This window comes from Girardinichthys multiradiatus, chromosome 10 (genome assembly GCF_021462225.1).
Source record: "Girardinichthys multiradiatus isolate DD_20200921_A chromosome 10, DD_fGirMul_XY1, whole genome shotgun sequence".
Lineage (NCBI taxonomy): Eukaryota > Metazoa > Chordata > Actinopteri > Cyprinodontiformes > Goodeidae > Girardinichthys > Girardinichthys multiradiatus.
In genome coordinates this window covers 5,685,691-5,799,975 of record NC_061803.1, presented here as the reverse complement: position 1 = coordinate 5,799,975, position 114,285 = coordinate 5,685,691, and the positions used below count along the sequence as shown (strand labels likewise).

General features: G+C 39.1%; 5 protein-coding genes and 1 long non-coding RNA gene across 12 annotated transcripts; 3 read left to right on the top strand and 3 right to left on the bottom strand.

Moving 5' to 3' along the window:
- Positions 1-5,418: 5,418 nt before the first annotated feature.
- Positions 5,419-11,829, top strand: muc13b (mucin 13b, cell surface associated). The gene is made up of 13 exons (XM_047376077.1): positions 5,419-5,580; positions 6,331-6,928; positions 6,959-6,981; positions 7,099-7,212; positions 8,506-8,612; positions 8,767-8,825; positions 8,926-9,083; positions 9,705-9,833; positions 9,910-9,958; positions 10,042-10,079; positions 10,345-10,432; positions 10,670-10,934; positions 11,025-11,829. The coding sequence occupies exons 1-13, from the start codon at positions 5,526-5,528 to the stop codon at positions 11,184-11,186; spliced, it is 1,845 nt and encodes a 614-aa protein (XP_047232033.1). The 5' UTR covers positions 5,419-5,525; the 3' UTR covers positions 11,187-11,829.
- A 9,773-nt stretch (positions 11,830-21,602) lies between these two features.
- On the top strand, positions 21,603-67,542 carry lrp2b (low density lipoprotein receptor-related protein 2b). Its single transcript, XM_047376294.1, has 81 exons — positions 21,603-21,723; positions 24,593-24,703; positions 25,020-25,142; positions 25,626-25,742; positions 25,920-26,030; positions 28,750-28,866; positions 28,950-29,066; positions 29,780-29,923; positions 30,493-30,609; positions 30,865-30,993; positions 31,629-31,798; positions 31,917-32,140; positions 32,333-32,539; positions 32,640-32,842; positions 32,980-33,120; positions 33,305-33,514; positions 33,631-33,823; positions 35,523-35,648; positions 35,791-35,921; positions 36,253-36,390; positions 36,489-36,764; positions 36,850-37,089; positions 37,199-37,321; positions 37,411-37,527; positions 38,648-39,025; positions 39,158-39,406; positions 41,046-41,254; positions 41,335-41,519; positions 41,641-41,869; positions 41,954-42,131; positions 42,207-42,335; positions 42,416-42,582; positions 43,536-43,679; positions 43,915-44,024; positions 44,211-44,388; positions 45,025-45,238; positions 46,058-46,294; positions 46,389-46,580; positions 46,702-47,174; positions 48,146-48,593; positions 48,679-48,844; positions 48,950-49,108; positions 49,192-49,481; positions 49,787-49,990; positions 50,095-50,337; positions 50,760-50,885; positions 50,987-51,106; positions 51,252-51,383; positions 52,138-52,339; positions 52,413-52,708; positions 53,440-53,956; positions 54,054-54,209; positions 54,489-54,659; positions 54,829-55,052; positions 55,141-55,318; positions 56,222-56,418; positions 56,609-56,854; positions 56,934-57,062; positions 57,178-57,297; positions 57,599-57,715; positions 58,000-58,116; positions 58,509-58,646; positions 59,599-59,721; positions 60,376-60,504; positions 60,800-60,931; positions 61,028-61,153; positions 61,510-61,653; positions 61,728-61,893; positions 62,037-62,165; positions 62,240-62,460; positions 62,939-63,121; positions 63,398-63,517; positions 63,729-63,816; positions 64,499-64,563; positions 64,685-64,829; positions 65,081-65,144; positions 65,300-65,431; positions 65,711-65,797; positions 65,927-65,989; positions 66,093-66,149; positions 67,207-67,542. Exons 1-81 carry the CDS (start codon positions 21,654-21,656, stop codon positions 67,243-67,245), a joined length of 13,836 nt encoding a protein of 4,611 aa, XP_047232250.1. The 5' UTR covers positions 21,603-21,653; the 3' UTR covers positions 67,246-67,542.
- On the bottom strand, positions 66,948-68,848 carry LOC124874774. Its single transcript, XR_007039885.1, has 2 exons — positions 67,538-68,848; positions 66,948-67,300 (listed from the first exon to the last, which is right to left on the bottom strand). It is a non-coding gene; the product is annotated as an uncharacterized LOC124874774 (long non-coding RNA).
- A 199-nt stretch (positions 68,849-69,047) lies between these two features.
- On the top strand, positions 69,048-91,532 carry LOC124874771 (MAGUK p55 subfamily member 3-like). Of its 7 annotated transcripts, XM_047376286.1 has the most exons (21): positions 69,048-69,237; positions 70,524-70,560; positions 76,332-76,460; positions 76,628-76,746; positions 77,799-77,876; positions 78,002-78,082; positions 78,509-78,646; positions 79,962-80,043; positions 80,435-80,520; positions 80,614-80,688; positions 80,834-81,030; positions 81,139-81,203; positions 82,500-82,517; positions 83,024-83,065; positions 85,679-85,744; positions 87,706-87,864; positions 88,003-88,083; positions 88,248-88,341; positions 88,496-88,604; positions 89,642-89,761; positions 89,903-91,532. In XM_047376286.1, the coding sequence occupies exons 3-21, from the start codon at positions 76,436-76,438 to the stop codon at positions 90,080-90,082; spliced, it is 1,815 nt and encodes a 604-aa protein (XP_047232242.1). In that variant the 5' UTR covers positions 69,048-69,237; positions 70,524-70,560; positions 76,332-76,435; the 3' UTR covers positions 90,083-91,532. The 7 variants fall into 7 exon arrangements, with proteins under 7 accessions (XP_047232242.1, XP_047232241.1, XP_047232245.1 ...); XM_047376285.1 differs by lacking the exon at positions 70,524-70,560; XM_047376287.1 differs by lacking the exons at positions 70,524-70,560; positions 85,679-85,744 and having other exon boundaries at positions 69,051-69,237.
- A 61-nt stretch (positions 91,533-91,593) lies between these two features.
- Positions 91,594-98,726, bottom strand: psmc5 (proteasome 26S subunit, ATPase 5). The gene is made up of 12 exons (XM_047376293.1): positions 98,644-98,726; positions 96,885-96,956; positions 96,705-96,774; positions 96,512-96,609; positions 96,372-96,428; positions 96,069-96,299; positions 93,998-94,124; positions 93,722-93,912; positions 92,198-92,296; positions 92,007-92,117; positions 91,839-91,925; positions 91,594-91,746 (listed from the first exon to the last, which is right to left on the bottom strand). Exons 1-12 carry the CDS (start codon positions 98,665-98,667, stop codon positions 91,693-91,695), a joined length of 1,221 nt encoding a protein of 406 aa, XP_047232249.1. The 5' UTR covers positions 98,668-98,726; the 3' UTR covers positions 91,594-91,692.
- A 1,720-nt stretch (positions 98,727-100,446) lies between these two features.
- On the bottom strand, positions 100,447-113,076 carry smarcd2 (SWI/SNF related, matrix associated, actin dependent regulator of chromatin, subfamily d, member 2). Its single transcript, XM_047377750.1, has 13 exons — positions 112,474-113,076; positions 110,162-110,358; positions 109,037-109,079; positions 108,827-108,949; positions 107,440-107,559; positions 106,671-106,766; positions 104,717-104,818; positions 104,449-104,610; positions 103,365-103,462; positions 103,034-103,169; positions 102,814-102,936; positions 101,844-101,945; positions 100,447-101,517 (listed from the first exon to the last, which is right to left on the bottom strand). Exons 1-13 carry the CDS (start codon positions 112,624-112,626, stop codon positions 101,464-101,466), a joined length of 1,509 nt encoding a protein of 502 aa, XP_047233706.1. The 5' UTR covers positions 112,627-113,076; the 3' UTR covers positions 100,447-101,463.
- Between the last annotated feature and the right edge of the window lie 1,209 nt (positions 113,077-114,285).

Sequence of the window (114,285 nt, the reverse complement as noted above, 5' to 3'; positions counted from 1 at the left end):
CCTCACAACCATCATGTTCTTATTTTAATCGCTGCTGTCGTTATGTAGCTACGTCATTGCCAGGAATAAAGCTGTTGGGTAACATTATAAGTAGAGGGAATAAAAGGATGTGACTTTGGACTTACACTTGTCAGGAGGGGCAGTTATTGCTGTGTGATTGCTCTTTTGTTGACACTTCACCAAACATGTTGATAAAAAAAATGAGTGAAAGATCTTGCTGCTGAAGACTGTAGGTGCAGGATGAGGAAGGTTGTTGCCTCTGATTATTTCCAGTTGTGATTAAAAATTTACACCAGTGCAGATGCTTAAGGCAACATCAACCATGTCCCAAATACCTTTAATAGACTAAGTAATTGGTCCATAGCACATAGGGAGGTATTTACTCCATCTAAGTACCTGCCAATAATTTGAAGGTTTCCATAACAAAACTACATTATAAAAAACTCATATAAGCACGATTCGATGCCTCCAGGGTAACTGATATGCACCACTTTGTTTCAGAACAATACAATTGCAGATTTAATGGTTACTATAGTGTAAAACTGAATTGACCCACAATGACACACCTTGCTCCAGTTGCGTAACAGCAAGGTTGAATGTGTTGTAGCAAGATAACCACAGAGCTGTGAAAAATGATTTGCCCCATACAGGTTTTTTGTCAACACAAAATGTTTCTGATCATCAAACCTATTTTAATATCAAAGACAACCCGCATTAGTACAGCAAGCAGTTTTCAAATGATGAGTTCATTTATTAAGAAAAAAAGGCCAGGGGTCCCCAAAATGGGGGTTGGGACCCCACCTGGGGGGTCACATGTGACCCCTGAGGTGTATGGAGGGCCAAAAGGAAACAAACTAAATAAATAAGTATATCATGAAATAAATAAATGCTACATGAAATAAATAAATTTACAATTAAATGTCATATTCAATTATTTAATTGGACCATTAATTTATTTAATACATTATTCAATTATTAAATATACCATTAAATTATCACATTTTTTCAGGTTACTGAATTAATTATATGCTTTTTAGGGGGACGCGCCGCTCTGGTACTGTTGTTTTGGGGGTGACAGGCTGAAATGTTTGGGAACCTCTGATCTAGACCAACAACGCCCCCCTTTGTTAAATCATGAATAAACTGTGATTAGAAACATTTTTGAAAAAGCTAATATTATTATAACAAGCTCGACTCAAACAAGAATATTGCCAAACTTGTGGAATCAAGAAATGGTAATTTTGGTAGGCCAGCTACTCCTGGGAAGGTTCACCACTGTTCCATGGTTTCTTCATGTGTGGATAATGGTTCTCACTGTGGTTCTCTGGAGTCCCAAAGCCTTAGAATTGATTAGTTAGGTTCTATTTAGGTGGTTTCTTGATTCTGCAGGTCAGGCAGTAATCAGGGTGTGGTTTGTAAAAATGGTTAATCACAGTTAATTCATGATTTAATGAGGGGGGAATTATTTTCACATAGGACTAGGTTAGTGTGGACGGGGCCATTTGCCCTCAGAACATGAAATCATCATTTGTAAACTACTTTTTGTGTTTACTAGGGTTATCTTTGTCTAATATTAATGTTTGCTAGATGTTCTGAAACTTTTAGGTCAGCCACAAAAAATTTAAAAAAGAAAATTTGTGAGGGTTAAAATGCATTTCACAACTCTGTTACAGAGTCTCTTTAGTAGACTGACAGAGAAATAGTGAAATTCTGCCCATATCCTTCAAATAATAAAATGCTTTTAATATTTTTAAAATGATGAAATGAAAAGCTTAGATATGGATCAAACACCTAAAGTTGGAGTTTATTCATTGCCAATGTCCATGCTGTTTTGTCCAGATTGAGCTAACAAAGATACTCTGCCATCCATGACTTTAAATTTCAAAAATAGTTAATGGATTAACATTTTAATCAGATGGTCTTGGGTATTAAGGAGACACAGAAAGGCAGAGCTTTCTGTCATCAGCATAGGTATGAAAATGAATACTGTGCATCCCGATGACACCGCCCTATGGTAGCATGAATCGGTGAAAAAGTGTTGGACCTAAATCAGAGCCTTGGAGATCACCGCAGTTTACCAATATTGTTTTTAACATTTGGCAATCATCCTAATGAGATTTATACAAACCTGCATTCCTTTCAACCACTCTTGGTGTTGCCTCTGTTGATTCTGGTAAAAACCCTTAAATTAGCTTTCTATTCTTCTGTTGAACTAAACTAGTTTTGACTTCTATTTTAGTTTGTCATAAATGTTCTCACAGAAGTAGCTCTGATGGAGAACCCAGTTATATAATTTCTCCCAATTTCAACCAAATCTCTCTGTTTCCATCAGATGTCCGTTTGTGATGTTTTTAATTGATCAGCTTTGAAACCTGTTTGTAACGGACATGCAGCCTTGTCCATGGTGTAGACTGACTATGGTCAGCATGACAGGTGGAATGCATTTAAGTAATTTTATGATGATGATAAAAGTGGATGCTTAAGGCTTTTTTTCACCAACGCCCAAGATTACGTTAAAATGGATCAAGAGTTGAGGACAATATCTGTGCAAGGAGGATCAAAGTCAGTGATTTCTGTTAACGAGCAGCAATGTAGTTATAATGCAGGTCCCATTAAACCCATCCTTTCACACTCTATGCATCCATATTCTCGGCTGTCAGTGATGTAGTTGAGTTCATTCCAACTTCATACGTGTTTCATTAAGGTATATTTTTACCTGTTTCTGCAAGTCAGAGCAATTTCACAACATTTGACGTCTTAAAATCAAAGGTCAGAATGTAGAAGGTTCCACTGGTCAGCAAATGTCTGTGATTATACCTGATATAAGTGGGTTAAAATACCCTTCAGAGTCAATGTTTAGAGATTATGGATTAATCATAGTACATTATTTTTTTGTGATGATTTGTGAATGTATTCACATTTAGGTTAGTGGATAAATCAGCTTAAAAACAATCTTCGTGTTCACAGAGGACAGATGGACCTGCAATAAAAGCATAAAACGAGTGACGAGGAATTTAATCTTTGTTCCTCTGGTTTATTATTAACATCTTTCTGTAACCTATAAAGTCAAAGGCAGAGATATGCGTGAGAAAAGGAGTCAAACAGCATGAAAAACAAATCCAGTCCTCAATTAAAGAATGCCTGTTTTTTATAACCAGTGTTATGCTGTCAATTTGGATTTGGTTGAATAACATTCTTCAAACTCTTTGCAACTTCAAGGCTAATCAACGAGGAATAAATATTTACATGCCAACATTTAGTCATTCCATGAAGTTATTTATTATGCACAAGAAAGTTTGACACTTTTCTGCAGAACGTCGTATTTAAAAACTACTTAATTTCAGTTTTATGAAATATTACAGAGCAATTCACCCTGCTGTTCAGTTTTTTATTTATAAAGTACTTTTCATGAGAATTGGGGCAGCAAAAAGTACTTTTAAATCACATAAAACAAAAAAGTAGGTGAAAAAGAAAAACACAATGTAGATGAACAACGACAAAGAACTAATGAGCTAAACAAATAATTGTACAGAAAATGATGAGGGAGAAAACTAAAACCACAAAATATAAAAAGAGTGGATAAGTAAATAAATATGGTAAAAAATACGTACACTTATTGGTAGCTTCAATAGCCTCACATTGCCAGTACTGGATTCAGCTCAGAGCGGCCTTCATTCTCATAGATTCAAGAAGTTGTAAGAAACATTCCTCAGAGATTTTGGTCCATACTGACATAATAGCATCTCACTGTAGCCGCATATTTTTGTTTCCTGCACTTCCATGACGTGATTCTCTTGTTCCACAACATACAAAAGTGCTCTTTAGGGCTGTGATCTGCTGACCGTGGAGGCTATTACTTGACCCTACCATCTGAATGTCATACGGTGAACTCATTGTCCTGTTTGAGAGGATTTGAGGTTTTTTACATGTCACACTATCCTGCTAAAAGTAGTCTACAGAAGATGGGTATACGGGGGGCGTGATTAGCAACACGCTAGCTGGCGTAGTTAGTTAGAACTGTTGCCTTGCAGTAAGAAGGTTCTAAGTTTGAATCTTGGCCTTGGGACTTTCTGCATGGAGTTTGAGTCTTCTCTTCATCCGTGTGTAGGTTTTCTCCAGGTACTCTGGCTTCCTCACACCATTCAATAACACAATGGTTAATTGATATCTAGTATCTAAGATGCCGTTATGTATGTGTGAGTATGTGTATGGTTGTTTGTCTTGTGTCCTTCCTGTGATGGACTGGCAACCTGTCCAGGTTGTACCCTGCCTCTCGCCCAATGACTGCTGGAAATTGGCAAGTATTAGTGTGTATAGATAATGGATGGATTGTCAACAATACTCAGATAGGCTGTGGCACTTAAACACGGCTGAGCTGGTACCTATGTGCCCAAAATGTGTCAAGAAACGTCTTTTCTCATCTTCATCACTCTGTAAATCTGAGTCATGGTTGGGAGTAAAGATCCCAGTAGATGGTTAGTTTCTAAAATACTCAGACCAGCCCATCAGGTCCAATACCACATTAAAAGTCACTTAAATCTCTTTTCTTCCTCCTTCAAATACTTTGAACTTCTGCAAGTCATCCTTAATACGTCCAGACCCCTGAATGCATTGAGTTTCTGCCACATGATTGGCTGATTAGCTATTTGTGTTAACAAGTAACTCAACAGGTGTACCTAATGAGGTGGCCGGAAGTCCAATAAAATTGTATATACAATAAACTAGAGATCATGTTTCATTTTAGGAAAAACTAATTTTAAATGCCAAGATTTTCCTAGAAGCCAGACCAAAAAGATCCAGACTTTTTTTTTACATTTCTTTACAACACAGTGGAATCGAAGTGATCCTTAATACATGTGATTTTGAAAAAGTAAACCCAAGACAACAAGGAAACATTTTTATAGCTAAGAGTCTAGTAATTTTAAATTCTTTCAACGCTGTCTAGGTGTGAAAAAATAGCCTAGCTTCCTGTTCCTTCACCTTGGTTAGAAGTCTTTATAAAGAGGTCAAAATAATAACTAAAAACAAATTATTCAATGTTCAATAGGAAATGTACCAATAAAGTGATATTTTTATTTCCATGCACATTAATAAGAATATAATGCACATAGTGTGCTGTTTGATCCAACTGGAAAACTCTGGAAGGATTTAAGATTTGATTTATCACAACAGCTATGAAGTGTGACGGACTTCTCCTTTGTTACAGAGGGTGTTTTAGCCCATGTCATTGAATGAAGACACATTTTCAGTCGTTACTAGCATATGGGGCAGAGACAGTTATGATGTTGGATACCTATAAGGAAATAAATAAGGAAAAAACATGGTCTCCAGGTTTTTTTTTTTTTTTTTTTGGAAAAAAAAACAACGCCCTGGAAGGAGTGGCTACTGATTAAAACTTCCTCGTCAGGAATGATTTCACATTCTTCCTACACGCTCTCAGGCGTCGTCCACACATAGTTCATAGCACTGCTTCTGTCTTTTGTTCGATTTTGTCTTCCAGGTTTATCTTTTTTTTTTTTTTTACAATGGCTAAAATATTGATATTTACATTTATTCTCTGGGCTGCTGTTGCAACTATTGGTAAGTGGTTATGCTTTTTTCAATTATCATTTTCGGTTTTCATGAGTTTAAAATAAGGTTTGCTCTTCCATTGAAGCAGAAACAGATTATCTCTTACAAAACATTTATTTTCTTTTTTAGATCTAGTAACTGTTATTAGCCTTGGTAAAATAATGGAGACAACAATGATTTTTTGAAACAAATGCCTCAAACTGCAAGAAATTCAAAATCTAGACATCTATTTATTTGGGATCAAAAATTAAAAATAAATTGAGTTTGGATAATTGCTTTAAGCCTGGCGTTTATCGGTTCAATGGACAAGCAAGTACATTTATATTCAAAAATAGCTAATGTCAACAGGCTGAAAACAGCAACCCAAAGAAAAAGAAATATATCCTTTATACTTGCTCAATACTTTACATGTTTAAAATCTAAAAAGGTTTACTTCTTGAAGATGATTGTTGATGGTTATTTTAGGAACCATCATGATCTTTTTTGGATTTTAACTAATTTCAAGAATAAAATTTCAAGAAACTAACAAAACATCATTGAGCTGTAAATGTTATTGTTCTGCAAGACATGATTACAAAACCAAAATACTATCAAACTCAATTATGCTGTTACAGTTGTTAGTATTGATTGGTGTTAAGAATAAAGAGTCATGACTTTTAAATTAGACTGAAACAATTCTTAAGCTTTATTACTGATTGGTTGCGTTTTTCTCCTGTGTTTTATATCCATCTGCAACATCAACTATTCCGACCCAAAAAGCAACTACATCAGATGCAACAGCATCAACTACTCCGACCCCAGAACCGACACCAGCTGCAACAGTATTAACTACTCTGAACCCAGAACCGACAACACCAGCTGCAACAGCATTAACTACTCCGACCCCAGAACCGACACCAGCTGCAACAGCATCAACTACTCCGACCCCAGAACCGACACCAGCTGCAACAGTATTAACTACTCTGAACCCAGAACCGACAACACCAGCTGCAACAGCATTAACTACTCCGACCCCAGAACCGACACCAGCTGCAACAGTATTAACTACTCTGAACCCAGAACCGACAACACCAGCTGCAACAGCATTAACTACTCCGACCCCAGAACCGACACCAGCTGCAACAGTATTAACTACTCTGAACCCAGAACCGACAACACCAGCTGCAACAGCATTAACTACTCCGACCCCAGAACCGACAACACCAGCTGCAACAGCATCAACTACTCCAAACACAGGAACCACTTCACTAGCCCCAGCAACAACACCAGTTTTAACAACAAACGTACCACCAACAGGAACCCTACCAACAGAGGGTTCAAGTGTTTCACCAGAGACAGGATCTCCACCAACTAAAGATCCCAATGCTTCCTCCTCTGCATCACAAGCTCCTGCAACTACAGTTCCTCCAAGTAATACAGCTACTTTACTAATAGATACAATAATTAAGGTGTATTTTATGATGCACTGTATGCATAATTATGAACTTCTGACATTGGGTGTTTGCGGTTCTTCTCTTAATCGTTAAGGTGCGTGCGCTTCAAATCCCTGTCAGGGTGGAAGCACTTGTGAAGAACGTGCCAACCAGACCTTTGCGTGCTTGTGTCTGACTGGTGATGTTTTTATTGGCTCTTGTGTAAGGGGTAAGTATCAGAGTGTAAAGCAACACTGAAATCATCTTTCTTCTTGTAACTAGGTGTAGCGACCTGTGCAGTTAGAATATATGGTAGAATGTGTTGCAGTGTCACCTCAGGGATTGTTAGTAGGTGTAATCTGGCTTCAGTAAAGCAGTTGAACTAAAAACAGACTAAACAACCTTGATGTCATTCAGTGGTTTGGGGATTCTTTTATTGAAACAAGTTAAGTTTATTTTTTTTTTGAAAATCTTTTTAATTTGCGTAAAAGAATGAATTAACTTCACTACAGCTACATGTTAAAGAAATAATTAACTAGATTGCCTGTTATAAAAGAAGACATCATTGTGGAACCCAAGTAGCTGCCCCCTGCTGGTCATTCTGAGGATTTTTAAGGCTTTGCAAAGTGGGCTTTATTTCTCCGAGATAAACAAGGTTTGTTAATTGATGAACTAATGATATACAGGCCCCAAATTTTAAATGTTATAGTCATCTTTTCAACTTTAAAGTAAAAAATTTTATTCTAAATTTCAAATCAAATTCATTAATAGTGTGGATCGTATCATTTAAACCAAAATTATAACTTTAAATTTCAGTCATGACTGAAAGTAAAAACACTGAGTTTAAAATTTTGACATTTATATTCATGTTATGGCTATGAACCTCAAAGTTATGACTGTACATTAAATACCAAATTATGACGTTTAAACTCATAATTACTATAAATATAATAATATCTGTTAAACTTTGAAAGTCAAATTCCTAACTATAAATCTCAACAAAAAGACTTTTTAACACAGATGAGTTTAAAAATAAAAAAATTGATATATTGAAATATTGACCCTTTTAATTTTTTATTCTTTGAACTGAACCATTTAGAACCCTAAAGTCTGGTTCTATTTTGGCCACTTTAATGTTAGTCCTTTTAAAAATATAGTTAGAATGATATTTAGTGTCAAGTTATCAAGTCATGATTTCATTTTTAGGCCCTAATGTGATAAATACACAATTTCTTTAGTTGTATTAACACAAACATTTGTCTGGTGTAATTTGTCTTGGACTATAATTAATGAAATAAATAGCTAATACTATAATTATTTCTTAAAGCATTTTTGTTATCATCCACTTGGGCTAAGAGAGGACTTACCTGGTTAATAGTAACTTAAGTGACTTTTGGTTAATATTTAATTTATAATAAAATAGTAGTGAACTGTCTTTTTAAAATATAAATTGTTTGAATATTATGGTTGTGGGATTTTTTGTGGATCTTTCTTACATATTTTTACATATTTCCCTAAATAGCCAAGATTTTCCCTGGAAAGCTATCATTGAAGGAGACATTTAAACCTGAAATGGGCAACAAACAATCACAAGAATTTAAAGATACTTCAGAGAAAATTACTACTGCGGTAAGCAACCATCTTTCTTTCCCCATGTATGTTTATTTTGACCCAAATGCCCAATTTTAAATGGAGTAATACTGTAAAAAGCCACTTTGTTCTACTTGCCCAAATTTTGCCAAAACAGAATGCTATTAACTAAAATGATATTTTCAATACACAGATTGACCAAAAGTTCCAAGAAAATTATTTATACTCTGGTTCTTCGGTGCTGGAGCTCCAGTAAGTTTCAGAGTCAAAACAGTGTTTTTCATCCACTAGTGAATGCATTCAGAGTGAGATACATTAATCCACTGCTTATTTATGTTGTTTTTCTACATAGGGGATCAAAATCAAGCAAAACAAGGGCAGAAGCAGGCAACATTGAAGCATCAATAGAAATCATCTATCAACCAAATGCTAACATCACAGAAGATGATGTCAAAATAACAATGAAAACGATTACCTGCGAAGACTGTTCGCTGCCAGGAACCTTTGCTGGTGAGTTCAATACAAATATTTACTTCTGAGTATTTTAGTATATTTTTTCTTTTCTCTTATTTTACATATAGTACATTCATTAAAATTGCCTCACTATTTTTTTGTGTTGATTGTGTGGCTCAGTCTGAATTATTTATAGAAGATTTTTGTTATGAATCTCCTGCCTGATTTAGCAAATGAACAAAATGTAAATGTCAATCATTTTCTATGTTAATCAGAAACTTGTAGTGGTATGGCTGTTTCATTGGTTGACAGCTTGATTCATTATCCTGCTTATGAGGTGAAGTTTTTGTCGCCGTCTGTCTGTCTGTGTTTAAAATATCTCAAAAAACTATAAACGGATTTGGATGAAATTTTCAGAGATGGTGCATATTAGGAGAAGTAACAGATGATTAGATTTTGGTGGTGATGCGGAGCAACATATAGACCCAGGATTGTTTAGAAGGACTAATCCTTACTAGCCAGCCGCAGTATATGGCATCATTTTCATACAGTCTAATCTCTTTAAATCGAAGGCGGTTGTGGGGGAATTATGTATCAGTGACGATTTTAATTATACATTTATGTTATGTTATAAAGTTTACTGATCCTACTAACCCTTTATTTCTGTTCCATTTAAAGCCCAAAACCTTTGTGATTATGCTCCCTGTGATGACAAAACTACAATGTGCAAGTCAACAGAAGGCACTTTTACATGCTCCTGTAAAGAAGGCTTCCGTGCAACAAATTTTAGTGAAAGAATATGCGTGGGTAAGAAAGTTTAACAAGCAAGAGAGTTTAAACATTTATCTATGTACTTACTATAGTGTTACTTTCTGTATTTTAGAATGTCCCGATGGTCAGAGATATGACAAAAACCAAAACAAATGTGTCTCGTAAGTCTATCAACTTAACTTTCTAGCTGTATGATTGTCTGCAAGTACATCAATTTTAAATTGACCTAATTTGTTTGTTTCAGATGTGGCTTTGGCTATACTGGTTTTAACTGCAAGGACAGTGAGTATACAGCATAAGCATTATCTAAATTCTGAGTTGGATTGTCAGCTTAGTGAATTGTTTGCAAAGCTGCAACAAACTTTAGCTCATCCAGAACACTGAATCAATGCTTCATATAATGCAGTCCAGATTCCTTCAAAAACAATGAAATAGTCCTGTAATTTAGGCTGAATCTGAACCTGTGGTAACATTGTATAACATGTTATATGATCCTGTTGTAGCCAGGTTAGGATTCATTACTGACTGCTTCTTCGTTGTTTGTTAGACAGGGTTTTGATCCTTGTGATCATTGCACCCATCCTCGGAGCCCTGCTGATCATCGCGTTGATCCTTCTGGGAGTATTAACAACCAAGTAAGTTCCAACCCTGTTTATTTATCACTTCAGCAACTACTTTTAATCACCTTTGTCATGATTGTTATTCTCTAAAACTGCATTCTAACCTTTGTATTAGCTTGCAAGGTAAGTGTTATGTGAGTGGTCATTGTAAAGTTGGGTACTTTTACCAAATAATCACAGAATACGAATCTAAATATGAACAGACAACAGTAGGACAGACTCAGTTGCAGCACTCTGTTGTTCTTTGTTCAGATCCAAGAAGAAAAGCTCTAAGATCGAAGATGAAGACATTGGGAAACCTTATCACAGCCATTCTGTTGCAAAGGCACCACTATCCAAGAGCGACAGCAACGGCTATCCCCCCCCAGTCAAAGAGTTAACAAACGGCCTGGCAGTAAGTTCTGGAGCCCCTCGAATCCCACGGGCCACAGCCACCGGCAACTGGGAGAGCAGGACCAACCTGGAGATGACTCCGAACAACAGCCGACAAAACCTGATTTCTTCGGGTCAGAACTCGGTGGGTACACCTCTATTCAACTCGCAGTGAAGACAAACATCTGTGTTTTTTCCAATCGCAAATTTTGATTTCTCTTCTTCTCTGCTGCAGCGGTTCGACGACAACCAAGATGACATGATCTCATTCGCTCACAGTCGACCCAAGAACAACCCCTATGAGCAGATCCGACCCACAAGCAACCCTTATGCCCAGAACCGATCCATGAACCCTTACTCTCAGAGCCGAGGCCAGACCAACCCCTACTACAGTTAAGGACAGGGAAGTTGCATCACTTGAGGGGTTCTACGGTGGTATTCTTCTCAAGATACGGCACTTTATTAGAATCCTTTTAATGTAAAAAATGTAAACAGGAGAATATTCGCTGAGATGTTCCATGAAATGTAATAGCTTCTATAGTGTGACTTCATTTTGGCCTAATTTAAGCTGTCATAAACCAGTCCTGTGTTTCACTGTCAAAATCATAAAGTTTGGTTTATAGTTTCTACTTTCTGAGTCATGCCAGTTACCTCTTAGTTATGCCAGTTAATTGAACATAAATACATAATTTATTATATGTTTAATCTCACTAAGCAAAAACTGCTGCAACAACAACATAAGGAGTTATTTTATTTTGTTCATCTATGAATTTACTAAAGTTATTTTCAGTAAGCATTTTAGATTTGTGATGAGATTTACGTTTAACTAAGTTTTGGTTAAGGAGATGAAAATCTCTCCAAATCAAGAGATTCTGCATTGATGAGTATAAAAATGAGATAATTTATCATATAACTTCAATAATTTGTAATATAGTATTGTTATTCAAAAGCTGTAAATCAGAGATAATCTGTACATCTTTTAGTTGGAATTGACAACAGACTTTTTTTTCATGTAGAAACAATAAAGGTTGGATTGCGGGTTTTTGAGTGATTTCACATTTTTTATAAGGATGATCTTGCTGCGTTGGACTCGTGAAAAACATAATTTCAATGTTTATACTTCTAAATCAGACAGTTTGGGTCAGAAATCTGCAAACTCTTAGGTTGTTTTAAATGTGCGATATAAACAAATTTGAATTCAATTGAATTAAATTACAGCTAATGAAAAGACAACATTTAAGATTAGAATATTGCATCAGACCAATAAAGACAAGGTCTTTATACAGGGATGTGGGCTTAATGAAAAATATGTTTAATACTTAATTTAATATGTTTAATCAGATGAATGATCCTCATCAGAACACACATTCTAATTTATTGAATATGACTGTAAATACCATATTAACTTTGGGCTAATTATGCATGAAGCAATTTAACTTTTCATGTTGCAGGGTGAAATATTTATACAATAAAACAACTTATTTTTATTTGATTTTTTTAAATTTATTTTTAAAAAGAACTTAGTAGTAAGATACGCTACAGTGAATGTTATCCGTTTTTAGCTTTTCTATCATCCACATAGTTGAAAAATTATACATACAGCTTAACTTTACGCATGGATCCCAGATCATATTTGGTTAACAGTTCCTTCATAGGTTATTCCTCCAGTATACACTTTTCCATGAATAATCTGTTAAACATAAAGAATTCAAAGAAAGTCCTCCAATGTTTCATCCACTTGTGCAATATATCAGTATCACAGGCAGTAAAACTGAAGCAGTATAATGGTGCCGCTACCATACTTAACAGCTGGTACAGTGTTTTTATGTTTAACATTCTCCGTGGATAAGTCTCAGACTTTGTCCTGTCTGACCATGAAAAGTTTCTTCAGAAGGCATCCTGGATCTCTCTCTGGGAAGCTTTAAATTTCTGTTCAAGCTTGATTGTCTGAATTTTGGAAACAGGCTTTATGGATCTCACAGTTCATGATGTAATCTTCTCTGACAGCAATGGTGTTCCAGCAGTTTCCAGTTCATAGCAGGCTTGAGCATTGTTGCTTCCTGGACTGTTCTTGAACATCCTGACTAATTTCTTTTTTGTGAGGGTGGGGTTTGGCTCAGACGGTTTGGCTCAAACTTAATCAAAGGTGGGTTTTTGTTTTATATTGCAAAAGACCCCAAAACACAATAAAGTTGTTTTGGAAGCGAAAAATGGTAACATCAAGCATATGAGTTAGTCTTCCGAAAGGCCTGAACTGAACCTATTTGAAAATGTATGACTACAGTGCATCTGGAAGGTTTTACAGTGCTGCACTTTTTCCACATTTAGTCATGTTACAGCCTTATTCCAAATGATTTCAAATTAATCTAACTCCTGAAAATTCTACACACATACCCCCTTATGACAATGTAAAAGTGATTGTTTGAGATGATTATTGCGAATTATTACGAATGGAAAACTAAGAAATCACATTTGCATAAATATTCACAGCCTTTGCCATGAATCTTAACATTGACCTGAAGTGCAATCTGTTTTCACTGATCATCCTTGATGTTTCTACAGCTTAAATGGAGTCCACCTGTGGTAACTTCAGTTGATTGGACATGATTAGGAAATGCACACCTGTCTATATAACGTCCCACAGTTGACAGTGCATGTCGGAGCACAAACACCAAGCATGAAGACAAAGGTATTGTCTGTAGACTTCTGAGACAGGATTGCCTTAAGGCATAAATCTGGGGAAGGATAAAGAAAGATTTCTGCTACTTTGAAGGACCTAATGAGCACAGTAGCCTCAATCAATTGTAAATGGAAGACATTTAAAACCACCAGGACTCTTCCTGCTGACCGGCTGTCTAAACTGAGCCATCGGGGGCAAAAGGGCTTCAGTCAGGGAGGTGACGAAGAACCCTACAGCGTTCCTCTGTGAAGAGAGGAGAACCTTCCAGAAAGACAACCATCTCTGCAGCAATCAACCAACCAGGCCTTATGGTAGAGTGGCCAGATGAAAGCCACTCCCTAATAAAAGGTGCAAAGGCACCTGAAGGACTCTCAGACCATGAGAAACTAAATTATCTTGCCTGATGAGACAATGATTTAACTCTTTGGTGTGAATGCCAGGTGTCATGTTTGGAGGAAACCAGGCACCGCTCATCACCAGGCCAGTCATAATCTGCCTGAGTTTGAGTTCTGTCTGCTTTTTTTGCACTGCCATGTTCTTCATTTGCTGTTATCTTAGTTCATTCATGTTGATTAGATTCATCGTTCATTCTTGTGTTTTGATGGCTTTCTTGCCTTGGATGTTTTCGTTTGTATTTCCTTGTAGATCTGTTTCCTCCCTGTTTATGTTCCTTTGGTAGCTCCATTGTTCACTTATTTCTGTTAACTTAGATGTCTTGTTATTCTCCTGGATTCCTTGCTGATCTGTGTTAATTAGCCACCTTCTGTCAGTTGCCTGCTTTCTCTCTTCCACCAGCTGCTCCTGATTGACCTCTAATTAGCTCCCCTTGTTCATTGGTCCATTCTCCACCCTACCTCAGTATCTGTACTCACTGGTCTTATTATTCTCCACTGTTTCCTCCAGACAACTACCTGCTCCATGTTTCCTGTTTTCTGTGAGTTACCAGTTTTCTTGATGTTATTATTAAAGAGACTGCAACTCACCATGCGGTTTCAGCACTCTGCTCTGCATACTGGCCCAGCACGACCACAGCACATTATGACAATACCATCCCTACAGTGAAGCATGGTGGTGGCAGCATCATGCTTTTGGGATGGTTTTCAGCAGCAATAACTGGCAGACTAGTCAGGATAGAGGGAAAGATGAATGCAGCAATATACAGAGACATCCTGGATGAAAACTTCCTCCAAAGCGATCTTGACCTCAGACTGGGAAGACGGTTAATTTTTCAGCAGGGCAACGACTCAAAGCACACAGCCAAGATCTCAAAGCAGTGGCTTCATAACCACTCTGTGAATGCCCTGAAGTGGCCAAGCCAGAGTCCAGACTTGAATCTCATTGAACATCTCTGGAGAGAAAATGATTTTGCACAGACGTCTCCCATCCAACCTGATGGAGCCTGAGATGAACTGCAAAGAAGAATGGGCTAAAGTGCCTAGAGATAGGTCTGCTAAGCTTGTGGCATCATATTTAGAAAGACTTGAGAGTGTAATTGCTGCCAAAGGTGTATCAACAAAGTATTAATTCTGATGTAAATGCGATTTCTTAGTTTTCTATTTGTAATAAATTTGCAACAATGTCAAACACGCTGTGAATCCTTTACAGATGCACTGTTTGCCTGAAAGCTGCGTGTTTGCATGGAAACACACTAATTTAAATTAACCATATCCATTCAGCCAAGAAGAATTGCCAGAATTACATTGGAAGTTTGTTGATGGTTGTATAAAATATGTGGCTGAGCTGAAATTTGATAAGGCCTGTGTAGCAAATGATTGATTTTTAAGATTAATTTAAGATTAATTTAGGTTTGTTTGGAATATCATTATTCTAACCTGAAGATAGAATTACAGAAGTTTTTCAATGCATTGCCAATATAAACTGATGCATATATTTGAAACTGCCACTGGAGGGCACCAACGTCTCACTTCATTTTTATTCATTCATTTCAAGTAATTACAAGGTGTGAGTGTCAGGGTACACAGCCTTTGGTTAAACGTTGTTTTTTTCCCAGTATATCTTTCAGCACAAAGGGAGAGATTGGTATACCTTGACATTATCGGGGGTGGTGTTCAAACACATAAAAAAAGAAAAGAAGCAACCACGGCATTATGATTACTTACTGACAAAAAACAGATAATTAAAGAACATATACAGATACAACGTGTTTTAGAAGTTAAAGGAGGTCTAAATAGCTCAATGACCTGAGTTTGTAGTTTTTTTCCCTGAGTCATTAGAAAATTTCAGGCTTCTATTTTTTATTTATGCTGCCAAAACACTTTGCTTCTTGTTCCTACTGGGCCTGCTCTGGGACAACCCACCGGCGGCCACCTCTGGCATGTTTTAGGCACAAAGCCAAAAAATCAAGGAGAACGACTCACTGGAAGATCTCAGCAATTAAATAAATCAGAATGGCCAGAATTACAGAGAGATTACCCCGTTTCCTCTGGAAAAAGGAGACTTCGACAGCGAGCTGTTGTCACAACTGATAGAAGTGAGCCAGCTGAAAATAATGGAATTGCTCTCCAAAACAGATTTGCCCCACTACTGAATGAAAACCAGGAAAATGATCCATCTTCTAAGAACAATAAAAGATATGAAAACAACCTTCATTCTAAACAGTCCCACCGGGCCAATGACTCTAATAGTGGGCAACACAGCTGTGAATGTGATTAAAAGCTTCTGCAACAAGAAAAAACACAGAAGTTATGACTGGTACCAGTAACAGAGAATATTCTGGCAATCACAGAAGAGCACCCGACCCTATAACCTTATCATACACTTTGGAGCCTCTTCAAGCAAGATGGTTTCTGTTTGAACAAGCCGGAAGCCAGACGTCTCACATCTAATGTCTTCTACTCAGTAAATAATCTGCCAGCAGCCTTGACCTTCAGCAGAGAACATGGAGAATCAACAGCAATGATAACGCTGCCTCCAACAGCTCCAGCAGAGATAGAGCAGTTGGCTGAGAAAGAGAGTTCATCACAAAGGGTCTCCCTGCCGAGTTCCACAGGAAACCCCCTCACCCCAAACCCCGATCCAGACCGCACAGAACTCTGCCCTCTCTCCACTGAGCCCGGTATTTGGTTTACTGGATTTCACTGACATGAAAGACGTTTTTAAGATTGGAACCCAAATGACTCTGACATCTTCTCCATTCAACACAATTATGGCCCAGGCCCTGCTACTAAATCAAACAAAAGCCACAGAGCCCCACCACTTCTTAATCAATCTCCTTCAAATCAGGACCTTCAAATCACGTCTTTGTGATATAATCTGGGCCCCAGTGGTAGCTCTATCATAAATTATCATTTCCATGAAAAACTTTGGCCCCTGATGGGAGATAGCTGTAAAATTGCTGTGCTTATACGTGACAGAAATAACAAAGCTAAAAGATAAGAGACATTAATAAACAATCCATCTTAAAAGCCATAAACTGTCTGGTATCAGCCACTAAGTCATATAAACTGGCTTTAATATTACATCTCTGTCAGGAAAATCATTTTTAACCAATGACTTCATTACTGACCATTTCTTTGGCATCATCTGCAATGACTCAGTTTGCCAAAGAGACATTATAGGAAAACGCACCATTAAGGATGGTGCTGCTGAAACCTTTAACCAGATTTGCTCTTCTACCTCCACTTTGCCCTGTAACACTGTAGATGAGCTGGTAGATAACTTTCATTCTAAAATCTCGGACATCATTGATTCAATTGCTCCAATTAAAGTGAAAGTTGTTTCTGGGAAGAAAAAGTGCTCCACCAGTCAGGAGGAAAAAAAGGGAGTGGCGAAAAGCTGAACGCAGGTAGCGAAAGACTGAACTCCAGGTTCCCTTTAACATCTATAAAGAGAGACTCCACAGATATAATTTACAACTTAAAAAATGCAAGAGAATCTTTCTTCTCTGAGATCATCAGCATAAACATCAATAAGGCTCATGCCTTATTTAACACGGTCGACAGGCTAACAAACCCTCCTGTAACTGTATCATCTGAACTCCATTCTACCAGGGCCTGCAATAAATTTGCTAACTTCTTCACTGAAAAACCCCAAAAGATCAGAGGGGCAGTCAGCACATCCACATCAACTCCAGTACCAATGTTGTCTCCAACTAGAACTGATTTTGACAAAATTTCCCAATTTCACCAAATAAACTACAAAATCTTAGAAGAAATCGTACAGCAACTAAGCTCTTCTTCCTGCTGTCTCGATCTTTTACCCACAGCTTTCCATAAGAAAGCTTTGCCTGTAATAACATCTGATTTAAAACAAATAATAAACGCGTCCCTTTTGTCAGGTGTTTTCCCCCACGCCCTGAAAACAGCAATTATCAAACCTCTTTTGAAAAAGAGCAACTTGGACAAGCTGCTACTACAGAACTACAGGCCTATATCAAACCTCCCCTTCATCAGTAAGATTATTGAAAAAGCTGTTTCAGCAGTTAAATGACTTCCTAACAATTACCAACGGCTTCGATGTCTTCCAGTCAGGCTTCCTGCTCACCACAGTACAGAGACTGCTCTTGTCAAGGTGTTCAATGACATCCGTATAAATGCAGACTGTGGAAGAACCACAGTGCTGGTATTATTGGACCTTAGTGCAGCATTAGACACTGTTGATCCCTCTATTTTATTAGAGCGCCTGGAAAACTGGGTCGGCCTTTCTGGTACAGCTCTCAACTGGTTTAAATCCTACTTGAAGGACAGGGACTTTTTTGTGTCAGTAGGTAACTTTACATCAGAGAGCAAAAAAATCACATGTGGCGTTCCCCAAGGATCCATCTTTATTCAATATCTACAACAAGTAAGTTATCATAACTATGCAGACGACATACAGCAATACGTTACGATGTCACCAGGTGACTATGAACCCATTCAAGCACTGGGTAAAATGCTTAGAAGATCAATGGATCTAGGTGGGGACATGGATGGGCCAAAACCTTCTTCAGATAAATCAAAACAAATCTGAAGTAATAATCTTTGGACTAAAGGAAGAGCGTTTAAAAGTTAGCACACAGCTTCAATTAATACAGCTAGAAACCACCAATCTGCTCGAAACCTGGGTGTAGTGATGGACTCAGACCTGAACCTTCAGAGGCATAAAGGTAGTAACTAGATCGGCCTTCTATCACCTAAAAAACATCTCCAGGATTAAAGGATTAATATGTTTTTTAAATATTTTTTAGTATCATCTTATGATTTTAATTATACATTTTTATTCTCTTTAATTATTTGTGTTCATTAATTATTTCATTTCCTTTATGCCACGGTTGTGTACTTTTCCTATTATGTTTCTTTTTTCTTTATGTACAGCACTTTGAATTGTCTTGCTACTGAAATGTGCTATATAAATAAACATGCCTTGCCTTACTGCAAAGCCATAAACCAGTTGATAAGAATTTCAGTGACAAGGCCATGCACTATAAAAATCCAATAAAGAAAGTCAGCAAAAGCTGCTTATTTGCAGTTTTTACTGATTGTAAGCATGATCATTTTCCGATAATGTGGCATTAATTTGACATAAAACTGCTGTGCATCACATCTTGGCAAAACTTCTGAGCACTTACCCGGAAAACACTGAAATTTACAGTTACAGCAAGAATCTATCCGCATAAACTTAATGCGGAAATATAATTTTGCATTCACGTGTTGAACATCAGCTGTAGTTTGAGGAAATAGACACTGGGTAAGTTTGAGGTGGTGCACAAGAGACAATTCTGATGATCTCAGAAAATGAATATAGCAGATTCTATTATTAAGGTTGTAAAAAATCACCCCAAGATCAAGCGTCAGATCATAAAGAAACATGAAAAAGCAACCTAAAGGCTCTCATAAGTTGTCAATAACGTATTGAAGATTGAGATTTGCAATGAAAAAGGCAGTTATGTAAATATGACAATATGAAGTTTACTGAACGCTGCCTGGATAAACTAAAGTGTTTACGTTTAAATGTTTTGTGCAAACCTACCATTAGCCATGTAGTAGAAACAGTAAACATGTGACAAAAGGTAACATGTCCAAATAGAAGCAAAACTGAACTTATTTTGCCTAAATATAAATAAATATAACACTAACCTGAGCACACCATCCCCACTGTGAAACATGGTGGTGGCAGCATTTTGCTGTGGGGATCCTTTTCTTTAGCAGGTACAGGAAAGCTGGACAGAGTTGATGTAAAGATGAATAAAGCTAAATGCAGGGCAACGTGTTACCTTTTAGTGGCTGTGAAAGATTTGACACTGGGGTGACTGTTCAGCAGGACAATGACCGTAAACATACAGCCAGAGCTATAATGTAATGCTTTAGATTATAACATGTTCATGTGTTAAAATGACCCAAAGTCTAGATCTAAATTCTATTGAGAATTTGTGGTAAGACCTGAAAATTGTTGTCAGCTCCCTAGTTATTGTTATAGTTTATGATTCAGCAGTTAGAAAGAGACGACTCGTCCATGGGAGAGTTCCAAGCTGAAAACGACCTCTGACCAAAAAAAAAACCCAGAGACCTGCCTCACATTTGCCAAAAAAATCTTGATGACCCCATAACTTTTTTAATTGGGCATAAAAATTTAATTTTAGAACGAGAACAACATGTAACTAATGGAACCATAAAAAAAAAACCTGACTTCAAACTGGAAAACCCTTCATTGTGGTTAAATTAAAACAATTCTGCAAAAAAGAGTTTGCCAAACATCTTCCATAATGATGTAAACGACTCATTGCCAGTTACCACACATACTTCAGGGCAGTTGTTGTTATTGCCATGGGTGGAGCAACCGGTTAATAGATTTAGGGGGCAATCACTTTCCACATACAGCCAGGTTACTTATGGAAATAATCGTTAAAAAACTGCTTTTACTTATTCTGGTTATCTGTCTTTGAGGTTCTTTGTCTGATATAAAAATGTGTTTGACAATCTGCAACATTTCAGTGTGACAAAGAAAAGAAAGAAGTGTGTAATATTTTTTACAGCATTAAATAACCTTTCTTTAAAGCTTTGTTCTTTGCATTGTATGAGGCTTGACTTCATTTCTTCCACAGAACATCCTTGTTCAAAAAACGTTCTAAAGGCAGAAATTATGAGAAAACATATAGCACTAGTCCGATGAAGAGCGAAACGTCTTCAACTATAACTACTGAAGTCCGGTAGTTTTTTGTTTTTTTTTATCATTTTTGGATCTATAGTATCAAATGCTGGAGGTCAAAGTTGCACAAACAAGAAACAGGCTCAGGACAGGCAGTTTGCCTACCAGTCGTTTTTACATTTCTCACTTATGAAGTTTGACCATGTATTGTAGGTAATAATTCACGTTTTAGGAACAATCATATCAAAAGTAATGGGTTGCTTTTAAGTTTATAAAACACTGCCACGAAGCTACAAATGTTATGCAACACAACAGCCAACAGGGTGGGCAATGCTCCATTAGGAAGCTTTTTGTGATTCCTCCATCACACATTGGACTTCATAAATCCCAGCCTTCATTTTCACTCAGTTTAGTGTTTCCTTAAATCTTTCAAGGCAAATAAAAATAGCTCTGCATATTTGAGATCACTTCAGATAATGCTAACTAAATGAGTTCTATATATACTTGTAGGATTTTTTTAGGATTGTGTCAAATAACACTGGTGACAAATTATATAATACTCTTAAGTTTGATGTTGCAAACTTTAAAGCACTTCTGCGCGAAGCACAAATGAACCGCTAAATTCAACATGAAGCTAAACTGATGAGGAAATATCTAATTTGATCAGATATTTAAAAAGATAATCAACTTAATTAACCAGATTGTTCTGAAATATGACTAGCTTGATGGGAAAATGCTTGAAATCTATCTAAAATCTACCCTGGCTTTCATCATTGGCAGTGAACTTCCTGTCACAAAAAAATGAGTAATTACTTTTTTTTTTTTTGCTGGCGTAGACAACATATGGACAGGTAAAAGTTAATCTTAGATGAAGTTTATGAAAAAGTAACAAGCCATAAAAACCTGTTTTACCCCGTGTCACATTACTGAACAGCTGCCTGCTCAGGCTTTTACATCTCAGTCCCAGAGTCATCTCCTCAACCTGGATCATTTGGCTTCAGAGAGTCCTGGTTACAGACTGAGCATGAGTGCAGACACTGGGCCGAACTAACACCCTAACAGCAAAACACAGGAGCCCCGGCGAGGAAAACTGAGCCATTAATGATGGACCTCAAAGGTCTTCATCTTCTGTCTCTTCTTCTGCTGTCCCACGGAATTCATCTTGTTCAAGGTAGGTATATTTTTCACTCACATTTCATTTTATAGTTAAAATCAAATATAGATCAAGTAAAATAATAACTTTAAATTATTTTCAGTAAAAAAATATCTCTTAATACAAATTATTTTTATCACATTATTATATATTTTGGCCTAACAAAACACAGTTAGACTCATAGCATAATTGCCTTAGTCATATTTTGGCCTACTGTTACAAAATATAGTGTGCTTCCTGAAAAATGTGTTTTTTCTTGTTTACTAAAAACGTTCAGATATAACTTAGGCAATTATGCTGTGAGACTAACGAAATGTCTCTTCACGTTGGATGTTTACTATACAAATATGTTTCAAATCATTTTGAACTAGCCTAGTATTTAAACTAAAATCTCAGGAACTAATTTCCCATTTCCTCTGTTAAAACTCAACAGATAATGCATAATATAGTTATTCTTCATTAAATGTTATTTCAAAGCTCTTTTCAAAACAAAGCCATAATGTGTATAAGATCGTTCAACCTTCATCTGCCTCCTTCATTCCAATACAGTCCAGTCCTGTCAAAATCAGATTCATATTCAATCAGTGGAATTTATTTCTAATTATAATACAGTACAATCAGTACAGTTTTAAATAATAATTTATGTCATGTTTCCTTGGAAAATCATTTTTAGCCCTCTTTGATTCAGAGTTATCTACCAAAAGCAATAATTCATCCCTTGCCTGTGCCGAACCTCTCCCTGCGAACATTTTGGGGTTTATGCACAGAATATTCATGTGATCTTGAAGATATCATTAAAAAAGAAAGTCTAATTTCACTGGCATATTTTTTATCAAGGACTGGGTGTAAATCCTGATGTGATACAAAAACCAAGAACACAAGATGAATTGTCATTCAGCAAATTCTCACACTAATAATTGATTTGAAATGACAGCGGAGCATAAAGTAAAGATCACGAGTTGGACTAGTTTTTTGTGGTGAAGAATTAACTTTTCTTTAAAGGCCAGATCACATGCTTTCCGGTTCAGATGCTGCACATGGAGTAAATATAACAGCCATAAACATGGTCATTCATTTGTCAAAGAAACAATAAAATACATTTTTATTCTCACTAAAGTGACACTGACTAAAAGGATTTTAATAAAATGTCATAAAAAATGCTATTAAAACAGGAATTTTGGTTGTATGAGTGTAAAGTCTTTAAACTTGAGCCTTTGGATTGCCATTTACAATAGGCACAGAAATAATATAATAAAACAGAGGTTCAATTAAAGTGATGAGCAAGGGAACTTGTAAGTAATACACTGCTCAAAAAAGTTAAACACTTTAAAAACACATCAGATCTCAATTGAAAAGAAAAACTTCATGCTATATATCCGTACTGATATGGAATGAGTAATGTGTTAAGAACAAAAGGATGCCGCATCATTTGATAAAAATGAAAATGATCAACCCACAGAAGGCTTAAACTGAAATTTAAACAAAAAAACTGATGTGACAGGTTAATCCAATCACTGATAGCCGCAACTTAAAATGGTACTATGTGGCTTCTACAGCCCCCACATGCTTGTATGAATGCCTGACAACATCAGGGCAAGCTCCTTATGAGGTTACAGATGGTGTCCTGGAGGATCTCCTCCCAGATCCTAACCAGGGTATCACTGAGCTTCTGGACAGTCTGAGGTGCAACCTGGTGGCGTTGGATGGACCTAAACATGATGTCCCAGAGATGTTCTTTTGGATTTCATTGCCTGCATATTCTTGCCACATGAGGCGGTGAAAGGTCTAATAATGGGTCTAAGGGTTTCATTCTGATACCTAATGGCAGTCAGAGTGCCATCGTTTATCCTGTACAGGATTGTGTGTCCACCCCAGAACTGGGCACCATTGCCGAGCCTCCCAATTCCAGTGTTCTCTGATAAATGCCAGTCCGGTTGCACGGTGACAGGCAGTGAGCACAGGGCCTACTAGAGGACAGACTGCCCTCGTAAAACCTGTTTCTAATGGTTTTGTCAGAGATTTTCACTCCAGTGTCCCACATGAGGTCACAAGGCTCTGGCAGTACCCGTCTTGGATATCCTCACACAAAGGAGCAGATTCCAGTCCTGCTGATGGGTTAAGGACCTCTGACAGCCCTGTCCAGCTCTCCTAGAGTTACTGCCTTTCTCCTCGAATCTCCACGTATTGATGTGCCATCCTGGTAGAGTTGGACTGCAACCTCTGTAGGGTCGCCTCATGCTACCAGCAGTGACACTGACCCTGGTCAAATGCTGAGCTACTGAAAAGCAGTGAATAAAATGTCTGCGGCCTCCACCAGTAGAACCATTCCTGTTTTTGGGGTCATCTCTATGTTGTCCCTTTAGTGCACCTGTTGTTAATTTCATTAACACCAAAACCGATGATACTGATTAACAACCCCCTCTACTACTGAACTGACCAGATCAATATTCATGAAGTTTAACTGACTTGATATTATTCTCTGATTAAAAAGTGTTCCTTTATTTTTTTAGAGCAATGTATTATTTGATTTTTATTCGAGTGGGATCTTTGAGGGGATTTTCAACAAATTTGAAATTCTTGTAGCCTTGCAAAGTGGCAACTTTCGGATTCATGAAGATCAACACCTGACTGGAAATAACACGTTCTCTTGTCTTTCCCCTTCTGAAGAGAGGCTAAGACAAGTTATTTTTGTTGTCCCTTCCTGTTTAAACTTCAGAGTTTGAGTAGGTCATAATTTGCTAATTAAAGGTTCCAGACATTCAGTTAAACAAGTACGTTTTTGAGAAGTCAGATGGTGCCATGTTATAAGATGTTTAAACACAGAAATATTGTAAATGTATGGTTTACTTCATGCCCACCATAGCTGTACGTTGTGTGTCCTCTGCAGGAAGTTGTGCCAGTAATGAGTTTAAATGCACCAATGGACAATGCATTAACACAGAATGGAGGTGTGATGGAACTAAAGACTGCACAGATGACTCTGATGAGCTGAACTGCCGTAAGTGCAGCTTTTTCATTTCAGCTTTTTCATTCAGGAATTAACCACAAATCACGAATGCATAGTCATGTTTTTTAACAAAACAGAGGAGCGTTCCGAGTGTGTAAATAGAAGGTATGTGGACTTCTTTTCTTGGTCTTAGTTTTTCTATGAAAGAAGTTCAGTTACCTTCCATTTAAGCATTCAGGATTTCCATGACCTGGATGACTGACAAGCTACAAGGACAGAGAAGACATGCACAAAAACAAAAAGGCAACAAAATAAGTCGGCGAGTGAAGTCCAAAAGCAGTTCACCAGTTTTGTTTCCTCACTGCAGCTCCTCCATCATGCAGCTCACAGGAATTCAAGTGTGTGACAAGTGGTGAATGCATCTCACTGGGATTTGTCTGTGATGGGGAGGAAGACTGCATCGACGGATCCGATGAACAAAGAACCTGTGGTACCGAGTACAACTTTAATCTTTATTTTCAGGCAGAAATATTGTGTTCCTGTTTTCAACGTTAAACTGTAGGAACTAAAACTGCTTGTGACATCATGTAAACCTCCGCTAGATTAGTCAAAAGCTTAGAAGACACAATTTGCAGTCGTGCAAACTAAAACCACTAGGTGGCCCCATTATCTCACTGTCCATGTTTCTCCCACAGATTGAAGTTAGAAGTACCCCCTTATAAGAATCATGTCTGCACCCATTAAGACTATAGACTAAAGAAAATATTTATCCCACGTTTTACAAGATAATATTTGTTGGTGTATATTTCTGTATAATATTGAGCTAAATAACACTGGAGGCATTATTATTCATGGGAAATTGAGTTGAGGAGCCTCTAAATCATCCTGTTGTTGGTGAAGACTTAATTCAGAAGGATTTCTCTCTTGTTATAACACAAATGCAAAGAAACCCGCTGACGCAGCACTGTTTCAGGTGGACGCACCTGCAAGCCTGACCAGTTCACCTGCCGGGAGGGCCAGTGCATCCCCAGCAAATACAGATGTGACCGTGTGAAGGACTGCATGGACAACTCTGACGAGAACAATTGCAGTAAGACTTTTTCTATTTAACGGCTCCTGATCCTGATCCTTCAGTACTTGCAGTAGCATCTGAAATGTGTCGTGCTCTTTGCTGTTGGCAGATGGTTTCCAGTAAAGTCTCAAACTGAATTCATTTCTAACGTTTCCACAGGCTTGAGTACTTTTCTCTCTTTTTTTTTTTTTACAGATTATCCCCAGTGCACTCAGAAGACTTGTGCTAACGGAGCCTGTTACAATAACTCTCAGCACTGCAATGGGCTACAAGACTGCAGAGATGGATCTGATGAGTTCAACTGCAGTGAGTAGACAAAATTCTGTTTGATAAAGGTGTATAAAACACATTTTTATGGAATATAAGTTATTACCTCAAGGTTAGACTATAAATTAGACTTGTGATCATTTAAAGCAACTCATTAGTTCAACCACCAAGTCGAAACCTAACATGACAACATTAGCATTGAAGCAGGGCTGGCCCAAGGTTGTACGGGGCCTTGAGAATAATTAGGCCCTCATTCCTGTTGAGACCATCACTACTACTAACAGTGCTTCAATACAGATTTGGTGGATTCTGGGAGAGGGGGGTAAGTTTCTTTGGCTTAAAAACAATCACTGATAATTGGTTATTATTTAATAATGCAGATCTTGCCATTTTCTTTCAATCTTGAATTTTATTTTTTAATATTTTTCCATTGATCTATTCTGAAACCATCAAATCAAATGTAATAGTCTTCTAATTTTCAATAAACAAATCTAAACATTTTAGATCTATGGTCTGTGTTAAAATTACCATTTATGGGAGGCTCCCTGATTGTAGGGTGCCCTAAGCAGCTGCTTAGTTCGCTTTGCCTTGGGCCAGCACTGAGCAGAAATTAAAAACGGATGGGTCAATTTTTTCCACTCTCAAGGGCACCGACAAAAAACATATCATGGGTGCTGTGGAATGTTTGGGGGAATCAAGACAGAACATCAAGAAATGTAACATCTATCTAAAACAATTGTTGAATAAATAGGGATGTTACATGAGTAATTTTGTATTTTAACATAAAAATGTTTAGTAAACTTTATAAACAGATCAGAAAATGAATACATAATCACTAAATATTAAGTATAATTCACATTTTAAATGCATGTCGTTGTCTTAATGAACAAATGATTAACACCATCTTGGTTTAGTTTAACTGGCTTTGATTGATGGCGAGATGGGATGCTGAAATTAGCTTGACAAAATAAGATAAGCAACTCTTTCTTTCTCTTAATTGCTTTGTTGACATGCAATCTAGGACACAGATATACAATAACAAGCTAGAAAACTGACAAACGGTTTTATTATTGTTGGCTTCATTAGTCTTGTGAAAATTGATACTTTATTCTGTCATATATTAAAACAAAAAAATATACACATAAACCATTGCTTTCACTCTGTGGTATCTTTTTTATACCACATCTGTTACTTTTAAACAGCTGGAATGGAACTGGATGGTTACTGAATCAATATAAAACTCAATGTACTGAAAAAAGCCATTACAACTTACCTTTATTTACCAGAAAACACACCAAACCATTACTTTAAAGCCGGTTATAGTTATAGTAGTTATAAAGAATAGCCTGTATTTAGTTCAGCTATTTTGTTTGGTCAAAAAGGATCATTTAAATTCAATTCAATTCAATTCAAAGATACTTTATTGATCCCCGAGGGGAAATTAGAATTCCAGTACAACCCATCCAAACATACATCATGACACAAGACAAGGGGGGACGGGTCACCGAGGCTTTGCTGACCACTCACAGGTGCTGCCCTTGTTAGATGAGAAAAGAGGCCACATTAGGTAAGTAGAGGAAAACAAATCATATTTCAAACTGTATCCTGCTAAGGATACAGTTTAAGATTGTAAAAAACCTCAGCACAAAGAAGCAACAAGTTGACAAAACAACATCATGCCGGGAACGGTGAAGGTGGTGTGAGGGGGTGCATATGTTTATCTTGAGCATGTGTGTGTGTGTAAGTGAGTGTGTGCAAGTAAGTCCATGAAGCTCTGTCACAGAGACCATTGTCCTTGATGGTTCGTTGGAATGTTCATCAACCGGCCACAAAGTTCTGAGCAGGTCCACAGATATCCTCAGGGAAGGGAGGGGGCAGAGGGAGCTGAGCGTCATGTTTACATAACTTCCAGGAGAAGTTGAAGATAGCCAGCCATCAAGGCCGTGCAGGGGAGCCAGATTCAGAAAAACAATAATTATTTGGGTTAGGCTGACTCTTAATTTTCCGTCAGCCTTGAGAGTCTCACTGGTGCTTCTCAAAGGCGAATCCAAACAGCCAAATTCCTGGTCTTTCGCCAGATCCGAGCAAACAACTTTCTCCAAGATTTATACCATTTCACCCCTGAGTCCAGGAACTGCCACCTGCCTGCGATCCTGTGTAAGGATCGCAGGCAGTCTGCGATTCAGCTCACGTAACATCTCAGTCTGAGTGTTGATCGCTCTGAAGATCCCATCACACATGCCAGGCAGCCTTACAATTGCCAGAACAGCTGCTGACATTCTCCGAATTTCTCGATATGCCAGGTAACCGCTGACTCCAAAAAGCAGAAATCCTGATATCAAACATCCAATTATATACATATCTTCAGCATCCTCGACTGAAAGTGTGGATGTAAAACGATTAAATCTTGGTTTTCAGATGTTTATTATTGTAGAAATATTAAAATAAAAATAATATTAATTTAAAGGTGAAAAATATACATTTAAATACATATCCCTGCTTGTTAGGAATAGAGGGTGGCGACGAGGATCATAAGTGGCATTTAATCAGTTAATATTTAGTAAATTCAGTTAGTGAAATAAATGAACTTTTTAATAATATTCTCATTTATTGAATATGACTGTAAACAGAACAGAACTGATTTGGACAACTGATGCTCATCTGGACATCTGGATGCTCAGGCAGCATTCATGATGTTTATTAAGTGACATAGTGATTTAATCTCTTGTTAAAAGACATTTTCTATTTCATTTTTCAGCCACCCACCACTGTCCCTTCCACCAGTTTGAGTGTGCAAACGGCTTCTGCATCCCATATGCGTTTGTGTGCGACCACTGGGATGACTGTGGGGATAACAGCGATGAGCAAGGCTGTGGTAATTTACATTTGTAAACTTGACAAATGCCAACAAGCGTGCAATCAGCCTGCTGACCCCTGTTAATCATCTTTACCTTGCAGAATATTCAAGCTGCCGTGGCAGCGAGTTCACTTGTTCCAGTGGCCGCTGCATCCCTCAGAACTGGGTGTGTGACAGGTTCAACGACTGTGGAGACTTCAGTGATGAGAGGGGATGTGGTGAGATATATGTGGCCTTCCACCTAAACCTAAATTACCTAGAATAGTTAAGGCTAACATGAGGTATTCTGTGCTCATTTCTGCTCTTTTTGGTCCAAAATCAGCTTCTCAGCCAAATAAAACCGTCGTAGAAATCGCCCTATTTTGAGTTTTTACTATTTCAATTTAGGTTTCTCAAGTCCCAAACAGTGTTTTTTTATATAATCTGTTATTAGTTTGAAATAATACTGTTCACGTTTGACCTGATACTAGATGGTGCAGTTTTTAAGATGCATGGGTGGAAGAAAAAAAAAACCTTAAAATTATTTTCTTTTGAGTTTTCACAAATGAAATAAAATGTTTTATACAATATTTAGTAATTATAATATAATGCATTTCAAATTTGACAATTTTAAGTATTTTAAAACTATAACAGATGAAAAAGTTAGTCCTGTTTTGTTAATTTCAGTGTAAAAGTCCTTTAATCAAATACAAAATTGCTAATTTAAGTGTTTTACGATAAAACAGGGCCTTATAGTATAACAGCTGATATACTATAAGACTTTGTCACAAGGATATTTATAAACTTTTAATTCACAGTATTTCTAGTTGTTATTACAGTGTAAGACATGCTATAAATGTAAATGCTTTAATAATACATTTTGATTTGTTTAAATATTCCGTAAAATGCTAATTTTTCTGCATTTATATATTTTGGTTTCTGGGACTTTCAGATAGTGACTCTCGAGACTGTTACCCTGGTGAGTGGGGCTGCCCAGGCTCAACTGCATGCATACCAGTGGGTAAAGTGTGTGACGGCAAACCTGACTGCCCTGGAGGAACAGATGAGACCAACACCACAGCAGAGCAAACATGCGGTACGTTTTTGGATGAAGATGTTTTAAAAAAAAAAGAAGAAATCCACAATAAAATGTTCAGGAAATGTCAGTGCATTTATGGTTACTATTCAGTACGATAAAATCTGGAAAATAATTCAACACGATTTAGGATGTGGATACGTATGGAAAAACTAAATGATTGTATAAAAATCCATCCATCCATCCATCCATCCATCCATCCATCCATCCATCCATCCATCCATCCATCCATCCATCCATCCATCTGTTCTGCTGATAAACTGTAGGGCTCCAGGTCTCTAAATGAGAATGTTGTACAGTCTCAGCACATTCCTCTGACAGTAAATCAAGGTGCCAAGGAACTCATAACTTAGTAGGATTATAATGTAATCATAATGATTACCGTCTATTTCCCTGTTTTCACACTCTCTTAGTTTAACATTAACCTTTGTTGGCTTGTAATTCTCACTAAATTCTAGCAATGATTCTGGTCACGTTGATGCCCTTGTGATAATGTTCTTAGTTATCTCAAATCTTTAAAAAGTGACATTAAACAGCCAGATGTGGGTCTATTTGGTTTTTATTTACAGGCCTGGATCGGTGCTCCGCCTTGAGCTGCGAGTATCTCTGCCACCCTTCTCCTCAGGGTGGCGCTTGTTACTGCCCTGAAGGATTTATAGTAGCAAATGACAGCCGCTCCTGTGAAGGTGAGTCACATGTTGTCTTATTTATATGTGTGGATTCTTCACCACCCTATAGAAAGGTCTGGGGAACATCTGTGCTTGTGCCAATGATAACACACAGCGAGGTCTTCAAAAACCTTTCCATCTATTTGTTTAATCCTTGATCATGAGTCAGTACAGAGAGCTAAATTTACAGCCTTAATTTTACAGTTCTCTGGTTTTAGATCCTAACTGTCTGCCCTTTGTACATAAAACATGACTGTTTGCTCTGCTGTACAGACTACAATGACTGTGATATCTGGGGGATCTGTGACCAGCTCTGTGAGGATCGTCCTGGGACACACCACTGTAGCTGTGCAGATGGATACTTCCTGGAACAGGGTCACGTCTGCAAAGCCAATGTGACAGGTACATACACATCAGATTTACATCCACCTCCAAATTCACATATTGCCACCCCTCTTTTTGCCAACAACACTTAGTCTCAGGGATTCTTGACCATTCCTCTGTTATGCTATCCTAAACTCAAGTTCTTATAGGATCTAGGTCAGGAGAATGAGATAAGCAAGGAAGGAGATTCATTTTGTGTCAAGCAAACCATTTTGTGATTGATTTGAGCATGTGTTTTAGATAATAATTTTATTAAGTTACCAGAGCTTTGGAAGAGAAAAAAGACCAATAGCATCATACTTAACAGTGGGCATGAGGTACGTTTTACCCCTAGACATTTTGCAGGCAAAACGTTCAGTCTTAACAATGTGACCCAAGCACATGCTACAAATTAAAGTCCCAATAGAGTTTAGCAAGCTTCCCACATTTATGATTGTTATTGGACTGAAAAAGGTTTTTTTTTTTTTTTTTGTCATGCCTTAAAAAATAGGTTAATTTCTTTTACATATCTTTGCTAAAAGGTGTGTAGAGTGCAGTAGATGACAGTGGTCTTTTGCTTTTGTTTCTGTAATTTTTAATAAGTCATTTTAATACAGCTAAATGCTCCATATTTTACAGTTTTTCCAACTACATGGTTCTGTTTGTGTTTTTAGCTGGACTGCCACAGCTAATTTTTACCAATGGAGGTGATGTGATGATGGCTGATATTCACGGACGCTTTGTCAGAACTCTGGTGCCGGCCCAGGGCAGAGGTTATGCTGTAGGGGTGGCCTACAACATTCGAAGCAATTTAGTCTTCTGGAGTGATACAAATACCAAAAAGGTCAGTCTGGTTGAGTGTCTGATCACAATCTTGATGATAAACATCTCACTGTTTTTGCTCTAAACATCAGTAACTCCTTTTGTGCAGTGCATTCAAAATCCTTTAACCTTCCTTCCAGGTTTATTCTGCCAGCTATAACGGGGAAAACATTAAGGAAATTCTGACTGCTGCAGTCCCAAATGTCCAAAACCTTGCAATGGACTGGATCAACTTCAAACTCTATGTCTTGGATGCCACTCTAGAGCGAATTGATATGTGCGACTTTGATGGAGGGAATCGAGTCACGCTGTTGGCTGAAAACTTGGAGACTCCTCATGGCCTCGCCCTGGATCCTACAGTGGGGTGAGCTCACATTCGTCATCACTGTGACGCTGATGGGTGTAATAATATTATGGTGAAAGAAGATTTTGAAGAAGCTATTAGCTTTCATCAATCATAATTTATATTTTCTTGATGTCTTGCAGCCCTATAAGATACCTGGATGTATCTATTGTTGCATAACATCCCTTTTCAATGTGTGCTTTTTGTTTGCAGCTACATGTTTTTCACAGACATGGGTGCCGACCAGGAGAAGACAAAGCTGGAACGGGCGTTCATGGATGGCAGTAACCGTGTGGAGCTCGTCAAAAGCAGGCTCGGCACGCCCACTGCGATCACCCTCGACATTATAACAAAGAGGGTCTACTGGTCCGACAGCCACTTCGACACAGTGGAGACTGTCACATACAATGGTTTGGACAGGTAATTTTTGTTTGTGTTTGCTTCTTCCTACCTGGGGAGAAAATAACTATCTTTGTCGTGTGTCCCTTGATGCACTGTCTGAAGTGTGGTTGTGCTTCAGGAAAATAGTCCTCAACGGTGCAACACAGTCTCCGCATCCTTTTGGGATGGCTGTGTTCGAAAACCACGTCTTCTTCACTGACTGGGTCAAGATGGGGGTGATCAGATCCAATCGGTTTAATGGCAGCAATCCGACGCTCCTCTATCGTACAGCCAGTCGGCCAGGACACGTTGTCATCTCACACTCTGTCGTTCAGCCTCTTGGTAAGAAGACAAACGTTCACCTTGTAACATATCACAACAATAAAGTTTTGCTTTGTGTGATACAGGAAAGCAACTCAGTCTAATCCTGAAAGATGACCAAGTTGCCATGGACTGATTCCATCTGTCTTTTGTTACAGTGAAGAACCCATGTGGCAGACACAACGGCGGCTGTCACCATATTTGTGTTTTAAGTCACAGCTCAGATAATGATGGTTTGGGCTTCCGCTGTAAGTGTCGCTATGGTTATGACCTGCAGTCTGACCATCGAAACTGCTTTAGTGAGTTTCCCTTGTCTTTTTGTTGGTGTTCCACACTTCACAATATTTTCCAGGTTCTGCTTATTTAATGACGAAACTGTTGGAGAAATTCTCAGTACTTTACAATTTACTTCCAAATTTCTCAATTGTTGAAGTTGCAGGGCAGTATATTTCAGTTGTAACCGCAGCATTTCTCTTTCTACAGAGGTGAAGGACTACTTGTTGGTGGCATCCTCTCTGGCCGTGCGGGGAATCCCACTGAACTTATCTCTCCAGGAGGACATCACTCTTCCACTAAATGGACTCGGACCCTCCTTCTCTGGCTCTGCTGTGGAATTTGATGGGAACGAGGAGGCTGTGTTTTACAATGACAGGTCCAAAGGACTCATTTACAAGTCAAACCTCAACGGCACTGGTAAGTGTACGTAAAGTAACTAGAACCTAAAACTCCGGGGTGAGATTATGTGTTGTGCAAATGTTGTTAGTAAGTAGGGGGCACTCCTTACCCTCTTGTTCTTCAAACACCATCAGCTCAGCAGATTTTGACCGGCAAAAGAGTGGGAATTGTTGATGCGATGGCTTACGACTGGACCTCCAAGGTTTTGTTCTGGACCACATCAACGCACAGGGCGGTGGTGGCTTTCAGAGTCACAGACAAGTCCAAAAAAGACATTGTTACTGGGCTGAGATCCCCAAAGGGTATTGCAGTGCATCCAAGTGCAGGGTGAGTTCTTCAAATAATCCTGAATAGTTTATTTGAGGAGATTTACCATACAGTGACAGCATCAGATCTATTGCACAATTTTTCACACTCCTTGCATTTTTTCACATTCTATATAAGCAAAATCCTCAGAGTACTTTTTGTGATTGACCAACAGAAAGGAATACATAATTGGGAAGTAGAATGAAAAAGATACATAGTTTTAATAATTCAGTGCAAACAGCTGCCTTCACAGTTCACTTAACTCGTAAATATGGTCCACCTGTATATTTTAATCTCAGCATGAATCCAGCTGTTCTGTTAGAAACTCGGGGGTTTGAACATTAGTGAACAAACAGAACCATGAAGACCAAGGAACACAGCAGAGAGGTATGGCTCAAATTGTAGTAAAGTTTACAGCAGGGTTAGGTTTAAAGAAACAATATTCCAAACTTCGAACATCAAACAGAGCTTTGCTCAGTCCGTCATCTGAAAATAACACAACTGCACACCTACCAAGACATGACTGTCTACCTAAACTGACAGGATGAGTAGAGAAAGGATTAATCAGAGAAAGACCCAAGAGGCTCCTGGTAAATCTGAAGGAGCTGCAGAGATCTGCTGCTCATGTGGGATAATCTGTTGACAGGGCAAGGTTTCTTGTTTGTTCCATATAAATTACCTTTTGGTAGGAGTGGTAAGAAGACAGTATTTGTTGAAATAAAAGCCATAGGATGTTTGCCACAAGACATATAGGGGATACAGTAAACATGTGGGGGAAGGTGCTCGGATCAGATAAAACCAAAACAAGATGCCCAGTGTGGCAAAAAAAACTAAAGCTGCACATTACTCTGAACACATCCTTCACATGGTGAAACATGGTGGTGACAGCATCATGCTGTGGAGATTCTTTACTTTAGAGTTGATGGGAAGATCAATGGAGCTAAATGCATGGCAATTCTGGTCAAAAGACCGAAGCAACAGTTCTGTAAAAAACAAAGAAAATCATGAGGTTGACAACAAGTGCTGTGCTTCCTGCTTTCTCTCAAGCCAGTCTGAAGGGAGATGGCAATTGGAACTAAACCACCAGTAATATCATACATTTCAGGAAAACCCTAAATTGCTCCATTTATTATATACACAAATAGTCCTGCAAAACATCCATGTGTGTCACACAGAACAACAGGAACCTAAACATTTGAGTGGAGGCTCACCTCCTACTAGAAGAATAACTCTAAACATGGTTTAGATCCAAACATATGCATGTTTTGGAATGGTCTAGTCAAAAGTCTAGACCATAAATCTAATTCAGAATTTAGAATCTGTAGCAAGCCTTGAAAACTGATGTTCACAGATGTTCTCCACCCATTCTGAATAAGCTTGGCAAAAGAAAATCCTAAATTGCTCGTTTTTTAAACAATACCCTAAAGGATTTACAGCTGTAATTGCAGCAAACGCTGGTTCTACAAAACATTGATTAATGTGACTGTATACCAATATGTGGCAGGTTTTTCAGATATGTATTTGTAAAAACAATATATTATTTTCCTTCCACTTAACAATTAAGACATAACGCAATAAGCCAATATGTTGACGTTTGTAGTTGGTATGTGACAAAATATTAAAAAGGTTAAGGGTTATGAATACTTTGGAAGACACTGTCCAAGTATGCAGTTTAATATATATTGCAGATATGTTTGTTCACTCAACTGGTGCTCCACAGATACTTGTTCTGGTCTGACTGGTATCGTCCCGCTGTCATAACGAAAGCCTTCACTGATGGCAGCAATGCTGTTCCTCTGGTCAACACAACTCTGGGATGGCCATATGGACTCGCTCTGGATTATGTGTAAGGATGACGATGATATATGTCGTTTATCTGTACAATTCCAATGATTTCTTCTGAGACCTGCTGATAACATAAGACCTGCTGTGTTTGCATTCATCCTTTGGGGTCACCAGGTGATTAACTGTGATTTCTATGTTTGCAGAATGGACAGGTTGTACTGGGTGGATTCCCTCCTCGATCAGGTTGGCCACATTAGCATTCAGGGAACTGACAGACGGACATTTACCAGCATCGGCCAGATCACTCAGCCGTTCTCTTTGACAGTTTATTCAGGTGATTTTGTTAGATTTTCAAAGTTTGGTTCATATTCTTCACCGGCTACACTATGCTACAATAACAAAGCCATACAATTCCTAAAAGTTCATATTTAATTCCTTGAGACAGATGCTTTGTTCCTGTTCTGATTTCTGGATGTCCAAAGGTGACTTCATTTACCAACTGACCCCCATGTAGATAATCTGCTGATTTTATTTTAATCTAGGATGGGATGTTAAAAACACATCTTTAATGTTGTTTTCTTGTTACTGATTAGAGGTAATATTACTTTTAAATAATCTATTTATTTTAGGAAGTAAAATGCTCACATAGCTTCTCTGTCCTGTAGACTACCTGTATATATCTGATACAAGGACCAGAGCAATATTTGAGATGAGGAAGAGGGATGGAGGAGGAAGCATTATGATCAGACAAGGAGTCACCGGCATAATGAACATCAAGGCCTACTCAGCTGACCTCCACAGCAGTACGTTCACATAAAGCAAGAAACTAGTAGCTTGTTTAGGCACTTAGATATAAGTTATTATGAGTCTGCTGACCTCCTATTTGTTCTCGCTCCTGCAGCCTTAACCAGCCGCTGTAAAACATTACCTAATGGACTCTGCAGCCACTTCTGTTTCCCAACTCCATCCTTCAGCAGAGTGTGTGGCTGCCCGTATGGTATGAAGCTTCAGGACAATCAGAGGGACTGTATCAAGGACGATTCTGTCCCTCCACTTGACGACTGTGGTGACTATGCCTTTGAATGCGACGAAGGACGCTGCAGGCCCAACTCTTACCGCTGCGATGGCCTTTTTGATTGTGTAGATAAGACCGATGAGGCCAACTGCACTGATACAGGTAAATGTGTTTGTGAAGTGGCAATGCGCAACATTTAAGCAAAGAATTTAATAAATGAAATGAAAGCCTCATACATCCTTACCAGGAACGACCTGCTCTCCGTTTGCTTTCACCTGCAACAACAAGCACTGCATATACTCCACCTGGCGCTGTGACGGCATCGATGACTGTGGAGATGGTTCAGACGAAGTCAACTGTCCCACTCGTGTCCCAACCACATGTGCAGCTTCCTACTTTACCTGTGATAACAATAGATGCATCTCCAAAAATTGGGTGTGTGATGGTGAAAATGACTGCGGTGATGGCTCTGATGAACAAAACTGCAGTAAGTTTATCTTCATCTGTTTTCGCTCCTCTGTGACTCCTTGCAAAGGTCTGCACACTCGTATATGACATTTAAATCTGTTAAATTAAGGGCTGTTTGTGATTCCCAGATGCAGACATCACCACATGCCCCCCTAGCTTCTTCTTGTGCCCCGACCACCGCTGTATCAACAATTACTATGTGTGTGATGGAGACCAGGACTGCTTGGATGGCTCAGATGAGAACAACTGTGGTACGCATCTGTTTTTTATGAACTAGCACTGATAGTTTTTCTGTCTTGTATTTTCTATGTTTTCCCTTCTCTTTTCCAACCATGTACAGAGTTTTCCTGTCCGTCCTATGAATTTGCCTGTGCCAGCGGGGACCAGTGTGTCAGCTCCTATTATCGTTGCGATGGCGTGTTCGACTGCAGGGACCATTCAGATGAACGAAACTGTCGTATGTTGACCAGACAAATTGATGCGTATAGCTACGGTGCTCGTCAGAAGTTTCCATCATCGACATGAATGCCATCTTAATTTAGGGTGTTCATTGATGCATTTGATGTTCGTTTTTCCAGTGAGGAATGAGAATACAATATACAATATCAATTGATTCTAAAGGCAAGATATGGGTGAACAAGTTTGAATTTTGCTCATTTTATCTGATCTACACAGATTCAGATTTATGAGCTCGAACCAAAAATACAGGACATCCACTAATATTTGAATAAATCTCTTTTACTAAATTGCACAGAAACCCAATATTTTTTAAAGCTATGAACAAGGTCCTGGCAAAATTCTGACTGGATATTTGACCACATAGATTCCTTACATGGACTTCGCAATTAAGCATAGTTCACAAATTTTCAAGGTGTAGGATTGAGATAAGGCCTTTGAGAAGGGCACTCAGTTGTGTCCACGTTTCAAGCATTCGAACCAAACTGTCACCCTCAGATAGATGGAGATTTGTCATAATATTCAGGAACAACCAGGGAACCACTGAGGATAAAGCTGATTATGAGGTGGAAATTTACAAAGTGTGGCTTCCCTGCAACTTGTTAAGGGACATTGATTCAAATAGTAGTTGGCATGTTTGTACAAATATTTTTTAACATGTCCTGTCACGGCGTTTGAGCATATCATGTGGAACAGATGGTTGTCTACATGTGCCAGGGTAGTTTTGCTCTACAAAAAGGTAATCCCGTTCTTCGAGGGCCGCTGTTCCTGAATGTTTTAGATGTCTTTGTGCTCCAACACAAAATAGCTAAATCTCCTCACCCCGTCACCGATTCTGCAGGAGCATGCTAATGTGGAGTTCATGTGATTCAGGTGTGTTCAAGCAGGTAAACATCTAAAAGATGCAGGAAACACCCCTCAAGGACACGAATTGCCTAATCTGTTGTATAATCATTCCACCTTAGAAAAAGAAAGGTTCAAATATATTTTGAGCTCAAACTGAAAGGCATTTATGTCCATGATAAGTGTAAGTGAACTTCCGTCTGACACTGTGCATTAATTAGGCCGGCTATATTGATTACTGATGCTCAGAGTTTGACGTTCTGCTTTGGGACCTCCAGCCACTCGAGGTCCGGGCCTTTGCCACAATGACGAGTTCCAATGCCAGACGGACGGTTTCTGCATACCAGCTGACTGGGAGTGTGACGGCCATCCAGACTGCGAGGATGGTTCCGATGAACACAATACATGCCCGGCTGTCACCTGCATAACCAGCAACTTCCAGTGCACCAATAAAATGTGCATTCCAATGAGCTGGTTGTGCGACGGTGAAAATGACTGTCGGGACATGAGTGATGAGCAGAACTGTCCGACCCCTCCCTTCAGCTGTCCTTCTGGACAGTGGCTGTGCCCCACCGACCAGGTGTGCATTGACTTAGACAAGGTGTGTAACGGCCAAAGAGACTGTCCCAATGGAGCAGACGAGTCACCAATCTGCAGTGAGTTTCTTCTTATTGTGCTTTCAGTTTATGCCTCACTAAAGATTACTCAGTGAAACATATCCAGGTCTGTTTAAAATACAACTAAAATAAGTACATAATACTGAAAGGTTCTAATGTACTCCTTTAAAGATGAAGATGACTGTGCACTGAACAATGGAGGCTGCAGTGACGGCTGTATCCAAGGACCATTTGGAGCTCAGTGTACCTGCTCACCAGGGTTTCAGCTGCTCAATGACTCCAAGACGTGTGATGATATCGATGAGTGCCTGATCCCTGGTTTCTGCAGCCAGCAGTGCTACAATGAGAGGGGGAGCTTCAGGTGCCACTGTTCAGGTGGTTACCTCCTAGAGCCCGATGGACGCACATGCAAAGTTACAGGTAAAAACAGAAATAAACCTGAAAAATGCTAAAATGGGGATATTCTGATGTTGGTAAATACAGACATACCTATTTTTGTATTTTGATCCAAAGCAAAGCTAACTAATTTACTGTTTGGCTCAAACAGTTGAAATGAAGCATTTTCTTGAAATAACCTGAAAAGTTAGTTTATCTTTAATTACTCGTACTCGTACTCGTCGTCTTCTGCTTTATCCGGGACCGGGTCGCGGGGGCAGCAGACTCAGCAGAGACGCCCAGACGTCCCTCTCCCCAGACACCTCTTCCAGCTCCTCCGGGGGGAGCCCAAGGCGTTCCCAGGCCAGCCGGGAGACATAGTCCCTCCAGCGTGTCCTGGGCCGTCCCCTGGGCCTCCTCCCGGTGGGACGTGCCTGGAACACCTCCCGAGGAAGGCGTCCAGGAGGCATCCGGTATAGATGCCCGAGCCACCTCAACTGGCTCCTCTCGATGTGGAGGAGCAGCGGCTCTACTCCGAGCCCCTCCCGGATGGCCGAGCTCCTCACCCTATCTCTAAGGGAGTGCCCGGCCACCCTACGGAGGAAGCTCATTTCAGCCGCTTGTATCCGGGATCTCGTTCTTTCGGTTATGACCCAATGTTCATGGCCATAGGTGAGGGTAGGAACGTAGACCAACTGGTAAATCGAGAGCTTCGCTTTTCGGCTCAGCTCTCTCTTCACCACATCTTTAATTATAAGTTATTAATTTTTGCTTTATTTTATTCCTGTTTCATTTTTTTATATATATTACATTACTCATGTATTAATATATATTTAAACAAGTTAGATTATTTTCAATCTTATTTTATCAGTCAGTCATTTTCTACCGCTTATTCCAAAATGAGTCGTGGGGGAGCTGGTGCCTATCTCCAGCAGTCTATGGGCGAGAGGTGGGGTACACCCTGGACAGGTCACCAGTCCATCGCAGGGCAACACACAAACAACCATGCACACACTCATTCATACACCTAAGGGCAATTTAGAGTGACCAATTAACCTAACAGGCATGTCTTTGGACTGTGGGAGGAAGCCGGAGTACCCGGTGAGAACCCACGCATGGGGAGAACATGCGAACTCCATGCAGAAAGATCCCCGGCTGGGAATCGAACCCAGGACCTTCTTGCTGCAAGGCAGCAATGCTACCAACTGTGCAGCCATCTTATTTTATTTTACTGTAATTTATTTTGGATGGAAATCCAAATGTTTTGATCTTTTAGAATTGCAATTACACTTTTCTTTTCTTTATTTTTTAGCTTTTACAACTATGTTTGTTTTATTTGGTTCATGATTTGGAGTTTTATTCTATTTATTTTCACAGTTTCTCATCCTATATAATATTTTCATTATTAATAATTTTGGATTTTTTTATTTTCTCAGATTGAAATGTTCTAGTGTTTTTCTTCTTTGTTTTATTTTTCTAACTTATTTAAATCCCTTTTATAACCTGTGCAAAGCTTTCTGTTACAGTTGTTATAAAAAGTGTCCTATAATTAAAATTTGATTAATTGAACCAAACAAAAACAAAGTATATAGGTGTTATAGTATTGATAATCATATGTTTCCTTTATGTGGAGCTTTGGATTTTATACACAGACTCTTGACCTTTTATATTTCCTTTCCTTTAGACCCACATGCTGCTGTTCTTTTGGTTGCAAAACGTAGTCAGATCATGGCCAACAAGCTCATCATGAGACCACCCGTGATCTATCCAGTGGCCACCGGTTCAAGCATCGTGACTGTGGACTTTGACCGTGAGACTTCCAGAATCTACTGGGCTGATGCCACAGAGAAAAAGATATGGAGCGCCTTTCAGAATGGTACAGAAAAACGAGAGGTAAGTGAGACGGGGAAACTACACAGGCACTGAACGCATGAGCAGATTTTCAACGTGTTATTAATGTGTCTGTGGTTTAGGTGTTTTCTGGTGGTTTAATGGTACCAGAGAGTATTGCTGTGGACTGGATCGGTCGGAATCTTTATTGGACTGACTCTGTTCAAGAAAACATTGAGGTTTCCACTCTGGACGGTAAATATCGGAAGGTCCTCTTGACCAAAAATATAACCAGCCCCCGTGGACTTGTTTTAGATCCTCGCAACCAGTAAGAACATATTTTTAACATGTTTTTTTTTTTAAATTTAGAATTACTTTATTGTCATTTTAATCCCGGGAACCCTGTACACCAGCCGTGACATACCGCTCTCTATGAATGTTTCTTGCAGCACTTACCTGATGTTCTGGTCAGACTGGGGTCAGAACCCCAGAATTGAGCGAGCCAGCATGGATGGAGCCACAAGGCAAGCCATTGTCAGCACTAAGGTCTATTGGCCCAATGGTCTAGCTCTGGATTACACCACACGCAGAGTCTACTTTGCAGACGCTTACTTAAAATATATTGACTACTGTGATTATGATGGCAGAAACCGCCATCAGGTCATGGCAAGTGATGTGGTACGTGAAATTTACTTACTAATTTAAAAAAGTTACTTAATAAAGATTTTAAACTTCATTTAAAAATGTGGCTGCCCGCATCAGGTTCTCCAGCACCCACATGGTATGACTATATTTGAGGACAGCGTCTACTGGTCGGAACGCTACACCAGCAAGGTGGTTAGTACGAACAAGTTCCACGGTGGAAACATCACTGTTCTTTTTAATAATATCTACCAGCCAATGGGTATTGTTATGGACCATCCAATCAAACAGCCAGCAGGTACGTACTTTAAATATGCAGTCATAACATCTAGTATAAGTTTGATCAAACTAATGGTTTGGTTTTTGTGTTTAGCCATCAACCCTTGCAGAGAGCATCTTTGCACACAATTGTGCCTGCTGTCTACCCTGAGACCGAGGTACTATACCTGCCACTGTCAGTCTGGATGGAAACTGGATTCAGACCAACGCACCTGTATCAAAGGCAGGTTTTCAACATGTAATGTTATTGTCCAGTTTTGATATCATATGATACATGTCTGATGTGCCTCTGTTTTATTGTAGACGAGTCTCCCTTCTTGATGGTGGTCAGGGACTCTGTGATTTTTGGCATTCCTCTGGACCCCACCGACACATCCAACAATGCTATGGCTCCCATATCTGGCATCAGCATGGGACAAGACATAGACTTTGATGATCAGGAGCAGTATGTCTATTGGGTGCAGAGCCCTGTGAGTGGATATTTTAAAGTAGACAAACTGGAAAAATATTTTAAGACGTGAAAAAAACTTCACTGTGATGCACAATGATTCAGCAGCTTGTAGAAGCATCTTTAGAAGCAAAACTCTCATTAATAATTTTCTGTCTGAATTCATCACTCTCTCGTATTATGAGGGAATTTTGTGCCACTCTCACAACCCTTGGAAAGTCCCAGAGCAGCAGTTTTGGACTTTGACTGGGTCCCTGCAACACTTTGATTATTTTCTGTTTCAGCCTTTCTGTTGTAGATTTGCTGCTGTGTGTGAGATCACTGTTCTGTTCATGACCCAATTTGGGTAAAGTTTTATTGCCCCCATATCTTCACATTCTGTTCTAGAGGTGTTTCTGTTCAACCCAGTGATTGCATGGTGAGTCTTTATACAGAAAATAGGCTTTTTAAACAAGCCATGTTGTCTTTTTCTACCTATCTCTTCGCAAGCTTTAGCATTGACACTACGAACTGAGGCTTTAGAGTCTAAAATAGGGAATTTATGAAATTGTCTGAACATTGCATTGTGTAATGCTTATATTAACATTCCAGGATATCCACTCCTGGGAAGATTTGCCACGATCTTAAAGGTTTTCCACTTGAGAATAATATTCTCCCTTTAGAATGATGGTTTTAAAATTGCTTGGAGTTGACTTTATAACCCTTCCTAGATTGATGGGCAGCAACAATTTCTTCTTTAAGTTATTGCTAATATATTTCCACTTTGGCATTGTGTTAAAACACACCTGTGTGCACCAGAATAGCAAACCCCCAAAAATTCTGCTTGTACAGAGGTGATAAATGAAGTGCATTTGATAGTCAGGACCTGTTTGCTACGTTCCCATCTATATCCTATGGAATAAACAAAAAACAACTTACATGTTCCACTGTACTTAAGGTGCTTTTCTTGATCTTTTATTTTGTTCTGCTTTTTAGGGTTCAATTTGGCGAATCAAAACCAACGGCAGTGACAGAGCTCAATTTGCTCCGGCTGCTTACATGGGTTCGCCATCTGGTCTGGCATTTGATTGGATAAGCCGCATAATGTATTATACTAATCCCACCAGCCGGACCATTGAAGTGAGGACTTTTTGATTTGGTTTTATTGAGTACTCATTACTGCACTTTGAGATAACTTGTCTGAGTTCTCTGTTAATGAAAATCAAACATTTAAAACTCTAAATAAAACTGAAATCGAGCTTTGTTCTGACAGCTGTTTCCTTTTTATCTTAGCCTTTAGATGGTTTTGGCCCATAATTGGGGTTTTTAATTTGCGGTTATACAAATAAATAAATAAATAAAACTGTGTTTTTAGGTTATCCGTGTAGATGGAAATGAGAAATACAGGAAAACACTCATTGCCTCAAATGGCAAACCAGAGGGAGCAGGAGAGCCTTTTGGAATTGCTTTGGATCCAGTCCACGGGTAATGCATGTTCACAAAAGAGGAAATAAGGACATCTAAGGAAGTTAGCTGTCTTATTTTGCTTTTAATACAATCAGTGGCTTTTAAAATTGTAAATGGTGGCTCCAGATTGTTTGTAGCGTGATTCGTTTGTTCTGCCATTTCTGAAATAACTCAGTTGTTTCTCATATTTGACTTCCTCTGAAGGAAACTGTTTTGGACAGACAAAGGGTCGAATAATGGTGTTCCTCCAAAGGTTGGCAGCGCTGATATGGATGGAGGCAACCTGACGAATCTTTACACCGGCAACCTGGCAAACATTGGGTTTATTACTGCCGATATCTCCACCTTGAAACTGTACTGGGGAGTGTCAGGGTCAGGGGTGGTACGTAAAAAACCAGCCCAACACATTAAGTATTACCAATAATTTAGTTATTTTTGAAGAGATGCACCTATTGTCCAAAGTTCAACCATGAGCTGCTACTTGGATGCCCTTTTTGAGTTTATAAAAATTAGAGGTTTAGGTTTGTGTGCTTTTATGGAAAAATTGGGACAATCCTGCAATTCTTAATATTTATTTGGATTTAAAACTTTTACTCAATCAACACACCTACCACCCATTTTTTTTTTTTGGTCATATATGTTATAGTCCTTAGGGAAAAAAGAAAAGGGAAATGGTGAAATTGAGATTTAGCAGTATAGACCTTTTAAAGAAAAATGGCAATCAGCATCGACAAGAAAATCTTTTATCAGTGCATCTTGGATAGAATTTATAGATCTTTTAGTATTTCCAGATTTTCTTTTGTCCTAGTTGTTTTTTCTTCAAAGATGACTAAGCTCTCATGGGCATTTTGCACTGGCTCCTTATGAAATTTTATAAGTAATATCAAACTCTGATCTTGTGGTATTTAAAAATTCCAAAACGTACTTCAAGCTTTTGTTGTCATAATGATCTTTACCTTTATTGTTCTTTTCTGCTTTGGTTTTCCTAACTCTTAAATGTTCCATTTTGTTTGCCCAGATTGAATGTGGCACCATGGACGGAGTGACCCGTGTCACAGTGGTTAGCGGCCTGTCCCATCCGTGGGGACTTACAGTCTACCAGAGCTACCTCTACTACACCGACCTGGACTATGAGGTCATTGAGAGGGTGGACAAAGAAAATGGAGCCAATATGGTGGTGATGCGGAGCGGCATATCCAACCTGCATGCCCTTAAAGTCCATGCCAGAGACAGTATGTTCATATATATATATATATATATATAGACTTACATGTATGTTGATAAAAACTTATATTTCTATTTCTTTCAGATTCAAGAATCTAAATTTTTTAGCCTATTTCTGATCTTTTGTAAAGCTCTGACAGATTCCTGATTCTCTTTGAGAACTATAAGAAAACGCACTGAAAGTATTTTTTCTAGACTCCCAATCAGATTTATAGTAAGAGCATGACACTCCACATGTGTAGGAGAGCAGTTGCTATGAAAACACTTTACTAAAGTTTAAAAATTAATATTATACGCATGACTAGCATTTTTAAAACATAAGTGTGTTTGTGTATTCCTAATGAATGAAGAGCTCTAGTGTATTCCAGTAGATCCATTATGTTCCAAGACAGAGGTTGCAAAGCTCAGAAACAAAACAGGTAAAATTACCTGTAGTCAGTTTAGCCTTCATGTTATCTGCTGAAAGTCATGCTCTTTCTCGCAGCCTAAATGAACTCCTGTTCCATTTAAATAGCGTCTTACAACTATGTTGTTTTTTTTTAAAACATACCTGAAATGAGCACGATTAATTGTAGCTACTACACATGATGTGTTCAGTGATCATAAAGATCGTTTTAGTTTCCAACCAACTCAGGTAGAGTAACATGCTGAAAATCAACCAGCTCTCATTGCATCAATTTATTTGACTTTTTATTAGGATTTACGTCACCCTCTAACATAACACTGAGGCATGGTTACGTGTCTCAATAGTTTAGCGGCATTACACTTCTGTAGGATCAGATAGTCTAGAAACACCTACATTCACATCTCTGTTTCCTTTTCATCAGACTCAGCAGGAACTACAAATGGCTGTAGCTCTAACAACGGAGGCTGTCCACACCTCTGTCTTCCCAAACCTGGAAATCAGAAGACCTGCGCCTGCACCACAGGATTCTACCCCTCTCCTGATGGTACCCGCTGTGAAGAGTATGAATCATTTGCTGTCGTCGCCACGACTAAGTACATCCGTGGCTTCCACATAAACAGCTCGGACCATTCTGAGGCAATGGTGCCTATTGGTCGATGTATGTTGATGATATATTGTTTAGCATTTTGGTTATGAAGTCTGGTTTATAATTTTCCACTAACAGCAGGTGGGATCTGATGGTTTCTTTGCAGCAATTTATTCCACTAAGAACAAGCTGGACCTCCATATTGAATCTGGATTTGTTTATTGGAGTGAAGACAGCAGCTACTCGTCATACAGAGGCATCTTCAGGGCCAAAACAGATGGAGGAAGTTTCAGCCGTGTCATCAGTTCAGGCGTTGGATCAGGAGGCATTCAGGGTTTGGCTGTAGACTGGGTTGCAGGTATGACTGAATCTAAGGCTCTAAAATCTGTGCATTGCTCATCTTTGAAAGCAGAGAGGAAGATCACAGAAATGTAATTATATTTTAGAATTTAATTTTTTTTTTCTATTTTCACTTTCAGGCAATATTTACTTCACCAATGCCTTTGAAAAACAGACCTTCCTGGAAGTTCTGACCATCAACACCACCTACCGAATGGTTCTTCTCAAGAGTTTTGAGGATCAGCCCAGGGACTTGGCAGTCAGCCCCAAACTCCGCTACTTGTTCTGGACGGATGGTGGCCAATCGCCCAAGATTGAGCGGGCCCTGCTTGACGGGACAAATCGCACTGTTTTGGCATCCGAGAGCCTTGCTTCACCTCGTGGTCTAATTGTTGATTATACCAGTAACTTTCTCTACTGGACTGACGATGTTCTTGATATGATCTCTCGCATGGCCATTGATGGAACACAGCGGCAGATCATCCGCTACGGGAGCCGCTATCCATCTCCAACAGGGTTGGCTATTTTTGGAAACTACATGCTGTGGGTAGATAAGAAGCTTGAGAAGCTTTTCCAATCCAGTAAGGATCCAGCCAATACTGACCAGCCAGAAGTGAGTAATGGGTTTCTTTTAACAGATGCTATTTCATTTTCTGCAGATATATCTAAATTATTTTAGTGCAAAACATGAAATATGGCGCAAGTATTAAAGTGATTTTATAAACTATACTAATATAAAAACGCATAGATAAAAATAAATAATATAAACAATAAAACTTTATACTGTCCAAACTCTTTCACAAACAACGTAAACTTACTTTTCATTTCAGTCATTTTAATAATGGTTTTAGGCTTTGATTACACTAGGATTTTCACAAATCTTTGTATTATGTATTTATGTCCAACATCCTGTTCAATAAGCTTTAGTATTTTATGTTTTCAACCTTATTTCATTAATTGGACAACAGGAAAATGTACATTTGAATTAGTGTAAACACTGTCGGTATCGGGCAGTAATATATTGGTATTCAATGGAAACATGTTTTAGTATTTTCCAAGGCCGAATAGGTATGGACCAGGAAGAGGGTGGAAAAATGTTTAAATTTTCAAACTACAGTATATTCCATATCTAAAATTTCTCAGTTCAATTTATCAATTCATCTAACTCATTTATTCCACCCTGTCTGTGGTTTTGCAGGTTTTATGTTTAAAGCCTGACTTGTGTAGAAAAAATGTGCAGGAAACCTCTGTAATCTGCATAACAGGTGTTAACAGTGAAAATGTTTAGATTAAATAAATATAAAATCTGTTTACGGTCATTTCCTTGTACAAGTAGTAAAATACAACAAAACAGGACATTGATTCTTTGGCATCTTCAACAGATTGGTATGAAGAAGTATGAAAACAGAACATAGATGAAAACACATGAAGTATGTGCAGAATCCTATTGGTAGCTGAGCATTTTTATCGGTTGACGTTGGTTGCATCATAGTAGTTTGGGCCAGGAACTAAGTTTGTGGCCTGTTAGAAATAACAGCAGTTGTTCTTCCTTGTAAACAGTATATATGCTTTTAATGTCTCCAGGTAATCCGGGACAGCCTTGATGGGGGGATGGATGTCGCTGTGTTTGACTCTCACGTCCAGCCCACATCTGCCAACCTGGTCGGCTTCAACCCTTGCCATGATAACAACGGACGCTGCCAGCAGCTCTGCTTTGCCATTCCCGACCAGGAGAGACCTAAATGCGGCTGCGCTCACGGCTCACTCCTTAGTAACGGTGTATCGTGTGGTTACGGTCTGGATGATTTTTTAGTTTTCACCACAGACTACACGGTGAATAGTCTAAGATTAGACCCAACGGATCACAGCGTTCCTTATCCAACGGTAGATTTGGGCTACAATGTTCTGGCACTGGATTATGACTTCAAGGAGAAGCGAATTTTCTTCACCCAGTTGATGGGACTAGGTCGGAGCAGGATTGGCTACATCACAACAACATCCATCACCAACCCTCCTGTTATCCTGGCCTCGGGTGAGTTTACTGCAAAGCTTCATCCCAATTTACTTTTTCATGTTGAAGTCACTTTTTTACATCATTTTCTTCATTTACTCCCCAGACTTGGATCATCCAGATGGGCTGGCGTATGATTGGATCCACAAGCGTCTCTACTTTACTGACTACTATAGGCGTAATGTCCAGTCGATTGGACTAGATGGGCAGAACCGCTCAGTCATTGCTCACGCAAATCTTCCCAGAGGCATCATTGTTGACCCATGCTATGGGTAAAAGCTGCAAAATGTTTCATTATTATAAGCTGCTTTCAACATATTTATAGAGCATGTTATGTTTAAAGTCTCTTCTCCTTTCTCTCACATCTTTATTCCCAGTTACATGTACTGGACTGATTGGGGCACTCCTGCTAAGATTGAGAGGGCAACGCTAGGTGGGCACTTCCGGAGCCCCATAATCAACGACAGTCTGATAACACCAAATGGCCTTTCTATAGACTATGAGGAGAGAATGCTTTATTGGGCTGATGCATCGCTGTAAGTCTAAAATGTCCCTATGTCATAAATATTGGAAAATATCCCCTATTTCTTCATTCATGTTTTCCAATGCCATTCCACAGTGACAAAATCGAACGGGCCACCCTGACTGGTGAGAACCGACAGGTTATCGTCCAGGGAGTCAAGTACCCGTTTTCCATGACTGTGTTCCAGCAGGACATCTTCTGGACGGACTGGACGGAAAGGGGTGTTTTTCGGGCAGGAAAGGACGACGGCTCTGGTTTTGCAGTGATAGCCCAGGACTTGCAGTATCGACCCAATGACATCCACGTCTATTCAGGTTCTAAGCAGGAGGTGTGCTCCAGCTTCTGTCAGCAGTTTAACGGAGGTTGTAGTCACATCTGTGTTTCAGGTGAGAGCTAATTAATCGTTTAGCTGCTGAAAAAAGATGCTCCAGTGCAGAATGCCTTTTTTTTTCTTTACTTTTCTGTGTTTGCATTAGTGTCTGTGGTCTTCTACATTCAACCTCATGATAAGATTTAAGTTTAACAAAGTAAAATTCAACCATAATTTCTTAGTAAGCGTATGTTTTAAAATGTAAGGCACCTTTAATTTTTAGCCTTTCAAACACTCACAACATGAAGAGATAACTTTTAATTAAAAAGACAGGTCTGGTTCCCTTACTGTCGCTCACCTTCTCCCTGATCGTTCCTGCAGGTCCAGTGGGCCCAGAATGCCAGTGTCCTCATGAGGGGAGTTGGTACCTCGCAAATAATGGCAAAGACTGCATCAAAGACACAGGGAAACGTTGCCAGCCTGAACAGTTCACCTGCTTGAATGGTAACTGTATTTCAGCACGGTGGAAATGTGACGGCTACAATGACTGTCAGGACAACTCCGATGAGCAGGAGAGAGTGTGCGGTGAGAAAAATAATCTTTTTTATTGCATGAAATGGTTTGTTTTATATTAGAAAGTTAATTCGACAGCAAGAGTAAAGCTGTAATCTCCCATTGTGCTCCCTCAGCTTTCCACACTTGCTCATCCTTGGACTTCACCTGTGACAATGGTCGCTGCGTCTTAATGAGCTACGTCTGTGACTACACCAACGACTGCGTTGACAACAGTGACGAGCGGGGCTGCGCCTTCCCCACATGCAACCCAGCCACTGAGTTCACCTGTTCCAACGGACGCTGCATTAACTCAGACTATGTCTGCGACGGACGCAACGACTGTCGAGACAACAATACCTCTGACGAAATTGGCTGCCGTGAGTGATGACAGGGCCGGGCAAGAGGTTGATTCATAGACTAATAAGCATAGATCTAGGATGCAATAGTGGTGTAGGGGTAGAGCACGGCCTTGGTCCTCGACGCAGCCTGTCAAGGGTTGAGTCCCAGCCCGGTGACCTTTGCTGCATATCTTCCCCTCTCTCTCCACCCCATGTTCTGTCAGCTCACTTTTGAAAAATAAAGGCCTCTAGTGCTGCAAAAAAAACCCACTTAAAATAAGCATAGATCAACATCGGGGCTACACAGTGTGTTTCTTCTGATAGCTGTTAAAGATAAGACAAGTGTAGAAGTTTCAGGCTCACCATCCATCCATCTGTTTATCAGTTAGTCCAAAGGTTCATCTCTTTCTCCATTCATTCAATCTATCTGACTTTTTATGGTGTCTTTCATCGTTTTGTAGCTGTCCGCATATGTCCAGCTGGCCAGATCAAGTGTGAACACAACAATATCTGCATCTACCCTGAAAATCTGTGCGACGGCTATAACAACTGTGGTGACAACAGTGATGAGAATCCTCTCTTCTGTGGTAAAAGACTGAAGGAAATCTTCTTCCTTTGTAGAGAGTTTTTATTTAAAGGTTCAGGCTTTATAACCTCCATTTGTTGTGTTTGTGTGTCACACCTGCAGCTGGTCGTACATGTGCTGCCAATCAGTTCGGTTGTGACGAAGGAAAGTGCATTCCTCAGTCATGGGTCTGTGACTCCATCACTGACTGCAGTGATAAGACAGATGAACCTCCTTCTTGTGGTAAACCTTCTCCATTTAAGCATAAAATTGATCTGTTTTGTGACTCCCACTGCTCCATTTTTAAGAAACATTTGCTTGCATGCATATTATTTTAAATGTGATGCTTTTGAGTCACATCAAAATGTGATTTCTCTTTTTTGTGCAGCGGACATAGTCAGAACATGTGCTACAGATGAGTTCACATGTAGCAACGGGAACTGCATCACTCAATCAGATGTTTGTGACGGCAACAATGACTGCTGGGATAACAGCGATGAGGCCCCGGAACTGCAGTGTGGTGAGGAAGCAGATAGATGTTTTGTTCTAGTGTTTTCAAAAGTTTTCTTACCCCATTTGATTCTTTAAGTTTTGTCGAGTTGCAATTCCAGATTCAAAGCATTTTACTGGTACTTTATGCAACAGACTAACCCAAAGTAGTTTATAATTATGAACTGGAAGGAAAATGTTTTCCAGAAATGTTTTCCAAACAAAGATCTGAAAATGATGGATAATATTTGCTTATAAGGTGACTTCTAAAAGTGTTTGGGTGCACTTCTTTTACATTTTAGGGTGGCTGAATATAAAGCCCAGCCACACTCTTCAGATTTTAATTTGTAAAACCTAATTTTACTTCACAATTAGGAGCTATTTTCTATTAAACTATCCCTTTAGTAAATGACCCTGAACCAAATGGGCCAGTGTCCTGAATAGTTCAGGATTTGTTCCTGCTCCCAAACAGCTGAATTGAAGACTGATTTATAAGCCTAGTATTGAACTGTTCATTTGATTCAGGTCTGTTGAACCAGAGAAACATTAAAAACGTGCAGCTATCCAGATTTTGAGGACTGGAGTTGGCCACCCCAGGTGTATCACATGAAATCCCAGAAATAGACATGACATACAAGTTGGTGGTTGTTCCTTGAGAAAATGTGAACAATAATAATTTATTGTATTATTCTTCAAAATTACAGTTCCTGAAACACACATTTTGCAGTATCTTACTTGGTATGGTACCATTTTTAACAGTTCAAGCCTTTATCTATCTCCTGTAGGTGACCGCACCTGCAGCTCCAGCCAGTTCACCTGTCCAACCTGGTACCCGGGCCACCCACGCTGTGTGCCATTGAACTCTGTGTGCGACGGGGAGAAAGATTGCGCCAATGCAGCCGACGAGCTCCAGAACTGTCCCAACCGGACCTGCCATCTGAACGAGTTTGCCTGTGCCAACGGACTTTGCATCCTCATCCCATACCAGTGAGTGTGAAACATTTGTGATCACCTAACAGCAGACGTTTATCTAGCAGAAACTAAAGCTAATTTCCCGCAGCTGCGACCGTGTGAATGACTGCGGAGACGGCAGCGACGAGTTGAACTGTAAATATGACACCTGCAGCAGCAGCCAGTTCACCTGCAGTAATGGAGCATGCATCCCACCCTCCTACACTTGCGACGGAGATAACGACTGTCTGGATGGTTCAGATGAGGCAGACAGCTTGTGCGTCACGCCGCAGCCGACCTGCTCACCCCAGCATTACATGTGCAACTCAGGAGAGTGCATTGACCTCCAAAAGGTGTGCAATGGGCAGAAGGACTGCCAGGACAACAGCGATGAAAAAGGCTGTGGTGAGAGAATTAAGCTCATGTACTTTATTCTGTTTCATTCGTTACAGTGAAGACAGATTAGAAGTATCATCCAAACAGGATATGTTGTTAGGGTTAGGGTTAGGGTTAGAGTTAGCCAGCAGATTAACCCTGATGAAATCCTTAAAAGATTTTGTGCCATTCTTTTTTTATATATTAAAAACCATTTTGGTTGAATGGAATGAATTTTTTAGATTTTATTTTTTTTATATATTGTCATCTCAGTACTGTAAATAGGCCTAAAATGGGTAAGCTGCTTAAAAGCAGACACCATTGTTCCTGAGGACAAAACAAACTGAAAATCACTGAAGGAGACATTTTTGATCACACTTTTATCTTAACATAAACTACTGGATTCCTCTGTTGGGTGTTCATTTAGAACTACCAGCGATAACGTTTCCGTTCAAATGTTTGTCCACCAGGTGGCGCAACTTTTTCTCCTTCTACAGTACATGTATAAAAATGTGTATATGTATGATGTATTTTATGGAAATGTATGTATCAACAAAAACACAGTGGAGCTATGTAAACATACTGGCTAAAGGGTGAAAATCCCTAAAAGACTGATGTGTTTAAAGTTAAAATATCAATACTTTTTTAGATTAGCTTTTGGGAAGCTGACATTATTTATAATTAGAGTTAACCAGATTATTTTTCTTCTTAAAATTTTCTTTGCAAAAACTGATGTTTAACTTTTTTATCCTTGTAATTAGGAATCAATGAGTGTCTCAACCCACAAGTCCATAAGTGCGCTCAGCTCTGCACAGACACCCTCACTGGTTATTACTGCTCCTGCAACCCAGGCTACCGTCTCATGCCCGATGGCAAAGCCTGCGAGGACCTGAATGAGTGCACCAGCACGCCTGCTGTGTGCAGTCAGATCTGCGAGAACAGCGTTGGGTCGTTCCACTGCAAATGTGCTCCTGGGTACATCCGCGAACCAGACGGACGCACCTGTCGTCAGAGCAGCGGCATCCCCTCATACCTGCTGTACACCAATCGCTACTACATCCGTTATTTATTCGTAGATGGGTCAAAATCTGGTATAGTGCAACAGGGGCTCTCCAATGTGGTTGCAGTAGATTATGATGACTATGAGAAATGGATATACTGGCTGGATGTTGGTGCAGGGAAGATTGAAAGAAAGCGTTTTGATGGCAGCAACAGGCAGACACTTGTGGATCACAATATCGGAGGAGCTGAAGGCCTGGTAGTAGACTGGGTGGGCAGGTGAGTAAAAAGGAAGCAGTGTTCAGTTAAAAAGAGGAGGTTATCTTAAAATGTTCGCAATTAAAGCAAGCCAGTAAGGATATTCTGTATCCTGCAGGAAGCTGTACTGGGTGGATAGTTATTACAGCTCAATTCATGTGATGGAGTTGGATGGACGCTACCAGAAGAAGCTGGTGACTGGAGAGTTCAGAAATGGAAATGACACCTATTTCATCAGCCGACCACGTGCTGTGGCCGTCAACCCCAAATATGGGTACTGGCTTGCACAAATATACACAATGAAAGAAATTCAAAAAACGTCTATAAATTTGTTCCTGTGAAATATGTTTGTAGCTGGAACTTTAAGAACTAAAATTAATACCAATACATCATTATTAACCTGCGAGGGCCCAAGAATAATGGAGATAATCAAACTTATCTGGAAACACATTGCATTTTTACTTCTTTTTCTCTGTTTAAATAAATAGAATTTAAAATTCCCTCCCAGTCACATGTTTGACTTGTTCTCATCTTTAATGTCTCTTTTTCTTAGATGGCTGTACTGGACAGACTGGGGGGATGAAGCGTATATCGGCAGAGTTGGCATGGATGGAAAAAACATCAGTGCCATTATCACAACCAAGTTGGAGTGGCCCAATGCTCTGACCATTGACTACACCACCAACAAAATATTCTTTGCTGATTCACATCTTAACTTTTTGGAGTGAGTTAGCAGACTCAGAAAAAGTGGTTGTATCGTGACAAAACATGAAAAAGTTCAAGTAGTATCAATACTTTGGCGAGGCACTGTACATTATACCTGAGTGTTTTAATTTTAGGGTTGCAAATGTACACTATGTCTGATTTTGTTTAAACCATCCAAAATGTCACAGCTTTGCAGACATGGACGGCCAGAACCGGCACCGGTCCATTGCTGGCACTCTTCCTCATGTGTTTGCTGCTTCCCTGTTCGAAGACTGGATCTACTGGACGGACTGGAACACTCACACTATAGAGAGAGCGCACAAGTATACTGGCGAGCAACGCACCATTATGGGGAACAACACCCATCGGCCGTATGACATCCGAGTCCACCACCCCTACAGACAGCCAAGAAGTAAATGACTATGTACATGCCTTAATATTCAGTGACTGAGCAAAATTCAACATAAATGCTTTGTTTTTTGAATCTATTTATTCCCCAGGTGAGAACCCTTGCTCTTCACATCACCTTACCTGCAGTCATTTGTGCCTGATCGCTCCTGGAGGCCAGGGTGCTTCCTGCGAGTGTCCAGATCATTTCATTGGCTTAGCTGTGGGATTTAGGATCCAGTGTGTGGCAGACTGCTCCAGCACCCAGTTCCGCTGCGGGGATAATGAGAAGTTAGTCCGATAGAATATGCTGTTTCATTAAGTAATCCCCTATTCTGCTCTGGTGGTATTTATTGAATCACTATTTTATTAACTATGATTAACTTTAAAACTGAAGTTTAATTCCCTTGGCAAGGACACATAATTATTGCGAGCCAAATGTGCCACAATTTAATATAATTATAAGTTGTTATTCAAAAATTTGTATATGTGATAATTTAACAAAATTTGAAGTAAGTGCATTGAAAAAAGTAGATATGTTTCAATACTTTATCAAATAAAATGAGTTAAATGTTAAAATAATTCATTAACGTTTTAAACTATTATATGCTAAAAGCAAATATAATTACCTGTTTATTTTGTTTTTGTTTATTTATTTCACATACTTTTTTATTGCAATATATGACTTTATTTTAGCTGTCAGCTAACCCGTCATAGTCAGTGGGCGGGGCTAACAGAGTGCTTAGTCTGTTATTGGGTGGCTGCACCAGTCAACCAATCAAATGTTGCACTCTTTAATAACACATACTGACAATTTAGATTATTTCCTGATAAACTTTGCCACAGGAAAAATAAAATCAATAAATACTAAAATAATTCTATATGATTTCAACATACAATTAATTAAGGTTTTAATTGAATGATTTCAACATTTGATTAATCAGTTATGTAATTAATAAATAATTATTCATTGTAGGTATGAAGCACTCAACCTTTGAAATAAATGATTTATCTTGTTAATTTATTACTTTTGTTTTAACTATCACATATTGATATTTGATTCAAATATGCACTACTTTTTGCTCACATCACGTAATCAAATAAAATACAAACTTAAAACATAAAATGAAAGAAGTTTGTCTTGTTATCCTATGAGTTTATTTGTTACTATTTTGTGTGTTTTTCTGTTTATAGATGTGTACCTATATGGTGGAAGTGTGACGGCCAATCAGACTGCGGCGATGGCTCAGACGAACCTCTGACCTGCCCACCTAGATATTGCCCCATCGGCCAGTTCCAGTGTCAGGATGGTAACTGTACCTTCCCCGGTTTCCTTTGCAACGGCCATCCAGAGTGTCCAGACGGCTCAGATGAGGACGCTGCTCTTTGCAGTATGGAAGTTTTATAAACCTGCTGCAATTCAATGCATCATTGTAGAATATCTAGCTTAAAAAAAAGGTCAAGCTGAAGTGACTAATTACATCCTCCCGTTTAATATATAGTTATGTAAAATTCCAGTAGGTTTAAATCTGCTCAGATCGCTATAAGAACTTGGTTCATGTGTGTTTCGTGTTCCTGTAGGTGATCATCGGTGTGAGGTTAACCAGTTCCAGTGTAAAAACAAGAAGTGCATCCCTGTCTCCTGGCACTGTGATGGAGTAAACGACTGCCCAGACGGCAGCGATGAGGATGCCGACACTTGTGCTCAGAGGACATGCCGACCAGGAGAGTTCAAGTGTGCCAATGGCCGCTGTCTACCTTCGAGCTACGTTTGCGATGCCCAGGATGATTGTGGAGATGGGTCAGATGAGCCGTACGAAACCTGCAGTAAGTATTAGAACTGATCCAGTAGAGTTCTCATGTTATTGTCAGATCTCGTCTCTGATTTCTCTCTGTTTCTTATCAGTGGGTCCAGACTACAAGTGTGATGAAGACACCGAGTTCTCCTGCAAGACAAACTACCGCTGTATTCCTCAGTGGGCCCGCTGCGACGGCACAAACGACTGCATCGACAACAGCGACGAGGAAGGCTGTGGTCAGTTCTTATCCGTCCGTGTATGTTCAATTATGTGGAGGCAGAGATGTGGCAGCGGGGTTGACATCATATTTAATACGCTGTACACTGATCATGTGTGGATACTCCTAAACAGAGGAGCTGACCTGTGACCCTCTGGGAGATTTCCGCTGTGACAACCACCACTGTGTTCCCATACGATGGAAGTGTGACGGCACTAACGACTGTGGCGATGGATCCGATGAGCGAAATTGCGGTGGGTCTCAGATTCTTCATGCTTCTTGAAACTTCTGCAAAATGTTACACACTATATATTTTCTTGCTTTGAATCTGTTTTGTTAGTTGCATAGTAGTTTCTGAACCCAGAAAATGCAAGTTTACTTTTCAATCTAATAAATTTACTTTTTGTTCACCTGTTCATTTATTTTTTCTTCCTTTCTAGTTTTATACCATATGAATCCGCTGCTCTGCTCTTTATAGGCTGATGCTGTGCAGAATGTGTAAAACAGTTCCACCACACTGCAGATAAATGTTCCTCTCTGATTGATTTTTTTCAGAGCCAAGGTCTTGCACTGAAAGCGAGTTTCGATGCGACAACGCTCAGTGCATCCCTGGAAACTGGCAGTGCGACCATGACAACGACTGCGGAGACAACTCAGATGAACGAGACTGCGGTGAGTTTCCAATGCAGTAAAACCCACTGTACATTTAACAGGGTTCCTGCACAGACCTGGAAAAACTGGGCATAGAAAAAGTCTTCTTTCCAGACTTTATTATGTATTCTTTTCTAAAAGTTAAAACTTAAAATTTGTGAAAAACACAGAGAATAACACCCATCTACTATTTTCAGGATGTACTCAGATGTCCCGAAAGTCAAAATTTGACTCTAGAAAAGAATGAAGGAATTTTGAAGCAGAAAATGTGTATATACCCTGATGCGGGCTTTTCTCTCTTACAGAGCTGCTGACGTGTCGCCCAGGGTTCTTCCAGTGTGACTCTGGTCACTGCATCCCCACGGCGCTGCAGTGTGATGGCCGGGCCGATTGTCTGGATCTGTCTGATGAGACCAGCTGTCGTGAGTAAACACGAAAACTAACAATGACCCACCAGGCCTCCATCGTATTTTAGTGCACTTGTATTAATGAGGATAAGATTATTATTCTAAATTAATAGTTTCAAAAATGAACATGTAGTCTTACAACAGGTTACATCTTTATAATTATTTTCAAAAAGTGTGTTTCTTGATGGACATGTAACAACATTATATTTAAGTGATATACTAAAGCTCAGTCATTTCTTTCACTTAATTATTTTCTTGTCCGGCTTTAATTGGAACAATGCTTTAATAGTATTAAAAATATCACTATTGATACGTAAGTAAACATTTTCTGGAAAATAATTGTATTCAGTTCAATTCGATTCAGTTTTATTTATTTTTATATTCTCTGATCCTTTCGACCTTTTCAGCTACTCGTTACCCAGGAGGCCGGTGGTGTCCTCCTTTTCAGTTCCAGTGTGCGAACCGGCTGTGTGTGAGTCAGAGCTGGGTGTGTGATGGCGTTGACGACTGTGGAGATCGCTCCGACGAAGTGCTCAGTCTTTGCTGTGAGAAAAATTACCTCTTTACTGTCTTATGATATTCTGTAAAAAGTTTTGTCTTATTTCTTTTGATCTCTTAATTGTCTGCAATATATTAAAGGTCAAATGGCATTATGTTTTTTAGCCAGAATACCAAAAACTAAATCATAGAATCATTGATTATTTTCTTCACAAAAAGACCTTTCTAACGGGCATTTGTCAAGTGGACGTGTTGCCAATTTTTGTTAAAATAAAATTGCTCATGTTAATTAGCTGCAGCAGCAACCTGTTTTTCTGCTAACAACAAATCCTATATCAGTAGTTTTCCTTTCATCAGAACCACATCATCTGTGGCTTTAGCTTAAAGAAACTTATTTAGGACCAGGTTACATGCTCAGCTAAGAGGACTAACTGTAGACTTACACAACAGTTCTGTGAAACCTTCACAAGTTAAACTGGTTTCATAAGGAAGAGTGAGACTTTCAATCACATTCTTATGGCATGCTAATATAAAGCATTCTGGTGGCACAGTTGTTAGGGAGTTGATCATTAGACTAAAAAAAGCAGGTCAGGGCTGGAACAAGCAGCTTTGTCTCCCTGAATGTTGCCAGAATTCAGTGTTTTGGGGATGGGATTTGATTAGAGCTTTTAAATCCATAGGTAGGTTGCTGGTTTGGTAGGTCTCCATGCTACTGCTTCCAGACAACATATTTCCTGACCTCCTCCTACTCACTGAATAAATTATATGCTTTAATTATTTAAATTTTGATATATTTCTGAACTTCAGACATGTAAATTATAATTGTTGTGAGCTACAAGCCTAAACAAAACCGAAAAGGTAAATCAATTAAAATGATTTATACCCTTTCAAATTTTAGAAAGAAAATTCTGAAGTAAAACAGTAAAACTTTTGCTTAAACAGCTTTTTATTTCTGAATTAAAATCAGATTTCTCTGCACTTACATTTGTTTCTAACCAGTGAACGTCACATGTGAGATGCCGTCCAGGTTCCGCTGTGCAAACGGCTACTGCATCTACTCAGGCCTGCTGTGCAATAATAAGGATGACTGTGGAGACGGCAGCGATGAAAAGGAAGACCTCTGTATGACTCACATACACAGACGACAAAAATGCACAGTTTATCAGCATTTATGAACCATAATACCCCATCCAAATCAAAACAACACCTAAGAGAAAACTTAGAAAAATGTACACAAATGCAAATCTGCAAACTACAAATCAGGTTAGGTGCACTGCTGTCCATGTTGTCCATTTGTTTTGTCTTTTAAATGTAGGCATAACCAGATTTGTGATAAGTTTCTGAGGTTGCCAAGCATTAGTCTAAACCCCACTAATGCACTGACCTTTCCTGAACTGAGATCAGTGAAACGGGAAATCCCGATGTAAAATCAGGAACCGCACAGGTCACAAAGCCTCAAACATCCAGATGATAAGAAAGTAGTTCACTTCATGAAAATGCTGCACAATCGGCTTAAACATCCATCAAATTATTCTTAGAGAAGATTATGTTGTTAGGGGCAGGGTGAACATTGTGTTGGTCATATGTTACAGTCAGCAATTTGAGCATTGTTTTTGTGTAGCTTCTCAGCCTTTGGCATCATAGTGCTGTTGCTAAGCGACTATATAGAAAAGGTATTTGATCTTTAGCTCTCAGGTGATTTTGTTTTTCCAGATGAGTTTGTCGGAAACACTCAGCTCTGTTTGGGTTCGGTAATGAGTCATGTGTCCTTCACAGGCCGTGAGCCCACTCTGCCCCCCTGCACGCTGGACCAGTTCAAATGTACCAACGGACACTGTGTTGCCCTGCCGTTCGTCTGTGACCACAATGACAACTGTGGAGACCGCACAGATGAAATGGGCTGCAGTGAGTAACACAAACACTTACTAATGCTATGGAAAACGTCTTGAGTCATTCTATGTCTATTCTGGGGGAAAACGAGACAACAGTAATTTAGATTATACATATTTGTGGTTTAATTCAAAAAACAGTAAGTATGTTGGTCATTGGCTGATTTAATACACCCTAAAACTATTTTTTTCAACATAAAAATGTATAAAAATCAATCATTTATGCAGGATTCTTCTTGTTTAGATGAGTGATGATGAACGCTGTGTTTTTCCCTTTAGTCTTGTGTTCTTTAACAATGTTCTGAATCCAGATTTTGGGCAAGATCGAAACTGCGACGAGAAGCTGTGCCAGCACGAGTGCACCAACCTGAACGGTACAGGCTTCATCTGCTCCTGCAGGTCCGGATATGAAGTGGACCCAGACAGCACCTACAACTGCATTGGTACACAGTAAAACTACCCCGTAGTCTAAGAACTGGCATGTCCAGAACCCTGCTTGTGCTAACTTCCAGAACCTGACCTTCTTGTTTCTATTGTAGACATCAACGAGTGTAAAGAGTATGGTACCTGTCCTCAGGTCTGTAAGAACACTAAAGGGAGCTACGACTGCGAGTGTGCATCTGGCTACAGGAAAGTGGGTGATGGCAAGATGTGTGAGGCTGAAGGTGAGCGCAACCGTTTGTGGGCCTGAAGCAAATAAAGATAGTTTGATGAAAAAAAAATCAAGCTTATACCTTTATGCATAATTTGAAGCTGCAGTCCTCTCTGGCAGTAGTGTCCAGACCCAGTCCTCAGTAGCAGTTGCATATCTTTTAAAAAGATCCATTCATTTGATTCAGGTGTGTTGAACCAGGGAAGCATCTAAACCTTGCTGGACACTGGTCCTTTGGGACTGACTTTGGACACCACTGCTCTATGGTCATTTAATTGCTATAGGCATTCACTGTGATGCTGTGGCTTTATTTTCATGTAATTGTGGTAAATATCCATTGAAGCATGAAATTGTATGCTTCTTCCTCAGGAGCTGCTCCTCTGCTGCTGCTCCCTGAGAGCATTCGGATCAGGAGGTTCAACCTGCAGACAGAAACCTACCACGACTTCCTCCAAGAGGAGGAGCGCATCATGGCTCTGGACTACGACTGGGACCACAACAACACTGGATTCAGTAAGACATTGGGACCGATCATCAGTTCTACAAGTGATACAGTAAGTTTTACATCTTATTTGCATCCTTTTCAGGCATGGTGTACTTCACTGTTGCTGGTAAGGACTCTGAAGCCGGTGCCATTAAGAGAGCGTACATACCTTCAGTGGATGATGGCAGTAATAACATTGGTGCTGCTGTTGACCTCGGTATCAAATACGTCACATCACCAGATGGCATTGCTGTAGACTGGGTGGGCGGGTGAGTGGGCCTATCAGCACTGTCCTCTTTTTAATAAAATTCATAAATAAATTATTTTAGTTAGTAGAGAAATTTGTTCTTAAATCAGCAAAATCACTAAACTAAAATGCCAACTAATATAAGTTTGTATTTTTCCTTCGTAGAAACCTTTACTGGGCAGATTCCAGGCTAAGGAGGTTAGAGGTGGCCATGTTGGATGGACGCTACAGGAAGCATCTTGTTAAGACTGATTTGGGGTACCCATCTGCTGTGGCGGTCAACCCTCGGCTCGGGTAAGGCAGAAGAGGATTGTGAGTAAATTGAAACAAACCTGTAAGATTTTCTAATTCCTGCTGTCCATCTGCAGAATGCTGTACTGGGCAGACCGAGGGGACGCAGCTAAGATTGAGTGTTCGTGGTTGGACGGACAGGAGAGAAAGGTTCTAGTGGCTGACCGCCTGGGTTGGCCCACTGGCCTGTCAATCGACTTCACCAACGGAGACAGAATTTACTGGTCGGACTCGAAGGAAAGTCACATTGAGTCTATTCTGCCTTCAGGAGAGCAACGCAAAACGGCTGTTTTTATAGGTAAGGAACCGGAAGGGGGTCATCAAAAAGGACTAACAAATACAAATCTGAAAAGTGTCATGTGCATATGTTTTCAGTCCTTTTCAGTCAGTAATTTTTAGATCTACCATTTGATGCAATTACAGTTTGGATCTAATTATGCTTTCATTTAAATGATGACCTGGTACCTTAGTAGCCTCTAACCAGTTTCTTTCAGCATTGGCCTATATTTACCTCCATCCATCTTCCCATAAACTCTGACCTTCTACCCTGTCCCATCTGAAGAAAAGTAAACCCGCAGCATGATTCTGTCAACACTATGTTTCCCTGTGAGGATAGTGTATTTAGGATGAGGAACAGTGTTGTCACATAAAATCCCAATGAAAAACATTGAAGTTGATGGTTGTCCAGATAGAAAATGTGGGAAATATCAGAACCAGCTCTATTTACATGCCTGAAACCTATAAAAATAGTGTACCTGGGTTTGTGTGTTGCATAGATGTGAGAAACCCCTTCAGCGTGAACGTATTTGAGGACCACGTTTACTGGAGCACTCAGGAGAAAGGCGAGGTGTTCCGACAGGACAAGTTTGGCCGCGGAGACAAAGTTAAACTGCTCACTGCTGGACCCTGGCTGACTCAGACCTCTGTGTACCAGCAGCAGAGATACAACTCCCTGGCCAGTAAGGCCAACACTCACACAGTGCATGTTCAAGAACACATTATTGTGTGTTATGAATAGAATGTAGTAGCATGTAGTTTATTTTAAGATTATTAAGATTTCACACTCTTTATGTTGCAGTTCACTATTACCTTTTCTGAAATTATTAACCTTGCTTTTAAATTAATATTTTTACCCAAAATTCTAGTATGTATTGTTAAAAATGTATGTTGTAATCGAATCTGAGTTATATTTTTAGTTTTAGCCAAAACATTTTCATTGATTTTTGCACATGCAGTAAAGAATCCATGTAAAGGAACCTGCAGCCATCTTTGTTTGCTCCGGCCTGGGGGCTACACCTGCGCCTGTCCCGAGGGCACCAGCTTCATCACCGGCAGCAACACAGAATGTGACGCCGGTAAGAAACAAAACCTTTTAGCTTTGCTTGTGTTATGAAAGCAAAAGGAGATGATGATCTTGTATCTGGCAGCGATGCAAGTACAAGAACACTGTTTGTAATGATCTAATTAGATTAGGCATGTTAGGAACAGTAATACACTCTTTTACAGCTTATAATCAGTATCCCACACAGAGCTGTAGACTCACTCAGTATTTCTATGATTGTTCAGGGTTTGATCCACCACCTACCATGCCACCGCCATGCCAGTGTCAAAATGGAGGCACGTGCTACTTTGACGACAACAAGGCTCTTTGCAAGTAAGAGTTTGCAGTCAGTTTTACAGCTGCCCCCACATTTATTGGCACTAAAATGTGAAAAAGCCTTAAAATAGGTAATCTTTTATTACAAGAGCACAGTCTTACAGTAAATAAATGAAAGATCCAACGTCAAGTAGCCAATTAGTAATTTATACTTCAGTGTTGATCAACGTGTTAAGGAACTTTTAATGACTTCCTGTTTCATGAGGTCTACATATGACGTCACACAGATGCCCATTTCTCTTAGCCCCTCCTCAAAATAGGAAAGACAAGAGAACATGACATTCAATTAAGATTGACCTTTAAAAGTCAGGTTATAGCTACAGCAAAATAGTTACCTAAATGAAGTCATATCTGCAGTCAGATGGATGATTAAAAAGTTAAAAACAGCTGAAACTGCGATTAAATGCTGGAGGTGGACTCACGTTTATCTCATCATGAGCACGGCGGAGGATGGTAAAGGAGGGAGAAAATCTCTAAACCTAACTGGTTTTCTGTTTGAGGTTATGAATTGTGAACGGTTTTTACAAATCTTTGCCAGGGATGCCAGTAAGTTGGGGGACGCTGTATATATGTGCACGTGCAAATATAAATGGTAAAAAAAAAGAAGAGTACACATTTTTCAGAATATAAGCAGTGTGTTTTTTTTATTTTTATTTATTATTGTTTTTTCACTCCACAGATGTGCTCCTGGGTGGAAGGGAGACTACTGCCAGACCAGCGAATACAACGTGGTTGCATCCTCAGGTAGGTTTAATTTTATTTCCATAGAAATAACAGGAGACAAAAATAACATTACTTGTGTTCCCTATTAACAAGCCTCATTGTGTGTCTCTTCCTTTTGTCCTTCTCTGTCCCTTCCTGCCAGTTGGAATAGCCATCGGGGTGACAGTGCTGATTGTGGCCCTTTTGGTTGCTCTGGTATTCGCCTTCAGGAAGAAGTCCAACGTTATAGAGAGGCTGCAGAGCAGCTTACCCAGCATGCCATCCATGCCCACTTTTTCAAGCTTCAGGTAGGACAGACAAAAAATCAAAATCCGCTCCAGGTTGTTGCTGTAAAATGTTCAATCCTAAGAGACATACACAGGGAACAAATGTTACCTCTAATTAAGAATAAAACCAGACGAATGTATCTTTTCTGAATGGATTGTAAAACTCTGCTTTTTTGACATAAGTGCAAAAATTCAAGGCATCATTTCTAACTTTCACTGCTTTCAACTATATCAGCGATTTTACAAACTTTATTTTTGTTGATGGTTTTCAGGAATGGATTCACCCAAAATGCACCAAAAACAGAAGATGATGAATTGAGGCAGAACTCAGATCCAGTCAGTAATTATTTGTATTGGCTGTCAATAAATCCCACCTAATATTTACGAAGTGTGTCTTGCTGTTTTGTTATTATTTTTCAGAACTATTTTAATCTTTAAACCAGATTGATAAACAGTGTAAATATGCGGTTGTATTTTCTGCCCTGGGTCAGGTTCCCTGCATCTCTGTGTCAATGATTGACACGGAGGTGAAGAGCTTTGAGAACCCGGCGTACGAAGCTGAAGGACAGCTTGGCTCAAACAGCAGGTCGACGGCCACCTCTGTTCCTGCTAAACCACACAAGGTCAATAAACAAAGATCACGCCTCGCCTCCACTTTGTATTTATTCCACTCACACCTCACCCTGTTCATTGGTGAAAAATGAACTCCAGATATTTCTCCTTGTACTGTCCTGCAATTAAGACTCTTTCAGATGTGTTGTTAAATATATTTTGCCAGAAGCTACTGTATTTTCTAGTGTTTTTATGGGGTTTTTTGTTGAAAATGTGTTCTATCAGGAGTTTAAAGACATTCATGCTCATGATATTGTAAACACTGATGAGCCCATTTTATTCCTTCTCAGGAGAACATTAGTAACCCCCTGTATGCGGAGGGTGGTCAAGCTGTGGACAATCCCACCAGTTCATCTAATTCTGGCATTTCTCCTGAGGTTGGTCTGTTAACCAATTGAAACAAAAATGAATAAAGGTTTCTGTAAGTAGATGTGACTAGACTTTAAACTCAGGATATCATGTGTGCTCAGAATCAGGCACCTAAATGTAACTGTGTTCTTTGACAGGAGGCTGTTGGCCCAGTTGCAGAGGACGCTAACGCTGCACTAAGCTCACAGGTAGCCATGGAGGTATGTATCAAAGTTTGAGACAAAAGGTTTGCAAGCTGAGAACGATCCTTGTACAATCTTTGTGTTTGCTCTAACCCTAAGACTTAATTTCTCTTTTCAAAAGCAAATTAAAGCTGCTCAGGATGAGGGTTCAGTCTCTTTCCAGAATCCCATCTACACGGTGAGCGAACACACTATAGTGTGCGGATTTTATGCTGTCAAAAAGAAATATATATTATGCTTTTGATGGCAGGAGCCATGAAGTCTCATCTTTTCTATTTTAAGTAAACATTTAATATAATGTATAATATAACACTGCAACACCCACTGTGCCCCCCACATGTGTTGGCACCTGTAATAAAGATGTGTAGAAAGCTTTAAGTAGATTAATCTTTTATTGCAGAAGCGTAAACCCACTCTGAAATTCTTTGAAAAATGCAACCTTTGATTTGTGTTCATTTATTCTTCCTATGTTCGGAAATAATTGTCAGTCAGTCATTTTTTATGCTGCTTCTTCTATAATGGGTAGCGGGGAAGCTGGTGCCTGTCTCCAGCAGTCTATGGGTGGGAGGCGGGGTACACCCTGGACAGGTCGCCAGTCCATCGCAGCTGAATTGTTGAATTGAATTGTTGTTTACAAAACCACTGCTCCAAAAATTCTAGCTACACCAGAAAAAAAGTTTTTTTTTGTCCTACAATCAGAAACGCAAAAAAGGCAAAGAGCCCCACAGAATTTCTTGAAACTTAGTAAGCTCTGTCCTTGTTCCTAAATCGTACGAAAACATTTTAAATAAATATCTGATGGACTTTGGATCACCACTGGGTTTTTAAGCAGGATAAGGATCCTAAACATCTGGCCAAGTCAATGCGGAAATGGTTCCCTAGGCACAAAATCAGCCTCCCTTGAAAATCCTAGTACCAGGATATAACTCTGGATATCTGTAGGGTGAGCTGAAGGACCCAGGATGGAGAGAAGAAGTCATTATTACAGTTTTAATAGTAGGAGTACATCTTGAGAAAAAAAAACAATGTACTCGAAGTAAAAGTGGTGTTTTTTGTTTTTTTTTGCAATGTGAGATTATTCTACTGCACAAAAGCCGCATTTATTTAAAGGCTTTTCACACATCTTTACAGTGGGGTGACAATAAGTGTGGAGTCTGCTGTTTGTGACATGAACTTGGATGGAAACATCTTGTCCTTTTGCTGTATTTTTAGTTAACATTTTGATCTTCTGGCAGGAATACCAACAGGAGCCTGCCTCTGATTCTGACGTTTGAGACGACCTCTGACCCTCTGGGTAGATGGGAGAAGGTTTCAGGGTCATAAATCCACCTGGAGAAATAATGGAGAATAAATACAGTATTTTGTGGCACCTTTAGATGTATTTTAACTTCAGTGAAGGTATTTGCTTAAACATAATCTGAAAGATGTGATTTGTTATTGCTAAAATTAGGCTGGTCCACTTCAGTGAACACCGTAAATCAAAGCTTTTAGATCTTTATAATTAAGAGTTTGTATCTTTTTGTACATTTTAATTTCATGAAACTTCTTTTATTAAACAGCTTTTACCATTAGATTGTGTCTCTTTCTGCTGTTGTCCTCTGCACACATGGATATAGTCTTGCATCTTTGCAGTCTGATCAGAAGAAAAGGCTCCCACGGTTTTATCCCTTTTGATCACAGATAAAACTCTGATGTCCATCTTCTATGTCTGACCCACTGAGCTAGTATGAAACGCTTTGTCATCTTCCATTTAATACATTGATCCCTGAGCAACAGCAACAGTTCTGTGTGCCTTTTCTCACACAGTCAAACGTGTCTGAACACATTAAGGCCATGCCAGCCAAATGAGCAGAGGCACCAAAGACAAGTGATAAAGGCAGATTAGAGAAAGGGACAGAGTGGATGGAGAGACTGAGGAGGGCGGTGGGAGCCGTTACTGGTGCGTTTCTGTTTTCATGCCTCATGATGATTCATAGACTACATTTGCAACCTGCTGGTTCCCCATGAGACATCACCCAGAGAGTGTGCTGTTCTCAGAGAGACGGAGAGATGGTGGGAGGGATGGAGGCTTTTGAGGGGAGCAGACCAAAGAGGCATGCAGTTCACAGAATGTGTGCATACAGTGTTGCCTTTGGGGACTGTCGGAATACTACCTGATGCACGTGTTGTCCATTATACCACAATAGATTTTAGAAATCCAAAGAATTCCCCCATTCAAAAAGTAGAGGCCAGAAGATTTCCATTTTCCCTTGATTGGCTCTGATCAATGCTGAACTTTTTTGTTTTACACATTTATTAAATGCATCAAAACTAAGAACTCCTACAATGTTTAATCTATAAACATCCACTACCAGCATGTTCTTTTTGAGTTTATTAAAAATCACATAAAGGTAAGAGACATATGTTTGGATGCAAAGATAATTGTAAATCTTTGCGTGCACAGAAAGCACATTTTTATCCTTTATGCCTTAAAATCCATAGAAAACATTCTGAGTGGACTTCTGACTGGATAAGAAGTGGGCATCGGCCAATTTCTCTATTAAAAATAGATGATCTGGTATAATTAACAATATTCACTTTGCACTTTTTTAGAACACTATAAATGTGATAGATTTTAAACATAAAGCAATCTATTGTGTATCTCTGGGGTGAAAATAAAATCCTTGTTATACTTCACCCAATACCTAATTTTTCTGAGTTATTTACATTAGATATAGCATTAATCTGTCGAAACTGAACTGAATTTTTGAACAGGAAATAAAGGTAAAACTTTTAAAAATTGCCAAATAAGCCAAATTAGTTATATCTTTTGACCATAAAGTTATTTTGTAAGATCTGGGTTGAATAAAGTTAAGTTCATTGAATCATATATTTTGGGTTAAATAAATGTATTTGTCTTTTAATAACATAAAATCAACCCTTTAAACTAACACCAAAGCTGAAAATAAATAAATCTAAAACAAGAAAGAACCGCTGAAAACCAGTGAGCGGTGAATTTACGAGGCGTCCCCGAAGGCAGCATGAGGAGAGCTGAGACAAGGCGAGAGCGAAGTGACAGAGGGGGGAAGGGGTGGTTCATTTAGATAGGCTGGAAGGAGCGGGGAAATAAAACCTAATGTTTGTCGTTCAGCTGCGGACTGGACGGACAGAACCTGAGAATAAAAAATAAATGAAACAAAGGCTGGTTTGGATCTGTTGCTGCTGGGCTGTCGAGTAGAAACAAAGAAAGACGGAGCGAGGACCGCACGCTGAGGAGCCTCAACAAGGTAAGGATGCTTTCAATATGCGCTCACTCACCTCTGCACGCTTTTCAACCTGTATTTATGTGTCTGAGACTCAATGAGCGACGCGGAAAAATACAGCCCAGGGCACTGAGACTAAGCCAGAGCTGAAATAAAATGCTTTAAGCAAAAAGCTTTGACAAACTCCTCATTGTTTGAGGTGTGACAGCGCATGTATGAAGGAAAAATGTTGATGACTGAATGGGCTGCATGTAAATGAGGGGTGTGTACCACCTGAGATTGATTGACTGATACCCAGCTTCAGTCCAGTACAACTGGGCTAAAACAGTAATTAAGCACCAGAGCTTTTTTGGTGGCTTTATTTGCGCTTGGTGGAAATATAACGAGAATTGTTGAAGGTAAAAGTCGAAATTAGGGGTTTTAATTAGTAGGAAGTGAAGATTCAGACGTCTGCAAAGGCAGGTTTATGATTCTGTAGCCATGTAGTGTATACAAATGTCATATACTTTATACTTATATATATATGTGCATTAAATAGCCAAAAGTATTGGGTCACTCCACCAATTGAATGAATTTGGGTGTTCCAATCACTGCAGATTTATAAAGTTTGTTTTGGAGAAACTTGACTGGCCTGCACAGAGTCCTGACCTCAACCTTCTTGAATACATTTGGAATGAATTGGAACGGAGGCTGCAATTTTGGTTTTCTTATCTGATAACACACACCTAAACCTTGTGGAAGATGTTCACAGAATAGTTAGGGCTGCTGTTGCTGGCAATGGTGGGTCCATCAAAAAACTGGACCTTATAGATTAAAGAAAGACAAATACTTTTGCATAATCAAAAAATATTTAAAATGCCTTAATAGCAACCAAATTTGAAGCAACCAAAAAGATGTAAGACAACATCAAAGAACAGGCTCAAATTGAACAAGTGAGTAAAAATGTTGGACACTGCCCTACGTCGACTCAGGGCTTACTTTGTAGACCAGGACTACTTTTTGCCTTTTGGGAATTATAAATTGCACGTGGGGTTTCACAAGGCACTTAACTTTATATTTCTGTGTTACCAGAAGACTTTTTGATCCTTGCCATTGGGTCTGTAAGATATTTAATGATCATGGACCTAAATACATTTCAGAGTTGCTGGTCAGGTAGATATTAACCATATAGATTCCTCAGGTTGTGGTAGAGTTCCTTGCTCAGTGTTCCAAGAACTGAAAATTAGCATTTTGTTTCTTTTTTATTATGTGATACTTACTTGTTTGTAATGTAATTTGCTTTTCTTTTGTTCCTTTCTCTTTATTTAAAGCCCTTTAGATACCCTGTTTATGACTGCAGCTATACAGGTAAACATGAGTTGTCTAAAGTATACAAAACATCTGCAACAAATAGCAGAATACAGCAGAAACTGCACTAAAAGAAACACCAAAAAGTCCTTTATTGGCAAATTGACAAATATACATATGACATACACAAAAGCACCTAAAAATACTGGGGCAAAAAAGCAGCAAGTAGCAAACAATTGCAGAGCTGTAAGAGGCAAAAAGGTAAAAATAACCCCCTTAAAATATGAACAAACTAATGCAAAACAAGGTTAAGGAAATGATTTAGATTTTTGACATAACAAAATCTTTAAAAAAAAGACTAAATGAATCCAAGAAACAGAAAAATCTTAAATTGAATCTCAGATCACGTCACATATATACAGTCCCGCCATTGGATTCTTACTTGTTATATTACATTCCAACCTGTAATTTAAATGTTTTTAATCTTAGTTTATGTGATGGATTTGCACAAAATAGTCTAAGTTGGTGAAGTAAAATGAGAAAAAAAATTAATTGGCATGTGCATATGTATCCAACCTCTTTTGCTATGAAGCACCTAAATAGTTCTAGTGCAGCCAATTATTGTTCTCAGTTCACGTGATCTGTCAGTATAAACTTACCTTTCTGAAAGGCCCCAGAGGCTGCAACTCCACTATGCAAGAGGCATTACACCATGAAGACCAAGGAGCTCTCCAAACAAGTGAGGGACAAAGTTAGTGAGAAGTACAAGTCAGGACGCAATATCCAAATCTTTTCCCCGGAGCATCATCGAATCCATCATTTTGAAATGGAAAGCACATGGTACCACAACATACCCACACCTGTAGTCTTGTAGCCCCTCCATCTGTGTCCTCTTGTAGCTTTTCACTGTAATATATTATTATATTTTAGCGTTTCCCATCATCCAGGAATCAAACCTCTTTGATCTTTGGTTTTCTGACCCAAAAGACATTTATCACCCTTTATATCAAATTATAAAAACATTTTGCTTGTAGAGCTTTGGAATGCTTTGTGAAATAAGCCCTGAAACGTTGGGTTCCTTCCCTCAGACACAAAGACACATTTTATTCCAGCAGTGAGAGCTCAGGCCAGCCTTATCCTCTATCCGGCTGCTTCTCAAATGGGGGTTTGCTGAAGGTGTTTTCCAGTGATTTTCTTATAAGCCTCTTAAGAGCCGTCTGGCTCCTGACCTCCTCTGCTCAACATTTTAGTTTCTGCCTGGTGTTTTATCTAAGCACTCTTAAAATCTCACATAACCCTTATGCTTTCTATATAATAATGTGAATTATAATTTAATATTTGTGCTATAGAATTTTTTTTTCACATCTAGGTTTTAAACTAACACGATTACTACTGTTACAGTTTACAGTGGGAATTAAGAAATGAAAATTTTTGGGAAATGTTAACGTTTTGTGAGAATAATAAAATAAAAAGACATTGTTTAATTTTTAGGGATTATTTAGCATGATCTGTAGCTGGAGATTCATTTTCTCTGGTATAGATGGGAAAATAAAATCTGTCAGATTCAAATATGTCAAATGAGACATGTGGGTGGTATCATAAGTGGTGGATAGACGCCACACACACACACACACACACACACACACACACACACACAGTTATGGCCAGATGGCGTCAGCAGCATATTGGAGACCTCGCCTCCCCTTTGTCTTCCTCTCGGGACCTGTTCCGCAGCGAATGAGTCTGGCAAGCAGGTGGCTTACACGCATGTTTATGCACAAGTCAACAGTAGAGGGACATTTGCTTTAACTAACTGTATGCAATGTTTGTAGAATGTGCCCGTTTCTAGTCTAACAACATGTGTGATCCACATTAAAATAAGCTGATTTACCAAGTATACACTCTGCCCCATGCAGTTAATGGAAGTCATGTAATGCAGAAGCACTGCAAATCAAATGAATTCTCATCAACTCATTCCTCTGTGATAGTTTTCTACCTTTTAACAGTCATTTCTCTTGTTTATCTGGTTAAAAAACTGCATTTAGTTTCATTGTCGTCAGTCATGAACACACTGTCAGCAATCCCTCATACTGAGCATGCAAGTAGCGACAGTGGAGAGGAAAAACTCCCTTTTAACAGGAAGAAACCTCCAGCAGAACCAGGCTCAGTGTGAGCGGCCATCTGCCACGACCAACTGGCGGTTTGAGAGAACAGAGCAGAGACACAAAAAGAAAAAAGAAGCACTGATCCAGGAGTCCTTTCTATGGGAAGGAAAAGTAAATGTTAGTGGATGTAGCTCCTTTAGTCGTTTCACCTAGAAAGAAAGAACAGATAAACTCTGAGCCAGTTTTCAAGGTTAGAGTCTAAAGAGAGCACATAGTTAGTCACAGTAAAAGCTCAGTCAATTGCCATGTCTAGGAGAGAGAAAGGGTTAAACACTGAAAGACAGGACCATGTGGATCATCGGTAGAGGGTGAGCCAGCAGAAGCTCGGACGATTCCCCTCTTCAGAAAGGTGTCACAGGTGGACACAGAGTCAGGCCAGGTGTAGCTTCTAGGAAGAGAAAAGAGAGAACAAGGTTAAAAGCTGAAATAACAGCAAATAATGCAAAATTGGAGAGTAGTGTGAGAATGTAGCGAAGAGGGTGAAAGTGGTCATTATGTCCTCCAGCAGCCTAAGCCTATAGCAGCATAACTACACAGATAGTTTCAGTTTATTTATTTATACAGCGCTTATTTACAACAATGTTGTCTTAAAGCACCCCACAAAGGGTCCGGAACGGCGCAGGGCCGCCAGGGAGGCCAGACCAAACCACCGAGTGCTAGAGCCCGGCCACCCCAGAACGGGCCATGTGTAGGGGCACTAAGTAAAATATTAAACTGATAAAGTTAAGTTATAACAAACTGATATTAGCTGGTTAATTAGTTGGCAGTTGGAAGACAGCCTGCAGTCGGCTGCTAAACAGGCAGGCTGCTGGAAGCTTGTCAACTGTTTAGTGGCACTAGTGCCCTTTATCTTAAAAGTTGACTGACGGGAAATAAGGTGGAGAGAGAGGGAAAGACATGCAGCAAAGGTCAACAGGCCGGGACCGGACCCGTGACATCCAAGTTGAGGACTGTAGCCTCTGCACATGTGTCGCTGCTGCGCCCCCCAACAACTGTAGTTATGAAACAGCGTTGCCTTTTAACGCCATAAATGTCTGTGTTGGTTGTGACGGTAAGTAACTATAAAGAAATGCATTTATCCTTTTCTCAATCAAGAGAAACACGTATGAGCCTGCAAGGTAGCTGCATTGTCTTTGACTAGCTTTCAAACTAGAGCCAAAAAGAGTTTGGATTATAAGATTTTCCTACAACATATGAAATGACATTTTCTATATTTTAAGAATGCTAAGTAAAAATGTAACTCACTTGTTTGAAGACTTGAAAAAACTGTAAATTTGTACATTCAGCTCAATGAACAAATCATGAGTCAAACATGCCTAAACATTGTTCTTAAAGGTCATAGTGGGGATTGGGGCTGTAGGTTGGCACAGTTGCTAGCACTGCAGCAAGAAAGTGTGGGGTTCAAATCCTCCCCCGGGGTCTTTCGGCATGGAGTTTGTATGCTCTCCCCATGCATGCATGGGTTCTCTCTGGGTATTCCGAATATAACAGTGTTAGACTAATTAGTCTCTCTACATTGCTCTTTGGTGTGAATATGTCAATAAGTTTGTCTCTGTGTTGCCTTGTGATGGACTAATACCTGTCCAGGTGTACCCTGGTATTACAACTGTTCTGCTGAACAGTGCAAAATAATTACATTGGCTAGAACTTGAAACATCAAAACTGCATTTATCGATTCTCTCAGGGAGACAACTGTTTGTCACTAATTCTCATCCCAATATGTTTTAAAGAATGCAATATTGCCCCTGCTGAGTTATTAGCTTATGTGAACAAACTGGGCTCACCTTAGTTGAGCATCTTTAACAATTGTCAATTAGTAAATATGCTCTGTGTTGTAATATGAATGAATCCGGCAGCATTAGACAGAATCAGTCTAGGAGTATTATTATTGATGCCTGGTTTGAGGCTTAGTCTTTGACAGAGGGTAAAGGTCATGACACAGCTGTGCAGTTTCACACAGATGGCTTGTAATCACAGTGGTGACATAAGTCTTTCAACATACTGTATTTGGATTTATTCAGCCACAGCCATGAAAATTAAAAGGAGTGCAGGAGAAGCAGCCAAAAAGTTTTTGCTTTTTTTTTGGCAGTTTTTGTTATATAGACATATAAACCATTACAACCAGGGGGCTGCACGGTGGCACAGTGGGGCTGCACGGTGGCGCAGTTGGTAGCACTGTTGCCTTGCAGCAAGAAGGTCCTGGATTCGATTCCCGGCCTGGGGTCTTTCTGCATGGAGTTTTCATGTTCTCCCCGTGCATGCGTGGCTTCCTCCCACAGTCCAAAGACATGCCTGTTAGGTTAATTGGTCACTCTAAATTGCCCTTAGGTGTATGAATGAGTGTGTGCATGGTTGTTTGTGTGTTGCCCTGCGATGGACTGGCGATCTGTCCAGGGTGTACCCTGCCTCTCGCCCATAGACTGCTGGAGATAGGCCCAGCTCCCCCGCGACCCACTATGGAATAAGCGGTAGAAAATGACTGACTGACCATTACAACCACCAATACTGCTCATTTTCTTGCAGCAGTGTTCTAGTCTGAGGAAAAAATTTTATTGTGCAGCCACACCCACACAACATGGCAGAGGTTTTGCCCTCTAATTGTCCTTAGAAGGGCAGGAGCGAAGTCCAACCTGCACTGGGAACAAACTCTATTATGTACCATAAATGCAGACACATTTAGGTAAAATTAGGTCCAGATAACTCTTTAAAGCCAGCTATGCACCCCATACTCCCACAGCAGCCACCAACAGAATATATGCAGGGGATAAAGGCCTTCTAAAGACCCTCAAAATACATGTTGACAGGAAAACCAAACTTCCAGGAACCCCCTCAGCAGCTCTTTAAAGGTAACTCTCTGGTCCACGGCCAACATTAAAGCCACACAGCTCCTCCGGAATCAAAGGGTTGTGCAATCTAGCTCTCAACCGAATATTTACAGGATGTATTGCCAACGATTTAAAATTTAAGAAGAAAACAAAAGATCAATTTAGGCAGTAAAATTATAGTCCAACATGAAATAAGCTCCTGTATAAGCCTTAAGTGGGTTTGACAACCCACCTGTTTAAGTTCCAACCATCTCTGCCTCTGAAAAAGAGAAAATCAATAGTTATGAATTATTAATGAAGTTACAACAGCTGTAGATTAGGTATAAATGTGTACATCACTTCAGTTTGGGGATATTCATACGCTACCTGCATGCTGCTTAGGTTGACCTTGAAGTTGTAGCGGTATATGAAACTGAAAGAAAAACATTTTTTCTAATTAACTATTGTGCATGCTTATTAATAAACTAAAGCATGAATTAGGCAGTGTTGGGAGGGGCATTTATTTGGAAGTGGATCAATACATTTCTCCAGTTTAAAGCTTTAAGGTATAAGAAGCTGCCCAGCCCCCATCTAATGCTCACTGCATCATATGTGTTTGACTGTTGAAATAAAAGTTCTGCCTTTGAACTGCATGGACAGAATTCAGGACCATCACAATACCTGTGATACCACGGGTATCGTTTTGTTCTCCTGAAATGTTAGTGTTTTGTCCTTTGTAGCATCATACATGTAAAGGTTTTATGTTATCAGAGCATATAAGTCTAATTTTATTAGGAGGAAATATGCTGTTTATTTAATGATATAAAAGTTAAACATTTTTATTTGGTTTTTTTTTTCATAGGTGTGATTCTCCACGCCTGAGGATAACAGAAGAGTCGGTCATCTTTCCTTCCTTTTCCTCTTTGTTCCCTCCATCTCTTTTTCCTCCTCTGAAGGGTTGAAGCCATGCCCATCGTTTCTGCAAACACAGGTCGACTGAATTAAATGTTCCACCAACTTCATGCACTTTGATGCTTTTTATGTGCTTATAAAAAGGCTGATGCTGTCACATTGCCGGTTTGCATTCATTTAAAAACTGGAACCTGAACAAATAATAAAAGAATACTCAGTGATGTGATTTTTGTTAACTATTTGCAGGGCTGCATGAGACTCTGGCCATTCTCACATCTCATCTTCACCCTGATGCCAACCACAAAGAGGACCTGGTCTTCCTCAGAGACGTCTTCAGTGAGAAAAGCATCGGTTACCTCATGAAGGTAAAACATATGTCAGATTAGAAATGCTAATTTCATTTATGACATTTCTGTGCTAATTGTTGACCACTTTGTCACTTATGGTACAGTTTGTCTTTAACAAGAGAAAACACCATCCAAAAAACAATAATAAATAAAATCCACTACTGCTAAACAAATTACAATATGTTATTGTAATTTAATTAATATTAAAATATGTCAGTCATTTTCTACTGCTTATTCCAAAGCGGGTCGCGAGGAAGCTGGTGCCTATCTCCAGCAGCCTACGGGCGAGAGGCCCGTAGGCTGCTGGAGATAGGCACCCTGGACAGGTCGCCAGTCCATCGCAGGGCAACACACAAACAACCACGCACACACTCATTCATACACCTAAGGGCAATTTAGAGTTACCAATTAACCTAACAGGCATGTCTTTGGACTGTGGGAGGAACCCACACATGCACGGGGCATACTTCATGCAGAAAGACCCCCGGCCAGGAATTGAACCCAGGACCTTCTTGCTGCAAGGTAACAGTGCTACCAATTGCACCACCGTGCAGCCCTCCTATAAAAATATGTAATGAAACTAAATTTAAATTCTCATGTCTGGATGGTATCAGACAGCATGGTAGTTTTAACCTCAGAAATCACTGTGACGTCTGGTCAACAATGTCTGTCCACCAACCTGTGTACAGTCTCCATGGTAACCCATGGTATTCCCCAGTATTTCTACAACTGCTTTGGGTGTAAACTCAGAAATTCGCCATAACATGAGGACATACAGTGGCTCTCAAAGGCCTGCAAACCCTTGTTAAAATCCAGCTTTTCTGAAGCTCCCTTTGATTCAATTTTAGCATTCTGTTTCCTGGAGTTCATACCTAAAATCAGTTATATCACATCTGATTAAAATAATTTAGAGAATATGTTTTACTTGAAAAAAAAATCTGAAGAAATGTATAGGAGTAACTCTAACATTTAAATTCATGATTTCTTAAAAAAAATCAGCTACATTCTTGTAATGTCTCTGTTTGACTCCTTACACTCACATCTGTTTAGTTTCTCTTATTTTCTTGCAGATCCACGAGCGGCTAAAGCAGTATGAGAAGTACAGCCCCACTCCAGTCCTACACAGCGCCACCTGTCTGGCAGAGGATGTAGGTGCAGTGAAATTTCCCTCCAAACACTTTAAATTGCAGTGTTCATTTTCTGTGTATGACAGTGATATTTCATGCAGTACAGTGTGAACCATATAAGCAGTAAGTGTGATTTGGCCTTTCAGCTGGCTGAAGAGCTGCAGAGTGGACCGCTCCAGGATGACGAGCGAGAACTTCTCCTTTTGCTCAACATGCCCCACCTGAAGGTAACTGCACAAACATTTACACATAAGCAAGGTTAAAAAAACTGAACATAAACATGTCATTTTTTTAATTAAATTTGGTCCTCTTGTATGATGCAACTTTGCATTTGCTCTCCTCTGAGCTGCTCTAAATTTTCTTAGTTGGTCATAGATTATATAATACCAGAGTCAGAGATGTCCACACTCCACCCCTAGACACACAGTACTGACACTTTTCCTATAAATAAATAATCATGTTCAGCTTAGTGTTTTTTTTGGGAGCTTTGGGGGAAATAAAAGATGATTTCAAAAGTGAAAACGAGATGGATGGTTATTTCTTGTCGGTTTCCTTTTTGCTTTTTCCTCAACTTTTCTTCTCCAACATTCGATTATTTTTTTCTGCACTGTTTTATACTTAATGCAGTTGTGTTATCTGTTTGGATCATGCAGGCAGTGCTATCAGCTCACGACATTGTTGCCCAGAAGAAATTTGACCCAGTTCTTCCACCATTGCCAGAAGATTTGAACGATGAGTTTGAGGAAGAGTCTGTAAAGATCGTTCGTCTGGTTAAGAACAAAGAGCCGCTGGTGAGGGAAGATTTCAGATTTATTTAAGATTATTTTTTCTAATCCAGAAAGTGTCAAATGTATACCTACAGGCTTGAGTATATACCCACACCTACACTGTATTTGGATAAATGACTCTTACCAAGTTGCACAGAAGGCATGTAGTATTTTTGAACTTGAACAAGCATCTGACAGAACTCTGGCAGGGCCACTGTTGCTAGTAGTGGAGTTTAAAGTGGTTGGTTTTCAGTGAGGACTTTGCTTTTAAGAATAGTCAATACTTTTTTAATTGTGTTGAGACTGACATCAGAATCTTAATATTAACCTGCGTCATCCTCCCCAAAATCAATTTTGATGTGCTTTGGACCATTGCCTTATTGGAACAGCCATCTGTGTCCACGATTAAAGCCTAAACGGTCACTTTCAGATGAAGTAAAATTGGTTGGAATGATAATGAACGCTCAAAAACTCATCAGGTTTTAAATGTATCAGGAAAAAAGTTACTGCCGGAGGGATAAAGATTGAGCTAACTTGTCACAATCACGATCAAACAGTGTTTGGAGGAACCTAGGCTAAGAACGCTGTAAGTATGTTGGTGGTAGTATCATGATGAGGTCCTGTTTTGCTCCCAATGGCACTGGTAACAATAGTAGAGGACTTCTTCGCCTCCAATCACCAGCTACATGGTTTAAACCCGGACATAACTTGGTGTTCCAGTAGGACAATTAACCCAAATACACATCATAACTGGTCTGAATGGGCAAGGTTAACATTAAGCTCCTGGAATGACCCCAAGCTCAACAATATCAAAAATGTATCCACTATGTTTAACAGCTGGGTCCGTGTCAGAAAACCAACCAGTTGAAATAAACTGCAGCAATTCTGCCAATAAGAGTGGTCAAATATCCAGCCGGATGTACGACCAAAGCTAGTCGATGGCTACTTAAAGCCTGTGGTTAAGGGGCAGCTTGTTAAGGGACTTTTAACCAAGTATTAGTGAGGATGTATGCATATATATATATTTAAGTATGTATGTATAATTTGACGCTGTTAAATAGAGAAAAAACACATTAAATTCAAACTTCCCAGTTCTTACTTTTAAGAATAAAGTTAAGATGTTATTCCACCGTGCAAAAAAAAAAAAAAGGAAATGCATCAGTAAAAGCAGAAAATGAACATGACATTCATGCAGAGGATGAGTGCCTTTAAACACATCAGAACCTGCATTATTGCAAGATTTTAACATTCATTTTTGTTTATTTTTTAGGGTCTGTATTAGCTTGATGAGATAAAGATTGGAAATATGTTGTAAATGTTTTTTTGCATCTTTCAATAGGGAGCAACCATTCGGAGAGATGAGGCCACAGGAGCTGTAATTGTGGCCAGAATCATGCGAGGAGGGGCGGCTGACCGCAGCGGTGAGCGCTTTAAATTATAAAATCTTTCATTTCTTTTAGGAAAAAAAAGAACATTCAAAAGGACAGCTGCAGGAAAGGGGGCAAATGTAAATAATCCTAAAGCTACTATAGAGCGAACTACAGAAGTAATCTCTTTCTCATATATATCAGACGTTGATTTCATCAGAGTTTCTACATGGAGAGAGCAGTGAGGAGATTAAACTGTGACCAATTGAACTGTCAACATGCTTTAAGTCCTTGAGATTATGGCCACAAAATTGCATATTTCCAGATTACAAATGACTCGCTGTTGCTATGGAGATGTTATTGACTTGTTGCCAATAGGAAATAAACTCCACTGATGTGTTTCTACACATCAGCTGCCTGTGGTTTGAAATGTGTATGTGTTTAGGCCTGGTGCACGTAGGAGATGAGCTCCGAGAGGTGAACGGAAACCTGATAACTCACAAAAGGCCTGATGAAATTAGTCAGATCCTGGTAAAGAAAAACAAACTTTTTTCACAGTTCCAGTTTTACTTGGTGTTGCTGCTGACGTATGATGACCATGTTTCTCTGCTGGTTTCTTATCAGTCCCAGTCCCAAGGCTCCATCACGCTGAAAATCATCCCAGCGGTGGCAGAAGAAGACAGACTGAAGGAGAGCAGAGTAATATTCATGTTTATCCATTTCTAGTTTCATCCATCCATCTATTTCTGGTCCATTCATCCAGCACACGTAACATGTATTTCCTAAAATATTAAATGATTTGTTCTGTGAAACAATGTAAAATATTTATTTGATCTCAATAAAGGTTTACCTTCGGGCTCTTTTTGACTACACACCTTTTGAGGACAAAGCAACACCGTGTCAAGAGGCTGGACTTCCTTTTAAGAGAGGGGACATTCTTCAGGTCGTTAGCCAGGAGGACGCCACCTGGTGGCAAGCCAAGAAGGTCGGCGACTGCAACCTGCGTGCTGCCCTCATCCCCTCCACGCAGTTTCAGGAGAGGTAAGCTTTGTCCTATAATGTGTTTATTACATCATATTTACGGTTTTTATGTATAATAAACTCTCCCTTTTTGTAATTGAAATGTTCTGGTTCTTTGTTTTCACCTAGACGTCTGAGATACAGAATGAAGATGAATTCCCTCCCTGCTCCTCTGTCCCCCAAGGCTCCAACATGTAAGAGTTATTTACCTCAACGAACTCAGAATAATCATCACATATGACCTAAAACTTCAAATGTACATGAAGCTTACATCCCATGTGTTCTAGATCCAATCCAATCTATGTATGCAGAAAAGATGGGTTTAATCTCTAAAAAAATGAAAGATCTGATTTAAAGAGAAGATGAAACAAAAGCAAATCTATGTTTTTCTCTTATTTAAACCAAATTCCCAAACTGTTGTAGTAGATGAGGTTTAGGAGACATTTTTAATTCATGAGTTTATTATGAGTTTCTGGTGAATCAGATAATCTTCTATAGACCTACAGATCCATGTTTCCTACACCACCTGGAAAGTCCTGAAAAAGTATGGAATTTGATTTAACTATTTTTCAGGTCTGCACATGTATGAATACAAAAAGAGCATGAAAAAAAAATTTTTAGACTTAATTCCCTTTCCCAATGTTTAAACATTTGGTTCTTCCTGTCTTTAGTCCTCCCTCCTTCCTTTTTTCTTGTGTTCTACTTCCTTCTCTATGGCTTTCATTTCTTCCTTGTGTCCTACCTCCCATCTTTCCTTGGGTTCTTCCTTCCCTTTTCTCATCCTTGCATCCTTCATTTCTTCTTCATTTTTTCCTTTCATCCTAACTCTATTTCTTCCTTTCTTTTTTCTGTCCTTGCTTACTTCCTTGTGTCCTAATTCCATTCTCCTTTTTCTCCTTGCTTGTGTCCTTCCTTCCTACTCGTTTTGCCAGGTCCCATTTTAAAACCCTGTCTGCTGTAGACATATCTGGGACAATTTAAGTAAAACGAATGTTAAAGACTAAAAACGATGGAAATTTAAGTCTGGAGAAGTCGTACATTTTACCATCAGACTCAGACATCATTTAGGAAAAAACTGATTACATATTTTTCCAGTGTGGGAACATTGTACAATAAACAACTTCAGTGTATTTTAAAAACATATTAGCATATTTCTCGACTATGTGTAGAAGCCATGTTTGTCTTATATTTAAATTTGTTCCTGTTGTATTTTGTATAATTATAGGATTCTGGGAAAAACACTAGTTTGAAATAACATATTACAAGCCCAACATTAATGGCATTTATGACGATGAGAATATCTAAACTTCTCACCAGAACTTAGTTTGACAGATCCACACCAGCCTGATATGACTGCTTGGATGTGACGTTTCTAAGATGGATGTGAATTTGAGGAAAATAATGTATTATGTACAGTAGAAGGCGTAGAACATTGATTATTACAGTTTCTACACTGATACTTTGTGTTGCTCTCACATTGCCAACTTCAGATGATCAGACAGAGAAAGGTACGTATATAAACCCTCATGTTAGACAACATGCACCATCCTTAGACAGTGACAGCTGCCCTGAGGTGTTAAACACAAATGCATCACCAAAACACAGCAGAAAATACAACAATGCTATGATTTTTGAGAAAATACTTAAAACAATTTGACTTTTTTATTTTAACTGAATGTTTTTATTCTTCTTTGTGTGTTTTATAATTTTCATGTTTTGTTGTGTTTGTGTTTGACGCTTCTGGGCCAACATCACCATATTTCCATGCCTTAATATCGTTATGAAATTCTCTCCAGTGACCCGCCTGAAATTCAGAAACGGATCATGATTCAGTTCCTTCCTTCGTACAGGATCATGAATTTGCTTTAAAGCGTTTGTTTTTACTTTATTTACACCTCATCTTTCCTTACTGTAACTGTACTGTGCCTGCTGTTTGCTCTTGTCTCCGAGTCCCCTCTGCAGCATCCCCACCCTCTTCTTACCCTGTTATCTCTCCCTGCTTGTTGTCCCACAGAAGACTGTGACAGTAAAGGTGCTCTGAATGGAAAGGACGTAGGTGAGGAAGCATGCCATCTGAAACGTCACATGTTGGATTAGTCTGTGTGCTAATTCATTCTTTCTTTTAGAGGCTTCAGACTATTGTTAAGGTGTTAATGTGGGTATTTTTTTCTGTTCCTTATCCATTATAGGTGTTTTTTTTTCTTCTTTAAGCTTTCTTTAATTTAAAGAAATGTCCTGTGATATTTGTGAGCTCCAGATGAAACCATCTCCAGGCTGTCGCTCAGTGGCCAAAGCACACAGGTTTCTAAAGAGGACCGTTGTGTGGAACAAACTATCTGCAGAGATAAGCTAAATTCTTATGGTTAAGACAGATAGTAGCATCTTTATCCTCTAAATTCAGTGGATAAAACACCATTGCTTCAGCACGCTGCTTCTTTTTAAAACCCTGAACTATAACTGACCTTTTGATTAGAAATGTTAATTATTTATTTGTATAGGGACAGGTGTTATGCACAAATACCATGTACTTCACATTTGTACCCTTAGGTCTTCTGCAAAGTATCTTGTGCTTTTGATTGCATAGAAGATTAAAGGATATTATAAATGGTTTACAATACAAAACAGACTTGACGATACAAAACAAAGTAATTAATAATGAGTGCTATAATGAAATCTAACATTGGGTGTCAGATTTTTAAATAAGATCCAATATGACACCAAGATACTTTACTTCTTAGACTTGTTTGATAAGCTACACATTAATCTTTAGATTTAAATCATTATGGTCAATTAAAAAAACATAACTCTTCAAACTATGCTGCAACAGACTCCTAATAAGGAGCCAGTTACATCCATGAGCTTCATATAAAATTATATAATCAGCATACATCCAGAAACCTGCACTAGGACACAAATATGGGCTATGGTTTGTGTCTACTTTTGCCCATAAAGGTGGAATAATTATGCTTTATGCTAATTATGCTAAACACATTCCTCTTTGTCTGATGGTTTAAATTTCACTGTGGGCTGTTTGAAAAAGACTCATGAATAAAGTTTTGAGAAAAGATGCATTATATCTGTAAAGAATAAATCATATTGTTACAAACATTTCATTACAATAAGCACAAAATATTTTACTAAATTTTTATGGCTAACTGTGTTTACATTAAAAGGGAGTGGGCCAAATACTGAGCCTTGAGGTACATCTTTATAATTTTAGAATAAGTAGATCATCGCTTAATACCTTTTGTAAAATCCAGCAGACTGCACCAACTACTATGCCCTGATAAAGACGTGATCAGCAGTCTCTGTAGAGTAATGAGGATGGAAACTGAATTGTAATGGATACTAGTAGGTTCTCTAATTTTAGGTGCCTCCCGAATTTAACCTTGAAAAATGCAGGTGAAATACATATCAATCCTTATTGGGTATAATTATGTGCCAGATCAGCTGCTCCAGATTTAAAAAAAATAGCAAAACGGTGGAATTTATTTCCACCTGATGCAAAAATCCCACTGGTAATGTATATTTTGAGAAAATGTTTGTTTTTTTAAACGTGTCTATATAGAAAAGGGCTTTCAAATGCCTACTTGGTAACTTGGTAATCATTTACTGAACACATTTCTTAGCAGTTAGTTTGCTGAAACCTGAAGAATGAGGTGTGAGAATCAGACATACACACTTAAACAATTGGAGCATTAACCTAATTCTTCAGTCCTAATATCTTTATTGGAGTTGATTGAGGTTTGGTACATTTCTGTCAGCAGCAAATTCAGCAAGGGGACTTTTTATAGCATATAGTGTAATATATCAGAGTACCGTTTTCCATTTTAAATCTGTCTTTCACAGTTTTTACAACTTGATTAATTTAAAGAATGTATTAAACTGAAGCTAATATGTTTGTATTACTTGGAAATAAATCAGTTTCCTGACAATCATCTACCATTCTAACATGAAGAATAAATACCTATGTAAGCTGAATATCTGTTTGCCAATAGAGGGAATAAAGGAGCACCTGAGGAACATACTTGAGTAAATGGGTTGAGGAAATGGTTTGTAATCTAGTTTTAGTCTTTTCCGATATAGTTTTGTTTCTTTTGCACTTACTAACAGAGGATTTTACAGTTTATTCACATACACACATGTTGATTTAGAACACAGTTTTAAACGGGGCTTTAATTACCATCATCTGTAACACATGGCTCACTGAATATTTCTAAGTTGTTTTGGTTAATAATAAAAATGCATTATTGCTGCAGGCAGATAATTATTAATGTACACATTTTAGATGGATTTCTGTCCTTTTTCTATTTTCTGAAGTCATGGTTTTCATAGGAAGCAACTGTATGGCTTATTGTGCTTTTGGGCAGCCTTTTTTCTTTGAAGCATCACCTTTTTAAGCTAATTTATTCTAACAAACAGGATTTTTGTTAGAATATATTAGAGCATCAAGCTTTTTGTGTCATATGCTGCAGCCACCAAGCTTCTCACATTGTCACTGTGGGCCATGATGGCATCTCATCGGCTGTTTCAAACAGCAGCTCCTTATGCTAACTTCCAGCTGAGTTTTCCATGTGTTTGAAAGGTGGACACAGCATGCATGGCTTCATAGCTCCTATTGTGTTAGTGATTGAAACTGGTGAAATAAATGGTCTAATATGAGCTGTAGTTTCTCCCAAGAGTAAGGCAGCACCTGCCTTCTGTGGCCATGCTTTCTCATGGGAATTTTACTCAGGTACTCTTACTGGTTTCCTACGGTGTTTGCTGTGTTTGTCTTGTGATGTATGGGACAGGATATGAGTTCTAATGGGGCAGAGTGAGAGGTCTGATTTGATGTGGCTCTGTTTGTTCTGTATTTCTTAAAATGTATTTCATTACTTTATTTATTGCTAAGGTACGTTGCAATACATATGTAGCATACAGATACAATTGTAAGTCATGTGAGAAAGACCAAATTCTTAAAATGTTACAGTTCACTTTATTTATGTAGGACTAATTAATAACAAATATTGTCTCAAGTCACTTTCCAAAAAAAGTTCAATTCAACCCCAGCATACAGACAGATTCAAAGCTAATTTGATCCTAGTTATCTAACAATGCATTTTAGTTTATTATTCAAATCTGTCTGTTTGAATCTATAGAATTCTGTTATTAGAGATGCACCAATCTGAAGCGTTGAGTCCGACATCTAATATAAGATGTATAAACAGCGTTTAAAATATATTTTCTCGAGTCTTTCTGTCATGAGCTATCATTAATTATTTTATTAGTTGTTCAACGCAACTTTCTCTAAAGCCTTGAATAATCTTGTTAGTTTTTCAGTGGGAATGTGATCACTGTAAAACATGGTTTTGCCATTTTAAAACAAAGACAAAATTATTACAGAATTAACATTTTGAAATTATCTTTAGCACCTTATATTTTCACTTATAACTGTTTGCATTGCTAACACATCAGTATCAATGTGTGTGAGAATTAATGTATTTACTTTAACTCTTCCAAGTGGCTTCCAATATTTAGTTTGTATGACAGAAAGAGGTTGAACGCTAATTATTATAAAACGAGCAACTTTGCTGTTCTCCATTCAGGCTTCCTGTTACCTGATGAAAGTTATGCTCTCTCTTAGTTTCTTGCTGCCTGTATGAAACACAGACATGTCTTTGCATGTTATAGAAATTACTCTTTCCTTTTAAAATTAAGGTCTTACATCTCTGCACTTTACTCAGTAGTGGAGGCTGTTGTGACCTGGTAGCACAGTGGTATGTAGCAGTAACTGATCAGTAAAAAAATACAGAGCCAATTATCAGGTTGGGCCTGATCAGGGTGAAATTTATCACATTCCAGTCACCTGCTGATTTCATCTCCTGTCGACTTGTATTGCTGAAAGGAATTGGCCTAGTCAACGAGCAACTTTTTTAGTTTTCCAGCTTGTAACAAAAATGCATAAAAATCTGGCTTGACATCATTCCTGGATCAGTTTGGCAAATTGAATGTAGCACTAAACACATTTGTGGAAACTTTTATAACATGCAACAAACTTAAATACTTTTCAACCCAGTTTTAACTGAGCTTTTCTTTGTTAAATAACTATATTGTATTTACTACAAAATAAAGAAATTAACAGTTTTATGTTTGGCTGCAAAATATCAGTAAAATTTGTAAAATTGTTCATGAATATTGTAATGATATCAGTTAAGATTAGCTGACATTTTACCCACTCTTCTCTTTATTTTCCACTATCAAGATGTCCCCATCACCCTCCGTATAGTTGTTGGTGCCTTAAAAGGCCTTTTACCTGACAGAATGCATATATAAAACATATTGGGAGGCAAATATTTCCCACTTAAGGCAACAGCGTTTCCTAAGTCTGTATTTCTGGAAAATGGTGCCTGATTTCTTACAGCAACAGCATGGTTTATTAGAAGTATTAACTTCATAAGAAATATATGCCATATTTTGCAAGAATCTGCCTTTAACTGTTTAAAAGTGTGTATTTCCAAATTATCCCAAAATAAATCTAAACTGAAATATGTTTAAATGAAATAAATTATATATTTAAGGATTTGTTGCATTTTACAACACGTTTTTATCTTTTCTGGGATTTAGATAATACAAGTAGATAAAAAGATAACAAGTTTGCAGCAATTTGTCCAAAGTCAACAATATCTGTCCTCTTTCTGTGTGTCTTGACCACAGCCAGTTTACGCAGAAGTTTCCGACTCAAAAAAGAACGGCAGGGTTCACCAACAGAGGCCCAAACTCTGGACGCCCATCAGACAGAATTCCAGATTTATGAGGAAGTTTCGCAATATTTGCCACACCCCGGAGAGAAGCCCCGTCTTATAGTACTGATAGGTAGGTCCGCCGCAGTGCAGCTGGCGCTGAATTAAAAAAAAAGAAGGTATTTGGTACTGCAGCAGACTGGATAAGTGGATGTACATATTAGGGTTGCATTTTTGCATATGTTTAAACCAATCATTGTATGGACCACAGGTTCGTTAGGAGCTCGGATCACCGAGCTCAAACAGAAGGTGATTGCAGAGAATCCTCGATGGTTTGGTCTGGCTGTGCCACGTAGGTCTTCTTGACTCGATGTCCTTATACCTAATGCTGTTCATTCCAAATGGCCTTTTCTGTGCATAAAATAGATCATTTAGTTGATGCATCCAGTATATTCAGAAACATGCATTTATCGCCATCTCGTCTTTCCTTCTGGCTGTTTCAAACTTGCCCTGAAGACACGACCCGAGCCAGAAAGACTCATGAGAGGGAAGGAGTGGAGTACCACTTCATCAGCAGGGGAGCCTTTGAGGCCGACATCCAGGATGGGAAGTGAGTATATGCAAACAGTATTCTGATCTGGAGCCAGAATAATTTCAGTAAATCCTTTTGCTTTTATTGTAAGCACAAAGTAAATTTTTCAAAAAACACTACTTGTGTTTTAACTGGTGCAAACCAATTTCTGCAATTTATGTTTTTTCTTCAGATTTATTGAATATGGAGAGTATAAGGAGAATCTGTATGGCACTAGCTTGGAGTCCATTCATAAAGTTCTGAGTCAGAATAAGGTCTGTTTAGTAGATGTGCAACCAGAGGTTAGTATCGTGATTGTCATCCTCTACAGCCATCCGAAAACACAGTACCTAGCAAAAGTGTTCACACCCTTCTGTTTGTCTGTGCATTTATATTCAGCCGCTCTGAGTCAATACTTTGTAGAACCTGATATTACTAATTAATACAAATTAATTTGCTGAAATTACAGCTGAATGTGTTTCTACCAGCTTTGCACATCTAGAGACAATGTTTGCTAATTATCTTGTGCAAAATAGTTCAAGCCCTGTCAGATTGGATGGAGTGTCTGTGAACAGTTTTCTGTTCGGTTCTCAATTGGATTTAGTTCTGAACAAAGACTGGGTCATTACCAGTACAATTATTCAGTTCTTATAAAATGTATAAACTTTGTCACATGGGTCAAAATCATTAAGTTTAAATGACCTCATGGGCCAAAATAATGTCACTTTTTTTGAAAATTAAATGACAAAACATGGTTTTTTTTTCTATTCAACAATAAAGTAAGCAATATTTTAAACAAAATAGTTACAATTTTAACAGGGAATGAAAGGCATTGTAGATTAAAAATGAAAAAGGGATTTTGCACACTTATTGAAAGGAAGGCATCTAATGGGCTTGACTAGGAAACAAAAAAACAATTGTTCGTTCTCAGGAGTAACAACAGGATTTGAGTCACTTACAAAATACTTGCTGTATTTAGCTGAGTTTACTAAATTAAATAAAGGCAGATTTAGCCTTAATTAATAATTAAGTCTCCATCTGTATTAACCACCTGTGATGGGGGCCAAATGTTGTATGATTCTTGAGTTGCAGTCAGAGGGCGCAAATGGCCCTCAGGCCACACTTTGGACACCCCTGACAGAATCCATAAAACCCTAAACTCTGACATCCTCAAATTAGTGGTTGTAATTTTACATCTTAGTTTAAGTTTCTGCTTTGTGACTTTGGATATTTTTTATTTTTGTCAGTCATGAATTACTTCGTAATCTGTAAATGACTGTAGTGTTGCATACTACAAGGTTTAACTGCATGCTGTGGTGAATGTTTTCACAACATATAGGCGCTGAAGACTCTGCGAACGGCCGAGTTCAGACCATTTATCATCTTCGTGAAACCTCGCATCCCTGACTGTCAAAGAAAACAGTTTGGCTCCTCTTCCTCACTCAGTGCAGGGATCACAGTAAGTCACAACAACAATACCCTAACAAAAAGTACCATAAGGATTTATAGTAGATCAATCCTGGTAAAATACCGTTAATGTAAAATAATTACAATACTGAATGAGTGGAAGTAATCGGCTTCCCTGCCTGTTTTTCCTCAGGAGGAAGATCTTCAGGAAATGAAACAGTCTGCAGAAAAGATGGACAAGTGCTATGGCCACTGGGTGGACTATGTATTGGTAAAGGAGGACCCAGTGAATACCTTAGCAGAGCTCCAGATGGTGCTGGAGAAGGTGCAGATGGAGCCCCAGTGGGTTCCTGTGTGCTGGTTGAGGCGTTAGCCAAATGGACCTTCTGACCAAACCGAGGGGTAAACCAAAACAGAGACCACGGTGCACGGACCCACAGCTGTGGGGGATTTCCGGAGAGATCAGATGTTTACTACCATGTAACTATTCCACACTTATGGGTTCGTGATAACAGAAAAATGTTTCTCTGATGGTCGATACAGTCAACACGAAAAAAATAAGTACACCCTCTTCATTTGTGTGTGGGCGCACGTTTTCCATCATTACTTTTATTCATTGAAGTTTGCAGACATTAACTCCTGCCATGCTCTATTACAGTCTGACTACAGTGTTTCGATCAGGTTGAGCACTGTGCTTTGACTAGGCCATTGTAACACCTTAATTTTTTTTCTTAAGCCAATCTGTTAAACATTTGCTGCTGTGATCATTGTCCTGTCGATGAGCCAGTTTTCTGTCAGATGGCCTTACAGTTAACACAGTTGAATACTTTAGTATAAAGGATGGTTGACTTGATGACTGCAAGGTGTTCATGTCCTGTGGCTCCACATCATCTTGGCTCTACCACCATGCTTGGCATAAGATGTTTGAGTCTTGCCAGAAATCCATACTTTTGTCTAGAGAACGTTGTTCCAAAAGATTTGTGGTTCATTTTGATACAACACTGCGGTCTTTTCATAGTGAAGATGCTTTTTCCAGACAACCCCTCAAACCTGTTAAGTATTTCTCTAACAGTCCTATCATGCACCTCAACATGCTAAGATATGTAGGGTTTAAGATTTAGCTTTTTTTTTCCCGACCTAAGAACATTAGAATCTTAAAACATCTTGAATGTTTTCCACATGGATATTTTTCACACTGCAGAATAAGACCTCAAATTGTTTGGAAATTGCCTTATAACCCTTCATAGGCAGCAAAAGTTGCTCCTCCAAGTTCATTGCTGATGTATTTTCTGCTTGGCATTGTGTTAACGCGCACCTGTATGCTCCAGGCCAGAAGACTAGGAAAACTGCTCTCATAGCAGGGGTCACACATAAAACATGACCAAGTTATGTGCGTTTGATTAGTCTTTGAAAAGTCCTCTGGAAGCAGCAAGGGTGTACTTATATTTTTCATCTATGATCATCACTACACTTTAGGAAACTTTTTCATGTGGCTGTACTTTGTCATTATTGCAAATAAAGTCTGCAGTGACTTATTTAGGCCACAGGTGAGACTGTTGTAGTGAAGCACCGTGTGTATTAGTCACACAGATGCAATGCTGATGTACCTTATTGTATATCTATAGTACAGTGGTAGTATAACAGCTATCTCAGGCATGCAGGACCAAGTTAAAGTCAATGTCAAAGATCTGTTGTGATCAGTTAAAATAAGACCTGTTTCTATAGCAGCTATACTGTGAAGTGCCATAATGAATGTGTTGAATTTATGCAGGAAATTGTTGTAAACTGAGACAGAATAAATCTGCCCTCCTGGATAACTATTACTTCATGTGGTTTGTAAGATATTTGAAAGAAAACTGTGGTTTAGAAACAAGGAACAAGAAGTTACCAGGGAAACCATTTAATTATGGACTCGTACAAACAAAGAAAGGAAAATATACATATGTATTTGCAATGTGTGCAGGAACCCCACACTTTTCTTTTTTACTTCCAGAGCTTCTTGATAGACATGTTCTTCTCGCTGTCTTTCTGCATCACCTGGTTAACAGAAAGAGGTTTTAGAAGACTGAAAAAAAAACATGTGATCTATTGTTTGGCGTCAGTATTTTAGGGTAAGTTGATGTACGGACCTTTGCCACAGCCATTTCAAAATCCTCTTGGGTGACGTGGACTCTCCGCTCCCTCAGAGCATACATCCCTGCCTCTGTGCAGACTCCCTAAAACGAACCCAAGCAGTTTTAGTCGGGGTCACCCTGATCTGGCGGCTAAATGCTTAAAATAACACGAATAATTCCCACCTTAACCTCTGCACCAGAGGCTCCCGGCATAAGCTCTGCGATCTTCCTGAGGTTAATGCCACGAGTGAGGTTCATCTTCCTGGAGTGAATCTTCAGGATGTCCAGACGGGCCTGTTACAAGCAGAAGTGTGCATATTATTAAACAGATAACGAAAATATTAACCTTTAAGGGAAGATGTCATATAACCAACCTCTTCGTTAGGAGGGGGGAACTCAATCTTTCTGTCGATCCTTCCTGGCCTGAGCAGAGCTGAGTCCAAGATGTCAATACGATTGGTGGCCATGATGACCTGCAGAGACAGAGTCACGCTTGGATAAGTGAACAGTTTAAAAGCACGTCAGTTATTCTGCTATGGGCGATTGTATATCATTCCTAAACAACACGTGTTTTTTAAATGTCTGACGTTAATTTATGCATCATGGCTTTCATCATCTCAAACTGTTGGGACCATATTTGTACCAGAACCACATTAGGTAGGAAAGAAGAAAACAGGTGAGGGCTTTTTATTAGAGATGGACAGAAAAATTCGCTGCTGATCAACAGAATTTGATTTTCAAGTTTGACCTGAGATCAGTGAGTTCATCAGTTCTAACTGGTTAAGCTAAAACCACTTTGGTGTGAAAGTTCTTAATGAGGGAAGAAGACGCCTTTCATTTTGTGCTCTATGAGTTTCTGTTGGACAAAGTTTTAAAGATTGTCATAAAAACATCAACTCAGGCTTCCCTAAAATCAGGAAAATATGCCGTTCTGATATCATTACTGAGTTTTGCAATATATAAATTATATAAATTACAACTTTCTATGAAGGTCAGCTAGTTGTTCAGTTGAACACTAGTTTTAAATGGGGAATGAGGCTTCAGCAGATATCAAGAAGAATAAACGGAGAAAAGCTGAGTTGCCGTCTGTCGTGAAGGAGTAAAGTTAAGGATCTATATTCTTTATGGAGTACACCGCAGAGGCTACATTTAGTCAAGCTAACCGCACTAATCGCCAATATGGCATTACCATAACACAGTAAAGAAAGTTTAAAATGTCAACTTTGTCATTTTTTCTTTACTTATAGTAGTAAAAGTATCAATGTGTGATGTAGCCTCTGCTCCTAATATAAAAAGATAATAACATATCAGGCATAAAGAATAGAAAACATACTTGCTATGCTATAACTCTTCAAGAGAAGCTGGAATCAGCTAAGATTCGTATCGGCAAATCAAATCTTTAAAAAAAAGAAAATGGAGATTTGAAATTGGCAACAAAATTCTGACCAGTGCATTTTTAATTTTAAATAATTAAACAAAACAAATTTACACAAGACATACATTTTGCATTTAAGATGAAAACCCTTCTTTGTCTGTAAATATGCTCTATCCAGAACTCTGAGTGGCATAACGTTAGCTTCCCCTAGTTCAAATTCTGTAAAACAAATAATAATGATAATCTCATATTAAGCACCTTTTGCTATACGATTAATCAACAGAAGTAGTCGACATTGGCAAAATAACAGTTAGCTGCAGCCCTAATATGAATTAGTAGCTAAACTTTGAATTGTGTTACAGTAAATTTTAAATTTTCAAAAACTTAGTTGTGTTTTCCAGTTTCCTATTTTAAAGTAATTACCATACTATGCTACTTGAATGAACTAAGTGGCTGTATTATTTATGGTACAGCTCGTCTCATTGTACATTCATGAAAGAAAACCGAAGACCATCTGTGTTACCTTGATGTTTTTAGTGGCCTCAAAGCCATCCAGCTGATTGAGCAGCTCCAGCATCGTCCTCTGCACCTCACTGTCCCCACCCGAGCCGCCCTCCAGGCGAGAAGAGCCGATAGAGTCGATCTCATCCATGAAAATTATGGAGGGAGCATGCTCTCTCGCCATGACGAACAACTCGCGCACCATACGAGCGCCTGGGACGAAGCAGGGAGATATTATGGATCTAAAAGAGACTTTTTAGGAATTTGGTTGCAGAATTGACAATAGATGGGAACTCACCTTCTCCAATGAATTTCTGGACCAGTTCAGAGCCAGAGACCCTGATGAAGGTGCAGTCAGTGTGGTGGGCTACAGCTCTAGCTAGCAGGGTCTTCCCTGTACCTGGTGGTCCATACAGCAGCACACCCTGCAAGCAAGAAGCAAAACAAATACATAAGTCAGTCTGGAGCTGATCAGTCAATAAACGTGATCATCTGGAACTTGAAACTTTATTAAATATTGATTTTTGTTTGCTTGAGAATACTGCAAGCTGGATATCTTCATAGTTTGAGCTGCCAGGGAGTCATTTAATTAACCATCACATACAGGTCCTTCTCAAAATATTAGCATATTGTGATAAAGTTCATTATTTTCTATAATGTCATGATGAAAATTTAACATTCATATATTTTAGATTCATTGCACACTAACTGAAATATTTCAGGTCTTTTATTGTCTTAATACGGATGATTTTGGCATACAGCTCATGAAAACCCAAAATTCCTATCTCACAAAATTAGCATATCATTAAAAGGGTCTCTAAACGAGCTATGAACCTAATCATCTGAATCAACGAGTTAACTCTAAACACCTGCAAATGATTCCTGAGGCCTTTAAAACTCCCAGCCTGGTTCATCACTCAAAACCCCAATCATGGGTAAGACTGCCGACCTGACTGCTGTCCAGAAGGCCACTATTGACACCCTCAAGCAAGAGGGTAAGACACAGAAAGAAATTTCTGAACGAATAGGCTGTTCCCAGAGTGCTTTATCAAGGCACCTCAGTGGGAAGTCTGTGGGAAGGAAAAAGTGTGGCAGAAAACGCTGCACAACGAGAAGAGGTGACCGGACCCTGAGGAAGATTGTGGAGAAGGGCCGATTCCAGACCTTGGGGGACCTGCGGAAGCAGTGGACTGAGTCTGGAGTAGAAGCATCCAGAGCCACCGTGCACAGACGTGTGCAGGAAATGGGGTACAGGTGCCGCATTCCCCAGGTCAAGCCACTTTTGAACCAGAAACAGCGGCAGAAGCGCCTGACCTGGGCTACAGAGAAGCAGCACTGGACTGTTGCTCAGTGGTCCAAAGTACTTTTTTCGGATGAAAGCAAATTCTGCATGTCATTCGGAAATCAAGGTGCCAGAGTCTGGAGGAAGACTGGGGAGAAGGAAATGCCAAAATGCCAGAAGTCCAGTGTCAAGTACCCACAGTCAGTGATGGTCTGGGGTGCCGTGTCAGCTGCTGGTGTTGGTCCACTGTGTTTTATCAAGGGCAGGGTCAATGCAGCTAGCTATCAGGTGATTTTGGAGCACTTTATGCTTCCATCTGCTGAAAAGCTTTATGGAGATGAAGATTTCATTTTTCACCACGACCTGGTACCTGCTCACAGTGCCAAAACCACTGGTAAATGGTTTACTGACCATGGTATCACTGTGCTCAATTGGCCTGCCAACTCTCCTGACCTGAACCCCATAGAGAATCTGTGGGATATTGTGAAGAGAACGTTGAGAGACTCAAGACCCAACACTCTGGATGAGCTAAAGGCCGCTATCGAAGCATCCTGGGCCTCCATAAGACCTCAGCAGAGCCACAGGCTGATTGCCTCCATGCCACGCCGCATTGAAGCAGTCATTTCTGCAAAAGGATTCCTGACCAAGTATTGAGTGCATAACTGTACATGATTATTTGAAGGTTGACGTTTTTTGTATTAAAAACACTTTTCTTTTATTGGTCGGATGAAATATGCTAATTTTGTGAGATAGGAATTTTGGGTTTTCATGAGCTGTATGCCAAAATCATCCGTATTAAGACAATAAAAGACCTGAAATATTTCAGTTAGTGTGCAATGAATCTAAAATATATGAATGTTAAATTTTCATCATGACATTATGGAAAATAATTAACTTTATCACAATATGCTAATATTTTGAGAAGGACCTGTACAACTCCTCTCTAAAAGGTACTTGCGTCTCCAAGACAATAAAACTTCTACATTTAGCTGGAGTATTTACTGTGGTTAGACATGATTTACAAACAACTCTTTCCAAACTGACTCCTAAATATTAGAGAAACAAACTTCCCTTGACTTTCACCCACCTTTGGCTGTGCAATTCCCAAAGCCTCAAACAGTTCTGGATGCTTGACAGGCAGCTCAATAACCTCTTTAATCTCCTTGATCTGCTTATCCAGGCCACCAATCATTTCATAGGTGGAGTCTGGCACCTTCTCCACCATCATCAGGGAAACCAGAGGGTCCACTTTGTTGGGCAGGATCTTGTGCAGGGTATAGCTGTCGTTACGCAAAGCCACGCGGCAATTTGGAGTCACCTGGTGACAAAGTGACAGTAGTATAAAAACTGAAAATGTTTTCTCCTAAAACTTAACAGCTGCAGTACTTACATCATTGATGTCAATGTTCTTGTCCACATCCACAACAAATTTCCCTTCTGGATGTACCTATGTAGACAAAGGATACAGTTCATTCAAGCCGCCAATCAGTCAAGCAACAACATGCAGCTCAGTCCACGAACACAGCATACCTTGACCAGGACTTTCTTTTTATCCATAACCCGGACCACTTCTCCCACATAGGACCCCTGCTCCTGCAGCAGCTGCAGCTCCTCACGCAGCAGACGCACTTAAAAGACAAAAAAATGTTTTTAATTAAGCCCTGTGAGACTTTTAAACTAAAAGAAATATGACAGCAGAAATTATGTCTTTTTTAAAATCTACCTTTGGCATTAAGCTCATTCCTTTGTGCCTGTAGACGTCTCAGATTCTGGCTCTTATCGTTTACAGTCAGCTGTTGGGGAGGGGAGGGGGTGGGTGGGGGGTTAGGAAAGCAGAAATAAGCACTGGTACTTACACAGGAGAAGTTTAACTTCATCCCATTAACATTAGAATCTTTCTCACCTGCAGCTCTTCTATCTTCGACAGGTAATACTGTCTGAGACCGGATCCGCCTTTACTCTCCCCCGTCTCCATCTGTCAAAGGAAACTTGACCTTAAGAACATGTTTCACAGCAGGATTTCCTTTTATACAACATAATTAAAGAAGCAACATATGATGGTGTTTGTTCAACATTATTACTAATTTTTTGGTTTTATAATACAACTGTTAAATGTTGCTGTCAACAAGATTCCTGCATTATTTCTATTTTAAATCTTTAAAGAGTTTTTCCAGAATGTTCATGTTTTTTGATCTGTTGTTGAGTTATTCTTTCACATCTCAGAACACTGATGAAAATGTACAGTGGACAGGCTTATATTATCTGTATCTCCCCAAAAAATAAGGGGAGGAGGCTATTCAAGGATAAACAGGAGATGATTACAGAAACAAAATATTTTCTGAACATTTATCAGGCAAGTTGATGGTCTTAATCAAAGGGTCCAAATCATCTAAAATGAACATAATGGTTTGTAAAATTATTTTTATTTTTTTCCTAAATATGAAGAAGTCAGATCAGGACACAGATCTGTTGTAAAATTCCAGGACACTCATCTTATGACAGGCAGCAGCGTCGAAACATTCAAATGAAGTGAATCAAATTTCTCATACACATTTTAGAATTCACAAACTTCATTAAAAACGTAAAAATCAAATTTAACAAAATACTCTTTACCTATGGTATCATGGTAGTAACAACATGTAGGATATGGAGAGTTGCTTTACGCCTATTTTCTGTATTTTGGATAATATTGGGACAGTACTGTAAAAATACTTTATTTTAAAAGATGAAATTAACAACTTTTCAAGGTTTTGACTAAACAACCCCAAACAAATTGCCCATTTCAGCTAAAATTGAGTTTTGCAGTAAACGAGAAGCATCCAAAATGTGACGCTTTGAAAACATTAGCTTTTTAGCCCTTCATATATGTATCGGTTAATTTATCTCGCCAGTTGAATATTTTGCTGGATTGTGTATGTAAATGAATATAAAAATGGTAAATTGTACATTATTTTCTAAGATTTTATTTTATACCCCATTCAGATTAATTGTGGTTCATATTCCCATTAGGCCCAATCGACGAGATTATTTATCTGAGGCACAGAAGCATATTTCTTCACAGTAGATTATACGTAGATATAGAAAATTTGTTACATTAAAGTTAGGAAGGAAGGAAAAAAAAAAAAAAAACCTTCAGAAAACGAAATTACTTGCACCCAAAAAGTTACAACGGACTTAATTTTTTATTTATTGGCTTTATTTCTCAGGGCTTTGAGTACGAAACTCTTTTTTTTTTTTTTTTTTTGCACTGATTAACATTTGTTAGCATTAGCTAGTAACTGAGTAAACGTTCGGATGATAAATGATGAACCAAAATCTTGGTAGGTTATAAATACACAATGTATCTTAAAGGTCAAAACAGAAGTTATCATACAGAAGCTTTTCATTTGGAAGAGTTAGTAGAGTGAATGTCAGCCGAGCGTGTAGTTGACAGCGAGCTTCTGGCTCTTTAGCAGCTTCAGCTACAATGAGACAGCAAAGCTACAGAACACATTCATTGTTTTCAATAAAAAATGATTCCTTAATCTTTTAACGTAACGCCCCATAGAACTCCCACAACACAACTGATTCAATGTAATTATTCACTGAAATGCGCTACAATGTAAGACTTCTGTTATTGGTGTTATTAAAAATCAACCAAACGGCAAAAAAAATACACCTACTTGGTCGACTCCGTCTACCTCCATCTTGAAATTTCTGCGTCCGCTTCAGAGCAGTCGTATTTCCGGTGTTCTGCTTTGACGTGCATTTGTAGTTAACAACCTATATCGCCCCCTGCAGTTCAATTTATAAAACTACACTACTGTTTCTTAGTTTATTTCCAGTGGTTGCCAAACCTACTATACCAAATACCACTGCAGTTATTTGAAAAAAAAAAACAACATACTTCTAAAATATGTCAGTTTGTAGTCTTATTTTCATGAAAATAGCGAAAAACAAAGTTGTTATTCATTGGTACTGCATCACTGATGCTGTTAAATTCTGAGTACAGTTTTTGCTAAGAAGTTAAAATCTATACATAAACATGGAATTTCAAATAGCAATGTAAGTGTATCTTACCAACCCCACAACAAAATCAAATATGGCTGCTTTCTATGTAATGGCTGCAGAAAAAAAATGTCTTCTCACCTTTAACAGCATCTCATTAATTTGAACAGTTTTCATTTGTTTTATTTTCAAACTAAATATGGTGAAATTGGGTTTTATGCCATTCCCATGTCCAAGTTTTGATTTTAGAGGTAAATGAAATAGGCTGCAGCGCAATAGCCACTGGCACTTCTTGATTCACATTGCTTGCTTCAGTTTCCATTGGAAGTCATAATTTTCTACACTACACCTCTCATGAGAAGTTTTGGTTAACTGAAAATGTACACTGTGTGCTTCAACAAAGTATTTTAGTAACACTAAAGGTAACTAAAGTAGCACTAGTGGTACTTGTACCACAGTTTGAGATGGTTGGGTTTAACGCATACTTATAGAACACCACCATCTCTGGTACGCCGATTCCCCACACCAAATTAAAAAACAGATAACAGAAAAATAACAGAATTTTAAAAGGTTATTGAAATGCATGACAAGAACAAAAAGAAAAAGACATTGCAAAAGGTTTGAACCTTTTTCCATTAAAACCATATAACCGAATAAAATGGCGGTTTTTGATAGGGAGGATCCCCACAAATGTCAGTTGCGCAGCAAAGGAATATTCTATTGCATATCAAGTCAATGGTAATGGGCAACCCTTGTGCCCTGAACAGTTGTAAACTAAGAATTTATGGTTGTGCACATCAGGTAGCTAAACGCTGAAGTCTGTGATTCATAGTTTACGATTAAGTGTTAAAGGATCATTTACAAGTCATTTTACGAGCCCAGAGTTTAAAGTCTAAAATACTTTGGTCAGAGCTGAATTTAGAATAATCCAGTCAGAGATTCTTTAAAATAATGTTTAGATTCATGAACTATTTTTTCCATTTGTAAAAACCTAATTAAAGGGCATTTAATGCTTTCTTGGTATTCAAATCACCTTAGATCAATTATCAATCTATCTAGATCAATTTTAACAGATCAATGTTTTTAGTTTTCAATGATTCTGATTAGATTTGTTTGGTTTTTTTTTTGCCAAACTGGCATCTTCGGGGGATTGGGTTGGCATAAGGAAGGGCTTGTCGTTAATGTGAGAACTACCACTATAAACCGGTGTCAGTTTACAAGTCGAGACTCAGCAAGGAAGGCTGTGTTTATCCTGGCTTTTAGTTGAGGAGCGGTAATGTTTGAGTAAAACCAGATATACCTGTTGAAATGGCAGCCTTGCAGAACCTGAGCCCTAGGACCAGCCCAAACACGCAACAGCACGACAACAGCAAAAACGGACGCTGTACTGCTATCATCAGCCGTAACCATGCAATGGAAAGCATTTTACAAATATGCTGTACTCTGTCAGAACAGCCTAAAAAAATAAAGCTTTTGAAAACATTTGCAAGTACTTTTATTGAAAGATACCTCAAATATATAAAAGATAAAGACTTTTGAACAAACAATAAGCAAAACTTTTACAAAGAAGCTGTACAAAAATACTTGTACACATTTCTCATTCACAAAACCCATTTTGGCACAATAAGGTGGAATGATTCAAAACTTTGACACCAGCATTAACCGAGCATTTCAGTTAAACTCTTCACAAGTTCTTTTTGTTGATCTGAAACATTTAACTTTGCAATATTAATTGTTAATAAACATCAACAAAGTATGCCAAGGTTCGTCTTTTTGGTCTTAAAACAATGACAAACACAAACAATGAAAAATAGCATGTAAAACTTCAAAAGGTAATAGAGAAAGCCAATGAAGTCGAATGCTTTCTCATGTGGACAATCCTGCCCTGTCACATATCAAATGTTGAAAGAATATCAAAAACATAAACAGCACATACTACTCAAATATACTTTTGCATAAAAAAGGTTTCCTGTTCCGGTGTTTTCTTTTTTAAAATGGATAAAAGCCAAACAATTCTGTAAAAATGAATGTTTTTAGGTACAACATCATATACATCAAAATGGAATGGCAATTTTTGCAATGCTTTAAAGCATTTGTTATCAGACGTGGGCACTTTCGATATCTAAAGGTCACTGCTTTTTAAAATATGAGAAAAGACCCCTTTAAATAAAGCACACAGTCAAATGGTAAAAAAAAAAAAAAAAAAAACAGCACCAGCACTTATCGGTTTTCAGGATTCTGTACCATATAATAGAACATGTAAAACAAGGCACATTTGTTTAAAAAAAGGCTCACAATGACAGACAATGCAAGCAAATACATTACTAAATAACACATAAATCATTTTTGTTCCACATTCTTGGTAAGAGAAGGCCTTGTTGAACATTTAACCTGCAAAAATGGCTGATCGATTTCCAGTTTCAAATAAGCAGATATTAACATTGTATGAGCTAACCTAAGCAGACATTTGGCTGTGATGACTCTAGAATGTGTTTTTAGGTGAGTCGGATGCCCAACACTTGCTCCAACTCTTGCCTCCTCAGTTGCACCTGAAACAAAGTAGGATTAGTATCTGCAGACAGTAACAGAAATAACCTGTCATTTAGTTCAGTGCCGTTGCATTTGTTTCAGTTCAGTTCAACCCTTTTATACATCAGCAATTCACAGCAAACGATTAAAAAAGACAGGGTTTAGACTTAAGCCATTAGTCAGCACAAGATTAAGAATAAGATGACAAGAGTGGGTAGGTCCGTGGGTATTTTTTTTTTTTTTTAAAGGAAATTGAGTCTAAATAGCATTCAAAACTACATTTAAGCCATAACCTTTTACCAACATTAAAGTCATCAACTATAAAACTTTGTCAGTTTGCACTTACTTTGGAATAAACGTATCTGCCCACTGCTTCTGGAACCCAGGGTTCCTCGTAAAACTCAGTCCTCCTCTCTTCCTCTGGGTTTCCTGTTACATCCGTCATCAGCTGGTGAAACAGAAACACTTCATAAACACAGTGAAGCTTTTTCCAAACCCTTGAAAACCATTTTTTTGAAATCAAAACATTATACCAAAGGCTGAAACCTGAAAAACTGATTTAGGGAATGCATCAAAACAACAGAAAATGATTGAGCCTTTAAGGTATAAAATTCATAGTTGGTGGGTGAAAAAATGTACCTTTAAACATGTTTCGTTTTAAGTTTAACACTGTTTCAGCTATAGTATAATTATTTTCTAAACTAGGATAAATCTTAGCTGTCTAAGCATAGCTTCATTATGGGGTTGGTTTAATCTTTGTATATATTGGATTAAGTGTTTTGCTGACATCACAGTTTGTGTTTCATGAATACAGGTTGCATTTCTGTGTGTGCATCTTTGTTGTAGTCCTACTTAAATATACTAAGCATCCAATAAGTTTTCTAGTTCAATTCATTTAAAGCACATTTAAACCATACTTTCAGCTTTGAAATGCAATGGAAATTAGTAATTTCTGAATAATTGTTAGCTAAATGATGGATTCACAAAGAACAATTTACAAACTGGAGAATGCTCTTTAAGCAGTTTGTTTTAATCTACTCCCTAGTCAAGTTTAAATTGACTTGCCAGCGCAGGAGATGGTTTTATACATGTCTGATGTGGGGTAAGAGGCCATGTAAATGATTTCATTTTTTCATATATTATTTATTAATAAATGACACTTCACTTTTAAATGTTTACCCAGATCATGCCTTAACAATGTTAAATACCGACCTTTTTAAAAAAGGCCTCTATAAAGAACAATTACAAAAATATTCCCTGCAACAAGACCCCGGTGGTTTGAAGGTAGTAGGAAAGTGCATCAGAAATGTATTTACCTTCAGATCTCTGCACTGAGACTTCAACCAGTCCTTGATGAATTCTTGTGGATTATTGCTAAAGCTCAGCATGAAGTCTCTCTCAGTTTTAAGCTGGTTGATGTACTCAATTGTTTCATGAATCTGTAACACACAGCAAAATTTTGAGAAATCTTTTATTTAAAAGAACACTTTATGGTATAAGTGTAAAATTGGCTGCGATTCACTGTTAAGGTCCAACCTTCATTTCAAGAGCTGCAATTTCCTGTTGGTTGGTGGTGGAGGACAGGAAGCTGTTCATCTGGGCTTTCAGAGGGTCGTCCACCTCTACGTCAATGTCGTAACAGGCTGTCTTCTTCTGATCTGTGGGGTCCACACTACACAGAGAAGACACAAAGGTGGAGAGTTGCTGACTGCTGCTAATCAGGGTTAGTTTTCAAAGATTTCAGAAAGAAAATTCAATTTCAAATTTTACTTCCTTTTAGACAACAGGACAGTTTTCAACTTTAAATCATTTCAGAAGTAACTAAAAACAGACCCAAACAGAGACTGGACAATAAATATTCCTTTACCTGATGATGTGATTGATGATGATGGGGTCAGGGTGGTGCAGCAGGCCCGCCAGTTTCATGGGAATCTCAGAGAACCTCATGCGTGGACAGCCAAAGATCTGAGGGGTGGTTTGTCAAAATGCTGAATGAGTAATACACCTTAACAAAAGGTAAATATTTGTACAATACATGTCAAAACAGGCTGCACAACTAAGAATCTGTTAAATCAGCATAGTTTTGTCTTAGTGACCAGCCATTATGTAATGATGATTTTTTTTTACAACGGCATCTATCTTTGTGAAATCACGCAGGAAGTGAAGAATCTGCCACTGAAGGAGACGTGATGGAAGGAGAATAGATGACATGCAAGGATATGACTGAGTTTCATAAGGACTCAGAAATGAATGCTAGACAGCTTAGCATCCGGCGGATGTGCAGGACAATTAAAACCAATCCATGAAGGTCCAACTTCACAGCATCCAGGACTTCAAGGATTTGCTACTGATGTTTAAGACCCAGACCTTTGAGTTAATAATGAAGTCCATGACTACATAAGTCAGAGATGTCTTGTTGTGGCTGACTGGTATACTGTATGTATGTTTATTAATTTATTAGTAATTTATGCAGAAATTGGTGAGTTTCGTTAAGGTTTCAGTCAGGAGAGTGATAGCAAATAATCTCTGACAACATATCTGGAAGTTTTTCACAATTGATAATGCACAAGATGGTATCTGGTCAGAAGAGCCTGCTGACAGGAACCTCCAACATGGCAACAACCTGCTGTATTTTACATAACTCTGTAATAAGAAGGGCTGAAATGCATAAAAACATCCAGGCCTGACTGAAACCTCCTATTTGTTTGAGTTAGAATATGGCATGGTCCGATGAAACCAAGCTAAACCTTTTTGGGCAAAAAGAAAACTATGCCCAGAGTAAAACATGGGGGTGACAGCTCCATATATCTGCCAGAAAGGTTAAGATGAGAAGGGATTTAATTTGTCAGCATCACAAGGAGTCCAAACCAGCAAATTATGAGCTTCACCAGAAGATACTGCGAGTTTTAAAATGCCCTAACCTAAATTCAACAGAAAATCTGCGGTCTCACCTGTCTGAAATAGCGGTTGCAGTTGATGTACTCCTTTTCGTGACTGTCCTGCAGCTTGTTGTTCTTGATGTAGAGCCAGAGAGCTTGCATGATGTTGGCCCGGGTCTGCGTGTGCACACCCAGAAGACGGGCCAAACGAGGGTCTAGTTTGTACTGTGGGGGCTGAACGGAGGTGAAAGGTAAAGAATGTTGGCCAAAAGTGAGTGCTGGATGACAAAGTTAAACAAGTCAAATTATGCAAAAAAATGTACCAAAGTGGTGTTGCTACCTGGTGGTCAAGCATGAGCAGAAGAGTGCATTTCACATTCACATCGCCTGGCCTTTTCACCTGGAAACCATCAGTCTCCTGAGTGGTGGGCATTCTGTGCCACTGGAAAAGATATATGCAAAAAAACAATAAGATTTAAACAATACAAATATCATTTTATTCAGGTTTAGAAAGCTATAACATAACAGAGAACACATACCTCTTGAATGTTTTCATATTTTGTCACATTAAAATCACAAACTTCAATACATTTTACTGGAGGGGCTGCAGAAGTCTACAGCTCAGATAGAAAAATGTGTTGGCAGGACAACTATTAGTTGTGTTCTTTGCAAGTCTGTCCTTTTTAAGGAATAAGGTACAAAAAATAAATTAACTGCTTAAAGAAAGCCACAAGATGCCCTATTTGCAGTTTATCACATCCATGTAAGAAGCAGCTCTGGTCAGAGGAGACCAAAACTTAACTTTTTAGCATACATGCTAAAGGGCAGGCTGCAGCGTGTCATTCGGTCTGCTGAGAAGGTGATTGGCTGCAGTCTACTGTCGCTCCAGGAACTGTACACCTCCAGGACCCTGAAGCGGGCAGGGAAGATTCTGGCTGATCCCTCCCACCCTGGTCACAGACTCTTTGAGACTCTCCCCTCTGGCAGGAGGCTGCGGTCCATCCGGACCAAAACCTCACGCCACAAGAACAGTTTTTTCCCATCTGCCACCAGCCTGGTTAACAAAGCCCGGAAACCACCCTGACATTCCCCCTTTCCCCCACACCCCCCCTTTTTTTGCTGACAGGACACCTGTAACTCTATGCGTTACATTAACGCTCAGCTTGGACTCCTGCTTACTTGCACTGCTTTACTTGCACAATGATCACCTGCACTGTTGTATTGCTCTTGCATCTTATACTGCTCTATATTTACTCTCACTCACTTAAAACTGTGCACTTATATTTATATTATATTGTAGATATGTTTGTACTGTTTAACTTGTACTGTATTGCACCGACTATGCCAAAACAAATTCCTTGTATGTCCAAAAACGTACTTGGCAATAAAGCTTTTCTGATTCTGATTCTGATTCTGAAATCCTCTGTGTGGCAGAAAACAGCACTGCAACAAACTATTCCCAGAAACATGGTGATGGCGGCATGACGCTGTGGGGACACTGTTCTTCAGCAGGGAGAGAGAAGCTGGTCAGAGTCGATGGGAAGATGGATAAAGCCGAATATAGGGGAATCCTGGAAGAAAACCTGTTAGAGGCTGCAAAAGGAATGAAACTCGTGCAGAGGTTCACTTTCCAGGAGGACAATGACCGTGAATGTACAGCCACAGCTACAATGGAAGGATTAAAGCCTATTCTTAGTTAGAATGGCCCAGTCAAAGTCCAGATCTAAATCCAATTGAAATGCTGTGGTGAGACAAAAAAATGCTGTTTTCAGATGCTCTTCCTCCAGTCTGGCAGAGAATGGGCACACATTTCAGACTACATGTATGCAAGGCTAACAGGCATGCCTGGAAAGACTTGGAGCTGTAATTATACTAAAGGATTGTTCTACCAAAAAAAAAAACAATGTATCCTTTTCCTCTAAATTCAAACCATGTCCTACTTTGTGTTGGTCTATCACAAAAATACCAATAATATCCATGGAAATATGAAAAATGTGAATAATTATATAAATAGGGGTATGAATACAAATACAGTGAAAGGACTGCATTTGTAATTGTTTAAAAATACTCCGGATCATATAAGCTGGTGTGAATATTGGATATCTATGGCTGTAGATGCTTAAACACTATTTATATGAAGAAAAGTTAAGGACAGACTGGCCACAACTTTTCACTTAATGTACTGATTAAGAATCTGAAATAATAGTTAAACCAATTATGAGCTTATAGGATTCTGTTGTCTGTGTTCTAACAATGTTCTAATCTTGTTGTGTAACTAAATCATCATTGCCTACCTCGACCAAGTGATTGTCAGGTCCATAAAGCTCCTTATCGAGCTCAATCACAAGACTTTTGAAGAAAGAGGAGAACTTCTTCTTCTGCTTACCAGGCTGAAACCAGAGAGAGAGAGAGCACAAAGACCGTGAAAACACAGCAAAACACACTTGGCCTGAGTGTTTCCTTACTCTGCGGTGTCAGTCCACAGCTGCATTGTTTAGCTCTGACCACATTGGGAGTGAGGAACCAAACTGTTGAGTAGAAAAAGCTGTTGCACCCCCAGCGCACCCCAGCCTCCTGACTGCCCTGTCAAGGCCTGCTTGCTCAACATGACCCCTCTCTTTCCTTCCCTGACATCCTCTTTTCTTTTCTTTTCAGTTGCTCCAAGTGGAGCTCCTACACATGCCTGAACCAATGAGCAAGAGGGAAAAAATTAACAGGAAAAAAAAAAAAAAGATCCATCTTCTGTGGCCCCAGATGACACAATGAGCTGGGCTGGAATTGATGGAGGGAGGGGAGGCTTGTCAGCTCGTGGTATGCAACGGCCAGTGGTTTCAATTCCGTGTTTCAACAGAGAGCATGAGCTTGTGTGTGTGTGTGTGTGTGTGTTAGCTGTTGTGGGGTGGGAAAACAGAAAACTGCACATCTGGCTACGAGGTCTGAGCCAAGGGCCGACTGAAACTTACAGAAACACAACAACACGGATCAAAATACTTGGAGTCAGGACACGAAAACATCTAAAGAGAGCAAAAACATTCTAATTTCCCAGCTGCGTTGTTCACTTACTTCCTCCAGCAGTTTGCCTTCCACTCTCAGCTCCCAGGAGGACACTTTCTCAGATTCCTCACCCTCGGGCTTGCTGGGAGTGTAAGTGTTGGAAATGTAGATCCGAAGCTTTCGCTTTTGCTGTGTCGAGGAGAGAGACAAAAAGCTACAAATTTAAAAGGCTCTGGCACAACAGTTGTTTAATAAAATACGTATTAGATTTACAGCACCCTCTAGACATGCTGGCATCACTAGTAAAAGATGTCTAAGAGACCTTAAAATAAGTGTTTTCTTGCAGTAGCATAATCCTACATTAAATACATCTAGAAAGCTCTGACATTTGATTTGAGAAACCTTTTCAGTGCAGCGAGGAAAACAAAAATCTATGATGCCATACAGTAACGTTCTCTGAGCCTTTGGAAGAAAACCGACCCACAGCATCACAGATTGTTCTCCATAATTAACAACTGGCTTCAATGTATTCATCCTTTGTGTCATATAATGCTCGTCATGAGAACCCAAAATTCCTCTCTTGGTTTCAGTCCAATAATCTTGAGCTTTATAGATGTTTTTTAACCCATCTTATCATTGTGCTCAATGTGCGCGGTTGCAAGATGAACTGGATCACCAATAAACCAGTAATCCAGTTGGAAAACATGCACGACCATGTTATCACACCCCCTCCAGGTTTTCAAGACGTTTTATGCTTTGGATTATGAAACGTTGCATGCCTCCTATGTTCTTCTTGGTGTAATTTAACTCAAGATTATTGTTTGGCAAAGTCTAGGCTGTTCTTTTAATTGTAAATGCAAATGAATGGTTTGCAACTCGAGATAAACTCTTAAGGATTTGTTCCTGTGAACTCTTTTCTTAATGGCAGACTTGGATAATAATATCTCTGCTTCCTGGAGAGTTTTCATCTCATTGCTGAATAATGAACAGAGGTTCCTTTGATCGAGAAAAAGATCTCACTGATCTGCACAGTTGTTGCCGGTGGACAACCAGGGGTTTTTGTGCAGCAGTTTATTCTCAGAATGGATCAAAGTGTTGCTGTAGTACTTTCCCGCTCCCTCTTGCAACCTAACACGGACGTCATTTAATTTCTTTCAAAGCCTTTCTGACCACATGTTGGTTTACAGAAACTGTTTTCAAACACAAATTTGGCTCAAACGAAGACCTGTTATGCAAATAATAAACAAAGCGTCTATGTGTCCATGAAGTTTAAATATATTTTGATAAGGGGTTAAACTAAACAAGAAAAGCTCATCTGTATCAATATTTCTAATAGTAATTGATTCTTAAACAAAAAAGTTTTGCAGCTCTTCTAATTCCTAAATTTGTGTTGTTGCTGTTTGTAAAGCCTGAAAACCTGAAAAAACGACAACAGCACATGATGAAAACGAGTTACCATGATCGGCTTCTTGATGGCCTCCTGAATCTCCATGCGTTTTCGAGCGATGGTCTGATCCAGCTTCCTCTCAAAGGCCAGAAGATCCATGTAGGCCTGAGACTCCGGGACCAGGTCTCGGATCTAAACATCAAGAGAAGGTGAAGTTTTTATGAAATCTACTCATCTCTAATGGATTGTTATTTTTTTATGACTCAAATGTTTACCTACCCTTTGTGGGAGAACCTTGTCGGCCATTTTGCGCCTTTTTGCTCTAAACCAACCAGAGAAGAACTCATGAGTTCATAACAGCTTAGATAAAAACATTACCTGACACGAAAACGATCGTATCTAACTTCCAACAAGCCTTTCCATGTTGCGTCTCATCATTCTTTGGTTAACCAATTTCTCAAGAACTCAGTAAATGAACTAAAGGACCATATTTGATGATCAAATACTGGTGGACAACTTCACAGTGTGATCACACGATCATAGCCAATGTTAGTTCTTTATTAAATCTCCCTTAGGTTTCTACTGATTATCTGCTACTAAACACACAAGAGCTGATCTGTTCTTTTAATCTAATTATACAGTCAGCCCTCATTCAGGACGGTGCTTTAGACAATGTGGCTCCCTAGTTCTGCATTACTGTGTTACTAAATAAACCTCAAAACATTACAGATTCATTAAGGCTGATGGCATTTTTTCACGTCGTGGTGCAGCGTGGCGTCACCAAGCAGTCTTAAGCCAAAAAAAGCCTCTTGTGTTTGTTATTTTGAAAGCCAAAGGGAAGTCATGAGATACCGGTCTCTTCGTGTCACCAACAGCTTTAACAGTACTTACTTGTAACAGCCACTTTCAAAGATCTTCTGTTGGCTTCAGGAAAGGACAAACAAAAATATTACAACCAGGCCCTGGTATAGGGCAGGTGTTTTATTAAAAGTCTCAATTAGCCAGAAAATTAGCTCTTTGGTTTTCTTCTCATGTTGGCTTTGTTTGTCAAATAAAGTAATCAGGACCACAAAATACTGGAATCGGCCAATTTGACTCTTGACTGGCCCTGATATGAGAATGGCTGGTCTAAGAATTTGAACTTTTGGTGAGCAGTGAATGCACCATAACTAACCCAGGCCACTGACCGCGGCACCTTTCAGTGTGGAAGTTATTACTAAGGAAAGAACACTTAAAACTAGCGATTTTTCAGTGTTAGTGTTTTAAAATTAAGTCAGAGGAAGGTTCTACAGGGGAAACGTCTATCTGGAGGCATATCGGCTGTTCATTCTGCCAAAACATACAGTTAGATGTCAGCAGAAAACAGGAAGCTGAACATTTTGTTCTAGGACATGCTGGATTTACCCTCTTCTCAGGCCTCCCAGCGCATCATGCTGCTGTTGATGCTGCTGGTGAAGGAAACGCTTCCTTGACACATCCATGCCATGATGGCCCATGCCTGGCCGCATAGGAATGCTGCCACCAACGTAAGAAGGACCGGGCATCTGACCCCCCATCGACCCCATGAGGCCCCCCACTCTGCCAGGTGGCATCCCAGACCTCTGGAGGAAAAAGAGGGAAACTGACTTTATTCATTTATTGCCGTTTTATTGTAAGCTGATAGTATGGTAGAAACTGTTTCTCAGCAATCATTCTACAGATTGGTACAAAAAATTATAAATGAGATAAAACATAACAGCAATAATATGAAATGCATAATCTTAGCAGCACAGAAAACTGTAGCAGTCTGGTGCTCCTGCATTTGCAATGACCTTTTCAGCTCCCCTCACTATCCTCTGCAGGACCCTCTTCTCTGCCGGAGTAGCAAGCTGAGACGCAGTATGTCAATCCAAACATGACATAATTTAAAACTGATAGTAAACAAGACTAAATCCTTCTCTTTTGATTGGTACATTTTGTTTTCTTTAATGTATTTTATTTGATTCCCATCAAAATAAAAGACATCTGACATTTTTGAGCAGCTCCCAACGTTTTGAATAATATAATCGTCACATCCACCACATAGCAGCAGTCCTCCCCTTCTTCTGCAGTTCACCCTCAGCAGGACTGCAGTGGGCCCCAAAAGAAGAGCTTAGGAATGATGGCCCGACTGATAGCTTTAGTCTGCTATTCTTTAAACTTCTCAGAACCCACTGTAACTTGTCTGTAATTCCAGGCCCCGTCTGTTTTGGACTTTTTTTCCCCTCAAGTTTTACCACAGGTTTTGACAATAAACGAAAGTATCAAAGTACGATTTCCTCTAGATATATCCTCTTGATATAAAAACATGTCTGAAAAAAGATGTGTGGAAAGCCATGTCTTGGTCAGTGCTATAATCAACAAATTATCTTCTCTGAAGATTTAACGGTTGAGTGTTTTAATTCAAACTGATGACAGGCATCTACTGAGGTTTTAAAAAAGGTCAGAACCACTCAAATGTGCATTAAACGACATGCAGTAGAAAGTACTGGAGTGGTAGGGGTTTTCTAAGGGGTTGAAAATATTTGCAGTCCATCACATATGGACAGTCGTGGCATGGAAACGGAAGGAGTTACAGCCATTAAAACCAAAGTTGGCAAGCGATTAGCAATGTGACTGTTAAGCAGCTGAATGCAGGCTGGCTACATTACCAGATGTGCAACTGATCAACCAGCTAATACCAGCTTATTATAACTTGTTACTGTATAAAGAGCAGAATGGCAAAAAAAGACATAATATTCTGCACAAGAAGAGTGGCTCATTGAAAACTACTACATTTTGTAGCCGTTTATTCTCTATTTTTAATTAAATCAATGTTTTATAATAAAAATAATTAAAAAAAGAATTAAACATAAAACCTTAAGATTCAATAGGTTGGAATATTTGAACTGAGTTAATATAATTGTTGCTTTTCTGTTTCAAACAACATCAATTAACTCATGTTACACATTCTTTGTTTTAAATGTTTCACAAACTGTCACATTGTGAAACTGTGCTATTTTTGTTGTTGTTGTGAGTGTTGCAGCAACAATATGCATGCTGGGTGTTTTTTTTTTTAGCACTCATCCTGATCATGCACAGTATTTTTAGGTATTAAGCTGCATCATTATGAGAAAATGGCACTTTTCTTAAGGCTTCAATGTAGAATGTGCTGTGTTTACTTTCTTTATCTGGTCTCAAGTAAAATAACCGAAGCCCTGCATGTTTTAACTGGCAAAAGAAAGAGTTCTGGGTTTGTGCATGGCAGTTTCAACAACATGAAACTGCAGATGGTAGCAGAACTGGGATCATTTCTGCAGGTTTGCCCTGGGGGCAGATGGTGGTGATGATAAACTTTTGTTTTCACTAACTGACAGGAGGCTAAGGCCAACCACGTGACTTTCTCCTTCATACTTGAACAGGAAACATTTATTTTGTTACATTTCTATTTTTTATTAAATAAAAAGCATCTTAAATCTATATAATAAAGAGTTATGGCAAATTAGCAGAGGGAAGGAAATTACTATAGAGCCCTTTCAAAGGCGGAAGTCCCATCAACAATATGGCATTTTAATACACTTAAAGATTAATTTTACTTATGGATACTATGTAATAAATTAATGATTGTTGTAAAAGCAGAACAGACATAACACTTTAAGAAAAATGTGACTTCTCAACTAAATAAAGCGAGGTCAAGCATTAAAAAAGGAAACTCAAACCTGGTGGTACTGAGGAGCGCTGCTCATGCTCCGGGGGTAACCCGCGGGAGACTGCGGCATACCAGGCATCCTCATGCCCGCGACATGGCCAACATTCATGGGGCTCAGAGTCGGATTCATCTGAGGAGCCGGGAAGCCCCCTCTTGATGCCATCGTCTAGATCCACAAGTGGTTAAAAAAAGTGACGGAAACTCCAGAGGCTTTGCTGTGTGAATAAAAGCCCGGAAGGCTGGAAAATGAGAGCACAACGTGAGAAGAAGCCTCCGCCTTCCGTCCTCCGAGTCTGAGTGAGCTCCGGCTGCTTTGACAGCAAATACACTGTCAACGAAAAGCTAGCTGACGTTAGCTCGTTTCCGACCGTTTCAAGTTCCGGGGTTTTGCGTCTCTAAACCTCGTCTCCGCTGGTTTCCCCCTCACACACACAACACACACACACCCACACTGAGTGGTGCCTGTTTTCCGTCACCTCCCGCCGGTGTTCACCCTCATGAACATTGACCAACCGAAACCCGCTTGACTGCCTCACCGGGAGCTTTTCTCTGAAGACATGACAGCGCCTGACTTCACACAGAGCCTTAAAGCCAAATCAACGGCTCTGTCTGCCCACACACGAGACACCCGCGGTGCCTTCAAACACCGTCGGAAATATCGAATGTTCTCAGGTTGTCCGCACAGCTCTGATCTTTCCTAGAGAACACAACAAGATATAATGCTTTAACTTAATATTATGTGTTATTATGTAAAGTTGGCTGTTGGATTTTGTAGATAAAGAGAAAGTAATGCATGGTTATAAAGTGGAAGGAAAATGATGACGTAGTTTTCCATATTTTGTACAAAAACAGTTTGGAAGGTGCGGCGTGGATATCCATCATCTTGAATCAGTATTATGTGGAATCGCTTTTTGCCTCAGTTACAACTTTTAGGGTATCTCTACCAGTTTTGTAACGGTCAGACTGGATGGAGAGAATCAATAAAAAGCAATCTAACAAGTCCTAAGACAAAATTTTAGGTAGATTTAAATCTGAAAAATGACTAGATTCTGTCGAAAACCTGTAAATGCTTTGTTTGGACCCATTCCATTGTAGCGCTGACTATGTTTGGGATTGTTGTTAAACCATCCCAGTCTCAGGTCTTTGCAGCCTCTGACAGGTTTTCTTCTAGGATTGCCCTGTTCTTAGCTCTATCCATCTCCCCCTCAACTATGAACAGCTACCTTCCAGAGAAGGCAGGAAAGCATCCCCACAGTATTATACCACCACCACCATGTTTCACAGTGAGGAAGGTTGATGTCCAGTGTCGGTGACCCCCAGGGATGTCAACCCCTGTCTGTTTAGGTTGATAGCCATATCTTTGTAGCTTTGCAGTTGTACTATGCTATTTCCATTTTTAAATGATGGAATACACAGTACATCTCAGAAAAGTGAGTACACCCCTCAGATATTTTTTATGTGATATGATGGGACAGCACTGAAGATATTACACTTTGATACAATGTAAAGTAGTCAGTGTAGAGCTTGTATATTGGTGTAAATAACTGAACACAGAACCATTAATGTCTAAACTGCTGGCAACAAAACTGAATTCCCCACTTTAGTGAAAATGCCCAAATTGTGGGGGGTCATCCTGTCAGTGCCCAGATCATATGCCACAGAATCCATCAGATTGGCTGCATGGCTGTCGTCCCAGAAGGAAGCCTCTTCTAAAGATGATGTACAAGAAAGCCCTGTAAACAGGACATGGATTACTAGAACCATGTCCTTTGGTCTGATGAGACCGAGGTAAACTTATTTGGTTCAGATGGTGTCAAACGTG

Bases quoted from the DNA above. Each gene is read 5' to 3' on its own strand.
- muc13b (XM_047376077.1), top strand. From the start codon at position 5,526: ATGGCTAAAATATTGATATTTACATTTATTCTCTGGGCTGCTGTTGCA. The intron at 8,613-8,766 runs GTAAGCAACCAT...TTCAATACACAG, and splicing joins CAGAGAAAATTACTACTGCG to ATTGACCAAAAGTTCCAAGA. The intron at 9,834-9,909 runs GTAAGAAAGTTT...TCTGTATTTTAG, and splicing joins TAGTGAAAGAATATGCGTGG to AATGTCCCGATGGTCAGAGA.
- lrp2b (XM_047376294.1), top strand. From the start codon at position 21,654: ATGATGGACCTCAAAGGTCTTCATCTTCTGTCTCTTCTTCTGCTGTCC. The intron at 42,336-42,415 runs GCAGGTTTTCAA...GTTTTATTGTAG, and splicing joins CCAACGCACCTGTATCAAAG to ACGAGTCTCCCTTCTTGATG. The intron at 59,722-60,375 runs GTATGACTCACA...TGTCCTTCACAG, and splicing joins CGATGAAAAGGAAGACCTCT to GCCGTGAGCCCACTCTGCCC.
- LOC124874771 (XM_047376285.1), top strand. From the start codon at position 76,436: ATGCCCATCGTTTCTGCAAACACAG. The intron at 77,877-78,001 runs GTAGGTGCAGTG...TTGGCCTTTCAG, and splicing joins CCACCTGTCTGGCAGAGGAT to CTGGCTGAAGAGCTGCAGAG. The intron at 88,605-89,641 runs GTTAGTATCGTG...CACAACATATAG, and splicing joins TAGTAGATGTGCAACCAGAG to GCGCTGAAGACTCTGCGAAC.
- psmc5 (XM_047376293.1), bottom strand. From the start codon at position 98,667: ATGGAGGTAGACGGAGTCGACCAA. The intron at 93,913-93,997 runs GTGAGTTCCCAT...GCTTCGTCCCAG, and splicing joins CCAGAAATTCATTGGAGAAG to GCGCTCGTATGGTGCGCGAG. The intron at 91,926-92,006 runs GTGGGAATTATT...GGTTCGTTTTAG, and splicing joins CCTCTGGTGCAGAGGTTAAG to GGAGTCTGCACAGAGGCAGG.
- smarcd2 (XM_047377750.1), bottom strand. From the start codon at position 112,626: ATGGCATCAAGAGGGGGCTTCCCGGCTCCTCAGATGAATCCGACTCTG. The intron at 110,359-112,473 runs GTTTGAGTTTCC...TTTTTCCTCCAG, and splicing joins GCGCTCCTCAGTACCACCAG to AGGTCTGGGATGCCACCTGG. The intron at 109,080-110,161 runs GTAAATCCAGCA...TGGTTGGTTTAG, and splicing joins CTGGGAGGCCTGAGAAGAGG to AGCAAAAAGGCGCAAAATGG.